This window comes from Hermetia illucens, chromosome 3 (genome assembly GCF_905115235.1).
Source record: "Hermetia illucens chromosome 3, iHerIll2.2.curated.20191125, whole genome shotgun sequence".
NCBI lineage: Eukaryota > Metazoa > Arthropoda > Insecta > Diptera > Stratiomyidae > Hermetia > Hermetia illucens.
Genome location: NC_051851.1, coordinates 152,583,773 through 152,727,951, shown reverse-complemented (window position 1 = coordinate 152,727,951; position 144,179 = coordinate 152,583,773). Strand labels below are relative to the sequence as shown.

The window sequence follows — 144,179 nt, the reverse complement described above, 5'->3', positions numbered from 1 at the left end:
ACTGGGTCGGGCTCTCGTAATGGACAGCACGGCGTCAAAACCGCTAGTCGTGGGGCGGTTCGACGCCTAGGCGCCACGACGACCAGGAGCACAGCTCCGCCTGCTGCAGCTGTTTCGCCACAATCTGTGGCAACCACTTGAGCAAGTTCGCGTAGGAAGCGGATGAAATAGAATGAAGAAATAAACCTCTTCATCATCCGCTCCTACTACGAAATAACGGCGGGGGCAGGTACAACATCTTACCGCCCCTTGTTGCACCAGAGATTCGTCGAGCGTTTCCCGCAATTCGCGCACGTGACTGTGCAGCGAGTCGCAGACCAGTACCGCTTTATTACTCGCAGCGACACAATCCCGGCCACCATCAGGGAGCGTGTTCGACTTGAAGTCATCGGGGAAACTGGTGACCGAGAGTCGATGGGGGCAGAGGCGGCGGCATCAACAACACCACGCCGCACTGCAGGCAACAGGTTCAGTACTCGCCGAAGCACTCTTCTCCACCGTCCAGCTGAGGTTTCCGCTGAGGTTCGGGACGAATTCCAAAGAGCGTGTATAGAATTCTCGGATATGGATCCTTTGCATAGACCAGGTATTCCCAGGCTCTATGCATCTCCAGCAACTCCGGGAATTCTATCTCAAATCAATGATGAGATTGCATCTCGACTGTGTGCTGATATGTCGCTGCTGCAACTACAATCACTTGTGTATTGTGGTGCAGTTGCGGCTATTAGATTGCACGGTCAGAAGATTCGCTTTCGCATTATTGGTTTGAGTGACAAAAGAGATCCACCATGGAAAATTCGTCTGGAACGTCGGCGGGACTCAGCATGCTCAGCATGCTGGACAGGTAACCCCCAAAGTCCACCCCAATACTCTTTCGCTTCCGTCACCGAGAACTGTATTGTCTGGGCGCTCTGTTGGGATTCGTTGAGAGATCTGAAATGTCCTGCAAGACATTGCTAGCCTGATTCAGATTAGCACTGGCAGTGCCAGCCGACGGGTGAGAAATAAAGTGCAGAGGGTTTACCGGAACTATGCCATCTCCTGTGAGACACCCGTTGTTGAAATTCTGGACACACTAAAACAGAAACTTTCTATCATATGCAGTCGGTTACGACGGTATGGCGAAAGTTATTCCAGACGTGTCCAGAATGCAACATACGCGAGGAACCAGCGGAGCTTTTTCAGATCTCTCAACGAATCCCAACAGAGCGCCCAGACAATACAGTTCTCGGTGACGGAAGCGAAAGAGTATTGGGGTGGACTTTGGGGGTTACCTGCCCAGCATGCTGAGTGGATCACCGCCGAAGGCACCCGCCATGCCAATACACCTGGCATGAATTTCGCGGATGTTACCGAAGAGGAAGTTCGACGAGCCATAGACATCTCGAAGAACTGGAGGGGCCCAGGTCTGGATCGGGTGCAGAATTTCTGGTATAAGAAATTTACCAGCGTACACAGTCGGTTGGCACGCAGTATAAATGAGGTCATGAGTCGGCCGGAGGAATTTCCACCTTTCCTCACTGCAGGGATTACCTACCTTATCCCTAAGAAGGACACGGTGCAGGACCCCGCAGACACAAGACCGATCACTTGCTTACCAACCCTCTACAAATTCATCACGTCCATTCAATCAATGCGCTCCTCGAGACCAACAACATTCTGTCCGAGGAGCAGAAGGGCTGCCGAGCTGGGTCAAGGGGTTGCAAAGAGCAACTCATTATCGACTCGGTAGTTGTAGGACAAGCCAGAGAAACCTCTTCAGTTGCTATATCGATTATGCCAAGGCTTTCGACAGCGTTCCGCATACCTGGCTAATCGATATCCTACATCTGTATCGCATTGATCCGAAACTAATAAAGTTTTTGGCGACAGTCATGGAAGGGTGGCATACCACCTCATCAGTCCGTACATCTGAGGGTGCTAATACCTCAGAGCCCATCCGTATACGGAGGGGTATCTTCCAGGGGGATTAATTGAGTCCCCTTTGGTTTTGTATGGTACTGAACCCCCTTTCATGGCTAATGATGAATGATGCTAGAGGGCATGGTTTTGCAATAAAGTATGGCCTACGTGCTAAGTGCGAACTGACACACTTGATGTACTTAGATGACATCAAGCTGTATGCTGGTACTGACGACCATCTTAGAAGTCTGTTGCAAATAATAGACATGTTCAGCCGTGATATTCGGATGGAGTTTGGATTAGACAAGTGTCGAATCCAAGCCATCCGCAAAGGTCATCACGAGCCACATGCCGGACATAGCATTGGTGACCTCCACATCGAAGCTATGACCGAGACAGACTTCTACAAGTACCTAGAAATTCTGCAAGGAACCCATGCTCGAGTTGGTGATCTGAAAGAAGCTCTGCTGTACGAATTCCTGCGACGTGTAAAGCTGGTGCTGAAATCGCATCTCTCGGGGAAGAATAAAATAAGCGCGTTGAATGTATTCGCCATCCCTTCACTGGCTTATGCATTCGGAATATTGCCGTGGACGAAGACCGATCTGGAAAACGTCCAGCGGCGGATACGGACAACTATGTCCAAATTCCGAATGCATCACCCAAAGTCTACCGTGGAGCGGATGAACCTGCCTCGTGACATCGGATGTAGAGGCGTGGTTGGCGTGGCGGCACAACATCATCGCCAAGTCGATTCGCTGCGCGCTTATTTTTACAGCAAAGAGCAGGCGAGTCCCTTGCATGCGGCTGTCTGTAAGGCAGACTGTGGACTGACTCCACTTAACTTGAAGGATCGAACCTTCAATCCTCTGAGTGGGGTGAAGTCGGACCAAGAGCGGATCGATGAATGAAAGTCGAAGGCAATGCACGGTAAACACGTGAATTGTCTTTGGCAGCCATTTGTCGATTTGCATCTGTCGAACAGATGGCTGTGTGCTGGGGAGCTCTTTGCTGAGACGGAGGGGTTTATGTGTGCCATTCAGGATGGCGTGGTCGCCACCCGAGCTTATAAAAAGCTCATCATGAAAGAACGGGTGGAGAACGACAAGTGCAGAATGTGTGGTTCGGCGTTAGAGACGTTGGACCATCTCATTTATGGCTGTACTGTTATGGCACCGGTGCAATACATCACCAGGCATAATGCTGTATGTAAGGCTATCCATCAAAACCTTGCATATAAGCATGGGCTGATCACGGGAACATGTCCGGTTTACCGATATGAGCCGCAAGCAGTACTTGATAGTTCTGCTTACAGCATGTATTGGGACCGGCAAGTTCTGACTGATCGCCATACCGCACACAATAAGCCTGACGTACTGTTAGTTGACAAGACGGGTCGCTCCGCGTATATTATTGATGTTACTATCCCCCATAATAGCAACATTGAACGGAAATACGTGGAGAAGAAGGTGAACTATGAACCATTGGCTCGGGAAATCAAAGAAATTTGGCGTCTCGAGCGGGTGGTTGTAGTTCCCATAATATTGTCAGCTACAGGTATTGTACCTAAATCCCTGACGGCTTCCCTTGATGTCCTGGGACTCTCGCACAGTCTGGTTCAAACCATGCAGAAGTACACCATTCTGCATACGTGCTCGATGTTGCGGGGAGTACTCGACGGATTCTCCCACTGACCTACCACCGGCCACCACCACCAGTGCCCCTTTTAGTTTTTAAGTAGGTAGGATCGTCCGAGCCTAAATGCTTGGCACTTAGTGCTAGTATTAGGTAAAATCCGGCAGCTGCCGAGATTGTGATAACTCGGAAATAATCGTTGGCGCAGCAATCCATATTGGATCAGGGCCTGGAAGTGTGTTAGAGCACTTCATTCAAGACCGTAACGGTACACTACAGAATATCCTGTAGGAGGCAATGGGGTCATCATTGGGCTCGACCGAGATTATTACATTGGTTTGACTCAGGTACTCATTCACAAATTGATAGACCAATAGCTTACTCCAAACTACAATTATATTTTATTACGTATATATATTTTTCGGGGTCAACTTACTTCAAATAGAAGACAATATCTAACCACTCATTCAGAGCTGAGTCGACTGGTATCCGACGGCAAATCACGATACAAATTCCACTGCCGCCAGGGGGAGATTTGAACCGTGACCCTCCGTACGATAACCTTGTGCTCTGCACTCAGCTATCCGAGCAGCCCTACTAAATACAACAAAAATACACTTCCACCGTGGTGGAATGAAGATCTCTCCAGCCTTAGCAAGCTGACCAGAGAAGTTTTCAACATCTGTTACAAGCATGAATATTGGCAGCCGTACAAGGACTGCCTGAAGAACTACAAGTCGGCCATCAAGACCGCCAAGAGGCGATCTTGGTTGGACTATTGCCAGAACATCGAAAGCGCCAGCGAATCCGCGAGGCTCAGTGAGATTCTGTCCAAGGAACATAAGAGTCCATTCTTTCTTAAAAAGTCGGAAGGCTCGAAATATTCTGTTGAAACTTTGGAACTGCTGGTTCAAACGCACTTTCCCGCCAGCGAGAAGGGTTTGCGGCCACCCCAGCCGTGTGAAACTATCAAATCGGTAATTGCCGATCGGCTAGGCTACAAACAACTTCTCCGCATATAGATTTCCAGGCTCAGATGGCATAATACCAATCATGCTACAAGAGCAGCAGGATGGGTTGTGCCGTGGCATGTTAAGATTTACCGGAGCTGTATCCCTTTAGGATACGTACCATAGTCCTGGAGACGCGCACGAGTGGTTTTCATACCGAAATCGGGCAGGCGAGCCCATGAATCCGCGAAAGACTTTCGACCAATCAGCCTGACTTCTTTCGTGCTGAAGACTCTAGAGCGTGTTCTAAGCATCCACTTAAGAGCGATTATGAAGAGAACGCCTTTCTCTAAGTCCCAGCATGCTTACCTCAAAGTCAAATCCACAGAAACCGCTCTCTGCGAGGTAGTTGGCATGGTTGAGCGGTCACTGTAGTACAAACAGTATACCCTAGCTGCCTTATTGGATATTGGATATTGTTAGTATCAACGCCATCAAGGAAGCCTTGACCTTGGATATAGATTGGATAATTCAATTACATTGTTAATATCAACGCCATCAAGGAAGCCTTGACCAGTATTGGAATTTTAGGAATATTGGACAGCAGCGGGGTGAAGGTAATAACGTATTATTTGTTCTTTCCTCCAATGTAAAGTATCTGATTGTAACCCTGGATTCAAAACTAAATTGGAGATTGAGCATAGAACTGAAGGTTAAGTAGTCCTATATAGCCTTCTATGCCTGCAAGAGAAACACTGCTAAGAAATCGGGTCTCCGCCGAGGATGTTTACCACCGTGGTGCGTCTAATCTTAATAAGATTCAAAGAACCGCGTGTGGTGGTGCTACTGGGGCTCTGCAATCTTGCCCGGCAAAGATTTCTACCTGCAGGGTGGGAGAGCTGCTTTCCTTCGTGAATACTACGTGCTGGCTCTGAAGATCCGAGCCGACTGACTCGGCCTCCCTGCTGTCATAACGGCAGTCACCGTCTTAGGAGTTTGTGGCATCAAAACGGCCCACCAAAGCGCTAATTGGACTCCTCGGAGCAGCCACTAATACCTACCTACCTCAAAATCGCTAGTCCTGAGCAGGTGGATTCGGACAAGAACCGAGTGAAAGTGCAATCGAATATCCTAGCTATAGCCAAAGAGGGAAGGCTTATCAGAAAAACTTTAACAGTAGTGAAGCGTATGCAGTCGACAACGTTCCTCTAGAAGAACGTCAACAAAAGTGAACGTGGATAGCAGCGGAAAGCAGAAACAGCCGCACTTCCCGCTCAGAATACAGAAAATGCCAAACAGATCACAGATAGCCTACTGCAAAGTGAACTGGGGAAAAAGCGAAAAGAGGAAGACACGTCTGATGGAGATTCTATACAAGTAATGTTTAGGGCCCAAAAATGGACAAAAGAAAAGAACACGCTACGTCGCCAGAGACCCGTCTGTCCAAAGACAAGGAGGCTACAATCCGAAAAGCATGAGGAAACAAAGAAGGACTGGACCTTTGGCTCTTGTCATTAAGCCGTCGGAAGGCAAGACACTTGCAGAAGTCTTCAGTGAAATCCGCTATAAATTGAAATCCGAAGGCAACGGAGCAGAATTGTCTTCCATACGGAAAACGAAAGGTAGCTGAGCCCGAAAACGATTAGCAAGAGTATGGTCTGCGACCTGGCCTTCAAATCTAAATTTCAACCCCTCTCGCTCCCATCTAGCAGCTCAGTTTCCAACGACACCATTGACCAAACAATTCGTCAATACACTGAAGCAATTCAACAAGTTTGCGTCATGGCTTCCATTGCCTCCTCCAAAAATAGAAAATCGGTTAGACTTGACAAAATCCCCCTCTATCATCCTAAATAAATACCCATCATGCCCTCGATGATCAAACACTGCCTAATTCTCAGTTTTGTTAACGGGCGAAAATTCCAAGTTCAAATTCAACAACACTTCTCTTCTCCCTACTCAAGTCGGGTTGGCATCCTGCATGGATCAGTTCTCTCCGCTACCATCTTTTCCCTGTTGACCGCTGACTTACGCAAACCAACCCCACACCCAAATCCAATCCGAAGCCTCTACTCCTGTACATCTCCACCAAAAACATCCCGGCCGGTGAAGTCCGCCTGAATTCCTATTTGAACGAGCTTTTCCGGTACTTAACCCGTTGGAAACTCTCCCTAAAACTCTCCAGAAATTCGAAATTATCGTATTCTGCGGTAACATAAGAAAATGAGGAGCGACATATCAACCTTATCCCTAAAAATTCACAACTCTCCAATCTCAACCGTATGGGGTGACTATGGATCCCCGCTTATCCAACGTGCCACATATCATGAGGGCACTAAACAGCGCAACCGGTGCCTTCAAACCCTTTACCTAATCCAGAAATACAACATACCAACAAAGTCAACCTGTTTTGCTACAAACAGTTTATCCGTCATTTTCTGGTCTGACAGCTCCCCTTCCCAAATCAAGCGACTCCGACTCGAAGAGCGCACAATCCTACGACACTGCTCCAATACCTTTTAAAACAAAGACCGCTCCAAATACATTTCCAACCACATCCTCGGCGACACCTGTCAAACGCCCCGCATAGACGCCATTCATTCCCTCAACTTCTTCCCTATGCAGATCAAGATCGTCGAAGAGAATCTTCTACGAATTCATCTGTTCCCTCAAATCCTTTTATCTCTCCATACCCGAAACCTCATTTTTGACCTCATATCCCCGCGGGGCCACCGTGAAGTATTTCTTCGCGAGGATGGCTCTGTTTCACTGGAGCATAACTAGGTGGCACGTCCGGTGCGCTTTCTTGGCTCGATCCAGGTCCTGTTGCTTTTCTTGTATCGCAGTTCGTGTTGCATTTATCGCGCTCCAATTTCCTTCTGATTTTAGCATCTCCCCCACAAAATGCGTTGAGCGCATCGTTTAACCTTCCTCTTTCATTTGTGAATCTGAACGTACCATGCTCCGGGTCCTTGGTTGCAGCGGCGCATTCGGGACAGTCTGTGGATGTAAGTACTTCCTGTCCCGTAAGAAACTACGTTAAGTGTAATTCAAACGGATTCACCTTTCTCCTCCAGTGAAGACGGTGCTCCTCATTCGGTAGAAAATTCAAGGGAATCATCCCCTCCATGACACACACCGGCTCACCAGATACCCTATATGCACTGCACATCGATTTGCCGGTATGCCGAACTTACCCTTCCCTGGTTCACTGAGTTATTCCGTGCGCATGCCCCGACAGGAGCCGCGTATAGCAGGATAGATTTCACTACCCCTGCGATAAGCAGCCGACGACTAGATTTTGGCCCTCCAATATTTTGCATTATCATTGCTAGAGATGAGCTAGCTTTTGCAGCCCCTTGAAGCTTAACTTCGCATCGATCGTTACCCGCAGGTATCTAATGATCGATTTTGGAACGACCTTATGATTACCAATACGGATTTTGACAGTATTACCTTTCCTGCGATTGGTAAGAAGGACCGCCTCCGTCTTATCTTCCGCCAGGTCCAGTTTCACCATTTGGAGCCGTGCTTTGATGACATGAATGGTTTCTCTTCCATTCAATTTCACGTCCTGGGGGGTGTTCGCAAGTACTACAACTCGATTATCCGAGCTAAGTAACCAGGGACACCCAGTTTAGCCAGGGTGCCCTTAATCTAACCCCAGTTGGCTAAGTTAAAGGCATTCCTGACATCCAGCGCCACCGCCGTGCAGCACTTACCGGTGGCTAATGCCTCCCGAGCTAGCTCGACTACCGTGGACCATGCTCTTTCTCCAATATCTTCCCCTTAATGTTTAAAAGACAAATAGGGCGATATGAAGACTGTACGCCAGGGAGTTTTGAGGGCTTCAGTAGCAGAACCAACCTCTACCTTTTCTACCGAGCGGGAAACACTTCTTCCGCCATGCACGATTCAAATACTTATGAACCATGCGGACTTGATTTTAGCAGCCAACTTCGAGGCTTTGTTCGGAATCCCGTCCAATTCCAGAGCCTTATTCTCTCCAATCCGTTCACAAATCCCTTGTAGTTGAGGTCTACTTTCCTCCGGTTGGGGGAAAAGGATTCCGATTATTTTGAACGAGAGTCGCGGGCAAGTCACTTGTGGTGATTTTTGTCCACGAACCTTGTTCATTACAACCTTGTGCGCAGCGCCCCACGGGTTCTCATTTACCTCAAGGCACAACTGCTTGTAGTCGCCTGTAGCGTGTAGCCTTCTTAAGGCTACTTCCAAGATTGCGGTAGTTTTTCTCCGACTGCCGATGTTCTCGCTTCCCTCTAGTCCTTTTGAAAAGCCCCTTCGCTCGCGGACAAGATGCTCTCAACAGCGCGATTCCTTGGTTCCACGAGTAGTTTGGTTTCCTACTATGGTGGAACGCCCGTCCCGTCATTCTAAAGTCGCATGCCCCAGTTACCCGCTGTCAGTTTTTCCAGCGCCGTTCCCTCGGGGTCAAAACCTTATGCCGCCAGGAACGTTTCTTCCACGAAAGCTCCAGTGGACCACACAGCAATGCTGGTTTTCCGCTTCTGTTGCTTACTCAACGGTCGCCTCCCCCGTTCCTCATGTCGAGAAAGGTAGCCTGGTGGTCACTCACCTGGCAGACCATCCCTCCCACCAACGAGGTACTGGGCTACGTCAGATTGACGATCGAGCTTAGCTCTTTGCCTCGGAAGGTGGGCACAAATTCAGCATTGGCTACAACGATGTCCAGCTCTGCGAAGGTTTCAAGCAGGATCTGGCCCCTGGTGGGGCTTCTCCCCCGACTTTCCTAGTCTAAGACCCCGCGTTGAAATCGCCGGCAATGATTTTGAGACTGTGGTCTCTTGCATCTTGCGCAAATGTTGCACTAGGAGGAGTATGACAGTTGTAGATATGGACGCCGTTGACTTTTGCCCTTACAAAACCGATTCCTGAGGATGCCATCGTTTCTTGAATGGCTTGCCCACCGCATGCCCATATCCCCGCGTTTCCCGATGAGTCTTTCACCCATATAGCATTACCGTAATTTCATATATTCATATATGGTTTATATATTACCACCACATCTATATTCGGCTCTCGAATGGTTGGCGACAGCAAATCTTGAACTGCCTCGCAGTGGTGGGGGTTAATTTGTATCAATCTCATTTAGCCTTACGATTCAGCTCCCTCCTGTATGCTAGGCACCTGTCACCACCTATAACGTGCCAGTCGTCCACTCCTTTTTCCTTTTGCACAACATGCATCGTGGATCCCCAGTGCAGTCTTTGATAAGATGTCCCTCATCTCCACACTTCCTGCACCTTCTCGACTTACCGTGCTCACTAGTACATGCTGCTGCAAAGTAACCGAAATCGAGGCAACATCTCTTGAGAGATAATTGCTACATAAGTCGGCACAATACCAAGCCTATTTTTATCTTGCCCACGGTAATCAGTTTAATCCCTGATTCAACCGGCAAGCTAATGATAGCGGCCTGTGTACCTATATACGCCTACTACATTCTCTTTGTCAAATTGTTCCCTTAGTGCAACACAGATATCCGCACGTTATGTGACCTCGTCTAGGTCTTTACACTCAATTACTATTTGTTGCTTTCTAGCTTCTACTTCAGCATGCTTACCTAGTACCTCCTCCGCGGTGTTCTCGCTGGATTTTTCTAGTTCCAGCATCAGATCTGCCTTCTGACTAAGCCTAATACGACTCACGATACCCAGGTCTGTTAATTCCCCATCGGCTTTGACTTGACGAAGGATATCGACGTAAGACATATCTTCTTTCTTGGAAATAATGGTTGTTTCCGGACGAATTTTCTTGTTTTCCTTCTGCCACTTTTTGCCGCCCACCTTTGTCCATTGTTCGGGTTTACGAGCTGTAGACTCTTCCTCTTTTGTCAAAGTTGGGGCCGTAGTCGAAGAACTACCCGGAAATTTCGCAGGCGCAGCATTCTTCATCGAAGAGGCCTTTTCTTCTCGGCCGCTTGCTGGCCACCAAGGGGTTCACTCATTCGATTCCTACTCCATATGCTCGCCTCCTCACCTACCTTATGTTCACCTGCGTCTCCCGTCTGATTTTTCCACATGACGCTTAGGCGGTTTTGTCCTCCACCGCCCTAATATAGGACAATTTAATGCCACGTATCAGAGCCCTAGTATTTTAGTAGATTTTCCGCCTCTCCTTCATGAACTCACGGAGTTCATTTATGCGTTCCCCCAGTGAAACAAACGCTATTGTTGTTTACTGCCTTCTACGCTCGTCTCATGCAGCATCCGTCATTAAGTCAATTCGGCGACCATCCAAGTTCCTTTCCGAGTCTCGCGATGAATCTCGACTACCCAGGGGCGGTTACTCATGGAGAAACACCGTGAGAAGCATCGCCGTCTTTACGGTGCATTTCTGAATCTGGAGAAAGCATTCGACTGTGTGCCACACGAACTCATCTGGTATGCTTTACGACAATACTTAGTGCAAGAAGAACTCGTGGACTGGGTTCAATTGCTCTACCACGATTCGGAAAATAAAGCTCGCAGTGTGGCAAGTCTATCAAAACAGCTTCGTATCGCTGTTGGTATTCATCAACGAAGCCTCACCACTCCTCTATGGTTCTGAGTGTTCGTCGACTATAAAAGACAATGAACGGCGTCTTGTGGTAACGGAGACGAAAATGTTGAGTTGGACTAGTGACATGACAAGTTCTTATCACATGCGAAATGAGGATATCCGCGATCGATATGGAGTTGCACCGATCGCGGAAAAACTGCGAGAGAGGCGTCTTCGATGGTATGGTCACGTAATTCGTGCTAACGAGAATTCACTTGCCAAGATTGGTCTGAACATCGAGGTCGACGGTAAACGACTAAAAGGTATGCCGAAACAACGGTGGTTTGATACGCTAGATGGGGATTTAAATGCCTCGAGATTGCAACCAGATCAGGTATTTGATAGGGCCAAATGACGAAACCGATCACGACGAGTCGACCCCGCTTGTGAAAGGGACAAATGCTGAAGAAAAAGAAGTGGAGACCTTCTAAGTTTCGAGCATTTGGGAAAACGATCCGATGTAGATTTCATTTCACTACCACTAAGATCCCTTGTAGCATTTGTTACCAGAGTAGTCAAGTTTCCCACGACTGAGGAAATGCAATCATTGGTTATCGGCGGCCGGGAACGCGCTTGCTCATTCCCAAAAACCGCCGGTACTGGATTTCCGAAGCCCTGCACCGTAAAAAACCTACCTTTCTCGTCCTGCATATTTGGTTTTATTTCTGGGTGCCTTTCCCATAGCCAATTTTTATCCACGGGTGGGCGTTTGCTTCGCACCTGACCGGACTGCTCATAAGCATGCCGATGCACATACATCTCCTGATGCGTGCATGAGCAGGCCCACAATGCATCTACGGAGCTTTCCCTTATTCACACGTAGGGACGCGCCTGATGGGAGATTTGGCAACTCCACACATTCGACCCGACGGTAGAGTAGTTTTTGAAACCCACCCATCCCTAGTGCTAATCCTAGCTTCCTTCTCCCAAACCTCTACTGCAGACGCCCAATCCCAACCTTAGATTAAGTTAAACTGTTAAGGTTGTTCATAAGTTAGTTTAATTTAGCTTCATTAGGGAATAACTCTTTCACAGAAATGTTGCTTTTCGCAGGCCATTTATTATTGGGAAGAATCTTCTCTCCAGAATAGATTAACCGGCTTGCAGTTTATATTCACCCATAATCTACCAAATCTGAATGAAATTTAAGCGCTACTAAATACTAATTACGATGGCAGTCAGCTTACTAATATATGCATATAATTGCAAGATGCCCATCTGAGGTTGACCAACATTCAAAAATTCGAAAATTTTCCCGAGAATGCTTCTGATATATATTTTCCATAAGAAAATTTTCAAAATCTTTCTTTGGTTCTTGTAGAGGCGCGCAATGGATCTAACCATTTCACTTACATTTCACGCAATACTGTTCATTTAAATGAGCAGGTTTCGTTGTCTCCCTCAAGTAGCTCACGTAACTTGAACATGAAACTCACTACTTACAACAATTTTTCCATGAACTTTGCAATATCGGAATCTTTCACCCGGAAAAATTCCTTTCTTTTCTTAGTTTCTTCTTTCAATGATTCCGCAATTGATTGGAATTTATTGTTTAAAGTGTAGATAACATGGAAGAAACTGGAATCTGATTTCATCATACATTCTCCAATACACTCCATGAACCACACTTTGTAGTATGTTTGCATACCCACCTTTCACTCTCCCATGTCATGAAGGGCCCTAATTGAGGGTTAATTGCATTTCAAATGCAACCCGCCGTATGTAAATGCGTGAAATTTTCAGCTTAATTACCTAGAGTGGGTTTAAATCATCGATTTCAAAGTGTAAACTTGTTTGCGAATTAGGTTCAAAAATGACTAAGTGAATAGAGACATATAAAAGGTCAAGTACTTTATCACAACCGCATTCAGATTCCACCTTTCAACCAATCAAAATGAAAGTTTTGGTAGGTTTGCGAATATTTTCAGCCTGAATTCTTGTTATTATATTCTAATTGATTGTTATCTTCTCTCCTATAGCTCCTAACGCTCACCTGTTGCGCCCTCTCGCAGGCTACTGTTTTCAGATGGCTGGGCTCCAATAATGCAGAAGAGAATGCCACTGAGGAACCAACTCCATCCGAGATATTACCAGCTGCACCAGTACCGCCGCTTCCTCTTTATTTTGAAGTCCCAGATTTCGCTCGACAATTCTTCGATATTTATTATTTGAATTCACCGGAAGTTAGCGCTGGTGCCTCACCATTGAGCTTTTTGAATGCTGTGGAACCTCGTCGACCACTTATTCAGACACCTTTTGTTATACGACCAGCAGTCAGCCAAACGGGTGGACAAGTAAATCCAATTATCGCACCACAATACATGGTTCCAGTTGTCCTCCAGAATACTCCCCAAGGATTTCCTCAGCCTGTAAATGGTGGACTTCGTATTGAACAGGTCAATCAGGTTCCGATCCCTAGTAGGAGTCCTTTCAACCCAAGCACCCAGAGACCTATTGTGGACAATCTTGCAATTTCAAATCCAGGATCATTTAATTCACAACATCTTAATGTTCACAATTTCGAGCAAGTCAATGAAGTTCGGCCTCCTATAGCGGTCACATCCAGACCCTTCGAATTCCCCACCAACCAGCAACTTCCGTACACTGGTGGAGCGGTATTCGACAGATCTGAGTACGAACAATCAGCCCCACTGCCGCTGTTCAATGGAAACGACGCATCATTGGTGGAAAGTTCGCAAGGTTACAGCTCTCTCGAAGGAACAAACGAAGCCCTGCAAGGTGATCAGAGTAATCGAGTGATTCAGCACTCCTACACTCAGGGTGACGGCACACGCGTTTCCGAGAAGACCAACGTGGTCACCAATGAAGATGGCACGGAATTAGTTAAATCTGGAGAGTACGAGTACATCGCGCAGAACGGAACAATCGTAACCGTCAAATGGATTGCTGATAACAACGGATTCAGAATTGTATCTTAAACGCATCCGATATCTTCTTCCTAAATTTAATAAATTATTTATTTTTCTCTCATTTAAAATGATATTTTTCCGTAATTGGACTTTCAGAGTTAGATCAACCTGAAGCTGATTGTATCCCATTTTCCGAGGAGATGAAAACTTGCGATTGACTCATTCAAATTTTCCATTCATTGTAGTCTCCAGTTTCCAGCAAACACAAGTGTAGTTCAGTGAACTGTGACTGTTTGATTCCGAGTCCTTCGCTAGCTCTGACGCATTTGCATAAAACTCTCCTACTTGAATTAATTTCAGGAATAATAAACAGCTAAAGATACTCTTGAATGGTAGTCGTGAGGTAGGAAGTCATTTGAATGAATTTACTCCGTGTTCAGTGATAGGTCGCAACAATACAATCTAAATGGAACAATTATTTCAGTGAAGCTGAGTGTAAAAGGTTCTCCGGAATGGTGGAAAGTTATGAATTGGATATTTCTTACTTTCCTGCTGAAAAGTGTATGTAGATCTCTGTCAAACAATATTGGAAATTTTGTCCATAACTCAACTTGGAAAACACCATCGTTAAGTTTTCAAGCTCCACTGAAATTCCTGACATATATACAATGAGTACAATTGGCAACGTATTGTACCTAAAATGTTAGATGCCTAATTTCTAGAAGAAACCAAGTTTCAAGGTTATTAACAAATTATCTAACTCATCAGGCAATTTTCAAAAATAGATACAAAAAGGTATCCTTATGTAAACTTTGCCTTAGCGATTATTCCATGTGAAGATAGCTAGAAGTTGAATTGAGTTATCAATTGAGTACTATTTTTAAGACCCATTCACAAGGTAGTCAAAGGGTAGTATAGGCCCCAGGGCGAAACGTGGATTGGTACCTACGATGGAGCATAAAACCTGGGAAATGCCTGCTGAACCAACACCAACAGCTCTACTACCAAAACCTATCTCCACCTCCACGTGGTGACCGCTGAGAGCTCTTTCGTAACGAAAAGCTGCAGACGGAGAAGGATGAAGCCGAGTCTTCCGCGCCTAAAAACGGGACAAATTGTACCAACTGGTCCTTCAAGTTGGGGGTTGGGTAGGGCTGACAACCTTACACGGAAAACAGATGTTACGGAGCCACGAAAGGAGCCTCGGAGAGGACGGACTTTAAAACGACGGACCCGGCAACGATAACGGATCAACGATTTGCGCATTTTCTCATGGAACGTGCGCTCCGTGTACAGAGATGAAGCTGATGAGCAGCTAACCGCTGATATAACAGCGTTACAAGAGATGCGATGCACAGGGACCGATTTCCTGGAGAAGAGCTACACCATATATTATAGCGGCCATCCAGTAAACCATGTGCTCGGAGTAGGTTTCTTAGTCAGCCAAAAAATGAAACCTGCTGTTATCGGCTTTGAAAACATAAGCGAACGGCTATGCACTCTGCGCTTGCGAGGCAAGTTTAGAAATATAAGCCTCATAAACGTTCACGCCCCTACAGAGAAGACTGCAGAGTCGGAGAAGAATACCTTCTACTAGGCAGTAGAACGAACCCTCGAAGCCGGTCCCAGATATGATATCAAAATCATACTTGGGGATTTTAACAGCCAAGTAGAGAAGGAGCCCGTATTCAGGCAATACGTCGGCTCCCATAGGTTTCACGAAAATACAAATGATAACGGACTGGGGATTATTCAATTAGCAGGGTCACACGAAATGGTTGTTGGAAGTACCTGGTTTGTGCGGAAAGCGGTCCATAAACATATGTGGGCCTCTCCAGACGGGACCACTTTCAACCAAATTGACCACGTGTTGATCGAACGCCGCCACCTCTCAGCCTTGGTGATGTCAGAACATATAGGGGGGGGGGGGCGGACTCGGATCACTATCTCGTTGGCATGGTGCTCCGAGCTCGAATAACAATACCATCTAGGATCCCCTCTGACAATCAGGTGAGAGTGAACACTGAAGCCATCCACAGCACAACCTTCCGCAACACCTATAAGAGGGAAATGGATGCCGCAATTAACCGCAGTTAACAGAGGACCTGGAGATGAAGCATCAACAAATGATCTTCACAATCACCTGAAGAACGTTATCATGGATACGGCCACAAACATACTCGGCCCCAGCCGCAAAAGGAGTCGGAGCGGCTGGTTTGACGATGAATGTAAGCTAGCAACGGAACGAAAGAATGCCGTATACCGAGTAATGTTGCATTCTCAAAGAACGCGGGCACGCGCAGAGACTTATCACGAACTCCGTCGAGCGGAGAAGCGACTTCACAGACGGAAAAAGGAAGCCTGGGAGAACCAACAAGTCTGTGAACTCGAAAAGTACAGGGAGCAGCCGCAACAAGCGCGCAAGTTTTACCAACAAGTCAGCAGGATGAAGCCTTATACACCTCGATGCTCATCCTGCCCAGACAAAGAGGGAAATCTGATTTCCGACAGAATGGGCATATTAGGGAACAGAACATCGGCGAGTTGGAGGTCCCGCCAACTGAAGACGACGGACAAATACTGCTACCACCAAGTTTAGGAGAAACAGTCCGTGCAATTCTTCGGCTAAAAAATCATAAGTCGCCAGGAGCCGATGGAATTACAGCCGAATTGGTTAAATATGGAGGCGACCAGTTACACCAAGTGGTTCATCAACTTGTGCTCAAGGTATGGGACAGCGAATCAATGCCTGACAATTGTCAACGAGGCATTATTTGTCTCATACATAAAAAGGGAGATATCACACAGTATAGCAATTATAGAGGTATCACGTTGCTGAGTACCATCTATAAGATATTCTCCGCTATCTTGCTAGGCCAGATAGCCCCATACGCCCAGAACATCATTGGCCCATACCAAAGAGGCTTCACTCCAGCCAAATCAACAACAGATCAGATTTTCTCCGTGCGGCAAGCGATGGAAAAACTGTTGGAATATGGACAACAGTTGCACCATCTGTTCATCGACTTTAAAACCGCCTATGATAGCATAGCCAGGGTAAAACTGTACACGGCCATGAGAGAATTCGGTATCCCGACGAAATTAATAAGACTGACTAGGCTGACCCTGGCCAATGTGCGAGGCCAGATAAAAGCAGTAGGATCACTCTCAAGACCATTCGACATCAACAACGGTCTACGACAAGGTGATGCCCTATCATGCATCCTCTTTAACCTGGCCCTCGATAAAGTGATCCGTGATGCTGAGGTAAATGCGAGGGCTACGATCCTCTTTAAGTCCACCCAACTACTGGCCTATGCTGACGATATCGACATCATGGGAAGAACCACCCGAGACCTACAAACTGGCTTCATCCAGATCGAGCATGCGGCGCGAGATCTTGGGCTACACATCAATGAAGGCAAAACAAAATATATGGTGGCAACGTCAGCACCGAAGACGAATCAACCAACAACATCAAACACGAAGAAGAATAAGGATAGCAGAATACAACTTTGAGACCGTTGACAATTTCTCCTATCTATGATTGAAAATCACAACCGATAACAGCTACGATGATGAAATCCGCGCACAGTTGTTGTCAGCCAACAGAGCCTATTTCAGCTTACAAAAACTGTTCCGCTCGAAACGTCTCACCACAGGGTCAAAGCTCTTACTGTACAAGACTATGATCTTGCCAATCCTCATGTATTCCTCGGAAACTTGGGTCCTTAGCAAGAAAAATTGGGAACTCTTGGCCGCGTTCGAGAGAAGAATCCTCCGAAGAATTTTTAGCCCCCTACATGAGTATGGACGATTCCGTAGCCTACACAATGACGAAATCTATGAGCGATTCCATGACCGTCCGGTTGTGGATAAAATCTGGCTCAACAGGTTACGGTGGGCGGGTCACTTAATCCGTATGGATGAGGGTGATCCCACCCGGAAAGTCTATAAGGGCAATATCTATGGTAGAAAAAGGAGACGAGGCAAACGAGAAGACGCCTGACAGCTTTTAGGGATATCGAATTGGTGAACCTTGGCGCAAAACCGGGATGTCTGGAGTTCCTTTTTAAGGCAGGCCTAGACCGGATACCGGTTGTTGCGCCGTTGATGATGATGATTATGATGATTCACAAGGAAGATTAGTTTCTTTACATCGGGATTAATCTGGATATCGTACTTGCCTCAGTACCACCTTCGTGATCAAAGATTGGCATTAATCAAACGTGCATGCGCAAGTTCAAATTTAAAAAAGATATAAAACACAATTGGAAAAATGAGTTGCTTGAAATATCATTAAAATATCTGGAGTTCTATCTAATCTCGAGTAACTCAATTCATTTTACAATTTAGATGGAAAAAATAAAAGTTTTCTAGTCGTCCCCATCAAAATACTAACCATACAAACAACGCTTAACTTAGATTATGAGAAACACACCGGGTTTTTTCAGTCACGCTATGAACTCTGTTAATTGCCATTTCTGCAGTAATTGTTGTTGTTGTAACTGATACAAAGAACGCCCGGAGAGATTAATATTAATCGCGCTAATTGTACTGAATACTGTAGAAATAGATGTATAGTTTGACAATCACAGATGTGATGGTATTCCAAGAGACCCGGTCATTTTCTCTCCATTACCTCAGATGTGGACGGAAGGATGTAACAAAGGGTTTGGATAAAACAGTAGGTATCATAATAAAAAACGTATATATTTAAAGAAATGCTTTTGTACCAAACAAAACTAAGCCGAACAGTTAAGGACATATAGCCCGACGGATTTGAAGAACGCTGGAAAGGAGCGGTGGCATCGCAAACTAGGGAAGAGAGGAAAGTTTGCTATGTTACTATAGATTCACGAGGAACAAGACTGGAGGAGCCTAGATTTATGGTGTATAAGCAACCGGTGATCCTGTTTCGCACCACTTATCCTTATTTAACATTATATAACCACGCGTTAAGCAAAGCATAAAACAGTCTTTTGCAGCCCATCTTATTTGTCCATGCATAAAAACATAAATTCATCATCATCATCAACGGCGCAATAACCGGTATCCGGTCTAGGCCTGCCTTAATAAGGAACTCCAGACATCCCGGTTTTGCGTCGAGGTCCACCAATTCAATATCCCGAAAAGCTGTCTGGCGTCCTGACCTACACCATCGCTCCAACTCAGGCAGGGTCTACCTCGTCTTCTTTTTCTACCATAGATATTACCCTTATAGACTTTCCAGGTTGAATCATCCTCATCCATACGGATTAAGTGACCAGCCCACCATAACCTATTCAGAGGATTCTTCTCTCGAGCGTGGCCAAGAGTTCGCAATTTTTCTTGTTAAGAACCCAAGTCTCCGAGGAATGCATGAGTCTTGTACAGTAAGAGCTTTGACTCTATGTTGAGACGTTTCAAGCGGAACAATTTTTGTAGTTGAAATAGGCTCTGTTGGCTGACAACAACCGTGCGCGGATTTTATCATCGTCGATATCGTTAGCATAAGCCAGTAGTTGGGTGAGCTTAAATTAGACCGTACCCCTTGCATTTACCACATCATCATGGATCACTTTCTCCAGGGCCAGGTTAAAGAGGACGCATAATAGGACATCCCTTTGTCGAATTCCGTTGTTGATGTCGAATGGTCTTGAGAGCGATCCAGCTGCTTTTATCTGGTCTCGCACATTGGTCAGGGTTAGCCTAGTCAGTCTTACCAATTTCATCGGGATACCGAATTCTCTCATGGCCGTGTACAGTTTTACCCTGACTATGCTATCACACGCGGTTTTAAAGTCAATGAAAAGACGGTGAAACTGATGTCCATATTCCAACAGTATTCTCATCGCTTGCTGCAGAGAGAAAATCTGATCTGTTACTTGATTGAAGCCTTTTTGGTATGGGCCAATGATGTTCCGGGCGTATGGAGCTACCCGGCCAAACAAGAAAGCGAAGAATATCTTATAGATGGTACTCAGCAACGTGATGCCTCTATAATTGCTACACTGCGTGATATTTCCCTTTTTATGTATGAGACAGATAATGCCTGGCTACCAGTCGTCAGGCATTGATTCGCTGTCCCACACCTTGAGCACAAGCTGATGAACCACTTAGTGTAATTGGTCGGTTGTAATTCCATCAGCTCCTGGCGACTTATGATTTTTAAACCGATGAATTGCACGTACTGTTTTTTCGGTACTTGGTGGTAGCAGTATTTGTCCGTCGTCTTCAGTTGGTAGGAGCTCCAACTCGCCGATATTCTGGTTGTTCAGTAGTTCATCAAAGTACCTAACCCATGGCTCCAATATGCCCATTCTCCCATTCATTCAGATTTCCCTCTTTGTCTCGAAAGGATAAGCATCGAGGTGTGTAAGGCTTCATCCTGCCGATTTGATAGTAAAGCTTGCGCGTCTGGTGCGGTTGCTCCCTGCATTTTTCGTGTTCACAGACCTCTTGGTTCTCCCAGGCTTCTTTTTTCCTTCTGTGAAGTCGCTTCTCCACTTGACGGAGTTCGTGATAAGTCTCTACGCGTGCCCGCCTCCTTTGAGAATGCAACGTTACTCGGTATGCAGCATTCTTCCATTCCGTTGCTAACTTACATTCATCGTCAAACCAGCTGGTCCGACTATTTTTGCGGCTGGGGCCAAGTATGTTTGTGGCCGTATTTATGATAACGTTTTCAGGTGATTGTGAAAATCATTTGTTGATGCTTCATCTCCAGGATCGCTGTTGACTGCGGTTATTGCGGTATCCAATTCTCTCTTATAGGTGTTGCGGAGGGCTGTGCTGTGAATGACTTTAGTGTTAACTCTCATCTGATTGTCAGAGGGTATTTTGGATGATGTTGTTATTCGAGCTTGAAGCACCATGCCAACGAGATAGTGATCCGAGTCTATATTGGCCCCCCTATATGTTCTGACAGGTTGAGAGGTGGCGGCGGTCGATCAACACGTTGTTAATTTAGTTGAAAGTAGTCCCATCTGAAGAGGCCCACGTATGTTTGTAGACCGCTTTCCGTGCAAACCAGGTACTTTCAACAACCATTTCGTGTGACTCTGCTAATTGAATAATCCCCAGTCCGTTATCATTTGTATTTTGATGTAAGGTGTAGAAGTGAACGCATCACTTGAATACGGGCTCCGTGTCTACTTGGCTGTTAAAATCCCCAAGTATGATTTTGATATCATATCTGGGACAGGCTTCAAAGGTTCGTTCTAATGACTAATTTAACTTTCTTTACAGTTAATTCCTATGAGAATTATTAAGCCAAACATTGTGAACATGAATCATTTTAATAGAATTTCTTTAAGTGAACTTTGATCATTTGCATGCGCGTAATATTTAGACTTTTGTATTTTAAGTTTAATATTTTGTGTCACCGGCAGGATTCGCAGCATTCATGAGTTAGGGGCAGAAAAGAAACACATTTCGCAAGGAAGTGTTCCACGCAGTTCACGACTTGGCGCATCCCGGCATCAGGACAACAAACCGGTTAGTCACCGGAAAATACTTCTGGCCCTCCATGAACAAGGATATCAATTCCTGGGCCAGAGAGTGCATCGCATGCCAAAAGTGTAAAGTCTCCAGGCATGTAAGGAAAGAAGTGGGCTCATTCCCCCGCACTACCAAGCGTTTCCACACGATACACCTCGACATAGTAGGGCCTTTGCGAGACTCGCACGGTTATAGGTATTGTCTCACAATCATCGACAGGTTTACGCGGTGGCCTGAGGCAATACCTCTGAAAGATATTACGGCGCAATCATGTGCTGAAGCCCTCTATCGAGAGTGGATACCTCGCTTTGGCGTCCCTGCAGTGGTCATCACTGACCAGGGAATGCAATTTGAGTCCACCCTTTTCTCCGAGTTAGGCAAACTCCTTGGTTTTAAACGCCAGCGGACTACTGCATACCACCCGCAGTCCAATGGGATGCTAGAACGTTGGCACCGGACGCTGAAAGCCGCCATTATGGCACGTGACGATCCGTCCTGGTCCCAAGTCTTGCCTCTCGTCCTACTCGGCCTGCGTACAACCCGACGAGAGGAATTTGCTGCCAGCCCCGCAGAGCTGGTATACGGGGAGAACCCAAGACTCCCAAGCGATCCGGTCTTCGACAAGAGATCGGGTCTCACGGAGTCGGGGTTGGTGCGTCTGCTGAGGGACAATCTCCGACGCATCAAAGCGCCACCACCCACTCGACACTCGTCCATACCTGCTTGTTCGCCCAAGAAACTGGACACATGCACGCACGTGCTGATCAGGACGGATGCCGTCCGGAAGCCGCTGCAGCCTCCATATGAGGGCCCGTACCGCGTTCTCGAGCGGGGAGAACATTTCTTCCAGCTCGAGATCGGTGGACGCAGGAAGGCGGTCTCTCTGTCCAGGCTGAAACCCGTGTCCGCCCCGAAGCAGCGTCGTGTCAGTTTTGTGGATTGACGGCGAACGAAGTTCCGGGATCAGTCGCCGAAACCCCTAGGTTTCATCTGGGGGCGGAGTGATGTGGCGCGGCAGGATTCGCAGCATTCGAAATTTATTTCGAATGTTGCGAATGCGAACAAATAGATGGCGCGGATCTATCCACTTTGCAGAGCTCGCCACGGGAGTGGAGGACCGGCGAGAAAAGTGTGCCATGAGTTAGGGGCAGAAAAGAAACACATGAAGCGAGACTCTCTTCTACCTCTAACGAGCATACGGTGACACAAAATATTAAAGTTAAAATACAAAAGTCTAAATATTACGCGCATGCAAATGATCAAAGTTCACTTAAAGAAATTCTATTAAAATGATTCATGTTCACAATGTTTGGCTTAATAATTCTCATAGGAATTAACTGTAAAGAAAGTTAAATTGGTGACCCCGACGTGATCTGAACACGCAACCTTCTGATCTCGTTAGAGGTAGAAGAGAGTCTCGCTTCATGTGTTTCTTTTCTGCCCCTAACTCATGGCACACTTTTCTCGCCGGTCCTCCACTCCCGTGGCGAGCTCTGCAAAGTGGATAGATCCGCGCCATCTATTCGTTCGCATTCGCAACATTCGAAATAAATTGCTGCGAATCCTGCCGCGCCACAACTCGTAGAAGATATCTTTCTCCGACTCTGCAGTCTCCTCGGTAGGGGCGTGAACGTTTATGAGGTTTATATTTCGAAATTTGCCTCGCAAGCACAGAGTGCATAGCCGTTCACTTATGTTTTCAAAGCCCATAACAGCAGATTTCATTTGTTGGCTGACTAAGAAACCAACTCCGAGCTCATGGTTTACTGGATGGCCGCTATAATATATGGTGTAGTGACTTTTCTCCAGGAAATCGGTCCCTGCCCAACGCATGTCCTGTAACGCTGTTACATCAGCCCTATATTGGAACAGGGTATCGGCTAGCTGCTCAGCAGCATTCGGTCTGTACACGGAGCGCACGTTCCATGAGAAAATGCGCAAATCGTTACTCCTTGGACATTGCCGGGTTCGTCGTTGTTATATCCGTCTAGTCCGAGGCTCCTGTTGTGGCTTCGTAATAGATTGTTTTCTGTGTAGGGTCGTCAGCCCTACCCAACCCCCAACCCGGAGTGCTAGTTGGTACATTTTGTCCCGTTTTTAGGCGCGGGAGACTCACCTTCATCTTTCTCCGTCTGCAGCTTTTCGTTAAGAAAGAGCTCCCAGCGGTCACCACGTCGAGGTGGAGATAGAGTTTGGTAGTAGAGCTTTTGGTGTTGGTTCAGCAGGCGTTTTATGCTCCATCGTGGGTACCAATCCACGTTTCGCCATCCTGAACGAAATTCTTATACAAACTCTAAGTTATGCTCTGCGAAATTTTTCTATAAACTCGAATTCCAGATGCCACTGAATGACATATGTGATGGTCATCTTTCTTGAAGTCATGATGGAGGACCCTCATGGGTCGTCAGCGTTGTTTAACGGGGATGCGGGGAGGGACGCCCCCAAGGTGTCCGAGTAAGCAGTTCAGACCCGCTAGCTGGCTGTATACCTGCGCCCTAGGTAGTAACTTTGAGAACGTCTCGCGGTGAAGAGCGACACAACTGAGAGTCCCTAGAGCCATCGACAGCTCTCTGTCGGGGTCGATGGGGTGATATCAGCCTAGCTCTGCCAAGGTGGTAGTTGTGACGTGTATAAGGAGCCAACCGTTGCCCAGAGTGAGCGCTGATTCGTCCGTGAGTTGCGGAATCGCCTAGGCGTAGGTCAGGCCTCAGGGAACTGGGGCAAGGGCTATTTTTCCGGAAGATACATTCGTTCCTGACTTTTGTGGCACAAACCCAAAGCAAGTAATAGAAAAGACGAGGAAACGAAGAATGACTAGACCGTCATTTGTGTCTTCAGTGAAATCCGCTACAGGATAAAACCCGAAGACAACGGAGCAGAAGTGTCTTCCATACGGAAAGCAAAGGGTGGCGGAGTGCTCGTCGAACCAGGCCCGAAGGCGACTAGCAAGAGTACGTTATGCGCAGCGGCCAAGGGGTTACTTGAGCAGAAGGCTCTCATTTACAGCCTAGAGCCTATGCGCTCTCTAGAAAACCGAGATCTTGACTGCCTCACAAGAAATAGTTGAAGCAGAGGAGGCCATAAAAGTGTCCAAAGGTAACCAATGCCCGGATAGGTATCACCTCTGGAAATGCTTCAAGCCAAAACTCGTTGTAGTGTAAGTCCCCCAAGAAATAAGCTCCTTAGCAGCGAGAAAAACAAAATTGGATGAATAGTATGCAGGGTACGAATACGGATAATGCCCATATAGTACTGCAGATATCTGGACTATAGACACCGCTCATTATTACGGAAAGAGTCGAGGATGCCGTCTTTTCACAATGAGAGAGCTCGAAAAAGCGGTTCTCACCACGAAAAACAAAAAGACGCCAAGTCCTGATGGTGGCGGAAGTTTAAAAATTGGTGTTCCGCCAACGGGCAGACTTGCTGCTCAGAGCGTTCAACGCTTGCTCGAAGGAAGACATTTTTCCTTGTCGCTGGAAGGTAGCGAGACTCACGTAAGGAAAAGGAGACCCGGAGCTGTTGTCTGCATACCGACCGCTATGTATGCTTGACACGGCAGGGAAAGTGAGCCGAGGCACACAGCTGCCGATTTACCGGATAGTGCTCCTCATAACGCTTGATGTCAGAACTGTCTTCAATTCATAAGATGGACCGATATGCTAGGCACATATGTGCCAAACTATCTCTTGTGGATATTGAGGGATTATCTGTAAGACCGCTCCTTGCTCTATGAGATGCTAGAGGGCCAGAGAAGGATGGAGATAATGCTGGGAGTAGCACAGGGATCCATCCTAAGGCCGAACCCCTGGAACCCTGCCCTTGGCAAGGAGGTGCATCGTAAGCGCCTTGCTCAAGTGCAGAGTCGGGGAGCTTTGCGCAGCTTCAAGTACTCAGGCCTTTGTGAAGCCCATTGTACTATCCCCGGAGATTGCCTATTCAACGACCACTTGCTTACGGCGTTCACAGGCTTTCGCTAATCTGAGGACATTTTCCAGAGATAAAGAATGCGCTGACTCTTCAGTGAAAAAACCCTTACCAAGAAATCTTGGACTTAAGCCTGAAGGGTTCGGGCAGCTGCATACGAAATTCAGTGCCGTCCCTTCATCTTGCTCACAGTAGTTCCATATAGCCAAGACCACTATTCTAATTTTTTCCATATGGTAGTTTATGGAGCCGTGTCCCGTTAAAACCTCTCCTAGGGTTTTCTTGTCCCACTTCGTAAGGGTCAACAGAAATTCCGTTCTATCCGCACCGGGTTGCTTCACAAAGGTTTTTACTTACCGGCAGAAGTTCAAATTTCTGCATTCGGCTGCAAGAATCCTTGCAATTTGCCTCTTCACCCCCATTCAGATTTCGTTTGCAGATGGACGCAAAACCGTCCGCCTTTCCATGCGCGATTAGTATTAAGGCTAAATGTATCGTTAACTGCTTTCTCTCTCAACTCCAAAATGAATGGGCTGATTAGTGTAGCTTCGAGTGCCGCGGTCGGTGTATTACTCATTGCTCCATTAAGACTTAGGCAACCGAGTCTCTGAATCTGCGTCAGAAGCTTCCTGCATTATCAAAGTTTTGCGTCGGCCATCAGACGATGCATGCATACATCAAAATTGGTATAATTATGGATGTATACATCCAATGAAACCATTTTTGTGAAAGTCCCCAGGTCTTACCAGTCATAGTCCTGCAGCACCAGAGCAATCTGATGGATTTGCGATATTGTTTCTGGATATGGTGCTTCCACGATAACTAAATGTACTCCTGAATATTTGACTGTTTGCGATTTCCGCTCCTGCTAAGGTGGGTAGCGTGTAGCTGCCCCACCTACCGTTCCTAGTGAACATAATTAGTCCAGTCTTCCCGACGTCCACCGTGATTCCATTACGGAGGCACCAAATATGGATTGCATGCAGTCTTGAATTCAAGTGCTCACATACCGCATCCGCAAACTCGCAAATAATTATTATGACTAGATCGTCCGCAAATGCTTGCAAGAAGACCTTTGTGTCCTCCTGGAGCAATAGCAAGGTATCCATAACCAGGAGCCATAACAGAAGAGAGAGAAACCCTCCCTGTGGGCAACTCTAAGAATAGGAATAATGCCGTCAAAAACCACCGACTAGTATCTATGAAACGAGTTAAATGCTCATTTTAAGTTTAAGTGATACTACTTTGCATGCCAGAGTCTAATCTTTCGGTTGAGGGCTGTATGCACCTTTTGGCCCTAAGATGAGATTTTGGATGCTATCGGGGAGGTGCAGCTCAAGCAAATGGTTTGCCATTTCATCATCGTTTTCTGTGTACCTCCCGCTCTAAAAAGGTACATAACCCTACTGGCTACGTTTTTTGACAAGGATCCGCTTCAACTTTGAGGTAGCCTCGAGAGAGTTGGCCTCCCTGCAAAAGCGTCTCAATTATGATCGTTTAGCCAACCTTATGGTTTTTATTCCTCTTTGTACCGATTCGAGCCAGCGGCTGAATCAGATTTTAGAACTCGGTTGAAGAGCACCCTTGTTTTTCTCCTTCAGTTCGTCAGATCCCAATTCTATTTTAACTTTATTATTAATTTCTTTGCAAACCACACTTTTAGGTACACCGGAACATAGACTGGGTTTTTACAATCAATACTCGATAGATTTAACCATTAGACTTTATTAAATAATTTGTGTGACTGTGACTGTTTGCTCGTTAGAGGCAGAAGAGACTCTCGCTTCATGTGTTTCTCTTCTGCCCCTAACTCATGGCACACTTTTCTCGCCGGTCCTCCACTCCCGTGGCGAGCTCCGCAAAGTGGATAGATCCGCGCCATCTATTCGTTCGCATTCGCAACATTCGAAATAAATTTCGAATGCCGCGAATCCTGCCGCGCCACATCACTCCGCCCCCAGATGAAACCTAGGGGTTTCGGCGACTGATCCCGGAACTTCGTTCGCCGTCAATCCACAAAACGGACACGACGCTGCTTCGGGGCGGACACGGGTTTCAGCCTGGACAGAGAGACCGCCTTCCTGTGTCCACCGATCTCGAGCTGGAAGAAATGTTCTCCCCGCTCGAGAACGCGGTACGGGCCCTCATATGGAGGCTGCAGCGTCTTCCGGACGGCATCCGTCCTGATCAGCACGTGCGTGCATGTGTCCAGTTCCTTGGGCGAACAAGCAGGTATGGACGAGTGTCGAGTGGGTGGTGGCGCTTTGATGTGTCGGAGATTGTCCCTCAGTAGACGCACCAACCCCGACTCTGTGAGACCCGATCTCTTGTCGAAGACCGGATCGCTTGGGAGTCTTGGGTTCTCCCCGTATACCAGCTCTGCGGGGCTGGCAGCAAATTCCTCTCATCGGGTTGTACGTAGGCCGAGTAGGACGAGAGGCAAGACTTGGGACCAAGACGGATCGTCACGTGCCATAATGGCGGCTTTCAGCGTCCGGTGCCAACGTTCTAGCATTCCATTGGATTGCGGGTGGTATGCAGTAGTCCGCTGGCGTTTAAAACCAAGGAGTTTGCTTAACTCGGAGAAAAGAGTGGACTCAAATTGCATTCCCTGGTCAGTGATGACCACTGCAGGGACGCCAAAGCGTGGTAACCACTCTCGACAGAGGGCTTCGGCACATGATTGCGCCGTAATGTCTTTCAGAGGTATTGCCTCAGGCCACCGCGTAAACCTGTCGATGATTGTGAGACAATACCTATAACCGTGCGAGTCTCGCAAAGGCCCTACTATGTCGAGGTGTATCGTGTGGAAACGCTTGGTAGTGCGGGGGAATGAGCCCACTTCTTTCCTTACATGCCTGGAGACTTTACACTTTTGGCATGCGATGCACTCTTTGGCCCAGGAATTGATATCCTTGTTCATGGAGGGCCAGAAGTATTTTCCGGTGACTAACCGGTTTGTTGTCCTGATGCCGGGATGCGCCAAGTCGTGAACTGCGTGGAACACTTCCTTGCGAACTGTGGCCGGAATGTATGGCCGAGGTCCCTTTTCCGAGTCTTCGCAGCAGAGAGAGAGGTTTGAGCCGAAGATGGGCAACTCCCGAAATTTGTATTTGGGGTTGGATTTGAGGCTCTGAAATGCTGCGTCATCCTCCTGCGCCTTGGCAATAACCGAGATATCGAGTGAGGCGGGGATGTTAACCTTCATCTGTCCCTCGTATCAATTTGATACGAATCGCTACTTTCACGTTCTGTATTTTGTAGTAATATTAATATTTTGACCTGCTTTTTTGGCCCAAGGAATATTTTTATGAAATTCATTAGATAATATATTTCCTTCTTTTCTATTTTTCACCCAATTGGCACAATAAAAAAAGTCACGTAAAAGCTCCTCGCGTATCAAATTGATACTACGTAATGTTATGTGTTCGGAACAGAGGTACAGTACCGACATTTGCTTTCTTGTAGCTATCAAACGAACACAGTTCTGTCTGCTTGCCAAGCGTATTTTGTGTTCACTTTCGCGTTTTATTGTCGAAATGTCGAATTTATTTGATTTCGATCCTCGTGAAGACGACGAGGAAGAAAATGATTTTGATCCATTTGAAACTAGTAGTGACGACGAAGAATATTTACCAGAACCGGGTGAAAATGATGAAAGTAGTGAATACGAGTCAGACGACGATGTTGTAGATAATGAACCACAGCAACATGAAACTACTTGTTCTGAACCGAAGGAGTTTGTGTTATCGAAAGATGGAAAATATTGTTATTATTTCGAGCCGCCGCCACAATTGCCGAATAGATCTAATGCTTCATTTGCTCTACATGAAACACCTGGTAAATTTTTCTTCATATTCTACTTCTTCTTGTTATGCTTGTGATATTTGCTTGAACAGGTCGAATTTTGTTTGCGTCGTCACGATGTACTGATATTTTGTCGCCTTTTCTATTATTCATGGAACCAATCGAAAAGACAATAGTTGAAATGACAAATTTATATGGATCTCGAAAATACAAGGAACTTTGGTTACCAGTTGATATTGCTTCTTTGCGCGCCTATTATGGTTTGCTAATATTAGCTGGCGTGTACAGATCGCATGGGTAATGTATAAATGAATTGTGGGATGACCAAACAGGACCACCAATCTTCCGCGCCACAATGACTTTGAAAAAATTCAAACTAATAAATGAATGCATTCGTTTCGATGACAAGGAACAGAGAAAGGGAATTCGAACAAGAGATAAATTGGCACCAATACGAAACGTTTACGACAAATGGGTGAATCGATTGAAAATGTTACACTGTTTTGAAATGTAACATGAAATGTTTGATTGAAATGTTACACTGTTGGGAAAAACGTTACAGTAGATGAACAACTTGTACCATTTCACGGTTGCTGCCCATTTACACAATATATATCATCAAAACCGCATAAATACGGTATCAAAATATGGTGTTTGTGCGATGCAAGTACATATTATGCTTGGAATCTTGAAGTATATACGGGTCGCGATCAAAATTGTAAAGCAGAAGTAAATCAAGGCCAAGAGAACTGAGTTGTAACATCACAACAGATAATTTTTTTACTTCACGGCAGTTGGCCCTAGAATTGAAAAAGAAACAAAACAAGTTGATTGGAACGATCAGAAAAAATCGAAAAGAAATTCCACCATTGCTGCTGCAAATGAAAAACAAACCAGTATATCATTCCGAATTTGTGTTCGATCATGATTTGCGCAGCACAATGGTCTCTTACGTACCAAAAAAGAATCGTTTTGTCACTCTATTTAGTACACTTCATGACCAGAAAAGTGTGGCTAACGACGAACAAAAAAAGCCGGAAATTATTCGATTCTATAATGCGACGAAAGGTGGTGTTGATTCTCTAGATAAACTCGTAGGCACTTATCGCTGCAAACGCAAGGTGAATCGTTGGCCATTAGCCCTTTTCTGTAACATCCTTGATACTTCAGCATACAACAGTTTCGTAATATTTATTCATCTCAACGCAGATTGGAAATATGAGAAAAAAAAGTATCGCCGTCGCTTGTACTCAGTGGGGCTCGGAAAGCAATTAGCTACACCATATATTGCGAACAGAAAAACTCGTCCTCGAACACCAAATGCAAATGCTGTTATAGATGAAATTCAGAATATTTCATCAACATCATCATCACCAACGACATCAGCGTCAGCAGCGCCAACATCAACGACAAACGCATCGCGAAAATCGAATTTACCAAATTCTCAAAAACTCACGCATGCTCCGTCAGCAGGAAAACGAAGTCGTTGTGCACATTGCGAATATAAAAACAACAAAAATTTATACAGCAATCGCTGTGATAAGTGTATAACTTATGTTTGCAATGCACATCATTTCAAACTATGCACAAACTGCATTGATAAACTATAATTTAATTCATTTTTTCATTTTTTACATTTCGGGATTGAAATTTTTTTGCGAAAATCAACTTTTTTTTTAATAAATACTTATGAACTGAATTCAATTTTTTTTAAATAAAATATTTTCGAAATATTTTATTATTTATTTTATTTTTCCAAATAAAAATAAATAAAAATGCATGAAACACGTCTACTTTCTATGGGGTATCAATTTGATACGCGAGGAACTTTAATGTGTGGGAAAATGAGGGACGGATGAAGGTTAACCTCGGAGACACGAGACAAAGCGTCAGCAACTATGTTGTCCTTGCCGGACACGTGCTGGATGTCTGACGTAAACTGGCTTATAAAGCTCAGATGACGAAGCTGACGAGGGGACGCTTTATCGGGCTTCTGTTTCAAAGCATACGTGAGAGGCTTATGGTCCGTGAACACTGTGAATGACCTGCCTTCTAGGGAGAAACGGAAGTATTTGATGCTCAAATACACGGCGAGCAGTTCGCGATCGTAGGTACTGTAGTTCAGTTGAGCGGAATTCAAATGCTTCGAGAAGAAGCTCAACGGCTGCCAAACTTGATCCACCTTTTGGTGAAGGGCAGCACCTACTGCGATGTCAGAGGCATCAACAAAAACGGCTAGGGGTGCATCTTGCAGAGGGAATGCCAAGAGTGTAGCGTCGGCCAATTGTTGACGGGATTTGTCAAACGCGCAGATAGCCTCTTCAGACCACACGATCTCTCGTGTGCCCTTAGTTTTGGGGCCAGACAAGTACGCGTTCAAAATGGACTGGTGATGGGCGGCCTTGGGAAACGACGGTAGAAGTTCAGCATGCCCAAGAACCTCCTCAACTCCCTCACTGTCTTTGGACGCGGGAAGCTTGTTATCGCTTGCACCTTGTCTGGGTCGGGCTGTATTCCTTCAGGGGAAATGAAATGGCCGAGGAATCTCACTTGTTTTTGGAGAAATTTGCATTTCTCAACGTTTAGGACTAAACCGGCCTCAAGAAGACGTTGAAAAGTGCACTCGAGATGGGCTAAGTGCTCAGACTCAGTGGAAGAAACGACCAAAACATCATCCAAATATACGAAACTGAACTCGAGGTTTCGCAGGACTGAGTGAATGAACCTTTGAAAGGTTTGCGCCGCATTGCATAATCCGAAAGTCATCCGGGTGAACTCGAAGAGTCCAAAAGGTGTGCATATTGCCGTCTTTGGAATGTCTTCAGGAGCCACTGGGATTTGGTGATAAGCCTTGGTTAAGTCCAAGGTCGAAAAGATGCGGCAATTCGCGAGGTGATGCGCAAAGTCGTGGATGAGTGGATTTGGATATCGGTCAGGAACAGTCTGTGCATTTAGCCTTCTGTAATCCCCACATGGGCGCCATTCGCCGTTTGGCTTAGGGACCATATGCAGTGGGGAAGACCAACAGCTGTTTGAGGGCCTGCAGATACCCTGTTGAACGAGTTGTTCAAACTCTTTCCGTGCAATAGCCAGTTTCTGGGATGGTAGAGGACGCACCTTCGAGAAGATCGGGGAACCAGTAGTGATAATGTGGTGCTGCACATTGTGCTTCACTGGTTTGGAAAGACTACACTTGGTAGTAATCTGGCTGAACTTTTGGAGAAGTGCCCGAACACGAGAGTCGGTAATGTCTTCTAAAAGAACGGAAAGATTATTGCCTGGGTGAGATACCATTTGTCCCGACGAATTAAGGTTGGTCGTGGAATCTATAAGAGACTTGTTTTGCAAGTCCACCAGCAATCCATAGTGACACAGGAAGTCTGCGCCTAGTATGGGGAAGCTGACATCCGCCAGGATGAAACGCCACGAAAACGTCCTACGCAAGCCAAGACTCACGTCCACTTGCCTATACCCGTACGTGTTTATGCGGGAGGAATTTGCTGCCGCAAGTTTGAGCGGTTGTGGGAAAAGTTGATGTTGCCGAGGTACGGGAAGAACCGAAACCTCCGCACCAGTATCGATGAGGTAGCCGCACCTGCTGAGGGGGTCGAAAATAGTTAGGCGACGTGGCGCTGCGTTCTGGGTGGCCGTCGCCAAGACCCCCCGCGGACCTAGTTTTTTGCGGTAGGAGCGAATCTACACGGTAGCGTACATCCTGTCGCTTTATCCCCGAATCTGCGGTGGTACCAGCAAATCCCTCGGTCCGCGGACTGTCCTGACGACCTGCTACCTGATCGCAGACCGCGAGCGTGCTCGCGATCTGGCGCCCGAACGCTGAGCGTCCAACGTCGCCCGCATCTCGGCCACACTGGCTGTTAAAGCGGCTATCTCGCGCCTCAAGTCACCCACCTCATCCGACGGTGGTTGAACGGCCGCCAAGGTTGGGCGTACGTACACCTCCTGCACCTGGTCGGCCGTCGCTGCCAGTTCCTCCAAGGAACCGAAGACACAAGCGAGGATCGCCTGGGTGCCCTCCGGGAGCCGTCGCAGCCAGAGCGACTTGATCAGGTCATCGCCAATCTTCCTCCCACCCAATTGCCTCATTTCGCGAAGCAATTGGCTGGGAGTTCGATCACCCAACGTTAAACCCGCCAGCAAGTGGTCTAATTTTGCCGACTCGCTTGCCGACAGGCGCCTGATCAACTTGCTCTTGAGCTGTGTGTACGATGCCGACTTCACTACATCGGACAACAGAAGAATAGACTCCTCGTCCAGGCCGACCACCGCGTAGTTGAAGCGGGTCGCGTCCGGAAGCCGCTGCAGCCTCCATATGAGGGCTCGTACCGCGTTCTCGAGCGGGGAGAACATTTCTTCCAGCTCGAGATCGGTGGACATAGGAAGGTGGTCTCTCTGTCCAGGCTGAAACCCGTGTCCGCCCCGAAGCAGCGTCGTGTCCGTTTTGTGGATTGACGGCGAACGAAGTTCCGGGATCAGTCGCCGAAACCCCTAGGTTTCATCTGGGGGCGGAGTGATGTGGCGCGGCAGGATTCGCAGCATTCGAAATTTATTCTGTCTGAGGGACAATCTCCGACGCATCAAAGCGCCACCACCCACTCGACACTCGTCCATACCTGCTTGTTCGCCCAAGGAACTGGACACATGCACGCACGTACATAAATTTCGAATGCTGCGAATCCTGCCGCGCCACACTATCATGGTGTTTTACCTTTCTTTGACATCTTGAGTAGACAGCTCTCTTCACTCACGCTAGTTGCAATCATCTGGGTTGTTTTCTCAATGCCAGCAGTAAATTTGATGTTTCTCCAGCGACCGTAACTCGGGCGCCCAGTTCTGTCTTTTACGTCGCTCAATCGGTATTACGTGAAAGTGGATCAATACCCATTACGAAATCAATACGCCTGTGATCGAGCGTGATATCTTTGGAAACTCTCCTTTCTCCGAGGTCGCAATGTCAGGGGATGCCACCGTGATGTCAATGGCTCCTTGGAAAAACTGAACTCATTACCCAAACTGAGGATCTGCAACTCGGTTCCTACCAGATACTCCAGAAGTTTTGATCCTCCCACGTTGATGTTGTAACTTCCCCAGTATATATGGTGGTACATATATTTGGTGTATTGGTTAGGTCTGGTGAATGTTCCACTGGGAACTTCGTCTGCGACATAGTTGAAATAGGTAGAATATCATAGAATCTCCTAATCTCCCTGTTGACTTTTCATGGTCAGTTTGATCGTTGTGGTGTTGTCATCACACAGGTCGTTAACCAAGGTAACGAGAAAGTCTTTTGAAACTACAATGCAGGGGCGGGGTTTATCACATCCATTGGCATACAACAAGCCGGCATGTCGGAAGTTTTAGCCCGATTCAGATAATGATACGATGGGTTACACTTCACCTTCGATGGTTTTAGGTGCCGGAACTTACAATGTGACGGTAGAGCTAGCAACCCATTTGTTCCCGAGCAAAGAGTTGGGATCATTAGAAGACCGCTGCCGCTTTGGTTTCCCCTTAACCGCAGATGCCTTAGACAGAGATGCTGACTCTTCAAAAGTGACTCAACCCGGGGTTTATTTCTTCCTTGTAGGTGGTTTTCTCACAGTCAGCTTGCTCGGAAGCGGTTTGCCCGAAGGCATTGTTTTGTCCGAAGCGGGTTGTTTGTTGCCCGAAGACAGATGCTTACTCGTAAGCAAGACCTTAGCATTCTTGAGCCTCAACAGGTGGTGCCGACTGGAGCTCAGGGTCCGAAGTGTTGACAGAAGAGAACTGTTTCGGCTCGTCCGTTAAGGATTGAGTCCCAACTGGATTGATTCCCATTTAAATAAGGGGTGAATCTGAGTGTAGACTCAGGCCAAACCCTGTGATCATTCAGTCATCGGCACGTTAGTCACACCTTGACTTGGCGTTTTGATTACCGCTTAGCACTAACATCACTAACTATTGTACTACTATTACCATTTAGAGCGTAAAACCTTGCAAAGGCGTAAGCTACAATACATACAGACTATGATTCTGAGAAGTTTAGAGCAAATCCTACTAGATTCAACATAATTCGTATATATTATCTCGCACTGAATCGCACTAAAACGATTTGAGCAAAGGAAAAATATGCTAACTTTTTGGAGCACAACTACTAAGATTATCTTTTCTTTGCCCCAAAAAGCATCTAAGGAGATTAAGATTCTATGGAAGCATACGAATCAGCAGTATCCTCTGATCAAAATTATAATAAATGAAGGTCCTAATTGAGGATGGAAAACTTTCTTAAGACTTCCACAAATATCAAGTCAAATTATAGCCTCCTTACAACATTTAAATTCCACGGTCATTTTCGATAAGATTAACCTTCACAAAGACATTCCTTTCCGCTTCTACGATTCCCAAGAACTATGCAAAGAAAGGTTGACCAATGCATTCTTGGAATTTCTCTCATCATTAAGAAGTGTCATAAGAAGTCACCAGAATGGAATGTTCTTAATCCTTTCTTATAAGATTAAGACTCAAGACAGGCATTCTCGTGGTTGACATCTCACTTATCCGTTTAGCAAGCAATTATTTGCTACGTGGATTTCCACTATAAAACCGGATAGACCTACCTGAGATAATTCATTAGCGACAGTGATACCGTGCTTCGTGCAGAAACGGTGGATCTGAAATAGGTAGATATTCGCAGTCGCGGCTAAATTATTCATAATAGGTAGTCCGATTGGCCCTTCAAAATATCTTTGGAGGGAACAATTAGGCTTCTTGCAGTTTTTATTTAAGTATCTTTTTCAAACGCGCCCCTTAGTATCTTTTTCATGCAGATTTGAAAGTGGAATGTTAGTTGCTGAGTTCTTTAGGAGATAGTAATATGTATTTACCACAAGTGGATGGAAATGCTACTGCAATTCTGCAGCCTTTACCATTGCATCAATTAGATAGGTACGTACTGAGATGGTTTTAAGATATCTAAAATTTCATTTCTCCTTTTTCAAGTTAGTAATAAGTAGAAAAATATTTCAAGGACAGTGTAATTGGTTGGATAATATTTCATTTCCTTACAGCGAATCACTTAAAGTACTAGGATGGAATCTACCGTCAGAGCACTTGCACTTGGTACACCCCCACTGGAGAGGGTATCCTGCTCCGCCATTCTTTTATCACTTGCTGCTGGTGCTGATATATTTCGCACTCATGGTTACTTCAGCATTTGGAAATGGAATTGTTATTTATATTTTCACAACGTAAGTTAAAAACCTTTTAACGACTAGGACTAGTAGTTTTAAAGCCCTTGGTACCTATGTTCTTGGCTTATAGCACCGATCGCAAATTAACAAAAAATCGTGGCCTTCCTGTTGCTTTTTCAAGAAAATGGTGCCCATCCTTTACCCAAAAATCTCAAGGCTTTAGACTCTCTACCCTCCCCTTGACTGACGAATGGCTGGTATGGAAGTTAGGCACTTAACCAGAACTGTGAACAAAGGAACACTGCAGGTTACCGGCATCTCTCCGGTCTGTGGTATATTAAGGTGGTGGCATATGCCGACGACTGGTGATGTTGGTGTCAAGGATATTTTCTTCCGAGTGCAATCATGGAAGGAACGCCGAGAAAGATGTTTTTGTGGGTTGCAATATGCGGACTCGGCAAATACAGACAAGAAGGCCTGAATTCTACCTCCTGTGGCTGAATGAACAAATATTGGTCCTCCCGCCAATGTAAAGTATCTAGATTTGATCCTGGATTAAGGATCAAGAAGGCCTGTTTGGAACTTTCTTAAAGAAATGGGGCCACACCACCTACCTTACCACAGCAGGCAGTTCTTTTGGATACCTTACCACAGCAGTCATGGTCTTAAGAGTTTGTGCCAATAAACGGCGCACCATACCGCTAGTGGAGCTCTTCGGAGCGGCCCATGATACTTACCTACCTAGCTAAAGCTCCTAACCATTGGGGGATATATTCTTGAACAGCCTGCCGTAATTCACGCATCATTTTCTAAGCCGGAAATCACCTGCACGGAGAAGAACCAAAAACTGAGATCATTTCCCTAAGCAACCCACAAAAGGTCGGGTGTAATGTGGGCATCATTCAGGTGGAAGTTCCGCTGTATTGCTTCTCTAATCTAAAGCACTTGGTGGCCAATTACGATCAAGCTATATGAGCTTGATCGTCTTCTGTGTGAAGTACGTCAACATGCCCTCTGGGTTATTTCTCCACTAAATCAACTGGAACCTTTGATCGGATTCATCGACTATAATTTGGGGTGGGTATATTCCAGGTTGTGTTCCAGGCAAAAAATTGGGTATAGCCCGTGTTATTGGAGTTCTCTAGCCTCTACCGAAAAACGTTTTTACAATGAACCAGCCTGTGTCATCCCTTCTGTGAGTTTGGCTGAACTCGCGTTCATTCCTTTGGGTAACACCGTTGGCTTCAATTGCAGCCTTTAGTCCGGAGAAGGTTAAATTGTAATGAAGTGGTTTCTCTCAATTTTACTTGACCCACGACAAAAATGGAATAGTAGATTTCGACGCTGACCAATATCTCGACTTCGCTAAGTAAATGGAATTTTACGCCGGAAAATTCTTTGTTGAAATGTCGATATACCGACTGACAACTACGGTCGACAGAAAGACAGTTCCGCAGCGGAAAGGGCTAATGTTTTTTGAAAGTCCCATATTCGCCATATCATAGGCAATTTATGTATAATTTCAATTTTCAAATAATATTGAAACTGTTGTTAGGCGGGAACTCCTGGCAACTATACATCGGAGAAGCAAAAACCATGGAGATTGGGGTTTCTCTGTAATTTTTTTGTAATGTGGGCGGCCCTTAGCTTGATACTGAAAACTATCGAAAGCTATCGAAATCTTAGGTCGAAAAAATTGAAGGACGTATCCATCGTTTGTGGTCCTCTGGGGTCTGCCACCAGTGAGATTTGAACCGTGACCTTCCGTACGATAGCCTTGTGCTCTAACCACTCAGCTATCCCGACACGTTGTAAGCTTCCTAAAAAGCACGTGGACGAGGTTTTGTTGCCCTTTTCTCATCAAGATGCCAGGTGACCTTCCAACCTGTTGCGTAGTTCCCGCCAATGAAATGAAGTGTCGAAGGAGGCGTCCTTCTTGCTCGATCGCACTGGTTTTCAAATACCGCAACTTGTGGCAGTCAGCAATAGTTTGTTTGTGAACTAGCTCGATGAATAGCTTACAGAATCGGCACTACTTCGAACTTAGGAAATTCTACCCATGGTAATTTGACTACCGAGTTTACCTCATTTTTCTCATCCATTATGGTGTTGCCGTTTGTTGGCTGTGTGACAAAAATATTCCTCAGCTGTTCCGTCAAAATTATGATGTCCGTCAAAGTTATGACTCGTGGGTTTGATCAACTAACGAAATAATTATCGGCACCATACGCACTGAATGCATCTAAGTCTTTTGCTGCCAACCAGATACTGTCATCTAATTCCTCCGTTTAGGCCGAACACCGAATGCCTTGATTATGTGCTTCATATGTCTCCGACAAAGAACCCTTGTTTCCAGGAGTCCTTTCAACGCCCTGTTACGTGACTCGTTGGATACAGCCAAATTAGTCCATACTCTGAAGGGCTGATTTGCCAGTGGGTTGCGCTGTGATATGTTGGTATTTGAGGACTGTAGAGTATCAATATGGGCATGCAACTCGAGGATTTCTAACCCAAGGCTTGATTAAAGATTTTGAGAAGATCCCACCAGATATTTGACAATTAGCTGTGACGCGATGATGTGGCCGCCAACACGAATACTAATAGGATTCCTTTTGCAACGGTTGGTAATCAAGATTGCCATTTGTTGCGCTAGTTCAAGTAAACCATCTCCGAGCGACGCTTTCTTAGTGCCGATGGTTTCATTAGCGTACACTTCAAGATCTTCAAGTTGTTACGCCACGGCAAATACGGCTAGATCATCCTCTGGCACAGGAAGGGCAAGGGCCCGATTGTACACCACGTTCTACAGGAGAGGACCCAATACTGATCTCTGCGGAACTCCTGTTGTGACGGTGTACCCCTCATCCGTATATCCCTCATCCATATCGTACTAAGGTATCTTTTCCGAGAGTAACTTTAAAGGAGCTTATAAAATAACCCTAGTTGTCTGGTTTCAGCCAATGAGCTATTTGCTCACTTACAGTTGGCTGAATTGAACGAATTTTTGACGTGTAATGTTACCGCATAGCATTCATAAGAGGTAGTAAAAATAGCTCCACCGCGCGGAGAAAACTCCTTTTACCATATATGTTTCAAATATGCTGGTAAACCAGTCGGGTCCGATCCTAATCTAAGGGATCTATTTTGAACAGCATCTAAACTCGGAACTTTATTACCACCGATTCGACCCGGAAATCTCCACAAGTTCCCCCTCAATTACCACTGGTATGCTTAAGATGTCCAATGTTTGTATATATTTCTTGAGCTCCGCTCTATCGAGATGAAGATGCGGATAGGTTGGTTGTGGTGTTCTCGATTTCATCTTCCTCATAAGAACCCTGTACGGTGTTTCCCAAAGGTTTTGATCTGCATCCACACAAAGTTCCTTACTGTTGCGTACGGCTTGCTTAACCCTAACTCGATGGTTCGCGAATACTTGCCGTTTCTCACCTAAGTGTGGTCATCTCCTACATCGTTAGCCAATTTTTCTTGCTCGAAAACCTGCAACCAGCAACTCAGTCTTCGCTAATAGCTTCACCGATATCGGCGAGGATTCACCACCTCATTATGTGTCTCATATTTTGTGGTACTTTTTCTGAAGCTGCACCATCGGGATTGTGGGCACCCAATCGTATCTTTATAAATGCATCCCTTCAAACATTTTCACGGATCAACCCTAATTTCCAACTATGCGAGAACGCGCATCGCATATGACCCATTTTCGATCTGGAGGAAAATTGCCTAGTGGTCGTTATGAGTATAATGCTCATTAATAAACCAAATTACCCTCCTTGCCAATCTCACATATTTCAAATCGACTGTTGAGTCCAAGCCTGTCTTGTGAACAACGGCAACAATTGACCCACCCTATTTTTACTTTACTAGCCGCCAGCAGTTTGAACGCTGCTTCAGCCGGTATGCTGATAGTTGCCATTTGCGTGCCTCCATATACCTCCTTGAGTCCTCTGATTGGAAACTCTGGCAAACTGCGGGTTCAAACTGTTTTCCTGTTGGATATCCTCCTTCGTCGTGACTTTTGGTCTTTTGGCATTTTGGTCTTCTTTTTTTGCCCGTACCTGTGCCGATTCGCTTAACGATTTCCCCACCTTGCCGAGGAAATTTTCAGCCGTCTTGCCGGAGACTTCTTCCTCTCCAGCATCGAATCTGCTTTTCGGGAACGTGTTGTTCGCCATTCGCTTTCTCCAAGGTCCATCAGTTACGAGTCGGATATGACCTGCCTGAAAGCATAGGCACAAGCCATGTGATCTTTTTAGATATAATGGTCAATTCGGGCCGTAATACCCTTTAATTCCTTGGTTCTCTTTTGGAGCTTTACTTCCTTTGAGTTTATTGAACCTTATCGCTGCTCCCACAATTCTTTTGTTTGTCTTTCCCTTTTCTGGTGAGAGGCCTTTTACACTAGCTCTAGCGACATCTTTCAACCGAATGCTGTCACCACACAGTAAGCTGACATATGTCCAATCCGTTAGGCATATTTCTGCGCCCTTACAACAGGTGTAGGACGAACTCCTTTGAAACGCCTCTTTCTTTTGACTACTTGTAACATTAGATCCTACGCTGGCCAAGTAATCCAACACCAAAGCACTGCTGCTGGTATATGTATGGACGGCCAGAAATGTTTGCTAGCAACTAGCCTACTCGTTGTCCGAAGGCCGGGGTGCGCAATATCGTACACTGACGAAATACTTCCATACCGAAAGTGGCCGGAATAGATAGCCTACCTCCCTTTTCGGAGATCTCGCATGAGATGGAAGAACTCCTTGAAATAATATTTGCGTCATCCTTCCAAGCCACTGTGGTTCCCGAAAAATCAAATGGGGATGGGATGTTGATCTCGGACGTCCAGGAGAAAGCGTCAGTTACCAGGTTGTCTTCACCGGAAACATGTTGAATGTCCGCTCTGAACTGGCTTAAGAAGCCTAAGTGATGAAGTTGGCCTAAGATCCCTGAACAGTATGAAACGCCTGGCTTCAAGGTCAAGGTGGTGGTCTCGAAAGCCTGGTCGGCTTCTGAAAATCACACAATCTCCTACGATTCCTTCCAGACAGCAAAGCGTTAGGGAAGGACTGGTGGGGACGGAATTAGGCAGGAAACGACGGTACTCTTTCAGAGGTCGTTTATCATCTTAGGTCGTGATCGTGGCTCTTTGTCTGCAACTCTGGGTATAATGCCAAATGCAAGTAGAAGAATCAGGTTTCCAAGTTTCGTAGTACAGAGTGTATGAATCTCTGCAAAATATGCACCATATTACGCAGACCAAACGTAGTCCGTGTGAACTCTTTGCTATCTTTGGAATATCTTCGGGAGCTACAGGAATTTGGTCGTATACCTTGGCATTATCCAAAGTTCACGACTGTTTGCTAAGTAATACCCAAAGTCCAGGGCGAGAGGAATAGAGAAACGGTCCGGAATCGTCTGAGCATTCATTCGTGTGTGATCCCCACCAGGTCACTAGTTGCTTTTAAGCGTAAGGGCCAAATGAATCGGAGATGACCAACAGCTGTTAGAAAGTCTACATAGGCCTAGCTTAAGTAGTTGTTCAAATTCTTTCCGTGCAACAGCGGTCTTCTGGGATGGGAAGAGACGCACCTTCGAGAAGGAGATTGTTGCTGTCAATTTTAGCTGCTATGGAAATAATTTGTTGGGTCTAGTGGCGGAGAGGACCGAGACCACCGCGCCTGTGTCCACTAGAAGATTACCCCTACAAAGGGGATCGTACACTACTCTACACTTCTGGTAAATATCACCGCGGCTCCGAGCGAACTTAGGTTTTTGTTGTTTTACGGTAAACGTCCAAGGGATAGTAGATTTAATGGCAATGTCTGCAAGTATAGCATGGTGCCCCCCACGCCCAAGTTCGATACCAACCGCGGCGCGTGGCTACCCGAACGCCCATTTTGTAAGGAGGATGTTAAATGTATTCTAATCCGTCTCGAACGTATAGCATTCACGGCCGCTGTCAGCGTAAAAATAGCCATTTGTCTCCACAATTCCGCTCTATGGAATGCCTATGAACCTCTTGTATTTCATCGGCCGTCATGACCAATACCTTCAGGGGTCTATAGAATATAGACGACGATCGCAATGGACTCCTCAACCAGGCCTACGAGCGCGTAACTATATGTGGTTGCGTCCATAGCCATGCCTGCCAACGCGAACTGAGCCTCTGCTCCGACGAACGAAACCTCCGAATTCCGTCGCTGGAACGATGACATTCTTACTGACACGGCAATTATGAATGCAGAACGTCCCGCGGTATCCTTCCTTTCTTGAGACATGTCTTCATAACAACAATAACCAATAACGAACTTGAATCAAGCCCTGTGGCGAAACAAAACCACCAATAAGGTTTAATCGCGCGAAGACGAAACTCCTTCGAGTAACTTTGCTTAAAATTTATAAGCCAGTAGCTGTTCTTTGAATATCTCGGCTTTCTTTCTTGGCAATGGGCTTCTGGTCTTGAATCTTCTTTAGATGATAGAACTCACGCCCCAATTAATCGAGCTAAGATATAATGTACTGGAGAATGCGGACAACGCTTGGAATAATAACGTACTCGATGCCATTCATTTTCCGATTGGTAGTTTTGATGACTTCATCAAGGGTCACGAATGAAATTTCTTGCGAGACCAATTCAACGAGCACTTTTATAACACTGTGATGATTTTTTTTAATTTGGGCCACTGCTGACTACCACTGCCGCTCTATGAGCGATAACACGACCGTCTGGTCGTGGATAAAATTCGGCTCAACAGGTTGCGATCTGCGGATCATTTAATCCGTATGGATGAGGATGATCCCACCCGGAAAGTCTATAAGGGCAATATCTATGGCAGAACAAGAAGACGCGGCAGACCCTGTCTGAGATGGAGCAATGGCGTAAGTCAGGACACCGAACGGCTTTTAGGAATATCGAATTGGTGGACTTCGCCGCAAAATCGAGATGTCTGGAGTTTCTTATTAAGCCGGGCCAAGACCGGATATCGGTTGTTGCGCCGTTGATGATGATAATGATGGTAGAATCCGCGAAAATTTAGCCACTTATCACTAGTCCAATTTCCTATCTTTCAATCAAAAGCAAACTTTTGTACCTTCCACTAAAAATTCGGCCCCACAATTTTTCTCTCTGCATACCGTCATGTACAAATTGAAAAGTTTGGTGCAAGTTTTACTCCAATTAATAAATTCACCCCCTATCGACATTTTATTTTTATTAAGGAACAGTAACAAATCTAACTTCCCTTTTCCATTATTTCCAGGTCTAAATCCCTACGGACACCTTCAAACGTACTCATAGTAAATTTAGCAATTTTCGACTTTATCATGATGTTAGAGATGCCAATGTTCCTGGCGAATTCATGTTTTGAGAGGATCGTGGGCTTCGAACTTGGATGCAACATATACGCTGCGCTGGGAAGTGTCTCAGGAATTGGTGCAGCAATTACCAATGCTATGATTGCCTACGATAGATACAAGTAAGATATTTGTATCTAAACCAATAGCCCTTATTAATGAAATCGATTGGGTATTAGGGCCATCTCTAGTCCACTCGACGGTCGCCTGAACTTCGTCCAAGCCGGTCTTTTGGTATGGGTGACATGGTTATGGACTATGCCTTTTACTATTTTCCCATTTGCAAATATTTGGGGAAGGTATGTGCCAGGTAAGCGGATTTTTCACATCTAAATAAACCGGATTTATTCGCTCCAATTCAAGTAAAGATAAAAGATTTGCGTGCTTTCTTTCATCTAGATGAATTCTAATTGATCAATGATTTCAATTGCCCGAAATTCAACCTCTTCCTGGGGAGAGAGCACACAGTTTCCCTTGATTATTATCCATTAAAAATTAACTAATTGCACTATCTAGTCGGTGGTAGATTCTAGCCACTCGTTGCAAAGCAACCCGCCCTCAATTTACGTACATAATTTATGGAGTCTAAGAATTTTTCCGTGATTTAAACTATTTTAACAACAAATTAAATAATTGCATCACCGCCGCGCAATGTTTATTGTGAAAAAGATAAATCGCGTGCAACAGACAAATAATTACAAACATGAAAGCGTTCATCAATCTCTAATTGCCTTGAACAGTTAATCGCAGCGAGAGTCTAAATAATAAAAATTAGAACAATTTCGCGGTTTTTCCAAATAATTTATTTGACTTTTTCAGATACATTTTCAATTTGAAATGGCTAATTAATGAAATGTACGCAAATCTTGGACCCTCGCGTGCTTTCGATAAAATCAATTTGTTTGAAAACTCTGGAAAATTCGCTTTTCAACGTTCTCCATTCCAATCTAATTTCAGAGGGTTTCCTAACGACCTGCTCGTTCGACTACCTAACCGATGACAATGACACACGTGGCTTCGTGGCTTGCATATTTGTGTGGGCCTACCTCCTCCCCATGATCCTGATTGCTTTCTTCTACGCGCGGCTTTTCAAGCATGTAAGTATCCACCCCCTTTAATTTTCTGTACATTCTCCTGCATTAAATGGCTTGAATTTAGGGTTGATTTCATGACCTCGGGAGCGTTGAGCAGAGACATTAATACACCAAGTGGTAACCTATTAATTAAGGCGGAGAAAGGGTGTCGAAATATCGCTGAATTATCTTCCGCATTTCTCGTCCTGGCTCAGTGCTTCCTAAAGATTCTGTGACTGGCGATACTTGTTCCCGGAAGATACGTTTAATTTAGGATGTATTCCCTAGAATTTATCATTTCAGCGCCACCAATCAAATACCAACCCCATTCAATGTGCCCAGGGACAATGGAGTTCTAGATGCAGGACGAATGTGTTAGTGTTTTCCAGGGAATATTTCAATTTTCAGTTGAAAACGTCTGAAAGGCTTTACAAATGTGTTGAAAGGCACACATATGAGTAATTTCCATGTCCTTAGGATCAAACCTTTGCATACAATTAACCTTCAAACTTTGGCGCCCAACGTGGGAGGATCAATTTGTTTCCGAATTCGGCATTATTAAATTCGTAGAAACGCTAAACTTTCCCTTTCTTTAAAGTGCCTGGAAGAGTTAATGACTCCGGAGGGGATAACCAATGCGAATATATAGGAATTTGTTAGTCACCAGGCAAAGGAGTAATTACAGAGATGAACGAGCTGCTGCTGGAGGAATTTAATTAATTCCATTATTTCCTGTGAGCATTCATCGATTTGTTTTCGGAAGCGTTTGTTAAAAGCTACAAGCAAGTTCCTTCCACACTTTGTGTGACTAATCCCGGAGGATTGTGTCTTACACGGTAACGCTACAATAGACTTCCCCGAACAACCCTTTGCTCCTACGAAGCTGATGTTTGGGATTAAAAATCTCAGTGGGTAATGGGAAATCCATGTTGACTGTCTTTCAATGGAAAGCAGATTGGGGAAGGAAGGGTGAGAAAGTCTTAAAGCTTTTGATAGGAGGCTAGAGGTGGAAATAGATCCCAATCGCGTAGCAAGTTGCCCACACTAAATTCGAATTGGACGAGTTTCTAGAAGGTGTAAAGGGAGAGGGGAGATTTATTATGGGACCGAACAACCGATATCAATGTTATCAGTGATGTTACGTGGGAAGATTTCAATCTTTGCGAAATACGTTACCATCGCCCGTGGGCATGAAAAACAAGGAGGCGGTCGACCAATCAGAACAGATTCGGAAACAACACGTGTGACATTTTTTGTAAAAGCTTTACTTATGTTTCAATTTCCAAATAATAACCAAAACGCAAAAAAAAACTTCAAAGTTTGCAACAACAAAATTTGTTTAAATCTCAGCAAACCGAGAAAACAAGAAGCTCTCCAAATGAACCTGTGAAGTACAGTCTGATAAGAGGGAGGGGGTGGGGGGCAGAGAGTAACAGTAAGAACAAAGAGAATTCAACAATGACTTATACTCCACAAAAGAGCAAACAGAAGACATACAAGAAGACATACAATAACACCTGCACCGAACACGAAAGACAAGGACCAAAACCGTAAAAACCATAAAATCATCGCCTAGACACCATACAAGAGTCTGATTTTATGGTTTCCACGGGAATCAGGACCTTTGCATTTCCGTACGTATTTTCACCAACGGGAGGAGAGAGGAGGAAGGGAACTGTTAGTTCAAGGAACCACCTGTAATCACCCCAACCCTCCCAGCTCATACCTTTGCGTTATACAGCAGGACAAACTGCGTTGAGCTCACCAGGAGACGTCGCCTGCTAGACGTCGGGCCCCCAATATGTGCCATTAGCCGACTTAGGGCCGAAACTCCGGTTGAAACCTTGTACGCTGCTACTTTCATTTGCTCAAACAAACTCATCTTTGAGTCAAGAATCAGTCCAAGGTACTTTACCATTGGTCTTGACTCGCCGATCGATATAGGACACAGGGTCGGGATTCTCTTTCTAGACAAGATGACTTCTTCAGCTTTTTCCTGCCCAAGGTTGAAACCATGAGCAGTCATCCATTCTCTTACCCTTCGAATCTATATGCTAAGTCTGCTTTGCACCTGTTCGAAAGTACGTCCAGAAACAATCGCCCTGACATCATCCGCAAAGCTAACCAAAGGCGACTATTCTGGCATGTCGAGTTTAAGTACACTATCATAGGAAGCGTTCCAGAGGTCCGACCATAGGACGGGTCCCTGCCCTACCACCCGCGTGACCTCCATCCTTCTCTGACATTTTAGCGTTTCATAGAGTAGGTAGCGGTACCTCAGATACTCCCTCAATATCGGTAAGAGATTCTTTAGTACATTGAAAGTATTGTCAAGTGTGCCTAGAATGTCTTTCCATTTTATAGAATTAAAGGCATTTCTGACGTCAACCGTTACGAGGAGCACCACCCGTGGAGTGGCATCCATGACTTGCATGACAGCATCGACTGTGGATCTGCCTACTCTAAAGCCGAATTGCCATGGGGATAAAACTCCAGCAGTATGTATCGTTTCAGCGAGTCTACTTTTTGTGAGCTATTCGACCACTTTTCCGACAGTGTCAAGCATACAAGAATACCGCGCCGTCGTCATCATCCCGTACGGAGCCAGGCCAGGGAATAGTGTCCGTGCAATGCAGTCCATCTGCTCGGCCTTAAGTAAACAGGTTTTCCGCAAAACTCGGATATTTCGGGTTACCAGTTTGTAACCGAATCCTCACGGGTCCTCATTCATCTCGTCAACCAGATCCTGCCAGCAGCGAGCTTTGGTCTTGTTTATTGCGCTGCGAAGTCCTTTTTTGGCTAATCTGTACTCTGTCATTATGATGCATGCCTGGTTTCAATTGTTCAGACGTTGTGTCAAGCGGCGGAGTTTGTGACACTCCTTTCGGGGCTCTCCCAGCATCAGCGACTTCGATGCGAAGTTTATGTCGGGAATACTTCCCTCGCAGCCTGGACGCCTAAACGTTAGAATGGATGCGGTGTTTCAAACTGGGATCCCTGTTCTCGCCGCTATTTCGAGAATTCTTTTCCGTCTGGAGTTTGGATGAGGCATGCCCCATTCAAGCGCCCTGGTGTTGAAGTCATTCCCGACCAGGATCGGCCCTTCTGTGATTAAGATAGCGTCCTCCAGAGCATCAAAATTGCGTTGACTTTTGTTTCTGAACACCACTTACCGCTTAATTGATGTGTTCATTAAAACTAGTCATTATGAGGCGTTTAGTCTGTCCTATGTATATCTTATTATAGTCCCTACACTTTGTTCGGTAGATCCCGCTTTTTTCCTCCGCTGCCAAATGATCCTTGACGCTTCCCAATAAATTCCGCAAGGTGGACGATCAACTCTAACCTACGACTTGCAGTTGAAACTTGTTTATCCAATTCCTGATGTTGTTAAAAAGGTAGGAATACGGGATACTTATCCGCCTCGTGGTTGCCTCCTTATGTTGCGAGAATAGTGTTGAATAGGTATACCCATTGTCTTGCTTGATTTTCCTTATGATCAGCTTCTCAATAGTCTGAGGATGATACCCATTCTTAATAGCGGTGTCAATAATATACTGTCGTTCATTATTGAAGACATATTTTCAAGTTCAGTCGGTGAATCATGCAATTATACGCTGCCATTTTTTTGGGAAAATGTATGGTGTGAAGTTTCTGCAACATTCTCGTCAGACGCACCACGGTCCCAGCATAGGACGCAACTCTCCTTTTCGTTGCAGGTGTTTACTGTATGGCCGCATTTGCGGGATGTTGTCCTTCTGTCAGGTCCGCGACAGGTTGCAGACGTATGACCATAATCCAAACGTCTATAACGTTTGGTTGGGGAGGCCTGGATTCGTATCCTGCACACTGCCCAACCAACTTTTCCCGCTGTTTAGAAGCTTCCTCGCGTATTGCTTCGCAAATTCCACCACAGGCCTCGGGAGTTCGCAGAGGTGAAACCAATCCGGACACTGGTTACTTCCGAGCATTCATTACATACATTAGATGACCTCTTTTAACCTTGTTCTTTTCTGTGAGGCAGTCAAGTCCGAAATTCAGAGAACACGTGGGTTCCAACACTTTTGTCTCCAAGAAGCCCCTTGACTGAACGCAACTTTATTTGTTGTCCTCGGGCCTAATTCTACTTAATCATGCTCCGTTTTGCGAATCGAAGACACTGCCGCTTCGATATCTTCGGGCTTGATCTTCTAAGGATTTCGCTGAGAGCTTCCACACTTCCTTAATAAACAGAACTGGCGGTCTAGTCCTCCTTCGTCTCCCCATCTTTTCTTTTAGTGCTCCACAATTCGTGTCCGCCTTAATTTCAAGCAGAGGGTTTCTGACAACGCGGCGTGTTGTTGCATCTTGTCCCTCATCATCTTCTTCTTTTGAACCCTGGCGAGTACCTAAGTGAAGTCTTCTTCAGATACCCCGTCCATTTTTCTTTTCCGTAGTTCGCTCTGCAACGGGATGTCTGCGATCCGTTTAGCGCTCGCGGTGTTCTCTTCGGGAGGCCCGGTTGTTTCTACTTTTCCCACATTTTCTGTTACTCTACATATCCGCCTGTAGTACGAAATTCTATCAGGAACTCGCTCCATCAGCCCGTTTTCACGTCTTTGCTGATCTTTTTATTGAGAAACGTCGTAGACCACATGCACTTCACAACTGCGGCGCATTTCTTGATAAGTATTTCCTCTTCAGCTTTTAACAGAGTAGTCGACACCGCTCCCACTCGGCTTATATTCGGAACCATTTGGTTAGTTATAGTGTGCCTCTTTGAGCAACAACAGCACTACGTAGTACTGTCTGGATTGCCGATTCCGTAGCAGGTGCTGTCTCGATGTCTCGTCGGGTATTTCAGCTCCACATCCTTCGCTGGATGCTGGACCGATCGATGCAGTTTCGTGCTGCGTACAAACGCAGCCAATTCATTCGCCATTCTCACCATCTCCGAATCCGTATTTTTTGTATTCGCCTTTTAAATTTTCACCAATGCATCGTGTGCAAGGGAGCGAGCTGCAACAGTCAGGACCGGGTACGCCCTCGGTGGCAGAGGCCCTACCCCGGTTTCCTGAGGTCGATACCGATTCAATGCACACTACCCAGCCAGGGTCCCAAAAGGCCTGGCTCTTGACACACGAAATAACTATAATCTTGTCAGAGCTAGGCTCACATCACCCCATCAACGTCGACAAGGGTTTTAGACGGCTCCGGAGGCTCCCAGTGTATCCCGAGGGGTATCGGTCATTAGCAGTTTGCTGCTCACTGAGAAACTTTCTCGAGGCCAGCTAGGGTATCAGAACAACTTACTCGAGCATCTCGTGGACGCCACTCTCCGCATCGTAAGCGACCCGTTAACGATCGTTGACGACCTCTGAAAGAGATTCCGCTCTTGACAGTCGCCAGCGGGACACAGTCTGCATACACCGAAGGACTACTAAGAGCAAAAACCGTCTGGCCAATCCGCCAGGCTACTCATTTCCTTCTATTTTCCTATGACCGGGAACCCTGAGGGGTAATCTTGAGCGTGCCGCCCAGATTGTTCAACACTTTTCTGCACTGCCTCACCAGCCTGGATGATGTCGTCGCTGAGTACAATGCTTTAATCGCTGCTTGGCTGTCGGTCAGAATGACTGTGCTACCCTTAAGGTTCGTATCATGTTCCAACCATCAACGGGTTTCCAGTATCGCCAGTGTTTCCGATTGAAATACAGTGGCGAAACCTGGGAGACAACGCAACTCGTATACACTATGTGTTTTCGAGATTACCCCCGAATCAGCTCCACAAACCATCTTTGATCTGTCAATGAAGACTACTGTGTCATAGCCTTGCAACGCGTCCGTGGTAAATGACCAGATTTCCCGAGGTACTTCGTTTAAGATGTTACGGTTGATAGCTCAAAGCTCCCCCCCCCCCTTTCTCGCACTATATTACCTGATCGAATATCAATGACCTTGTGCTTTGTTGTCACTTGGGTCGCCTGTGATACTGTTGCGGCTTGGATGTCCGGCTTTTGCTTAAGCTTTCTTACTTCTTCCTGCGACCTACTGTAAAGCACCCTGATAGCTCCCACCATGTTCTTAATGGCTTGGTGCACGTTGTGCTTGGTGAATTCGGACAGTTCAACCATTTTAGTCCCAAGCTGCATAAAAGGTAGTTCTTCTGGGTCAGGGCTCTGTTCTCGGTGAGTCTTGGCCCGATTATTCCTTTTACTGACTCCTTCACCTTTTTCAATTGCTGAGCTCCTATGAGCTTTCTCTTATGTCGGCTTTGGTATTGGAGGAGAGCATAAAATTGATGAGCTTCTCCTGAATGGATCTATTTGCTGTTGCTGGATCAAATTCGATGGGTGTCAAAATCACTTTTTTGACTAGGTATCTCCGTTTAGCCCATCATTCTTTGCCTTTGCAGTTGGTGTTCTTGGCAGAGTTGTGCTTCGTTTGAACACCTCCTTCTCCAAATCTAAAACACTTGTAGTATTAGATGCCACGCTGGCCAAGTTGTGCACCACCGAGGCACTGCGGTCGAGGGATATCGACGGCCGGGAGCCCGCTTGATCACTCTCAAAAGCCGCCGGTACTGGGTTTCCGAGCCCCTGCACCGTAACTTCTCCTTCTCAATTCGTCCATGTTGGTTTTATTTTCTAGGTGTCCTTCCCATAGCCATTTTGGTCCACGCACCAGAGATGAGCAAACACTAGCCCATGCACAATCAGAAAAGAAAAGTGCATGAACACATATTTACACATCAATAGGTATGCCCATATCTGCCACCTGGGGTCGCGCCTGATGGGAGATCAAGCAACTCCTTACAGGTCTGTCTATCTGTCTGTCTGTCTGGACACACCAGCGTGTGGGATTATTACCCACTAAAACCACCCCCGACTCCCACCCTGCCCCGCGGAACCACCATAAGGTATTACATCACGGGGCGGAGTCAGCTCACTCTAGCTTAGTCACCTTTCTTCTATGCGCGGCGCATGTGACCGCGCTTTTCTCCTGTCCTCTGCCTTTCGCAGTTTGATTTGGAAGCATCCATTCAAATCAAACTGGAGTTGACGGCATCCCAATTCTCTAGTTTTGCTATTTGCTATTTTTTGCATTTTCGCCACCAGATTTTCTGGTACCAGAGTCTCCTCTAGTATCCTCCTTTCTTCCACAAATCTCGGACCAGTGGAGGAATAAATGCTCTGGGTCCTCTGGAACTCCATCGCAATTTGGACAATCGGGTGAGGTCTCCAATTTAAACCTGTGCAGGTATTGGCAGTGAGAAACTGGGTGAGGTTATAATTAATCCCACCGTGTCATCTCTTCAACCACTCCTTGATGGCAGGAATGAGTCTGTGGGTCCACCAACCCTTTCCCGAGCGTTCCCACCGCTCTTTGCCATCTATTTCTAGATTTCTCTCTCTCAGCGTTCCTCGTCTGCGATAAGGGATTGCATTGTCTATATTCGCCATATCATCTGCCAAGATATCAATCGGCATCATTGCAGAGATGACGAATGCTGCCTCATCTGAGACAGTCCTGAAGGCGGAGCATACCCTCAGGACAGTGCTCCTGTAGATTGCACACAATTTGTAAGCGTTAGCTGACATCCATAACGCCTGCCTCCAAACTGTTGTCGCATAGGGCATGATTGAGGTCACCACCTTGGGTATAACCAACCTAGAGGCATGCCGTGGCCCGCCCACGTTCGGCATCAAACTCGCCAGGGCCATACTAGCAGGGGATGATTTATCGTAAACATGCTGTACGTGTTGCTTACAGCTGGGCTTCCTGTCTATCTTCACCCCCAAGTATTTGATGGTCGGCTTGGAAGTGATGATATGATTCCCGATTCTAATACAGGCGTAATTTCTCTTCCGGCGCTTAGTGACGAGGACCACTTCTGTTTTTTCCCTTTGCAAGTGTCAGACCAGAGCTCTCTAGCCAACAGCACTGATTGCCTCGCTTGAGAATAACTCAGCATCTTCGAGATGCTTTGCGAGAACAACTATCGCTTTGTCGTCAGCATAACCCACCACTGTGGCTTCCCTCGGAAGGGGAAGATTAAGTACATCGTTGTACATGATCTTCCTCAGTAGTGGGTCCAATACGGAGCCTTGCGGGACACCCACGGAAACAACGTACTCCTGGGGTCCGTCATCAGTGTCGTACTAAAGGCTTTCAGTCAAATAACTACCGTCGATAGCAGCAAGATAGGCGGGAATACCAACCTTCACCTTCTGTCCGTCTGCCTGTTTGCCAGTCTGTCTCTCCATCACACACACACCTTCCAACCCGATATCCTTTCTGTCACGATATACTCTTTAGGTCCTCATCCATCACTTACCAGAGAATCCTCTCTGAGACGTAATTTTCGACTAGAATCGTCAAATTTCCGGGAACACCTATTTCAGACAACATTTTTCTCGACTTTTTTTCAAGCGTGATTAATACATGAAATTTATATGTACTTCAGGTCTGTGCTCATGAAAAAATGTTGCGAGAACAAGCGAAAAAGATGAATGTCAAATCATTATCGGCCAACCAGGATCAAAATGCCACAAGCGTTGAAATCCGTATCGCCAAGGCAGCTTTCACTATATTTTTCCTATTCATTTGCGCCTGGACACCATATGCAATAGTCACGCTGTTGGGAGCCTTTGGAGATAAGAGACTTCTTACGCCGGCAGCAACAATGATCCCAGCGATTGCTTGTAAGATTGTTTCATGCATGGATCCTTGGGTATATGCTATCAGCCACCCTAGATATCGGTAAGTGCGTAAGATTTGAAAACCTCTTCAACTTAAATTTACATCTTCCCCCGATCTTTTTTTCAGGATGGAACTAGAAAAACGTCTCCCATGGATTGGCATCAGGGAAACATCCGTAAGTGATAACAAATCAGTTTGTACTGAGGGAGCGGAAACAAGCACCACAGCGTAATCAAATCAGCACGATTAGATGCAACTAGAAGAACACTTCGAATAAGGACTTCAAATAAGGACTTTACTTATCAAAGGCAACAAACGCTAAAGCTTTCAGGACTACGAATTTATGACTTAACGAAAATAGATCGCCAAAACGGATTTGGTAGATCTATGTAGGAATTTAGTGGAAAACATGTACAGATAGGCAACAATGAGCAATTTATAAAAATACAAAAAAAAATATGCGGAGTCAAACGAAAATTCGTTGGGAATTGACAATGCGCTTAAGTATTTCTTTGAGAAATAGACTAAAAGCTTTAATGCTAATGATCCGAAAAATAAATATATTATCGAAAAAATATTGTAGCTTTATCCTTGAATGTAAAAAAAAGATGTTGATTTAAAATCTTTGTATCTGAGCACTCCATCGAAAGCACTGCTTTGCTATCTCAATCTCGTCCTGAGAAAAGAAGCAAAGGCATAGATAACGAAGTATTAGAATCCGATACTATAACCTAAGTAACCAAAAGAAGCAGTGTTCTCACTCTGGTCCCGCGGTTCACTCCAGACCTATTAGTGGAGCCCACGACCTTCCTAACCTTTTCCAAGTAACACCCACACTTTGAAGTCACCAATTAAGCCATTGAGTCGCAAGTCAGTTCCTACTACGCCGAACACTTTGAACTTGGGAAGGTTTCAAGATGACAACAGCAGAAGGTACGGCGCAAGTAGGAGAAACCTTCTTCTGAATAAGGTCATGGACGTTGCTGCACAACCAAGTATAGTAATATCCAAAGAAGTGGGACGCAAGGAAGCAGAAATTTTGGGCGAAACCTAATAACCCCGGTGAAATCCACACTGGGCACAGCAGACCCTTCTTTACTACTGGCAACAAAATTCCAGGACCGTTCTTCTAGTGCAAGAGCCTTCATCATCCTCAACAGTACAACAGCCGGTATCCGGCCATGGCCTGCCTTAATAAGGAACTACAGACATCCCGGTTTTGCGCCGGCCACCAATTCGATTTCCCTAGAACCTGTCTGGCGTCCTGACCTACGCCACCATTCCATCTCAGGTAGGGTCTGCCTCGTCTTCTCTTTCTACCATAAATATTGCCCCATATGGATTAAGTGACCCGCCCACCGTAACATATTGAGCCAGATTTGATCCACAACTTAACGCTCATGGTATCGCTCAGAGATTTCGGCGTTATATAGGCTACGGAATCGTAGGGGGCCAAAAATTCTTCAGAGGATTCTTCTCTCGAACGTGGCCAAGAGTTCGCAATTTTTCTTGTTAAGAACCCAAGTCTCTGAGGAATACATAAGGACTGGCAAGATCATTGTCTTGTACAGTAAGAGCTTTGACCCTATGGTGAGACGTTTCGAGAGAAACAGTTTTTGAAAGATGGAATAGGCTCTGTTGGCTGACAACAACCGTGCGCGGATTTCATCATCATTCATCATAAGAGAAATTATCAACGGTCTCAAGGTTGTGGTCTCCTATTTTTATTCTTCCCGTTTGACCAGTGCGGTTTGATGGTTGGTTGGTTGGTTTTCGGTGCTGACGTTGCCACCATATATTTTCTCTTGCTTTCATTGATGTGCAGCCCAAGATCTCGCGCTGATTGCCGCCTGCTCGATCTAGATGAAGGCAGTTTGTACGTCTCGGGTGGTTCTTCCCATGATGTCGATATCGTCAGCATACGCCAGTAGTTGGGTGGACTTGAAGAGGATCGATACCTCTTGCATTTACCTCAGCATCACGGATACCTTTCTCCAGGGCCAGGTTAAAAAGGACGCATGATAGGGCATCCTCTTATCGTCGACCGTTGTTGATGTCGAATGGTCTTGAGAGTGATCCTGCTGCTTTTATCTGGCTTCGGACATTGGTCAGGGTCAGCCTAGTCACTCTTATCAATTTCGCGGGATATCGAATTCTCTCTTGGTCGCGTAAAGTTTTACCCTGGTCATGCTATCATAAGCAGCTTCAAAGTCAATGAAAAGATGATTAGATTGTTGCTGATTTGCCTGGAGTGAAGCCACTTTGGCATGGGTCAATGATGTTCTGGGCGCTTGGGGTCACCCGGCCTAGCAAGATACTGAATATTTTATGGACGGTACTCAGCAACATGATACTTCTGTCTCCCTTTTATGTATGAAACAGATAATGCCTCTTTGCCAGTTGTCAGGCATTGATTCGGTGTCCAACCCTCGAGCACAAGTTGATGAACCACTTGGCGTAATTGGTCGCCTCCATATTTAACCTGAAGACTTATAATTTTTAAGCCGATGAATTGTACGAATTGTATAAATTGTGATGGTGGCAGTATTTGTCCGTCGTCTTCAGTTGGCGAGACCTCCAACTCGCCGATGTTCTGGTTGTTCAGTAGTTCATCAAAGTACTCAACCCCGATGGGTTGGAGTGATCTCCAATATGTCCATTCTGTCGGAAATCAGATTTCTCTCTTTGTCTCGCCAGGATGAACATCGAGGTATGTAAGGCTTCATCCTGCTGACTGGTTGGTAAAACTTCCGCGCGTTGTGCGATTGCTCCGTGTACTTTTCAAGTTCATAGACCTGTTCATTCTCCCAGGCTTCCTTTTGCTGTCTGTGAAGTCGCTTCTCCGCTCGAGTTCGTTATAAGTCTCCGCGCGTGCAGCGGTATGCAGCATTCTTCCGTTCCGTTACTAGCTTACATTCATCGTCAAACCATCCGTTCCGACGCTTTTTGCGGCAGGGGCCAAGTATGTTTGTGGCCGTATTTATGATAACATTCTTCAGGTGATTGTGAAGATCATTTGTTAATGCCTCATCTCCAGGCTTTCTGTTAACTGCGGTTTTTGCGGCATCCATTTCCCTCTTATGCCTATAGGTGCTGCGGACGGCTGTGTTGTGGATGGCTTCAGTGCTAACTCTCACCTAATTGTCAGAGGGGATTCTGGGTGGTGTTGTTATTCGAGCTCGGAGCACCATTCCAACGAGATAGTTATCCGAGTCTATATTGGCCCCCCTATATATTGTGACATTCATCAAGCTGAGAGGTGGCGCGTTCGATCAACACGTGGTCAATTTGGTTGAAAGTGGCGGCAACTGCCTCGGATTCGGTTTAACAAAATCTGTGATATTAGATCAGTAAAAGGGGCTAGGAACTTCTTCGATGAGAGATCCTTAAAATTGTTAGAGGCAACCATGCTAAGGCAATTTTGTTCTCAGTACCTAGTGGCGGTACTCTTACAATGCCAGATTAATGGCAAGAGCAAAAGCGTCATAGATGCCTTTATGCACCTACATTTTTATTTTTATGTTCTCTCCAGACCCAAGAACTAAGAGATCAGGTAGTGTATGCAGAATCAAATGGTCTTGGATTCCTAATAAGTTGTGATACCAACGATCAACAAGTTTTTTGGGTTCCCACCGCTGCCACCTGCTCAACGGTATTTCTCACGTACCGATCAGAGTAAAAACCGGGCCCATCGTAGATGCACGTTATCATGTCGCTCCATATCCGCGAAATAGTTTGCAACACCAATCACCGCTATGTCATCGACGTAACCCACTATAGTGCCTCCGCTAACAACCTTGATATTGAGAACGCCATCATGCATAACGTTCCACAATAGCAGTGCCAGCACAGAGCTGTAGAACAATCGCGGAGAAAATGTATTTCTGGAGTCAACTGTTTCTGCCGTACCAGAGTTTTCTACCTGTGAATAACTATTGCCTAGTGCCAGTTACCGCCAAAAACCGCCTTATAAGGTTCCAATTGGTCGAGTTAAATTTTGCTCATCAAGGATATTCACAGCGCAATACCAGCTTGATCGTTAGTTTGGCATGCCGTCAAGACCCATTGCATTGTTGTCTCTCAGCCTACTACAAATCTCCAGTGTTTCTTTCATTATTACAGCCACGTCTAAAGGTTTCTGGAGACTGTTACCACTCGTATTCTCCTGAGAAAAGAAAAATTCGAACAACAGTCAGTTATTTGAAGCGATCCCACTTCCTTCGCTGTTTCTTCGAGCTTCTTTGTAGACCCGCTGCCTTACGTCTTGGTTAATCCTACCCTTTGCTCTCTAGGCTGCTTGTCAAGCTCGAAGACACATCGCCTGTTTCACCAGCAATTAGACCTACTGAGGAAAGTTTAATGGCTCTCTCCGAGGATACACCTGGTGTGGTATCCCGGTTCAACTAGAACTGTTCACCTCTCATTCTTGGACGAGTAGATCCAATGCACAGCACTGTGGGTGTGGAGTTCACTGACATTCTAGAACATATCACAAGCTAGTGAAAAACTAGTAAGGTCAAGTCCACCAACGAACTGGACCTTCCTTTTGGGTTAGTAGTTAGTAGTAATTAGCGAAAGTGATGTCTAACTGTGCGAAGGCCTCCAAGAGACAATGGCCAGCTGTATTCGTTATTAACCCCCCCAATTCTGTCACTCATGTATTGGAGTCACCAGCAACGACGGCACCGGAAAGAGAGCATCCTTTTGCGTCCAAACCTAATTTGCACAACATTTCCTCCAATTCAGTCAAGGCCTCCCTCTTCAGGGTCAGTTAGTCACACATTCACAAAATCCGCTCTCCAAAAAGTAATTAACACGGTTGAGAGGCCACTACTGTACCAGCAGTATACTCTAACTTCTTTCCTGAATATAGAGAGAGAGTTCAGCAACGTTAGTACCAACGCAATTAGGGACGCCTTGACCTCTATTGGATTGGAGGGGTACTTTATGCATTGGATAATATCCATGCTAACAACTAGGTTAATCCAGTCTTATCTGAAGACAAACACTTGACTAAAGCTGTCAACAGAAGCACGCCCCAGTTTGGAGCCACGTCTTCGGTGCTGTGCTTCATATTGATGGACAAAATTTAACACAGCGAGGTAAAGGCGGTGGCGTATGCCGACGAATTGATGATATTAGTGTCAGAAATGTTTCCCTCCATTATGAATGACATCGTAGAAGGAGCGTTGAGAAAGGTGTACATCCAACCAAAACGGAACTAATGCTATTCAGCACCAAGGCAAGGAATTCCACCTACTGCGGTTGAATGGAAAAAGATTGGTTCCTTCCTCCAGAGCTCAGATCATGCCGTAAGCGTAACATAGCCATTCTGATCGACAGCCAAGCTTCCATTAAGGCCTTAAGTGGTGACATCCTCCAAGCTGGTGGGGCAGCGAAGAAACGCGAAGAAATCCATACAACATTACGGCGATCTGCACATGGTACTGTCCGATAGGGGACCATGACACCCAACTCAGCATATCCTACAGTTTGCATTGCCTAAGCTGCCGAGAAGAAGGAGAAACCCTCAGTGACTGCGCAGTCAGGGCAGCATACGGACACTAGGGAAACCATTGTTGGAGGACCTCGAGGAAATCTGCTGGTGTGCTGGTGTAAGCGCTTCTATCCATTGTGAATGCTACTGGTTAGTTCTAAAAATCTGAGCTGACTGACCTCCGCTCCTCTTTCTCTTACCACAGCAGTCATGGCCTTAAGAGTTGGCGGCATCACAATGGCTTATCACAGCGCTGATTGGGCTCCTCGATGCGGCCACTGATAACCATTCTACCTACCTATTCATCCGTTAGCGTTTCTATTTCTCCGAGAGCAGGTCTTAAGCGGACCTTTAGTGATTGAAGTTGATTTACAGCAACTTAATTTTCCTATCGCAATTAACGTCATTTTGAACTCAGAACATTTACCGTTTCCGCCAATAGGCGCGCTTTCCTTGCCGTTCTTTTCATCGCATAGGGAAGCTTGTGACATTCTCGGATTATGTGACCCTTTTCCCCCATCGTCAGCATCAATCAACCGCACTCAGGCGCGCTCTCTTGACGTGGATGCCGGTTTCTGACAGACCTCTGACTGCAAGATTCCACCCCAAGTTAAGGAGCATCACAATTCTACAAAGCTAAGCACCAATGGAGACTTGATATAGTGGAGAAGGGTGCTTTCTACGAGCTATTACAGTTCAGGGGAGGCTTCCTGAAGGTGACATTGTGGTCGCGATGAGTGATCTGAATGTCAAAGTTGGCTTTCAACACACCTTGCTCAAACATATGATATAAAAGACGGTGGTGGAAGCTTCGTGGATTTCCGCAACTTCCACTGCCTCGTCAGTGGTGACACATTGTTCGAACACAGAACCTGTCATAAGGTCAGTTGGGTTTTAATTGGCCAATACCGTACGAACAATCAGATCGACCAATTTACAATCAGCAGTAAATTTATCAGCTATTTCTTAGATGTGCATAACTAAAGAGGCGCAGACATCAGCCTCGAAGGGGATTAAAATCGAATGGTCGCTTACGTTCGCTTGTGTGTTGCGTCCGCCACTTCTCTCAGGGCAGAGACGCCGAGATTCCTCAAGTGCAACATCGGCTGTTAGTATGGTCCAGCTGGGAGCCAGCAGAGACGCCTTTACACGGGCCAGAACCCTTCTGTGGAATTAGAAACGGTTTCATGGCTATGAATCTAAGAAATGAAGAGGAACGGTTCAAGGAACTATACTGGGCGGACCTACCAGGGATTGAGCAATCCAGGGTGCTTATTGGGGGATACGAACTCATGCGCACAAAGGATTGCTTGAACCTCACCAAAAAGAACCTCCGAATCATAGTAGGATTTTTCACTGGTCATTGTCGGCTGAACTATCACCTAGGGAAGCTAGGGATATCTGCCTGACACTGCCTGCAGGTTTTGTGAGGAGGAGGACGAAACCTCTATACACGTCCTGGGATAGTGTCCGGCACGTGTGCAAAGTAGGCCGAGGCATCTGGCAGAACACTTAATGCCAGATGCAAAGCTGAAAGATCTGGAAGTAGGGAACATACTAAAGTTCCTAACGGTTATAGGCCTGCTTGAGATACTTTGATCAATAGGTACACTATAACTTGTAAAAGGGGCACAATAGTTCTTCAAGGACGCGGTGCGACTTTCCCTTAACAGAGTAATAATAATGGTCCAGCTGCCGCGCGACGCGGTTAATCATACGGAGATATACTGAGTAGCCCGGTTGAGAATATCGACCAGCATGGGGCTGCCATCAAAAATGTTCTTTTCTCGGGTCCTATATAAGACGTCAGACACACGTCATAAGATCTAGCCGACCACAGAATCGTGGAAGCAAATCAATAAACGAAATTAGTTAAAGCCTATCGACCGCTGCGAGTGATAGTGGACGTGACGCGCTTGAACTCTAATACCGAGAAGTTCAGCGTGATCCTCCCCCCTGACAAAAGGGAATTGCTATTGCGCTAGTCAGAAAAGCGGAAGATGCCGCAGAACGCAATGATTTCGCAAATGTTTACCGCATCAGGGATGAGATTGCATGGGGTCACAAATTTTTCAATAGTCATGTGAAGGACGTTAATGATTGACTTCTCATACACAATGACGAGCAACGGAAGAGATGGAAAGAACATCTTACCACGGTTCTTAACGATATCACATCCGGTGAGGTTCCACCTCTTGTGGATAAAATGGCTAGTCACCGTAACTTGCGAATATGGACTGTTCCTCCAAGCCGAAGGGAAGTCATTTCGACCATCAGCGCGCTCAAAGGGTGTAAAGCATGTGCCTGATGACTCCACCACAGAGTTGTTTATCGCTGCGCCTACAATTGGTACAGACCTACTGTTTCCACTCGTGCTGAAATCTAAGAGCTTTCCCAGAGAGTAGAAAAAGGGGATGATCATTAAAATTCGGAACAAGGGCCCACCGTTTTAAGTATGGCAATTAGAGGGGTATAATAACTAAAATCCGGGAACGCATCAAAGAACATCTCAATTGATCGGCAAAGAAAAGGCTGGTTTTCGCTCCGGATCCTCCAGCATTCACCACATTAACACACTAGGGTTCATCTTGGAACAGTATGCGAAGTCTAGATATTCGCGTCACCTACTCTTCATCAATTTCAAGAAAGCTTCTGGTAGCGTAAACTGGGTGTGTATCTGAGGCGCCCTTCGCAAGATAGGTATTCCGGAGAAATGAACAGCTATTATCAGAGCAACATACGATGACACAAAATGTCATGTACTGCACCGAGGTCACATCCCAGAGGATTTTTGGATCCAAAGCGGAGTGTGCCAGAATTGTATCATGTCATCGACATCATTTCTTCTTGTTGTCGGTGGGGCTCTTCAAGCTGTCTTGTTCGGAGGACGTGAAAGAATTCAATGGACTATGGCATCTTTACTCAAACACCTCCGCTACGCAGATAACATCTGTTTGCACTCTCACTGGGTCATGGATCTTCTCCAAGTGGCTCTGGGTTTGGAAAGGGAGGTAAATAGAGTTGGACTGAAGATAAACACCAACAAAACCAAGGTTCTCAGTCTGACGGTTCATCGCATTCTCCCTATCTGCATTAATTTATATATCTAGGAAGCGTAGTGGACCTGGATGTTGCCTTATCAAAAATCTTGGAAAGCAGCTATCTGAACACTGAGATCAAGTTGAGACTGTTCCGTGCTAGTGTTCTTTCTCTGTTGCTATATGGGAGTAGCACATGGAAAGTGACCACCACTGTCATTCGAAGACTTTAAGCCTTCGTCAACACTTATGTGCTTCATATCATCGTAGTACACTGGACTGATACTATCGCAAACGAAGAATTTGGTTAACGCTGGCTTGGCACTCATACCCACTGTGATTGGAGGGCTGAAGTGGCAGTGAATAGGTCACACATCAAGGAGGGCCGACAATCGCTTTGCGGGCTATGCCATGCAGAGGAATCCGCCCTCCTAAGATGGCCGATGACTGACCCCGCATAGGAGGAATGCAGGGAGTTCAAGAAATTATGGAGGAGCTTAAGGACATTCCAGGTAACCGTGATCGATGGTGCGGAAGTGTGGTTGACGCAGTATACCGCGCCAAGGGCCAATTGGCAGACCTTATGCTAATATCATAAAAAAGTTATAGAGTTTAAAGTTGTTGTTGCAAACGAAATTCAACAATTTCAGCGCATTCTTTTGTTATATAAGGAGCCTTCCGTCCCCACGTACTCAAGGAGGGCGATCAGACCCGAGTCTGCAAGGAACTCATCTGAAGTGGCTCTGCCACGAAGCCTCACCGGAGGTTATCTGGTACCATGGGAACCGGGATGGCCCTCTGAGAGCATACGTTCCAGGAGAAATCCTGGAGGATGTGTTCTCGGTCCTGTTATTTGCGGTTGGCCCCCTAGTGGGAGTTTCATGGTGGTTGTGGTTATGCCTACATCGCGGGCAGAGCTCCTCGGAGTTCAAGCGTGAAGTTGCGCTGTACAACTCGGGTGCCGTACCCCTTAGTTGCGGCAGAGGTGTTAGATAGGCCTCGCATCCACTGGTATGAATGCTGAGCCTGCACTCAGTATAAACTAGGACCGCTGTGCTTGCATGGTGGGACTCTGATTGTAGTCCCAAAATCAATCCGTGTCCGAAGAGGATCGTGGGATTAAGCCTTCACGGCAGGTACTCACGTTAAAACCCCCAGCACTTTCGTTATATTATGAGCCATAGTGAAAATTGTACTAAACTGGAATTTCCAACGTGGGCTGCCCCATGTCAATCTGACATCCGATAGTAAAGTCACATTCTGCGTAAAAGTTCGAGAGTCCTTAATCTGCATGACCGCTAATCATGTGACTAAAAATTGACCTTTGGTCACGCAATATGGTAAAGTTGGCACACATATATCATGCGGAGCTGAGTATCCCATTTTCTGACAATCACTCAAAACGGATATTATCCCTTTCATATGGTTTCCACACGTCCAAGACAGATTTGAAACTACTTTGAAATCTCTGAATCCTATTCACGACTTACATCATTAACTACATCCATGTGAAGATTTATTCAATTGGATTAATTAAGGAAACTACTTAGCGGGGAGGAATAAACGAATCACAGATAAAAGCCACCCCACAAGCAGAATAATTTCCCCCAAAGGAAAACTACTTTGTGAGCATGCCAAGGTAAGCGGATTAAAGTTCCATGTGGTTTAGCTTACACGAATGAAAAAGTGTGAACTTGGTATTTCCTTCCCTTCCAATCAATCCCATCCCTATCCCTTTGCAATTTTCATTACACTTTCACTTTGCAGCTGTATCAACCAATGCAGGGAGGAAAACTGCCAATGACAAATGAAAACATGTGCCTGATTGGTCGCTAATTAAATGTCAATATAAATTAAGCCATGAGAGGAACCTAATTCATTCGCCAAGTGAAACTGGAAACAGAGTGTCACCGTCTTGAAAAACCTGGAGAGGTTTGTACGGGACATTGGTTGTTCCAGTTAGTTCAGTTCAATTAAAGAATTCTCGTAAATCATTTTGTGAAGTTTAAAAGTTCTGGAACTCAGTTAACGAACAAACGAAAAAGGACTTTCAGAAAAGTGAAATGATTATAGCCGAGAATCTTACCAGAAGTGTTGTGAGGCCATTGGCATTCACAGATTTGGAGCGGTGAGTAAAGTATGATGGGTCGGAATCGCTTATGTTAAGTCATCGTATTTTCCTGATGTGAATCATATGTGCATCGAGTCTGCAAGTTATCTTAATAATACTCTTGCCCCACATGCATTGATATCATCGAGATCTTTCAAGGATCCTCTCATTATATAAACGCTGCACGGTCCACATAACGCCTCCTAGGTGCCTCCTCCTAAATACCGTCCTCTACCGTAGACTCTTGAATTACTCGTCAGATTATTGTGGTCACGTATAATTCCAGGGTAAGGTACATGGTAATGTTCTTTGATCGAAGGAGCTAGCTTGCACTCTCCGAAATATTCATCACACCGTCCATGCTAGTTCTGATGTTTTCCTCTTTACAGACGCCAACTCATTCTCTGATGTACATTCACCGTTTCTTCTAGACTGGAGTCGAGTGTCAACTATGTGACACTTTTTAGACATGACTGCTTTTGTCTGTACGACTATCAACCAACTGGCAACCAAAGCCTCTCAATGCAGCAGATAGAGTATAGTCTAATTTACAGCAAAGGATCTTTTTTTTTTGTGCGTACACGGAGGTGACAAATCTTAGAAAGACACGCCCGCCGCAGCTCCGCCTCCCGAACGCCGGAACCACAGCGCGCGCTTGTGGGATTCACACCCACTAAAAACCACCCCCGGTCTCTCCAGCCCCAGCCCAGCGGGACCACCATTGAGGTATTACTTCGCGGGGTAGGTTTGCTCTTAGGCACTCATCGTTCTCCTATTTGCAGCTTTCCTCCTTCTTTGTTCCTTCAGCAACTCCTCCTGCATTTGGATGATTGCGGAGCCAACCGCAAGCCACTTCTCCTCGGACTCCAGCATCTCAGTAACCAAGCTCTCCGGGATCCCGCTTCTACCCAGCACCTGGTTTAAGCTCCTTCTCTCCATCGCAAATCGTGGGCAGTAACACACCACATGCTCTGGATCCTCCGGTATGCCATCGCATCTGGAACAGTTCGGAGAATCATCCAACCCAAAGCGGTGCAGATACTGCCTGTAGCAATCACCGTGTCCCATGAGGAACTGGGTAATGTGGTAGTTGGTCTCCCCATGTTCTCGCTTAAGCCACACCCTAATGTTGGGAATGAGCCTGAGCGTCCACCGACCTTGCGTAGACTCGTCCCATCTGCGTTGCCAGAGACCAAGCGACTCTGCCCCTCCATATGTCTTGCATTGTACAGGATACTCATTTCTTTGGCCAGAATGTCAACCGGGATCATGCCTGCCACCACCAATACTGCCTCATCTGATGTGGTTCTAAAAGCACTGCAAACCCTCAAAGCCATCCACCAGTAAACCGAGTTCACCTGCTTCCGTCTCTGAGAGTTTGCAAGCGCCTCTGCCCACACAGGTGACGAGTAGAGCAGGGTGGAGCGCACCACTCCGGGTAACACCAACCTCCGGCAATGTTTCGGTCAATGTGTCAATTATTACCCCCAGGTATTTGATAGCCGGCTTTGATACTATCGTATGTCCACCGACCTCCACTTTTACAGTGTTATTTTTCCTACGTTTCGTTATTAAGACCGCTTCCGTTTTCGCGTCCGCCAAGGTCAGTCCGGCCTTTTCTAGCCAGGACTTTACCGCTCTCACTGTTTCCGTTGCGTAAACCTCCACATCTTCTGGGTGTTTTGCTGCAACAACCGCAGCTAGGTCAACAGCAAAGCCGACAATCGTAATCCCCTCTGGTACGGGAAGAGCAAGCACCCCATTATACATGATATTTCACAACAGGGGACCACGTACCGATCCCTGTGGTACCCCGGCTGTGGCAATGTACTCTTTGAGGCCCTCATCCGTCCCGTACCAGAGAGTCCTCTCTGAGAGGTAGTTTTCCACCAAATTCGCTAAGTATGTCAGCCAACTGGAATGATTCTATTCCATGAATGCGTTTTTGACATCCAACGCCACCACGGCACAGCAGCCGCCAGAAATCAGTGCACCTTTTGCCAGGTTTACCACCATGCCAATTGCGTCCACCGTAGAGTGGGCGCGTCGGAAACCAAACTGGCGTTCCGACAAACCATTGCTGGCTTCGACGATGGGCAGGAGTCTGTTGTAGATGACTCTCTCCATCATCTTCCCCATTGTATCCAACAGGCAGATAGGACGATAAGACGCTGGGTTTCCAGGTGGCTTGCCAGGCTTCGGAAGCAGCACCAACTTTTACTTTTTCCACTGGGCAAGGAATATTCCATCTTTTAGGCACGCCTCGAAGGTGTTGGCGAAAAGTTCGGGCCTAGTCTTCATTGCCAGTTTCAAAGCTCGGTTGGGGATGCCATCCAAACCTGGGGCCTTGTTGTCACCGAACCTATCACATATTTCCCGCAGCTCCTCCACAGTTACAGGCGGTATTATGCCGTCATTTAGCTGGACAAAAATTTGCCTTCCCCTATTTTCGTGGTGAGGGAACAGAGTGGTAACAATCTGTTTCAGGAGGCGCGGACAGATCACCTGGGGTAATTTCCGCAGCCTTTTCATCACCACTCTGTAAGCCTCGCCCCAAGGGTTTATGTCGGCATGGTCGCACAGCAATTTGAAGCAGTTCTTTTTGCTCCTCCCAATGGCTTCCTTTAGGCGGCCACGCAATTGCTTGTGTGCCTCCTCTCGACAGTCGCCACCGGGTTTTCCCCTGAGCCTCTGACAAAGCCTCCTTGCCCGAAAACATGCGGCTCGCAGATTGCTATGCAGATTACCTGGTGGTCGCTGTGAGTATAGTCCTCATTGACATGCCAAGCGATTCTACTGGCTAAAGTGGCACTCACGTATGTCAGGTCCACTATAGACCCCAGGCCGCTTCCACGGAAAGTGTATGAAGACCCAACATTCGCCAGCACCACGTCCAACTCCGCGAATGCTTCGAGGAGAACACGTCCCCTGACATTAGTTATCCGGCTGCCCCATTCAAGAGCCCACGCATTGAAATCGCCTCCTATTATGATCGGCCAACGTCCTCTTGCATCCAAAGCAAGAGCGGCAAGCATCAGCTCATACTCGACGAGTGTAGTGCTGGGTGGAGCATAGCAGCTGTAGATGTGGATGCCCTTCACCTTCGCTCTGATGAAGCCCTCCTCCGGGTGCTCCATTATTTCCTGGAAGGCTTGTTCTCCACAAGTCCATAGCGCTGCTTGGCCCGTTTGGTCTTTGACCCAAACGCTACCATTTATATCAACCTCATCTACGATTTGTGCTAAGGGCTCTCCTGTCTTCCGGGCACCTGCTGCTGCCCGCAATGTGCCGATGATCCACACCCTCCTTTCCTTTGCACAGTAAGCAATTTGGGTCAGCTCCACAGTCCTTGCTGATATGGCCTTCCACTCTGCATCTCCTGTATTGCTTTGACCTGTCATTTGGGTTAGTGCATGTCTTCGCAATGTGACCAAAGCCAAGGCATCTAAAGCACCGTTTTAACACCACCTGTTCCCTAAGGCCACACATAACCCAGCCTTTTCTCACTCTCCCTGCTGCTAACAGTTTGAGTGCGTTCTCCACTGGTAGGCTGATGATAGCAGTTTGTGTTCCCCCATAGGCATTCCTTAGCGTTTTCACCACTGACTCTTGTAGTCCGGCAAGATCGAACTGTTTCTCCAACGCTTCGCGAACCTCTTCCTTCGTCGTGATATTATCTATATCTTTGCAGATTATAGTCATCTCGTGCCTGCTAGCCCTTATGTCGGCTTCCTGCCCTAAAGTCTTCCCGATTTGGCTTAAGAATTTGTCCGCGGTTACATCCTTGGATTTCTTAAGTTCCAACATAAGATCTCCTTTCTGGGACCGTCTAATGCGGCTGACGTTGTCTCCCAAACTGGTGAGTTCGGGGTCTGCCTTCACTTTCCTGAGAATGTCGCCCCGTTTGGAAATGAAAATCACCTCCGGTTTAATCTTCCTCCGTTAATTTCTTTTCCGCGGTTCTACCTTCCTCCAAGCTTCCGCATCTGCCTTTGAAGGTTCGATCCCTTTCCTCTGCCACTGCAATATTTTCACTGGCAGCTTCAGACGTACTTTTCATGAACTCCGCCTTTTTGAGAGTTGAGTCCTTTTTTCTTTTCGGGGTTTGCTGGCCTGTTGAGTCATTCAGCTTCTCGCGCAGCCTCTTCCCCGGTTTCTCCCCTTTTGTGTTTTGAACCGGAGTTGACTGGTTCACTTTTCCAATCGGCGACTTCCCTACCCGTTCATCCTGGGCCTTGCCGTACGTCAAACGGATGCCTCTTATCATGGCCCTTATATTTTGGTGAGTGTTCCTGCGCTCCTTTATAAACTCACACAGCTCCATGATCTTTTTACCGAGGGCAGTAAAGGCAGCTCCAGACTGATCATTGCCCAAAACATCGTTCGGGTGAATCGGCGTTAGTGATTCGTCCTCATCGAAGACTCCCGCTATACGCTTCCCACTGGGGGTAGCGATCGTGGGGGCTTGTGCCCGGGTGGAAAGGGATCTGCGAAAAATCGAGCTCCTTCTGAATGGGTCCATCACTGGAGCCAGTTCAAGTTCCTCCCGTACGCTTGTAACATTAGATGCCACAGTAGCCAAGGTTCCCACTACTGAGGCACTGTGGTCGTTGGATATCGACGGCCGGGAGCCCGCTTGCTCACTCCCAAAAACCGCCGGTACTGGGTTTCCGAAGCCCTGCACCGCAACTTCATTCTTCTTCTACTCCTCCATGTTTGGTTTTATTTCTGGGTATCCTTCCCATAGCCAATTTTTATCCACGGGTGGGCGTTTATTTCCCACCTACCCGGCCTGCGCATAAACATGCCCATACACGCACATCTCCTCTACTGTTTTGCGTCAAGTTCCCTTGGAACGTAGCCCACAATGCAATTGTGTGACCTATCCACAGCCATTCCCGCCTTTCGGTCATAGTGCGTACGAGTGCCAGGCCTGAGCGCCGACCAATCTGTTTGTTTGAGATTGTGTCAAGCTAGCGGACACCGATGATACCGCGCAGGCAAGTAATGACGAAAGCTTGGAGCTTTTTTCCATGTGCTACTCCCATATAGCAACACAGAGAAAAACAAAATTTGATCTTGGTGTTGTGATAACTGTATTCCAGATTTTAGACAGGGTAGCGAAGGCGAATCTAGTGTTGTTAATGCGTCGGGCAACATCCAGTTCGGTGCCAAGGTCTGCAGAAACCATGCTTCTTAGATATACAAATTGATAGACGCTGTCAATGCCCATAAATGCAGATAGGTAGACTTCGATAACTCGTCAGACTGAGAACCTTGGATTTATTGGTGGTTGTCTTCAATCCAACTCCACTTGCCCCTCTTTCAAAATCCAGAGCCATTTGGCTAAGGTCCATCAGCCAGTGAACGAACAAGCAGACGTCATCAGCGTCATCAGGTGTTTGAGGAAAATTGTCATTGTCCAGTGAATTCTTACCCGTCCTCCGGAAAAGGCATGAAGAACGTCACCGATAACAAGAAGAAATAACATCGGCGCACTACGTACTATTTTGCGCCATCATATGTCGCTCTGATAATAGTTACTGGTTCCTCAGGAAAGCCCCTCCTGCCTAGAGTACTCCAGATACACTCCCTGTTCATGCTAACATATTGAAAGCTTTCTCGAAATCGATGAAGAGCAAGTGAAGTGAATATCTAAATATCGTACATTTTTCCAAAATTATCCTCAGGATATTGGTAACCTGTTTCCCGTCGATCAGACTCTCGAAATGTTCCTTGATGCGTTCCAGAATTATTTTAGCTATTATCTTTACAACGGCAGGGAGCACGCAGAAACCTTCCAAACGCCACACTTAAAATGGGGGAAGGTCTCGGATTCCCAAGATTCCCGCATGACTGGATGCAGCGAATCCGCAGTAACTGCAGGTGCAGCAGTAAATAATTCTGCGGGTAGACCATCAAGCCTAGCGAAATGATTTGAAGGAGCAGTCCGTGATAGACATTTGATCCTGCAGAGAAGAAACCTCACCGGATGCGATACGATTATGAGTCATGGTGAAGTTATTCATCATCGTAGATTAGAAGTCAATCTTTGATGTCCTTCACAGGTCCATCGAAAGGTTTGCGACCACATGCAAGTTATTTCGCGATGCAGTATACGCTTGGAAAATGCAGCATTTTCCGCTTCCCTGACCAGCGCAATAGCCAATATCCAATATTTTGGTCGGTATCGGGGTACGAGCGCGTCACACTCGCCATCACTCGCAGCGATCTATAAAGCTTTCAACCCTATTCATCGATCCAATTGTATGATTCGGCAGTCACCGCACGTAACACCCGAGAAAAGGGCTTAAAGGATTACTGAGTATATCTATTGTCCCATCACCAAGATAGCCCTCCCACTGTTGATTGACAGCTGGATCATGCAAGCGATCCAAATTGAGCTTGGGGGTCGCAGCTCACAAGGAGAAGTGAAGGACGAAACATGCAAACGAACATAACCGACCATCAGATTGTAATCCCTTTCGAGGCCGATGTGAACGCTTCTCTTGTTATGCACATCCAGGAGACAAATCCTAAATCTATCGCTGATCGCAAAGTGGTCAACCTGATTGGTCGTACGGTGTCGGTCAGTCGAAACCCAACTCTATCTCGGTGCTCGACCAATGACGTAGACGTCTCACCATTAGCGTTACGGTCGCCAAGACCCTGCTTCTCCATCACATGTCCGATGAAGGTGTTGTCAGAGCCCACCTTAGTACGTTACTTTATACTCGATGAATTTCCCCCATGCTTCTCATCTCAGTTTTGTTACAACTAGCCTTTTTTGCTTTCAGGAATAGATTTCTTTATCATTGTAAACTGTATGTCGAAACTTCTCTTCATGTTCGGAATACTAATGATTTTTTAAGAGCCCTAGATCAAACTTGAAAGGGTCCAATTGCATAGTTCCACTTTTATCACTAGATGCTGCAGTGGACAGGTTGCTGTTTCGACAGCCTCTTCACTTAGGTACCAGCAAGTCTCGCTTGTCAGTAGTCTCCAATTTTCCGAAGTGAGAGTTCCTCTATCTTTGATCTTTGTAAAGATATGGGGTCTTCAGCCGGAGATGGTTCTCTGTATATAAGTGTACACAACCGTGGCTCATCCGTTCCGAACGTACGGTTCTATTGTGTGGTGTCAGGCGATGTCCAAAAAGTACAATAAAATCAAGCTTAATGGGATTCAAAAACGTTTGCAGGTGCTAGCGGCAAATGTCCTCAGTGTACTCCTACACTTCCTCTCCCTGGACCCCCACGTTAAATGCAGTGCTGTAAGACTACATGAGTCCGAATGTTGAGCAGCCAAGCCTTACGGTCATGGTAACATCCCAAATGAAGTGCTCCAGGAACTCCGGGCATTTCCAACGATGTGGACTTTCCACCACGGCAGAATGAAAGACCCCCAACGTATAGCAAGGTTATGAGACAGTATACTTCACCAACGGATCAAGGGTGGTCTGTGGGGTCAGTACGGAGGTTTTTTGGATATACACAGCCTAGCTGAGTCGTACAGTCTCGCTAGATTCGACAGTGTATTCTAAACGGAAGTACTGGCTATAATGGAAGCGTAACATAACCAACAATAGCCAAGCGGCCATTAGGACTTTGTACTCAATGGTGACATCATTCAGGCTGGTAGGGCAGTCAACCTCCTCTAGTTATTTGAAACAGTTAGTCGGTGTTTGTTTTTTCGCTAGTATTATCTCGTCGTGTAAGACTGATGAAGGTGACAAGTGGACAAAATAAATAACACAAGCAAAAAAGCAAAGACCGTCTAATTATTTCAAAAAGTTTAATCGCTAAAAACACCGAAAAATTACAATTAGATAAGCCTCCTCTGAATTCCGGGTCATAAGAACATAGAGGGGAATAAGCATGGTCACGGTTTGGCCAGGTGGAGTCCTGCTCTTTATAGTCCCTCGGGTGCACAGTCTGCGTCCCGCTGGTGACTATTGGAAACGGAATTTACTAGTACTACTTAATAGCCACTGACTTCAGTTGGCGACGGCTTAACACTTGCAACAAATCAAGGAGAGTTTGGCCCACCGCTAATAGATTCGATGACAAAAGTTGTTGGAGCGCACGGGTGCAAATGCGTACAAGATTACGCTTGCCATGCCGCCAGACACGGCATACGCATTCCAAGCAAGTTTAGTGGAAGAGCCGCAGCTCCAAGCACTCACACCTTTGTTAGGCTCATTGTACTACCCCTGGAAATTACCTATTTAACGGCCTCTCGCCTGCGGCGTTCGTAGATTTTCGCGAATCTGAGAACATTCTCCAGGCATGGAGTTAAGTCCTTGTCTGGACGACTCAATCCCACGGTCTTCTTAAGACACGGATTGATTTTGTGACTACAATTAGAGCCCCGCTGAGACAAGCAACAACGGTACCAGTCTATACCAAGTGCATGGCTAAGTATTCATACTGGTGGATGCAAGATCTACCTAAATCTCTACCGAACTAAGGAGTAGCCCGAAGGTTTCTTCTCGATTGAGCATAACCAACAACCCCCATGAAGCTCCCACTAGGGGATCAGCCCCAAATAACCGAGCTGTACTCACAAACAACGGAAGTTCCCCCAAAGGATGAGAGTCCAGGGGCTATCCCGGTTCCCATGGTACCAGTATACCCCTGGTGAGGTTTCGTTACCAATTTGCCACTTCAGATGAGTCCCCGTGCAGACTCGGGTCTGATCGCCCTAATTAGGCCTTTGGAACGCCTACTGCATCACGGCCGGCAAGCCAAAGTGAGTACAGCGTCTCCCGGTGCCACCAGTATGGAGGTTCTCCTCGGCCACTTGGTTTTGGTTTGGCCGACAGAGTTGCCGCCCCGTCTTCCTCACCGCCACCTCTAAGTTAAAGGAAACCTTACCAAGGTATCTTTGTGTGAGGTCTGAGGAGTCCGGCAGCTGCATACGAAGTGGTAGTTTAAGTACTTAAGTAAGGTCCTACTGGTATAGACTAGGTAAATTACCCTAGAGTGATTTCGAAATGTATTCACAAGAACAATGATTAAAAGGTATTGTTTTAAAATTTCCAGTGATAGCCTTAAAGCATTGGGATGGAATCTACCGCAAGAGGCTATGCATTTGGTACATCCGCACTGGAGAGGCTATCCAGCTCCACCATTCTACTCGCACTTACTCCTTGGATTAATATATTTCGCGTTAATGGTATCATCGACTATTGGGAATGGAATCGTATTGTGGATTTTTACAACGTGAGTAGTACCAAACAAACTAACCTTCCTCTTACATTTATTTAATTAATCCTTGCACTTCCAGTTCAAAATCCTTGAGAACACCATCAAATCTCTTTATAGTCAATTTGGCCATATTCGACTTGCTCATGATGCTGGAGATGCCTATGTTCCTGGCCAATTCGTCTGCTGGACGACTTCTTGGATATGACCTAGGATGCACAATATATGCAGCGCTAGGAAGCGTTTCAGGAATTGGGGCATCCATATCCAATGCTGTTATTGCATTTGACCGATATAAGTACTTCGAAAGATTAAATATTTTACGTGAACAAATTTAAGGCTCCTTGTAACTCAGGGTTATCTCAAATCCAATGGGAGGACGTCTCAATTTCGTACAGGCTAGCTTACTTGTTTTGATGACTTGGATTTGGACAATGCCGTTCACCATCTTTCCAATGTTGAAGATTTGGGGCAGGTATGTGCCAGGTAAGCCATTTCTCCTGAAAATTCTAGAAAATATCCCTTCGTTTAGCACCTGCACTGGCTTTAAACAAAACTATTTTCAGAGGGATACCTAACAACATGTTCATTTGATTATCTCAGCGATGACCACGATACTAAAGTGTTCGTGGGGATGATTTTCGTATGGGCCTACTTCATCCCGATGGTGCTTATCGTTTGCAATTATGCTCGACTTTTTAAACACGTAAGATTGGATTTCTCCCCCAAAGAAATGCACATAATCCAGAACAAATTTATTACGACAGATTCAAGCTCATGAAAGGATGCTCAGCGAACAAGCAAAGAAGATGAACGTGAAGTCCCTCCAAGTAAACGATACCAACTCCACGAGTGCCGAAATTCGGGTGGCGAAGGCAGCATTCACGATTTTCTTCCTGTTTGTATGCGCTTGGACACCTTACGCAGCTGTTACGATGACGGGAGCATATGGTGACAAGTAAGTGATGCAGATGCTCTTTAGCTCTTGATTGGATAAATCAAAGCTCATTTCACCATTTTTCAATATCTCTTTCCAGGAACCTATTAACACCCACCGCAACAATGATCCCGGCTCTTGCGTGTAAAATAGTCTCCTGTATCGATCCCTGGGTTTACGCAATCAGCCATCCGAAATATCGGATGGAATTGGAAAAACGCGTCCCATGGTTAGGCATTACAGAAAAATCTGTTTCCGGTACTGAATCCACTGGAGATACCCTTGAAATAAAGGGATAATCGAGCAAAAAGGACTTTACAAATTCTTATAAACTGGAAAGCCCTTTGTGCCCTCGATGATTGCATTTCTTTGACGTACGTAATTTAAAGTAAAATAAATGGATCTGGATCAATAAACAACTTTATTGTATCCTAGATTCAGAGACTAAGAATGATTGAAAGGAGCAAGCAAAAACAAAACATGATAATGAAAATAAAAAATTTCACGCATTCTCAAAGATGTTTCTGTTTCACCATACATTTATCTGCCAGGGAATCACCACATTAGTTGGGATCTAAACGGCAGTTAAGCTTTTAGCACTTCCTTGAAGGACTGAAACTTAAAAACGAATGGTGAACTAGGGGAGATTTCCAGTCCCCATCCTGCTACATTGACCACACCAACACCCTACGATTCATTTTGGAACAGCGCGCAGAGTTTAAATCTTCGCTGCACCTGCTCTTCATCGATTTCGAAAAAGCTTTCCGGAGAAATTAATAGTTGCTATCAGTGCAACATATGTTGACGCAAAACGTCACGTGCTGCACCAAGGTAAAATCTCAAAGGAATTTCAAGTTCAAAGCCGAGTTCCCCAGGGTTCCATCTTGTCACTGGTATTATTCTCCTTGTTATCGGTGACGTAATTCATGCTGCCTTGACCGGAGGACTTGGAGAGTCCAGTAGTGGACATTTTCCCTCAAACACCTCGACTACGCTGATGACATCTGTTTGCTCTCTCATCAGGTCATGGAGCTTGGCCAAGTGTGAAGTGTGAAGTTGGAAAGAGGGACAAGTACAGTTGGACTGAAGATAAACACCAACGCAGCCAAGGTTCCCAGTCTAAGAGATCATCGGACTCTCCCCCATCTGAATTAATGGGCAGAGCATCGGAGGCGTTGATCAATTTGTATATCTAGCAAGCGTGGTCTCTGCCGGTGGTGGCACCGAACTGGAAGTTGCCCAACGCATTAACAGCCTTAAATCCGCTTTCGCTGCCCTGTCTAAAATCTGGATAAACAGTTATCTCATCAGCAAACTGCTGATCAGATCAAGTTGAGACTATTCTGTGGTAGTGTTCTTTCTGTGTTGCTATATGGCAGTAGCATATGGAAAGTGAACTCCATTGTTACTTCAAGCTTTCGTCAATACTTGTCTGCGTCGTATCATCGGAGAATGCTGGCTTGACACTATCTCAAACGAAGAACGTAGCCGGCGTACAGGCTTGGCACTTATATGCACTGAGATCGGAGGACGGTACTGGTAGTGGATGGGTGACACACAATTGACGATAATTGCATTGCTGGCTACGATATGCAGTGCAATCCACTCTCCCAGGCCGACACCCCAAGGGCACTTAGCACAGAACAGTAGAGGTAGAGTGCGAGCGTCTCGGAAAGCTATGCAACGATTTTAATAAGGTTTTATTTTCAACGGAACCTTAATGGAAACGATGGATGGACTAAGGTCGTAAAAAAAAGAAGAACAAGAAACAAAAGGTGCGAATTCGCCTAGAAGCAAAGGGAATCTGTCATATAAAGGTCAATGCTGATACCGCCCTAAAATACCTAGCCGGAAATGTCAGCAACATGGGACTCTCAGGACGGTTTTCTCAATAAAGTTATAAACTTGGAGATAATGTCGCAGTACGTCCCTTAAAATTTGAGAACTGTATACAACGCAAGGACTTCAATAAAGTGACTTCCCGAAAAGAGATCTGCACTACCTTGAAACAACAATTCGAGTTGGAGGAATTCAGAGATCAATCCATTGTGGCGGTGTTCAAACGGCCACAATGCAACTACCAGTGAAAGCGGCTCAAAGTTGTTGACCGTGGGGAAAGTTGGGGGTTGTCTGTCGTCTAAAGGAACAGATTTCTCTAATGAGGTGCTTCAAATGCCTGTTATTTGGACACTTCGCGAAGGCATGCACTAGCGGCATCGATCGCTGTCAAAGGTGTAAGGAAGAAGGACATATTACGAAGGGCTGCAATAAGAACCCCAATTGCATTTAGTGCGAAGAAAAGTAGGGGCGGGATAAGCGGCATTTTGCCGGAAATGGTAAATGCCCGGAATTTAGCAAGGCGAAATGAAAAGATGAGATTAATATAAATAAACCTCAATCATTGCAGGATCGCACGTCGGTAGGACGACGATATGGTTATGCGGTCATCAAACCATACAATATACCATGGGTCAGGCGGTAAATGACTTTGTGTGAGCAAAAATAAGGGGTATATTCCTGCTGCTATGTCCCACTGAGCGTCACCCTGTCTGAATTTGAAAGCTTGTTAGGCGATCTTATTCACGACGCAAGATATCGGCAAAGGGGTCCGGTACAATTGTAGATTTGATTTTGGTCAGCCCTACGCTGGTACAAAATATCTCCAGGCAAGTTAGTGAGAACTTCAAGTACAGTGACTAACAGCAACACCTTTAAACTAGAGCGGCCCCACACGCCGGAAGGCAAAATTCAACAGAACGTCACGATGATCTGCAAAAGCAATCAATGAGCAAACATTCATGCAGGTGTGCTCAACTAGCCTAGCACGGGAGGTACCTCCACGGATGGAGCATCGCCAAAGTATGTGGCGCATCCTAGGGGATGCTCATTCCCCACTATAAGAACTGACCACACATTCGATCGACTTGCCTCCAAGTCAGGATTGAACAGGAACAAAAGGAGCCCGCAGTGAGCCTGAATGTTCTAAGGAGCTCGGTTCGCAGGCTTACATAGACCCGTGGGATAGCGCCTATAAAATCGAGGCTGGACAATTCAAAGGTCGTTCATCTCGCCAGATCACATGCCCTACCCTCTTTTTGAAAATCAACCAGAAGTTATTTCCCCAGCAAGAGGGGAGTACAAGCACCTTCCAGCGACGTCTGCATGTGACGCCGATTCGGGAAGTCACCAGAGAGGAGCTGCTAGAAATCTACAGCCCCTTGGGTCTGGACGGCATACCGAATAAAGCCCCCAAGCTTGCCGTGAAATGTAGACCAGATATGTTTGCGGAGTTGTGTGAAGAACGTAACATATCTGAGGGGATCTTTCCTGCATCAACGACAGAAGCTGGTATTGCTGTCTAAGGCTAGTAAACCTCCAGGTAAACAATCCTTCTATAGGAGGATCATATCAACAGTATGGATTCCGTAAAGGCAGATTCCATGCTTTGCTCGAAAATGCAATTCACGGAAGGAGTTGTACCAGCAAATATTGCGAAGTAGTGATCGTGGACGTGAGGCAGTCACTAGAGACGAGCTGCTTAAAATCTACGGTACCCTGAGTCTTGACGGCATACCGAATAAGGCCCCTAAGCTTGCCGTGAAATGTAGACCGAAAATGTTTATGGAGTTATTCAAAGCGTACATGTCCGAAGGGATCTTTCCTTCATCATGGAATCGGCAAAAGCTGGTACTATTGCCTAAGACTGGTAAACCTCCAGGTGAAACATCCTTCTACTGGCGAAGGTACTCTAGCCATTATGGGAAAAATGTTGGAGTGGAAAATTTACGATAGATTATTGCCGGTCGTCGAGAGCCGGCCTTTCAGATTGGCAGTACGGGTTCCGAAAAGCCAGATCAACCATGAATATTATCAAAATGGTTACTGACTTGTCTGTGAACCTCTGGACGTGGGCGAATACATTCAATTCGACCAACTGGAACTTTATAAGAAAGTCTCTGGAAACACGGGGGGCTCACAGGACTCCGTACTGAGCCCACTATCATAAAAAATCATGTAGAACGATCTACTTAATCTTCTAGTTCGGGAGAAGACATGGTGGTGGGTTACAACGACGATATAGCATTGGTTGGAGCCGCAAAGCGCCTCAAAGATGCTGAGTTATACTTATGTAAAGCAGCCAGTGCTGTTAAGAGTTAACTGGAGAATCTTAGTCTCACCGGTGCGTAGGAAAAACTGGAGTGGTTATCATCACCAAATGCCGTAGAAGAAATTATGTCCGTATTCAACTTGGGAATCATATCATCACTTCCAAGCCAGCTATTTAATATTTGGGAGTCCAGCATGTTTGCGATAAAGCATCCACCGCAAGTATGGTATGACCCTAGCAAAAATGATGCCAGACGTGGGAAGACCACGGTATACCTCTAGGTTGCTCATAGCCACGGTGGTAAGCTCGATCGTACTCTATGCGACCCCAGTTTGGGGGTCGTTGCAAGAGGAAGGAACACTCGGGAAAAGATCGATGGACACATAGGCTGATCCCTGTCATCAAGAAACGGTTGGAGAGATGGTACGGTGAGATCAATCATAATCTTACTCAGTTTCTCACACGGCTTAGAAAATATCGGCAGTACCTGTACAGGATTAAACTGCCCAAAAATGCCCAGCATAAGTATTCTTCCACTGTCCAAGATTCGTGAAAGAAAGGAGGAACCTACATAGGAGAGTTGCTAGTACCAGAAAATCTAGTACGAAGAACGCTAGAACACCAGGAGGACTGGGATGCGAACAAATCCGTGATCGGATCTATCCAGAGAAGGCCGGAGGGAACGAGAAAACCATTGTTATGAGCACCGCGAATACAAAAAGGATACCAAGTTTGAATGAGCTAACTCCGCCTCGTGATGTAATACGTTCTAGTGGCTCCACTGGACAGGGGCGGAGTCGGGGGTGGTTTTAGTGAATAAAAGTTCTACACACTAACGTATCCAGCCCAGTGTTCTTTGAAGATTGCTACCTCCTCAAAAAAAAAGGAAGGCCGCGCGATGATTAAGTAAGTAGAGCGTTAGCTTCGCGATTTCGTTACTACGCGCGCCATTAACTGGATGGTGGGATCAGCACTCTTTCATCCTAAAACGTAACGTATTTCTGGTTCGGTGGAGCGAATGACTTCTTGTAGGCACTTTGGTCGCACTCTGATCCCAGAACAGAGTATCTGAAGAGTTGCTTCTGCCCTGGACAAAACCGTCATCAAGTCGTCTTTATATTAGGTAGGTACTTACGAATAAGATTATTTCTCAAAGATAAGTAATACAATAAAACCTCATAACTCCATCTCCTTATTTCTCACAGTAACAAAACATCTTTATTGCATAATCATCAATACAATAGCCCTGCCTCGGATAAGAGTTTACCAATCGAATTGTCCCCGTCAAATTCATTTGTTCATTGAAAACCCGAACTGTTGCTTGGTATTCCGCAAATCCAGGTTTCGTCTGCAATCTGGTCGTGATATCCGCCAGGACATTCCAATCTGGTTCCCTCAGCACATTTGATTCCGAGGATCCAATGCTCGCCTCAAAGATCGAATTCAAATACAAAGACCGACATTGCGGATACGGATTCAACATCTTGTTAATATGATGAACAATAAACCGCGCCACCCTCTGCACTCTAGCGTCATTGGTTACTATCTTCCGTCTTTTGTAGCAAGTGCAGAAAATGCTTGCTATTCCAGCTTTCTCACAGTTCCTTGTATTCGGGATATTTAAGAATAAACTGATCCCACGCGGCAATGAATCTCCATCCAGGAATTCGCTGGACCTTCTTCGGATATTGTACGATGAAAGGGATTTCAGGTTTAACAAATCCACAAGGGTTGCGTGCAAATCAAAATGTGATGTGAGTTTCTTTGCGTTTTGTTTTAGATTGAACGCCGCTAGGGGGTAAGTTATGTTGAACCACTGAGGTAGAAGCACCAGCAGAAGTGGAAGGCGTTCCTCCATTATTCCTTGATAAGTCTTCTGGGAGCTAGCTTTCGAGCCACGATCGCTCATGAAGAACACGATCGTAGTGTTGAGCACACCGGTTCTATTCAAAAGCATAATCAGGTCCCGCATGTCCTCATCAATAAGGGCAGGCATACTGAGAAAATGATGGTTCACACTACTAAGCCAGAAGAAGGAGAAAAAATAATCCTTCAAGAAATTAGGGACTAATTTCTCCAGGTACTCCAACAGAATGTCTGACGGTCTATGGCTTCCCAAGCACATATTCATGCCCGCTTTTTTGTTGTGCACATTAGCTTTCTCCATTTCTAGCATTATTGGTCTGAGGTAATAATCCGTAGGCGTCGCATTGAATCCTTGTCGACCAGAATTGAACAAACCATGGCGAGCAATGTTTTCAGCGAACACAGTTTGGAATTTTCTATCCCGAAATCGTCTCCATATGAACGGACATCTATCATAAGTTGAGTTTATTCCATTGGGCAAACACGCCCCACTGAGTTCATTGGTATCCAAGCCTGTGAGTGCGGGAACCATATTGGCGTACGCATCCTCGCCTACTTTGTTATACCCCAGAAGTTCGATACCACCCAACTCGTCAAGCAGAGCCTTCGAGGTAAGCGGCATGTCGCGATGAAAGCTCAATCTTGATAGGGTGCTGAGTCCAATCACCAGCACAGAGACCCTACCTTCACTGAACGGGCTTCCTTCGGGGCTATATTTCACAGGAGCGAATAACTGAAAGTCCTTGTAAAAAATCTTATTTTCGGCAACCTTACACTCTACTCTAATGAATTCACTGTTAACTTGGGTTATGTTGCGCAACTCTATTGCGAAACTTCGGTCGGATATCCTGTTCGAGTTGTCGTCCCTTCTCTTTATTTCCGCGTAATCGCAGCTTACTTGGTCAACATCCGTTATATTGTAAAATTTAGATAAATCGTTAGTTCTAATGGTTGAAACTAGATTACTTCGATTCGAGATAAATAGTGGATTTTGGCATTCAATTCTTGGCATCGGGTGCAGTGAGTTCCTCACCGTGCTAGTATCTATGGCCCCGAATGTGGGCATTTTACAACCTAGAGTGTTGATAAAAAATGTTTCGCTAGTGTTGTTATTCCTTAGGACTACGTATTCATCTGAACTGGTTCTTTGTATCTGGAAAAATCGAGTTCCATATTTGTAGCCGATAAATGTGTAGACGAATAAGCAAGCGATCGAGAAGAAAAAAGTATATTTGATAACGTCGCGTTTCACGTTGCTACGACGCTTCACCATTGTTAACTAGTTTTCTGTCGAAGGAAACAAACACATGATTAGATACAAAATTCGTCCAGCATAACTGAAGCGAAGTCCTTACCTTTAATCATTGTCGAATCGCTGATCAACATTTATTTTAAGTGTCATCCACCTGAAAAAAAGATATCAACGTTTGGTTACTTTCAACAATAAAAATTTCAACAATAAAATTTATCAAGCGTCAGTCAATCTTGAAGGTCAAAAGGGCTCTAAATTCGATTCCAATTAGGTACCACAGCCTCCATCACGAATGGGAGACAACCTTCAGGTTTTTACCTATTAATTCATTGCCTCGGGGCGCACACGGGTTTCAGCCTGGACAGAGAGACCGCCTTTTTGCGTCCCTCGATCTCGAGCTGGAAGAAACGTTCTCCCCGCTCGAGAACGCGGTACGGGCCCTCATATGGAGGCTGCAGCGACTTCCGGACGGCATCCGTCCTGACCAAGACGTGCGTGCACGTGTCCAGTTCCTTGGGCGCACTGACAGGTGCAGACGAGTGTCGGGTGGGTGGTGTGGCTTTGATGCGTCGGAGATTGTCCCTCAGCAGACGCACTAACCCCGACTCTGTGAGACCCGATCTCTTGTCGAAGACCGGATCGCTTGGAAGTCTCGGATTCTCCCCGTCTACCAGCTCCGCGGGGCTGAAAGCAAATTCCTCGGCGGGTTGTACGTAGGCCGAGTAGGACGAGAGGCAAAACTTGAGTCCAGGACGGATCGTCGCGTGCCATAATGGCGGCTTTCAGCGTCCGATACCAACGTTCTAGCATCCCATTGGATTGCGGGTGGTATGCAGTAGTCCGCTGGCGTTTAAAACCCTAGGAGTTTGCCTAACTCCGAGAAAAGGGTGGACTGAAATTGCATTCCCTGGTCAGTGATGACCACTGCAGGGACGCCAAAGCGAGGTATCCACTCTCGACAAAGGGCTTCGGGACAGGATTGCGCCGTAATGTCTTTCAGAGGTATTGCCTCAGGCCACCGCGTAAACCTGTCGATGATTGTGAGACAATACTTGTAACCGTGCGAGTCTCGCAAAGGCCCTACTATGTCGAGGTGTATCGTGTGGAACCACCTTACATGCCTGAAGACTTTACACTTCTGGCATGCGATACACTCTCTGGCCCAGGAATTGACATCCTTGTTCATAGAGGGCCAGAAGTATTTGTCGGTGACTAGCCGATTTATTGTCCTGATGCCTGGATGCGCTAAGTCGTGAACCGCGTGGAACATTTCCTTGCGAAAGGTGGCCGGAATGTATGACCGAGGTCCCTTTTCCGAGTCTTCGCAGCAGAGAGAGAGGTTCGAGCCAAAAATGGGCAACTCCCGAAATTCGGATTTGGGGTTGGATTTGAGGCTCTGAAGTGCTGCGTCATCCTCCTGTGAGGCGGGGATGTTAACCTCAGAGACACGAGACTAAGCGTCAGCAACTATGTTGTCCTTACCGGACACGTGCTGGATGTCTGACGTAAACTGGCTTATAAAGCTCAGGTGTCGAAACTGACTAGGGGACGCTTTGTCGGGCTTTTGTTTCAAAGCATACGTGAAAGGTTTCTGGTCCGTGAACACTGTGAACGGCCTGCCTTCTAGGGAGAAACGGAAGTATTGGATGGACAGGTATGCGGCGAGCAGTTCGCGATCGTAGTTACTGTAATTCAGTTGAGCGGGGTTCAACTGCCTAGATAAGAAGCTCAACGGCTGCCAGACTTGATCCATCTTTTGGTGAAGAGCAGCACCTACTGCGATGTCAGAGGCATCAACAAAAACGGCTAGGGGTGCATCTTGCAAAGGAAATGCCAAGAGTGTAACGTCGGCCACTTGTTGACGCGATTTGTCAAACGTGCGGATAGCCTCTTCAGACCACACGATCTCTCGTGTGTCCTTAGCTTTGGGGCCAGACAAATACGCGTTCAAAGCGGACTTGTGTTGGGCGGCCTTGGGCACGAAACGACGGTAGAAGTTTAGCATGCCGAAGAACCTCCTCAACTCCTTCAATGTCTTCGGATGCGGGAAGCTTGTAATCTCTTGCACCTTGTCTGGGTCGGGCTGTATGGAGGAATCTCACTTGTTTTTGAAGGAACTTACATTTCTCAACGTTTAGGACTAAACCGGCCTCAAGGAGACGTTGAAAAATGCACTCGAGATGGGCTAAGTGCTCAGACTCAGTGGAAGGAGCGAACAAAACATCATCCAACTATACGAAACAGAAATCGAGGTTTCGCAGAACTGAGTGAATGAACCTTTGAAAGGTTTGCGCCGCATAGCACAATCCGAAAGTGAACTGGGTGAACTCGAAAGTCCAAAGGGTGTGCATATTGCCGTCTTTGGTATATCTTCTGGAGCTGCAGGGATTTGATGATAAGAATTGGCTAAGTCCAAGGTCGAAAAGATGCGACAATTCGCGAGGTGATGCCCAAAGTCGTGGATGAGTGGAATTGGATATCGGTCAGGAACAGTCTGTGCATTTAACCTTCTGTAATCCCCACAGGGGCGTCATTCGCTGTTTGGCTTAGGGACCATATGCAGTGGGGAAGACCAACAGTTGTTTGAGGGCCTGCAGATACCCTGTTGAACAAGTTGTTCAAATTCTTTCCGCGCAATAGCCAGTTTCTGGGGTGGAAGAGGACGCACCTTCGAGAAGATCAGGGAACCAGTAGTATTAATGGAGTGCTGCACATTGTACTTCACCGGTTTTGAGAGACTACACTCGGTAGTAATCTGGCTGAACTTTTGGAGAAGTGTACGAACACAAAAGTCGGTAATGTCTTCTAAAAGCACGGAAAGATTATTGTCTGGGTGAGATGCCATTTGGCCCGACGAATTAAGGTTGGTCGTGGGATCTATAAGAGACTTATTTTGAAAGTCCACCAGCAACCCATAGTGACACAAGAAGTGTGCGCCTAGTATGGGGATGAAACGCTACTGAAACGTCCTACGCAAGCCAAGACTCACGTCCACTTGCCTATACCCCTATGTGTTGATGCGGGAGGAATTTGCTGCCGCCAGTTTGAGCGGTTCTGGAAAAAGTCGATGGTGCCGAGGTAGGGGAAGAACCGAAACCTCCGCACCAGTATCCACGAGGTAGTTGCGCCTGCTGAGGGGGTCGAAAATAGTTAGGCGACGTGGCGTTGCGTTCTGGGTGGCCGTCGCCAGGACCCCCCGCGAACCCAGTTTTTTTGCGGTAGGCGCGAATTTACACGGGAGCGCAAATGCTTTGCTCCGTAGGCTGTCCTGACGACCTGCTACCCGAATGCCCTTTTCGAGTGGCAGACCGCGAGCGAGCTCACGATCTGGCGCCCGAACGCTGAGCGTCCAGCGACGCCCGCATTTCGGCCACACTGGCTGTTAAGGCGGCTATCTCGCGCCTCAAGTCGTCCACCTCGTCCAACGGCGGTTGAACGGCGCTATGGTCGGGCGTATGTGCACTTCATGCACCTTGCCGGCCGCAACTACCAGTTCCTCCAAGGAACCGGAGACGCAAGTGAGGACCGCCTGGGTGCCCTCCGGGAGCCGACGCAGTCAGAGTGACTTGATTAGGTCGTCACCGATCTTGCTCCCACCCAATTGGCTGGGAGTTCGATCTCCCAATGTTAAACCCGCCAGCAAGTGGTCTACTTTTGCCGACTCGCTTGCCGACAGGCGCCTGATCAACTCAGTCTTCAGCAGCGAGTACGATGCCCACTTCACCACGTCGGACACCAGAAGAATGGACTCCTCGTCCAGGCCGACCGCGTAATTGAAGCGGCTCGCGTCCGCTGTGATCCCGGACATCTGGAACTGTGCTTCCAAATGCACAAACCACAGTTCCGGGTTCCGCCGCCAAAACGGAGGAACGCGCACGACGAGGGCGGTCACTTGCGGGTCCAATGGACCTGCCGCGTCTTTGTTGTCGACCGACATTCTGAAAAAAAAACTACGAGTTTTTAACGAAGACGCGAAGGCAGGAACATTGTCGCAGTATCTTTTTAGCCGGAGTGGGGTGATCTATTCTGTTTTACGCGTCGCCTGTATGAGCGGAGGCGGTTGCAGCTTTCAGAGACGATAACAGGTGAACTTCGTTTAATGACTGGTCGGTAGATGCACAGGTTCATTCCCAATATTAGAGTATGACTTGACTGGAAACACGAGGAAACCCGCTACCATGTTACCCAGTTCCTCACGGAGCACGATAGGCACTACAGGCAGTATCTGCATCGCTTCACGCTGGATGATTCACTAAATTGTCCTGAAAGTGGCGATGTACGAGAGGATCCAGAGCTATGGTGTTTCATTGGCTAAGCTTCCCGAAAAAAACTCAAAGAATAGGAAGTGCCTAAAGGGAAACTCACCCGGCGAAGTAATACCTAATTGACAGTACCGCGGGACTAGGGAGTAGTTTTAAATGGGTGCGAATCCTACGTTCGCCCGCTTTAGCTCAGAAACACGAACGTCCTATCTTTTTAAGGTATATAGATTCAATTCTGTTGCAGTACTCTTGGTACCTGATAATGAAATGAAAACCAAAAGGATATGCAGAAACACTGCGGGCATTCTGCCTAGCCTTAACTGACTGGCTAACTTATTAGTTGATGAGCTGAATTTTTCCCCAACTGCATATCCTTTCACACTTTACAACTTTCCTAGATGTCCTGAAACTCTCTAGTCTGAAAGAGCCGTTCAATATCTCTGGAGAGTCTTGACCGATATTCTTATGAACCATCATTATAAGTCGCTTTCCCAGAAAGGATATAAAAAGTTAAATATCTCAGCAATAAAACCGAAAACATCAGAAACACTCGTTACACATGCTAAGATACAAGATACGAACACACAAAAAACACATAACTTTTTATGCGCGTTCGAGATTAATCCCATGGGGGAGTAACCTTTTACCTAATTACCCACACCTCATCCTTCCACAGAGAAAGGTTAAGCGTCAATTTAAATAATTATTAACAACCTCAAAGCACTTTTCCGAAGAGGGTACTAAATTTCACACCAAAATACGGAGGATTTTTTTTGCACTATATTGAGAGGGTGGACAATTTTTGAGTAAGAACTGAAAATAACTACTGAGCTCGTAACAGTTACATAAAATACAGATCCTGATTTGACCTGTTTGCAGACACCTCCTTAGTTTTATCGAAAATATTTAAATGGACCATAAACAACAAGCACCATTACCTCCCCTCACTTTCACCAAATGTTATCTCCTCGCCACTCTACTCGAACTTAGACAAATCTTCGTCCTGAACGCTGACCCAATGAGGCTGATATCCTTGTGTCTGCTCCCACATGACGTGCCACTGCAATATTACGAAAACAATGAACCAAGACCAATCCAATATGACTTTATTAAGTTTCACCAGCAAAACTCGGCTCCATTGCAACACAACTACATTCTGGTCCTAGTTCTAAGCGGTCACGTTAAAAATGTATGGGAAATCTACGAGGATGCTATTATCCCAGGACATTTATTCTGTTTTGACATGTTAAGGTCATGCGCACAATTTTCCGCAGTCCAAATATTTTCCGCTTTTCATCTGAGGAGCGGAAGCTGTGTGAGGATGCGAAGCTCCTGTAGCCAGGCTCCGATGGGATGATGATGTATGGCTGCTATGCAGATATTGATGTGGGGATCACGCGATAGATAGGATAGACTTGAGTGTTCCCAATGACTGAAGTGCTATGTGGAGCATGAGATTTTAATATAACACTTCCGGGATGCAATTAAGTTCTATATACAAAGGGTTGTACCTAGGGTGACTGTTGGAAAGCTCAACTTTTTACAAAGTTGTGCACTAGGACAGTCGGAAGGGATGAACTCTTATAATGGCAAGTGGGACGATAGAGTCAAGTAATTGCCGATAATGTAATAGTCTCAGGTTGATGCAGTTATTTCTCGGAAGAGATGAAGAGTATGTCCCAGTTTTGAGGAGGCCTATGCACCCGGAAATTATGAGACGTTTGTACTGCAAAGCATAACGTGGTTTGGAGTGATTTCAGCTATAATATTCGACTATAATCTGAAGGGGAAAGCTTCGTTTCTTTTGCAATCTACTGTCGTATATCATCAAAGCGTCCACTTGTTTTAAACAGTTCAAGGATTCCAGGGTTATATAGAATAGTCGCAATTTAGACAAAAAAGGGTAACGGACTTCGAAGAGCATGAAAGCCTATTAGAAGCGACCTTTGAACTCAACTTTGAACGCAAATATCTCAGCATGTCAGTGGTCAAAGGGTAGTAAAGGTCCCAGGGCGAAACGTGGATTGGTACACACGATGGAGCATAAAACCTGGGAAATGCCTGCTGAACCAACACCAACAGCTCTACTACCAAACCCTATCTCCACCTCCACGTGGTGGCCGCTGAGAGCTCTTTCTTAACGAAAAGCTGCAGACGGAGAAGGATGAAGGCGAGTCTCCCGCGCCTAAAAACGGGACAAATTGTACCAACTGGTCCTCCAGGTTGGAGGGTTGGGAAGGGTTGACAACCCTACATGGAAAACAACTTGTTACGAAGCCACAACAGGAGCCTTGGACGGATTTTAAAACGACGGACCCGGCAACGACAACGGAATAACGATTTGCGCATTTTCTCATGGAACGTGCGCTCCCTGTACAGAGATGAAGCTGATGAGCAGCTAGCCGATACCCTGTCCCAATATAGGACTGATATAACAGCGTTACAAGAGATACGATGGACAGGGACCGGTTTCCTGGAGAAGAGCCACTACATCATATATTATAGTGGTCATCCAGTAAACCATGTGCTCGGAGTAGGTTTCTTAGTCAGCCAAAAAATCAAACCTGCTGTTATCGGCTTTGAAAACATAAGCGAACGGCTATGCACTCTGCGCTTGCGAGGCAAGTTTAGAAATATAAGCCTCATAAACGTTCACGCCCCTACAGAGGAGACTGCAGAGTCGGAGAAGGATACTTTCTACGAGGCAGTAGAACGAACCCTCGAAGCCTGTCCCAGATATGATATTAAAATCATACTTGGGGATTTTAACACCCAAGTGGGGAAGGATCCCGTATTCAGCCGATACGTTGGCTCCCATAGCTTACACGAAAAAACAAATGATAACGGACTGCGGACTATTCAATTAGCAGGGTCACACGAAATGGTTGTTGGAAGTACCTGATTTGCGCGGAAAGCGGTCCACATACATACGTGGACCTCTCCAGACGCGACCACTTTCAACCAAATCGACCACGTGTTGATTGATCGCCGCCACCTCTCAGCCTTGATGAATGTCAGAACATATAGGGGGGCCAATATAGACTCGGATCACTATCCCCTCTGACAATCAGGTGAGAGTGAACACTGAAGCCATTCACAACACAACCCTCCGCGACACCTATAAGAGGGAAATGGATGCCGCAATAACCGCAGTCAACAGAAGACCTGGAGATGAAGCATCAACAAATGATCTTCACAATCACCTGAAGAACGTTATCATGGATACGGCCACAAACATACTTGGCCCCAGCCGCAAAAGAAGTCGGAACGGCTGGTTTGACGATGAATGTACCGAGTAATGTTGCATTCTCAAAAAACGTGGGCACGCGCAGAGACTTATCACGAACTCCGTCGAGCGGAGAAGCGACTTCACAGACGGAAAAAGGAAGCCTGGGAGAACCAACAAGTCTGTGAACTAGAAAAGTACAGGGAGCAACCGCACCAGGCACGCAAGTTTTACCAACAAGTCAGCAGGATGAAGCCTTATAAACCTCGATGCTCATCCTGCCGAGACAAAGAGGGAAATCTGATTTCCGACAGCATGGGCAGATTAGAGCGATGGGTTGAGTACTTTGATGAGCTACTGAACAACCAGAACCTCGGCGAGTTGGAGGTCCCGCCAACTGGAGACGACGGACAAATACTGCCACCACCAAATTTAAGAGAAACAGTCCGTGCAATTCATTGGCTAAAAAATCATAAGTCGCCAGGAGCTGATAGAATTACAGCCGAATTGGTTAAATATTGAGGCGACCAGTTACACCAAGTGGTTCATCAACTTGTGCTCAAGGTATGGGACAGCGAATCAATGCCTGACGATTGGCAACGAGGCATTATCTGTCTCATACATAAAAAGAGAGATATCACACAGTACAGCAATTATAGAGATATCACGTTGGTGAGTACCATCTATAAGATATTCTCCACTATCTTGCTAGGCCGGATAGCCCCATACGCCCAGAACATCATTGGCCCATACCAAAGAGGCTTCACTCCAGGCAAATCAGCAACAGATCAGATTTTCTCTCTGTGGCAAGCGATGGAAAAACTGTTGGAATATGGACAACCGTTGCACCATCTTTTCATCGACTTTAAAGCCGCCTATGATAGCATAGCCAGGGTAAAACTGTACACGGCCATGAGAGAATTCGGTATCCCGACGAAATTAATAAGACTGACTAGGCTGACCCTGACCAATGTGCGAGGCCAGATAAAAGTAGCAGGATCACTCTCAAAACCATTCGACATCAACAACGAGAAAGTGATCCGTGATGCTGAGGTAAATGCAAGAGGTACGATCCTCTTCAAGTCCACCCAACTACTGGCCTATGCTGACGGTATCGACATCATGGGAAGAACCACCCGAGACGTACAAACTGCCTTCATCCAGATCCAGCAGGCGGCAATAGGCCCGAGATCTTGGGCATCATTGAAGGCAAGACAAAATATATGATGGCAACGTCAGCACCGTCACAGTGTCCGAATAGCTCAGTGGTTAGAGCACTGGGTTGTAATACGGAAGGCCGCGGTTGAAACTTCGCTGGTGGCAGTGGGATTTGTATCGTGACTTGACGTCGGATACCAGTCGACTCAGCTGTGAATGAGTACCTGAATCAAATCAGGGTAATAATCCCGGGCGAGCGCAATGCTGACCACATTGCCTCCTACAGTGTACTGTAGTGTACCGTTACGGTCTTGAATGAAGTGCTCTAACACACTTCAAGGCCCTGATCCATTATGGATTGTTGCGCCAACGATTATTATTATTATTATTAACGTCAGCACCGAAGACGAATCAACCAACAACACCAAACCGCACTGGTCAAACACGAAGAAGAATAAGGATAGGAGAATACAATTTTGAGACCATTGACAATTTCTCCTATCTAGGGTCGAAAATCACAACCGATAACAACTACGATGATGAAATCCGCGCACGGTTGTTGTCAGCCAACAGAGCCTATTTCAGCTTACAAAGACTGTTCCGCTCGAAACGCCTCACCACAGGGTCAAAGCTCTCACTATACAAGACTATGATCTTGCCAGTCCTCATGTATTCCTCGGAAACTTGGGTTCTTAGCAAGAAAAATTGCGAACTCTTGGCCGCGTTCGAAAGAAGAATCTTCCGAAGAATTTTTGTTCCCCTACATGAGGATGGACGATTCCGTAGCCTACACAATGACGAAATCTATGAGCGATACCATGACCGTCCGGTTGTGGATAAAATCCACCTCAATAGGTTTCGTTGGGTGGGTCACTTAATCCGTATGGATGAGGATGATCCCACCCGAAAAGTCTATAGGGGCAATATCTATGGTAGAGAAAGAAGACGAGGCAGACCCTGCCTAAGATGGAGCGATGGCGTAGGTCAGGACGCCAGACAGCTTTTAGGGATATCGAATTGGTGGATCTCGGCGCAAAACCGGGATGTCTGGAGTTCGTTATTAAGGCGGGCCTAGACCGGATACCGGCTGTTGCGCCGTTGATGATGATGAAGATGAAACGAAAAGCTAAGCAATAGTCAAAATCACAAGCCAAAGTCTGATTTTCATGCCCAGGGCTGAATGGTCGCAGGGGTTAAGATTTGGTCACAAACATTGAACCCTGGGTACCAAACCGACCCTAATTTCAACTAGTCTTGTCTCAGTAAAAGGGACTCTACCAGAATCGACCTATTTCCTCCAAAAAAAAACAAAAACAAAATAATAACTCCGGAGTAGTCGGTACCAAGCCCGGTTGTGAAAGAAGGAGGGATGGATAGTTTCAGGTTGAATGACTGTAGACCACCGCAGTGCCTAAGGGAATAAGTGAGGAAAGTACAAGAACTTTGTAGCCTTGCAGATTACTCACTGAAGGCGCTGTTTATCACCACAACTGGCATTTAGGTATCAAATGCAAATCCATTAAATGCGGAGAAGGAAAGTTTTGAGGTGTGGTACGCATAACCGGCAGGAGTCATCTGACTTGGTTGCTAGGTCGGGCTCATGTAATGGACAGCATGGCGTCCAAACTGCTAACTTGCAGTTCGAGGTGGTTCGAGGTCTAGGCACCACGATCGCCAGGAGCATGGTTTCAACACAATGTGTCCCGATTACCTCAGCAGGTTGGCGTAGGCAACCAACGAAATCGACTGAAGATATAAACCTTTTTATTGTCTGCTCCTATTAGAAGGCAGGTACTGCTCCTTGTTGCATTAAAGATTCGTCGAACCGTTTCCTGCAATACATGTACGTAACTGTGCAGCGTAGACCAGCACCACTTTATTACTCGCAGCGAAACAATCCCCACCATTATCACGGAACGTGTTCGACTGGAGGTCATCGTGGGAACTATTGGCCATAAATCTATGGAGGCAGAAGCGGCGGCATTAACAACATCACGCCGCCTTGCGGACAATACTTTCAGTACTTGCCGAAGCATTCTTCTTCGCCGTCCCTTTGCGTATACCATATATTCCCAGGCTCTTTGCATCTCCTACAACTCCAAAAATTCTACCTGAAATCAATGGTAAGATTGCATCGCGACTATGTTCGGATATGTCGCTCCTGCAATTACAGTCACTCAACGAGTTCTAACAGAGCGAAAAGGCCGTACCATTTTCAGTAACTAAAGTAAAAGAATATTGGGGTTGAACTTGAGAATTATCCGGTCAGCAGACAACCGCCATGCTATTATGACTGGCTTGAATTTTGCGAAAGTTGCCGAAGAGGAGGTATAACGAATTATAAATAGCTTGAAGAATTGAAGGGCCCTGATCTAGATCTAGATGAAGGGCCCCAACTAGGTCATTAGTCGCTTTAAGGAATTTCCACTTTTCCTGACTGTGGGGATTTCCTACCTTATCCCTGAAAAGGACGTTGTGTAGAACCTCGCAGACACCAGACCAATTACTTGCTTCCCAACCATCTATAAATTCGTAACACCCATTATTATTGGAAGGGTCAAGATCAATTACATTCTGTCCGAGGAAAAAATGGGCTGCCGAGTCGGATCAAAGGGTTGTAAAGAGCAACTCATTATCGACTCGGGAATTTTAGGACAGGCAACTAGAGGTCAAAGAAATCTCTTTAGCTTCTATATCGATTACGCCTAGGCCTTTGAGAGCGTCCCGCCTACCTGGCTAATCGATGTCCTACATTTGTATCTTCTTTTTTTTCAGCTCGTTATGATCAGGGGATTTATTTTTATCAGATACCTGATCTGGATCGTATCGAGCCACCGTTGTTTCGGCCAGCATTTTGGTTGCTTACCATCGACTGGTAAACAACTGATGTTCAGACCAATCTTAGCGAGTGAATCCTCGTTAGCTCTAATTACGTGACCACACCATCGAAGACGGCTCTCTCGAAATTTTTCTGCGATCGGTACCACCCCATATCGATCGCGGATATCCTCATTTCCGAGCAGTCCATCAGGCAATTACAAAGTTTGGAAAGGATAAAGATATCAAAGAAGATACGGCGTTGTTAAAGGGAAGGGAAATCGAGGGTGCGGAGCCGTGGCAGATAGTCCCCGGGGAAGGTTCTTTGTGAAAAAGAGGGTCCGGCGTAAGTGGGACCAGACTACACAGCAATATTTAAGCATGTTTCTGACAAGGGAGTTGAAAAGTGTTAAAGTGGGAACTGCGTTTCAATTATTTATGGAAGATTACACCCAGGTTTTGAAAGGAGGTCAGTAGTGAAAGGGGTTGTTTGTCAAAAGAGTAGGGAAAGGATATAAGTGAAATTTTGTGGTGTTTCTAGCGATTGTCGATATCGGTCTTTGCAAACTTAATAAATATCACTAGGGAATAGAAAAGAGCAAATCTTAATTATTTTAAAGGGTGTTGGGAAGGGTTTAAATGAACAGCACATCCAGTTACATTTGCTGACGTACAGTGTCAGCCTGTTAACTGACCACCTACAGACCAAAGTATCAAGGTTGGACTTCCAGAGAGCACAGTACAGCGAAGACGAAACTTAGGTAAATAATTTAAGGTTGTCAGCGTACAGCAAACACGGACAAGTTAAGATGGAGGGGAGGTCATTGATGAAAAACAGGAATAGTAGGAGGCCAAGTATGGAACCTTGAGGAACACCAGTGGAGGAAGAAAAGGAAGGGGATGAGTATCTATGAAAAGAAACTCTGGAGGAATGTCATGGTAGGTAGGAGGAAAGTGAGGAGATGTTTGAAGGGGGAGTGGATACAGTTTGGAGAGGAGAACATTGTAGTTAACGGTATCAAAGGTGAAATCAGTATAAATAGCATGTACCTCCTGTCGGGAATTAAGGCATTTAGCATCAATGTAGGTCAAGACCAAAAGGTTTGAAGCAGTACATCGGTATTTCATGAAACTATGCTGTTCTTTCACAATGAAGTAACCGAAATGCATGGTCAGTCAGTCGTAGGCGTATCTCTCGAGTATTTTAGAACAAAGCGAAAGAAGAGAGATGGGACGGTAGTTCACAGCTAGTGAATGATCGCCGCTCTTGAGGATAGGGATGATAAGGGCCTCTTCCAAAAGATGAGGAAAGTACCATTCTTCTAAACTTTTGTTGAAGATAATACACAAAGGGAGGTAAATGTGTTATTTACAATTAACAAGGAAACATTTGGGAAGCCTATCGGGATCAGGTCCGACATTGGTGTCGGGATTACCAAAAAGGAGCTCTACTAAAGAAGGCAAGAGGAGAGGAATTGCGAGAGATTCGGAACAGTCTGGATCAAGAAGACGCATAGAGGATACAATGGTTAAGGGAAGAGAAGAAAGAACAAAGAAGGTCGCATGATTGTTGTGGGGAGTTGGAAGTGAAATCAACAAAGTGGATGGAAGAAGCGAAACAATGGGCTGGGGTTTGCCCGGCACTGAACCCCCTTTAATAACTACTGAATGATATGAGATGAGATGACACACTTGATGTACTTAGATGACATCAAGTTGAATGTTGGTACTGATGACCACCGTAGAAGTCTGTTGTAAATAATAGACATGTTTAGACGTAATGTTCGAATGGAATTTGAATAGGACAGATGTCGAATCCAAGCCATCCGCAAAGGTCATCACAAGCCGCATACCGGACATGTCGTTGGTGACCTCCACATATAAGTTATAACGGAAATAAACTTCTGCAAGTGCCTAGGAAGAGAACCCATGATCGAGTTGGTGATCTGAGGGATGCTCTACTTTCCGAACTCCTGCAACATGTGAAGCTAGTGCTGAAATCGCATCTCCCGGGAAAAAATAAAAACGATAACAAATTTCTCTGCCACATTTGAACTGCGACATTCCGCCACGACAGCCCAGCACTCTAATCACTTGAGCCATCTGAACACAAATTCTGAATGCATTACCCAATTCTTCCATGAAGCGGACGAATCTGCCTCGTGACATCGAAGAAACAGGATTCCCTTGCATGCGGATGTTTGTCAGGCAGACTGTAGGCTAACTCCACTCAACTTGAAGGAGGAGGATCTTTCAATCCTCTGAGTGAGGTGAAGTCGGACTAAGAGCGGATCGATGAATGCAAGTCGAAGGCAATGCACGGTGAATACATGAATTGTCTTTGGCAGACAATTGTCGAACAGATGGCTGTGTGCCGGGGAGCTCTTTGCTGAAACGGAGGGATTTATGTGTGCCATTCAGGACGGCGTGGTCGCCATTCAAGCATATAAAAAACTCATTGTGAAAGAACGGGTTGATAACAAGCATTATATTGTATGCAAGGTGGTCCATCAAAACCTTCCAGGCTGATCACCGGAACATGTCCGGTTACCGATATAAGTTCTGCTTAAAGTATGCATTGGGATTAGCAAGTTCTAACTGATCGCACAACAAGCCTGACGTGCTGTTAGTTGACAAGACGGGTCGCTCCGCGTATATTATTGATGTTGCTGTCCCCCATAATAGCAATATTGAGCTGAAATACGTGTAGAAGAAGGTGAACTATGAGTAATTGGCCCGGGAAATCAAAGAAATTTGACGTCTCGAGCAGGTCGTTGTAGTTCCCATAATACTGTCAGCTACAGGTATTGTACCTAAATCGCTCACGATTTCCCTTGATGTCCTGGGACTCTCACGTAGTCTGGTCCAAACCATGCAGAAATACTCCATTTTGCATGTTGCAGGGAGTTCTCGACCAATTCTCCCTCTAACCTATCACCGCCAACACCACCAACGACCCTCTATCTCTTAAGTAAGTAAGATCGTCCGAGCCTAATTTCTTGGCACTTGGTGCTAGTATTAGGTAAAATCCGGCATCTGCTGAGATTCTGACCAGAAAATAAAAATAAAAACGCCGCAAAAGACTACACATAGTAGTTTTCTCCGTCCTTTCCAACTCTTCTTCCTCCTGGAAGTCGTTTGACCCCCCCCCCCCCTCTTTGTTGGTTGTGTCGCTTCGTCATTAAATGTGCACAGCGAAAACCGAGGCAGGGCTCTCATCAACTACAGTAGGAGTACGAATGCCAGTTTTTTAGAGAAGGAGCCCGACAACATAGTTCCGCCACCTCGAGGTATAGTTTGTTTTAACCAGCGTGACAATGGATACCACGCGATACAACCACGCACTAGACGGGATGAGAAGACAATTCAATTTGTCTCCGAAGTGCTCGAGAACTGCTCCTATATTCAACGCCTTTCTGTCAGTAAAACAGCTAAACTAAATCACTTACTTACAAAGCTAACACTAGGTGTGTCAAGTCCACTGCTGCGCGGGACAAAGCAGTTAGGTCGTGACAAAGTGGGCACCGAGCTGCTATAGTCTTTGTAGCAGCAGAGATTTCCGGAGTGCATACAGTCATCTTGACCTGTGCGGATTCGTGGTCTCTGAACATATTGGGCCCGATTACCGATAAAATTCATGAGGCCCACATGCGATCCATAGTTGTCGCGCAGCACATTAAACCAGGTAGCCCAGCTGCAACAGATAGTTGCAGCGAGAACAGCCACCGTTTTTAAATTGACGAAGTTAGTCAGTGCTGTGCATTCGTAGGACCGTCTAGACTCGCGTCCCGAAAAGGGTGGTCGGGTATTAGGTCGTAGGGACCCCCGACAGTTGTCTGAGCGTTCTGGTACCACAGAACGTTTGCGGAAAAGATCATGAAAAATACCGTTTTCGACAAGAAACTAGACTTGTTATACAAAATGCAGCATAATTTCGCCTGACAATTTACGGCCCCTTGAGCCGTAGTCACTACCTTGTTGGTACAGGTGCTGAAATTTCACTTCTTCCCACATCCCACATTCACAGATTAACACCTCAAACCTTGCAAGCAAATTCCTCGTCGATCGACGGCACTATGGATTGCTACTTGATCTGTACAACAAAACACTCTTTTACTCCACAATCTCCCTTTGATCATCAGTGAAGCCCATGGTGTTTTACGTAGGCACCTGTCGTGAGACTTAATCCTACGGCCCTCTTAAGACACGGATTGATTTTGTGACCACAATCAGAGCCCCGCTGAGACAAGCAACAACGGTACCAGTCTATACCAAGTGCATGGCTTAGCATTCATACTGGTGGATGCAAGAATTACCTAAATCTCTACCGAACTATGGAGTACGGCACCCATGTTGATACGCAACACCACGTCGAGGCCCGAAGGTCTCTTCTCGCTTGAGCATAACCACAACCACCATGAAACTCCCACTAGGGGGGCCAACCGCAAATAACCGAGCTGTCCTCACATACAACAGGAGTTCACCCGAAGTATGTGAGTCCAGGGGCTTTCCCTGTTCCCATGGTACCAGTATACCTCTGGTAAGGTTTCGTGACCAATTTGCCACTTCAGATGAGTCCCCATGCAGACTGGGGTCTGATCGCCCTGATTAGGCCTTTGGAGCATTCGCCTACTGAATCACGGCCGGCAAACCAAAGTGATTACAGCGTCTCCCGGTGCCACCACTATGGAGATTCTCCTCGGCCACTTGGTTTTGATTTGGCCGATAGGGTTGCCGCCACATCTTCCTCGCCGCCACCTCTGAGCACCCCTTTGATCATCAGGAAAAATCCCAATCTGCCCGCCCAGCACTCTTTCCATCGATTTTGCATTTCCTCAAAAATATCGCAACCTCACTATCTCTGTAGGCCAGTTAAGCACGATGTTCAATACATCAACGTTACTGACTCCCTTTTCCTAAAGTATGTCCATTGCTCCGTTCTTTTCTAAAGTACGTTCATTACCACCACAGGAACTGGCAGTTGTGCAGACAGAGTTTAAAGAACTTCTTGAGTAGGGTATTTGCAGACCTTCAGACAGCTGTTGGTCTTCGCCACAACAGTTGATTTCAAAACCCTATGGCGAATAGAGACCTTGTGACGATTAGAGACCTCTAGACGCCCAGACGACTCTAGACCGATACCCTAATCCACTCATCTACGACACTTGGGACTCTATCGCAAACTGACGGTATTTTCTCGACCTTAAACTTAGTCGACGCATATAATCAGATTCCTGATATTCCAATATGCACATCTTCCGTACTCTTGGTGTTCACTACGACAACTTTTGGACTGTGCAATGCGGGGCACCCTCCGCTTTGAAATCTCCAATTTTGTTTCGTTTATTTGGATGATGTTCCGGTCGCGTTTTCTTCTAAGTCCTAGCATTTCGACCACCTCGAGTGCATTTTTCAGCGTTTTTTGTCAAGGCCGGTCTAGTATTCGACTTCAACTATGAGAAATGTACATCCCTACAATCGCAGTTGAGATTTCTCGGCTACCTGATAACCCCGAAGGTATCCAACGGGATCCATTTAAAGCGCGTGTGATTACCAGCTCTCACTTCCAGTTCTCCGTCAGTTCAGAATCTGAAAAGGTTCTTGGGCATGTTAAATTTCTACCGTCGTTTCTTGCCCAACCTCACTCAACATCAATCAATTCTTAACGTTTAGTGTCTGGGTCGAGACCAAAGACTGCTGCCTGATTGCATGGTCTCTAGAGACAGGCGTTCAAGACCATGGAAAAATTGGCTGGTGGAAACTAGACTTTTGGCATTCCCTGAGCAAGACGCACCCCTACCAGTATTTGTCGTCGTATGCTTCAGACATTGCTGCCCTTTACCAAAAAGTGAACCAAATTTGAAAGCCATTGAGCTTATTTTCCAAGTAATTGCCACGTGAGTCATTAGTCGCGTACCTTCCGGTGTTCCCTTGAAGGTAGGCCGTTCACAGTGTTCATGGGCTATAGTATAAACCGCTCACTTTTGCCTTGAACCAGAAGCGCGACAAAGCGTCTCTCACCACCGTCGTCAACTGAGCTTTATCAGCCAGTACACTTTGAATGTCCGAAGTGTACTGAGTGTTAAATTGTCTAGAAAGGATAATGTAGTTATGGACGCTTTGTCCCGTGGTGTAGAGGTCAATATCCCAGCCACCGTCAATTTTCCAGCAATCGCGGAGGGCAAGAAAGATGACGTAGTTCTTCAGAACCTCAGGACCAACTTCAAATACACATTGAGGAAGTTTCCTATCCTCAGCTCAACATCTAGTACATACTCTCGCAGTATACCAAACAAGGGACCAAGACCATATATTTCGTATTTCACGCCGTTCATGATCTGGTGCACCCAAGCATCTGGACAATGAATCGGTTAGTCATCGTAAAATATTTCTGGCTGTCCATGAACAAAGACATTAATTCTTGGGCCAGACAGAGCATCGCATCGCAGAAGTGCAAAACTATGAAACAAATAAAGAGACAGGCGTGTTCTCAATCCAAAGCGAGGCTTGCAAGTATTGCCTCACAGTCAGCGATAGGTTTACGCAGTGGCCTCAAAGACATTTCTGCAGAAACTTGTGCTGAAGTCGAGCTTCAACACCCCCGGATTGTTACGCCCGCTCAAGGACGCAGTGCGGAAGCTGCCATTACACGGTAATCACGGTAGGGAACTCGACTATTCCACACACATGTGCTTATTGGGACGGATGACTTCTGGAGACCACTGCAGCCACCTTACGTAGGCCCCTATGAGGCCCTCGAGCGAGCCCCACCACGCTAAAAAGGTACTCTCTGGTTCGGGTAAAGCCATTCTCCTCGGAAGCAGCCAGAAAAAAGGGCGCACCGCTTTTTTTACTTGCGGCAGCCGAACTAAGAGAGCCATGCATCTTGATCCTCGTTAAAACCCCTTTGGTTGGGGAAGAAAATTAGTCATGCTTACATCTACTGGGCCTGCTTAAACCGACCAGGTCCAATCTGAATGGATCTCTAAATTATCGTTCAAGTCAGACGAACTAAAATCCTGAAAACGAGAGATGCCCGTAAGTCCCACGAAATGGATCTTCTCTAAAAACCAAACCTCGAAGTTCATCCTTTTGAAACACCCTTCCTCGTGTTATAATGGACTCCTCTCCCCTTACGGCACTGAAAAATTTCGGATATCAATCGCGCATGGGAGAGCTTCAAACGATTCTCCGCAAAAAAATATAAAAGATGGGAGAATAAAACAGACTCAGATTTTATTAGAAAGAATAATCTATGATATATTAACGTTATATAAGTATTACAATATTACAGAACTTTGGGGACCATTCCTGTTATAGCCATCATAGCCATTTTAACGCCGGTGGACAAAGTACTTTTCGGATAGTTCGCCAGGAAGTTCTGACAATTTTTGTACAGTTCCCTCAGCACCCTAGGCGCATGCTCCTTCGTTATCGGATCGTTGTGCGTCAAATTACAAATTGCGTCAGATAAATACCTGCAAAGAGCAAAAACATATTCTTAAGTTCCGTTTAAAGAAAGCGCACGACCATCCCTTACTGTTGTTTGATGGCGGTGTGATTATCCATATCAGCCGAGATTTGTTGAATTAACGACAGCAGGACCGTCTGTTCCAGGACGCAGGGATGAAACACGGCCTTGTGGTCAGCCTTCTCCAGGGTATACTCGACAAGCGTCAAATCATTCGCGATGAGCGCCTGATGGAACGCTTTATTGATCTGTCCTTGGAACAGCAGAAATTTGATTTGATCCTGCACGTCGTACATGGATGGGGCGGGTGTGTGGGCTTGCGATCGGACTGCTGAGAGGACTGAATCTTCCAGTGAGGCAGCTTGCGTTTCGAAGTTTTTACGGACCTGAATGGAATGTTTTAAGTGGGGCTAGCTTCAGTGTTTCATCAAAGGCTCTACTTTACCTCTTTTTGAATTATGTCTGTCACAACTCTGACAATATTCGATTCTAACGACTTCAACTCCTTCTTTATTTCGATGCAGTTGTTGTTCCCGTTCGCTCGTTGCTCCACGAGAACGGTGTCCAAATATTTGTGGAAATTCTCAATTTTTCCCCACATATCGTCGAATTTTGCTTTCATGGGCTGAATTTGACAGAGGTAACTATCAAATTGCTCCATAACTGCAATAGCGACTTAGAAATTAATCCCAAATTTACAGAAATCAAAATTCCGAACTTACCTTCTTTTATTCCTAACGAAAACGTCTCATGCAACTGTTTAAACATTTCGCGGGAGGACTTTTCATAGGCAGGAATTAATGTGTTCGACATGGAGTGGACGTAGGCGTTTTGGAGACCATTTTGGACTCCCGCCACCACCGAATTGCCGAAAGCGTCGATTATATTCTACAAAATGAAAGGAAATGCAAACCGGGGTCCCTTTTCACAAAGACTTTACGAGGGCATACCTTACTTCTACATACTTGGGCTATGTTCTCTTTGAGAATTTTATCTGTTGTTGTGAGTTTTTGTGAAATCTCATTCTGAAAGTGTTGCTCGATTACATCCAATTTCGCCATTATCACTGACGTTATTTGTTTCTGCACTTCTGAGGTCAGCATGTTGGATTGCTTCTCCGGGAATTGGTTGAATAAAAATTGGTTCAGGAGGTGCATGACGCTTTCTTTTAGTTCGCGATTTTGGGCGTTTCTGAAAAGGAAATTTTAGTTGTCGTCTCCACTGAACACTGCTGAATAGGAGATACCTAGTCGATATCAGGCTTTCCCATCGTTGTTTATGTTCCTTCTCGAGGCGGCCGAAGCAATCCTCCACCAGTTTAGACGTCTTAAACTCTGCATTGTACTGTGTCCGTTTGACGTTGTCCATTAATTCAGCATTTTGTTTTTTCACCTGCGCTAGCTCGGCTTTGAGCTCGGATATATGCAGCGACTGATTTTGCATTTGATCTACAAACTTTACTGTTAACAAGGCTTTGCCTCTGTCTGGAAGACTTACTTATTAGCCGGTCCAATTTCGAGTTGACATCCTTCAACTCAGACGAGTCGGAGAGATCCGCTTTTGATTGGTTCGACTGAACTGCATGCTTTATTGGAATGTTCGGCAGGTTGGAAAATTCGGACCATTCTTTATGATTTCCTGCGGATTTAGCAGCTGAAAAGTGATATTCCAGTATTTATTAGAAACCAAAAATTAAAAGGTGCGAAGAAGGGTTATAATATTGCGAAAACTATCCTATGGAAAATATAGACCACTTGCGGTTTCGTCGAGTGCAGAGGTAACTCATCAGACGCGTAACCGAAATGGTTATCCTATGGAATATGCTGATTATGCTGACATAATACTTATTGTTTAAAGACTGTTTCAACTAGGTGTGTGGTGAGAAGCGTAGCATATTCTACTCATTATCATCAACGGCGAAACTACCGGTATTTGATCTAGCCCTGCCTTAATAAGGAACTTCAGACATCCCGATTTTGCGCCGAGGTCCACCAATTCGATATCCCTAAAAGCTGTCTGCTGTCCTGACCTACGTCATCACTCCATCTCAGGCAGGGTCTGCCTCGTCTTCTTTTTCTACCATAGATATTGCCCTTATAGACTTTCCGGGCTGGATATCCTCATCCATACGGATTAAGTGGCCCGCCCACCGTAGGCTATTGAGCCAGATTTTATCCACAACTAGACGGTCATGGTATCGTTCATAGAGTTCGTTGTTATGTAGGCGACGGAATCGCCCATCTTCACGTAGGGGGCCGAAAATTCTTCGGAGGATTCTTCTCCCGAACGCGGTCAAGAATTCGCAATATTTCTTGCTAAAAACCCAAGTCTCCGAGGTATACCTGAGGACTAGCAAGATCATTGTCTTGTACAGGAAGAGCTTTAACCCTATGGTGAGCTGTTTCGAGCGGAACAGTTTTTGTAAGCTGAAATAGTCTCTGTTGGTTGCCAACAATCGTGGGCTTATTTCATCGGCGTAGCTGTTATCAGCTGTGATTTTCGACCCTAGAAATTATCAACGGTCTCAAAGTTATAGTTGTATAGTCTCCTATCTTTATTCTTCCCGTTTCACCAGTGCAGTTTGATGTTGTTAGTTGGTTGGTTTTCGGTGCTGATGTTGCCACCATATACCAAGCCATGCCCAAGATCTCGCGTTGATTGCCGTCTGCTCGATCTGGATGAAAGCAGTTTGTACGTCTCGGGTCGTTCTTCCCATGATGTCGATATCGTCAGCATAGGCCAGTAGTTGAGTGGACTTAAAGAGGATCACACCTCTTGCATTTACCTTAGCATCACGGATCACTTTCTCTAGGACCACGTTAAAGAGGACGAATGATAGGGCATCCCCTTGTCGTAGACCGTTGTTCATGTCGAATGGTCTTGAGAGTGATCCTGCTGCTTTTATCTGGCCTCGCACATTGGTCAGGGTCAGCCTAGTCAGTCTTATCAATTTCGTCGGGATACCGAGTTCTCTCATGGCCGTGTAGAGATTTACCCTGGCTATGCTGTCATAGGCGACTTTAAAGTCGAAGAAAAGATGGTCCAACTGATGTCCATATTCCAATAGTTTTTCCATCGCTTGGCGCAGAGAGAAGAAAGGCACAGGTATGCACAAAAGTACATAAGGGAGATGAGAGGTGGAAGGAGTTGATAAGGAGTAGTGGAGGACGGGAAACATTTAAACAGTAAACAAACAGTAAAGGGGAAGGCTGCAGCAAAGATATTTTGCGGAAAAATGCTTAGGAAAGCAAGGACAAAATGGGACCTGCACAGAAGGAAGACATCACAGTAATCAAAACATTTCCGCTCGTATCGCTACCTAAAACCGTGCGGTCTTTGTCACAGCGAAAGGTAAAGTACCCTTCGAAGAGCGCCGAATTCAAAACGGCGTAAAGGTCGTGCGAAGGAAGCTTCACACACGAAAATGCGAGCGAAATGAGCAAGTTTTACTTTTCTTAAAGTCGAGACTGTCGTCTGAAAATGTAGAATAAGCGAACCTATACAAAAAGTTGCTTTGGCGGTGAAGCGACTTACGGTAACGGTCCGGTGGAGTATATAGAAGAAAAGCTCGAAACAATGGCGGATGTAACTTTCGTTATTGCAGTAGTTATTGTCGATGGGACGATGGAGATGAAACGCCTTGGAGACTTTCACTAGGACGCAGATAGGAAAAGAAGCGAAGCCGCCTCAAGGGCTAAGGAAACAACACTGTCGCCTAATAAAGCAGTCGAGAGGAATTTCGCGGCGGCAGACCATATCAACTGGTGCCAAGTACTCGATTTAGGCGATGAAAAACGAGTTGGCAAGGGAATCATCTGAAGCCAAGTGATCCCTAACCTTCATGAAGGATCCGCCTTCGGGCTAGTTATATCCGGTTGGCCCCCTTGTGGAAATTTCATGGTGGTTTTGGTTACGCCCATATCGCGACCAGAGTTCCTGATAGACTCAATGCGTAAAGTTGCGTTTTACAACTCGAGAACGATTCCTGTTCCTTTACCAATAGCTCAGCAGGGGCAAGATGGGGTCAGCGTGTGCAGCCGTAATACCACCACTCCTGGAACCTTTGGATCAACTTTTTGGTCTGATAAGACACATGAAAAGAATGTCAGCGCCAAAAGGAAGGAACAATGTGCTCTATCAGACAAGCGTTGAATGCGCTGAGCAGTGGACCTCACCGATGTTGGAGCACCAGCCCTTTTGTTTTTCATAGAGAGGACTGCCTCTTCCAACTGTTTTATAGAGAAAAGTGGCAGTCTTGGGCGCTCTCCATTCACCTCGCCTACCAGGTCCTGTCAGCTTTGCTCCTGTTTATTTCGCTATGGAATTTCCTGTTGGATAATCTGTACTGTGTCATTGTGATAAATGATTCCTTCCTTCCTTCCACGTAGCTACTCTCCCGTTGTTCCCCTTTGCGATGTTCCACGTTCAGAGAGAACGCCGGGCTGGGGCACACCAAGAGGTTGTATCAACCACTCTGAAGGCGATTTTTGATGGCCGGTTGCTGAGAAGTCTACCGAAACTCGTCACCCATCCACCAGCGATTCAGACACAGAGGTTACATCGGGAATGCTTCTCTCGCAGCATGGACGGAGTGGATCCGTTATTTAAAACATCTGCGGCAGGGTGAGGCATGCCCGTTTCAAGTGCCTTTGAATTGAAATCACCCTCCAGGAGGTTCCACCCTCCGTGCTCCTCCAGATCATCAATCCTGTGTCGAAAGTCCTGTATCGTCTCATTCGGTGTTAGATAGACACTGAAAAACGTTACACTTAAACACCCAATCCAGACAAAGCCGTACCCTCGGTCTTAGATAAGAATCTTAAAGTAGGTCCCATCCCGAACCCAGATGGCAGCCGTACTTGGTATATGGGGGGCTACGAAGGTGGGTCCTTTTTTCGGTACTGTTCACTGATGAGCGCTAGATCAGCTTTGATCTCCACAGCGAACTGCGCTACCAACTCGTGAACGATTGCACTCCGGTGCACATTGATCTGGAGGATGCGGATCATGTTAATCGACCCTAGGTCTTTCTAGTTCTGCTCTGAAGATTGGAAATCGCTCCAAGTCCCCAGTGTGTGCAACGCTCTTCTCAGAAGCACCACTACGCATAGAATGCAACTCCTCTTCGTTGCAGGAATTCGCTTTATGATCTACCTGGCCGCATATGTGGCATGTTTCCCTTCTGTCAGGCCTCCGGCGGGTTGCAAACGTGTGGCCATAATCTAAACATTTTGTAACATTTGGTTGGGGCGGTCCGGATTCGTATCTTACATATTACCCAACCAATTCTGATGTTCTCGCTGTTAAGAAATTTCCTCGGATATTGCTAATCAACTTCCACCACAGTGATTTTTTGACTTCGGTAGTTCGCAGAGGGGGTACCAATCCGGCCATTGGTTACCTCCAGGCATTCGCGCTTGATGACCTCTTCCACTTCGTTTTTTTCTATGAGTCAGTCAAATTCTCGGACGTTCAGAGAGCACGTGAGTTCTAGTCTAGAAATGAAAGCTTTCTCTCTGAGTAGCCCCTTGACGGTTTTGCAGAATATACCTTTATCTGCTGTCCTCGCGCCTAATTCGACTGGGTCTCCACCACCCATTGTTTTCCGAATGGAAGACACTTTCACTCCACTATCTTCAGAATTGATCTTATAACAGATTTCAGTGAGGTCTCCCGCAAAATTCTTGTCTTCCATCGGCTTAATAAACAGAGCTGGTGGTCTACTCTTCCTTCAACTCCCACCTTTTCTTCTGGTGTGTCACTCTTCGTGTCCGCCTTAATTTTAGGCAGCTATTTTTCTGACAACGCGGTTTGTTGTTGCCTCTTGTCCCTCTCCGCTCCTTTTAAGCCTTGAATAGTACCTGAATGTCTCCTTTAGATGTCTCTTCCAAGTTCGTTCTGCAAGGGGCTATCTGGGAGCCGTTTGGCGCTTGTGGTGTTCTCAGCCGGGGACGCCATTGCTTCTGTTTTTTACGCATCTTCTGTTATTCTCCAGGGGGCATTGTAGTACGAAATTTGATCTAGGAGCGCCATCAGCCCATTTTCATGCCTCTCAAGTCTTTCCTCTTCGACTTTCGCAAGAATAGTGACTGTGCTCCTATTCGGAAAAGATGTCATGGTCCGTTGGAAAACTCACTGATAACAAGAACGAATAATGCCTATGTAACCCCGGCATGTCGTGCTAATAATAGCTATTAATCTCTACAGAATGCCCTTCCTGCACAGGGCATTATAGATACAGCTTTTGTTGAATCGGTCCGAAAGATAGTTTTCCTAGTTCAGAATGGCAGTCAGAACACGAAAGTAGAACATGTTGAGTTAGGGAGGTCGAGACTACCACTCCTACAAGTAGATGGAAACGCAATACGCAGGCGAACGCAAGCAACTACAAGGTTAGATAATTAAGTAATGAGACTGATTTTATTGCCGCGCTTGTGGTACGCCTGCAACTTTCAAATTCCCTTCCCCTTCCCCGGCATCATTCCCCTCTACCAATGATATATTCACCATCGCTCCAGCTTGTTTAGTTCGCTGTGTCGTGTTGATGGTGCTCGTCACGAAAATGGAAGTCGCGATAAAATTTTCCGCCAGATTGGGCGAAACAGCTTTGGAAACGTACGATAAAATTGTAAAAGTGCATGGTGATAGTGCTCTTAGTCGTGCCCATGTGTTTCGATGGCATAACGAGTTTAAGAAGGGGCGTGAAAGCGTGGAAGACGAGGCGCCAAGTGGGAGACTAGTCGAGATGTGGATTGACGAGAATGCGCGCCCTTATATGTGAAGATCGGCGATTAGCAGTTCGAATGTTGGCCTCGGAACTGGGTATGAACCCTGAAACAGTCAGACAAATTTTAACAGGCGATTTCGGGATGAAAAAGTTTTGCGCGAACATGGTTCCAAAGAACCTTTCTGAGGAGCAAAAGCAGCATCGGATGACCGTCGCAGAAGACTATTTGGAACAAGTGGAAAACGATCCCACGTTGCTTAATCGAGTTATTACAGGCGATGAGAGCCGGTTTTCCCAATACGACCCAGAAACCAAATAACAATGCTCAAGAGTTGTTTCTGTGCGCCCCCGCCCGAAAAGAAGCTCGCTTAAGCAAATCGAACGTGAAAACGATGATTATTACCTTTTTTGATAGCCGTGGAATTGTCCACAAAGAATTTGTTCCACCAGGGCAAACCGTAAATCAAGTCTACTATCGCCAAGTACTCGAAACATTGCGAGAACGAGTCAACAGGATGCGCCCAGACATTACTCATAACTGGATCCTTCACCACGATAACGCGACGTGCCACACCGCCCTCAGCGCGTCCCAATGTTTACCCTCTAGAGGGATCGTCGTGTTGCAACAGCCGCCTTATTCGCCCGATGACTTTTTTTGTTCCGTAGAACAAAATCGGTGGTCAAAGGAACCCATTTTGAGTCAATTACGGCCATCCAAGCGGCCGTGACGAGGGTACTCGCGGACATCCGAGTCGAAGCGTTCCAAAAATGTTACGAAGAGTAGAAAACGCACTGGAATCGCTGTATACCTGCCCAAGGAAACTACTTTGAAGGGGATGGCAGAATTGTAGAATAATTTTTGAATATACGGTTTTTATGGAATCAGTTTCATTACTTAATTGTCTAACCTCGTGTAAGGGGATCATCTCGCTCGAAGCCGATGTCAGCAACCCTTTTGTTACACCCCCCTTATCGCACATGTTGTAAATCTACTGCTCATCACGATCTAGGTGTATGCGAGCGATCAGTTGAAACCAAACTACTTTCATGGTAGGCTCTTCACTTCAACAGTGTGTCGTCAGTTTGGAGCCGGTGCAAGGCCTTTCACCTTTGTCATAACGGTCCCTAAAACCATGATGAGCCTCTTTCTGCTGTTCATCAAAGTTCCTGTTGATGCGCGGGACTTTACAAGTGAAAAGTTCCTCATTCTGAGCCGGACTCTCGCAGTTAATATTATGTTTGACATCAATACCCAGGACAGCCGATGCTGTTCGCATTAATCCGACATCGTTTTCGTACCTACCTTTGGTAGGATTGCAAGGAAGGATTAGCACAGGATTACATTTTTCAGGATCAAACAAAACCTGTTTACGACAGCAAAAAATGGCAGGAAAAAAATCGGTCCACCTTCGAGGAATTGTGGCGCCTAATAAGCCTAATAAGATTCGTTAGTTATTGGTAGAGTTCTCCTTTGCAGAAAGAACCTGGCGAAAAGTGACGGAAACAGAAGGTAGGAATTAACGACCCGGCTGTTTTCATCCCACTTTCATTGGAAGAACTACGGAAGCCTTTGTAAATAGACAAAACTTCTCCGTTTAAACTACGATATTCGCTCCTACTCATCCCATTCAAACGGCTAATTATTTAATAAGAGCCACAAGTGCTATTTTACCCGGAAAACAGGAATTTTTCCTTTATCCAGCAACCAAACTGAAACTAAAATTTTAATGGTCTTCTTACCATTCTTCTCAAATTTTCGCTCCCCGAATGCAGAACCATTTTCGACGTCCGTTCGTTGCACATTATCGTTTGTTGTTGATTTCTCCGAGTAAAATGATTTGTTCTGTTGTGGTATCATGTAATCATTTATCGACAATATTTGCTGCACCTCCCGACTCGGACTTGACCCACCACTTGGTAGCCGATCACAAACGTGTTGACCCGAGTTATCGTTACTATCTGAAATTCAAATCGAGGAGAAATTGGGAGTTATCGCAAAGGTTTTGAAGAGTGTTATGTTGTAGTCCAATTCACTGTATCAGGGTCAGAGGGAAATCCCTTGTCTACACTTATTACAAAAGCCAGAAATCCGAACGGGTTAAGCAATGGAAAGGATTTTTCTCGAGTTTTTTACCTAATTTGCACCAAACACAAATCCATCATTTGACTGATTTTGCTCCGAAAAACCTCACAAACTTTAAGCAAGAATAAAACAAATTTCACTTACCCGAAAATTCGTTTTGTGAATTGTTTGTTCGTTGATGCTTCTGCTGCTCGCGATCCTCAATAACTTTATTATTTACTAAATTCAATATATTCATGTTCTCAATCGATTTCTGATTAGCATTCGATGAATTTGTCACACTCGCCAGCATCAGAATTGTAGACATTACCTCAGAACTGACTGCTTCTGTCTGTTTTGTTTCTGAACAAACAAACATTGGATTATCTCTACATAAATTGGCAGAACGCTATAGCAACTCCTTACCACTACTCATTGTGTTGAATGAATCCGGGGTCATCAAGTTCACCGGATGCGAACTCTTCTGCGGCACCGTCAAAGGGGGCTTGGGCGACTTGGAAGCTTTGATGTATGACTTCGCTGAGAAAGACTCAAATTCAGTTTTCTCCAGGGTTTTCTCCGGAGCAATTGGTTCCTCGGGATTCCACTGACCCGACGAATCAAGCAACACATCGACATAATTCCCGCCGCTCGAAAGACTGCTCCCTACTTCAGCTGTTTCAGAAACAGTTGGCTGATAGATTATATGACAATCTTGAACACTTTTCGGTTGAACAACAAACATATGAACCACGACACAATACGTTGCGTTTTCTTCATCGTAATCGTCTAGATCTTCAGCTAGCAGACTTTCAGTCTCTTGGCATTTGTATTTTCTTACACTAGCGTCAACAATAGAGAAACTTAACATAGGCGAGGATAGGGGGAATTCTGAGATTGACTTCATGAAAACGCTGACTTTTTTGTTTGCGTCGTCCCTGTTGACAATTTCTGTTGGAGATTTGCCGTTTGCGTTTTTCTCAAAGTCGTCTTCGTCCGTTTTTTCTGTACTGATTACATCATTGATCAATTGGATGACGTATGCAACGCTGGTTTCAACACTGGATACAATTAAATAGGAAGCAGTGCGATCGATGTCAGCAATAAATGATAGGTTGTCCGTCTCATTGGAGCGGAGGGATAGAATTTGTAGACAATCCCATGTGCCGCAATCCCATATTTTGAATTCAGTGTTACGATTAGCTCCGGTTAAGGCGTATTTCCAATAAGCGCTGTGGACCAAAAAATGGGAATTGGTATAATTCTTCCTAAAATTAATAGGAGCTAATGATAGCAAATAAAAAGAAGGATTTGGTATGGGAATTCTTCCACGAAAATTGGATAGGTGGACTTTTTCCGGGGTTATTCGCGATACCATGGACGACGATAGAAGGGGAAGTCCTGACGCCTGGCGCATCATCGGAGAACAGGTTGTTGCCCATCCAGCCAGGAGCCGTCAAGGACAATGCATTGGATTTCTAGAGCAAGGCGGTGCACGGATTAACTGTTTCTAGTCTGGAGGTAGCGGGTATAAGCCTCAGTACGCTCGCCCCGAAACCTTGAGAGGTCTCAGGGAACGAGAACGTACTGATGATGATGATGAGAATTCCACTTGGCAGAAGCTAACAAAGAGAAAATCCATATAAGTGATAAGGCCTTATGAACTGGTATCAAAGGCCCTCAATATTCTAAATAAGATTGTGAAAAATGAGGAAGCCAGTACTATTGGTGATCGCGACAAGAACGACCACGCTAAATACCGATTATTAATGGATATAATAACACTTAAAAAACTAGCAAAAGGTGAAACCTACTGCTTTGACTAACTGATTTCACGCTGGCGAGAATGAAAGCAACAGGAATAGTTTGGAAGGTCTCAGACTACTACGGTTGGTGGAGGATGCGCTGCGAAGTTTTTCAGCGATGTGGCCAAGAGTCATTTAGAGGTGATATCGTCAGGTAGCAATTTCGGTAACAGCGAACTGGCGCCGAAGGTCTGGGTTAGAATTAAAATCAAGCTGCCGGCGTAGGATCTCTGGGCATTTCGTGGAGGTCAAGGAGAGGCATGGGGGATATATTCCGACCGAATCACATCTTAACATGCGAAGTTCTCTAAACTGTAGTGTACCGTTACGGTTTTGAACGAAGTGCTCTAATACACTTCAAAGCCCTCATCCAATTCAATTGTTGCGGTAACGATTATTATTTCCGAGTTATCACAATCTCGGCAGATACCGGATTTTACCTAATACTAGCATGCCAAGCATTTAAACTCGGACGATCTTACCTACTTAAAAACTAAAGGGGCGCTGGTGGTAGGTCAATGGGAGAATCCGTAAAGTACTCCCCGCAACATTGAGCACGTATGCAGAATGATGTACTTCTGCATGGTTTAAACCAGACCAGTTCCAGAACATCAAGGGAAGCCGTGAGGGATTTAGGTACAATACCTGTAGCTGACAATATTATGGGAACTACAACCACCCGCTCGACACGCCAAATTTGCTGCAATTTCGAATGTTGATAACCCTGCTGCGCCACAGGCAAAGGCCTACTTCGTCACGGAGAACACCTGTGGTAGCATTCGTCAGTCGAATGAACATCATTCGAAACAAATTTCGAATGCTGCTAACTCTGCTGCGCCGCACTACCTTCATTAATGTGCAGCCCGAGATCTCGCGCCACCTGTTCGACCTGGATGAAGGTAGACTATACATCTTGGGTTGTTCTTCCCATGATGTCAATATCGTCAGCGTAGGCGTAGTTGGATATACTTGAATAGGATTGTGCTTCTGGCATTGACATTTGCATCGCGAATCATTTTCTGCAAGGTCAGGTTAACGAGGACGCATAACGCGTCCCCTTCTCTTAATCCGTTGTTGATGTTGAATGGTCTCGACAGTGATCGTGCTGATTTTATCTGGTCTCGTACGTTGCTGCACTGCGTGATATCGCCCTATTTATGTGTGGGACAGATAATGCCTCTGTACCAGTCATCAGGCATTGATTCGCTGTCCCACATCTTGAGCATCAGTTGATGAACCGCTTGGTGTAATTGGTCGCTCCATATTTAACCAATTCAGCTGTAATTCCAACGCCTTCTGGCGACTTGATGAATTGCACGAACTGTTTCCTCGACGCTTCGTGGTGGCAGTATTTTTCCGTAGGCTTCAATGAGCGGGACCTCCAACTCGCCAATGTTCTGGTTGTTCAGTAGTTCATCAAAGTACTCAACCCATCGCTCCAATATGCTCATTCTTTCATAAATCAGGCTTCCCTCTTCGCTTCAGTAGGATGAGCATCGAGGTGTATAAGGCTTCATCCTGCTGACTTGTTGGTAAAGTTTCCGCGCTTGCTCCTCCACTCGACGCAGTTCATGATAGGCTGCGTGCCCGCCTTCTTTCAGAGTGCAGCATTGGCCGGTATGCAGCATTCTTCCCTTCCGTTGCTAGCTTACATTCATCGTCGAATCAGAAATTCCGACATTCTTTTGCAGCTGGGGCCAAGGATATTTTTGGCCATATCAATGATAACGCTCTTCAGGTGATTGTGAAGATCATTTGTTGATACTTCATCTCCAGGACATCTGCTAGCTGCGGTAATTGTGGCATCCACTTGCCCCTTATATGTGTTATGGAGAGCTGTGTTGTGAATGACTTCAGTATTCCAACGCATCTCTTGCAATGCTGTTACATCAGCCTCATATTGGGACAGGGTATCTGCTAGCTACTGAGCAGCATTCGGTCTCTACGGGGAGCACACGTTCCATGAGAAAATGCGCAAATTGTTTTTCCGGTGTCATTGCTGGGTTCACCGTAGTAAAATCCATCCTGTCTGTATGTCGGTTTTCCTTGTAGGTTTGTCAGCTCTACCCAACCCTAAATCTGGAGGACCAATTGGCACAATTTGTCCCGTTTTTAGGCGCAGGAGACTCGCCCTCATCTTTCTCTGTCTGCAGTTTTTCATTAAGAAAGAACTCATAGCGATCACCACGTGGAGGTGGAGATAGGGTTTTGTAGTAGGGCTGTTGGTGCTGGTTCAACAGAGTTTTCACAGATTTTACGCTCCATCGTGGGTACCAATCTACGTTTCGCCCTGGGACTTATCCTCCCCTTTGAATTCTTAATAGATTTTAATGGGGCTCATTCTGCAGTTGGGATAGATCCCAGGTTGAGAAAAAGTTGCTCGTTGTTAGACGAGGAGCTCAGAGTTGTCTCCTGCGTTTCTCGCAGAATTCACATCATTGTTTCCTGGTAAGAATTTAGACAACCTGGCCGCGGGGCATACATCCCATGAACCGATTCTGCAAGGACCCAACATCCACGAAGTTGTTTTTAGAAGAAATAGACTTTGCTCATGGATTCATTACACAGAACACACGTCTGAGCTAGCCGATTTCCGGTTCAGACGAAGTACTCGTTTCTAAGGTTACCATTTCGCAGGAACAAAATTCGAGCAGAATTTGAGGAACTTTCGGGACCTGCCGAACAATCAAGAAGATGATACTATATTAATTTGGAGGAAAAGCGGTGGCAGAGAAAAACTGTGTTTACGCGGATGAATTCATATCAAAATATCAGGACGTAATTCGTGGCACCTAAAGAAGATTCCTCGAGAACTCCAAAAGGATACAAGCGGGGGGAACATACTTTAATGACTAAAGTTATTGATGAGTTCAATGCCATGAACTCAACTCCTAATGAAAGTAGCCTGAATCATAAGATCACTACTATATTGCTCAGTTGAATTCCCCTGAAACCCGAGAATCAAATCAAGTTACGGATTCTGTGGAGAAGCGAAGCGACTGTGGGAATGCCAGAACGGAGTATTATCTTAAAACGGTCACTTATGGAATGGACTGTGCATCCTGGCAGGGGATAGGAACACTTCACCAAGTAGCCAAGAATAACGACTTCGATGAGGAGAGATGATTCGCGATATTGATCGAGGACTTTAGAGTCTGTAAAAACTATGATTCGGAAGGTTGTAACGTCATTGGAGAAAATAAAGCTTTCCCTAACTAAATGGACCTTCGCCTGCAGAGAAGTATTGGAGAGTATAGATAAATCACAACCTGTTGGCACCTATGTAGATCTGCAGAAGGACGAGAATAGCCTAAAAATTGCAGGGTTGCATTTCAATTATCCAGTTGTCATGGAGCTGCGAATAGATATTCAGAAGTTCTTCTTCTTTTTCTTCAGCCTTTGTTCCATTCCCAAGCGGGGTCGGTTCATAGTGATCGGTTTCGCCATTTGGCTCTATCAAATGCCTGATCTGGATGCAATCTCGAGGCTTTTAAATCCCCATTCAGTTGTATCAAGGCACCGTTGTTACGGCATGCCATTTTGTCGTTTACCATCGACTTCGGTGTTCAGACCAATCTTAGCAAGTGAATTCTCATTAGCACGAATTGCATGACCATACCATTGAAGACGCCTCTCTCGCAATTTTTCCACGATCGATGCAACCCCATACTGACCGCGGATATCCTCATTTCGGATGTGATCAAACCGTGTCACGCCACTCGTCCAACGCAACAGCTTCGTCTCCATTACCGCAAGACGCCGTTCATTGTCTTTTATAGTCGCCCAACACTCAGAAAAGCGGAAGAAAGGGAAGCTGGAGATGTGAACGTAATACCAGTATGGTGGAACGGATCTGACCTGAAAAGACTCCCAGTCGACTACAATGGAAGGTACTAAAAAGCAAAGGGAATGAAAACATGGGCCCTGTTGAAACACCAAGTGTGGATATTGCCACACGCGGCCAATCGGGCGCAAAGAGACGGAACATTCGACGGAAGGTGATGACAGCCTGGTAACGCCGGTGAGACCCAGTAGACTCGACGCAACAGACTCATCAGTTAGTAGCGGTTTTCACATTAGGCTTTACTTATGTCTACAAACATAAAGGTAAGTTAAATTAATCCGAAATCTCTTTCTATCCACTAGGGGCAAAGTTAGCAAAGTTGCAGGACTGCACTTATATACTTCTAGCATAAGAGCTAGGAGTTCGTTTTAACAAAATCTATGATATTGGATCAGTAAAGGAGGCTCGGTTCTCCGATGAGAGATCTTTGAGACTGAGAAACAACCAACCATGTTACGGTAATGTTACAATACCATGTTAATGACAAGAAGAGATACTTCATAATTGCATCTACTTACTTACCCTATGATTGTTTGTGTTCCGTCGACACGAGAACTAAAAATTCAATCCAAATATATACTTCTGACAGCAGTAATCAAGCTAAAAATGGACGCTCAATCCCAGTCTGTTGCTTGGTGGACTAAGAAAGAAAAAGTAATTATATGACTATGGACCTTGGCCAGAACTTGTGGTTGATCGCATAGAAAAGGCGGCCTGATCTGATTATGATTCAACTTAAGGTCGCACGATTCGGCAAGTCCTCACACGACCTCCTCACGTTGGCCGCTGGAAACTGTCTTCGGACGGGATAAAAGTATGTAGGCCCGGGCTGGGAGTACGCACAGCCAACGGAAGAAGATCTGTTTGTCTGATGGCCATGTGCTAGAAGCAAGTAAATATAGCAGAGGAATGAGCCGAAGCAACAACCCGAGGGCCGTCCTCCCTGCACTAGAGGTGCTTACAGAACCGCAAGCCACTGTAGAACAGTGTACGCAGAGGGCTGCATGGCCAAGGGGGAGCTTGGTCTTTAGTCTGCGAACACTAAATTCTTTGGGCACCAGTTGCTAATAAGACTCTAACCCTGGTGGTCGGCTAGCCAAGGTAAACATTCTTCCGGAACTATTCGTGGGATCAAGACATTTCTTCAAAAAAAAGATGGTGACGCCAGGCGCATCGTTGGAGGACAAACTGCTGGCGTCCAATCAGGAAACAGTAGCCGTCGGAGGCAGTACAGTCGATGCCAGCCGTAGTAACCCTGTAAGGAAACCAACAGAAGGGACTTTCCAGACCGAGGCGGCAGACGGACTATTGGTTTGCACCTTGGAATCCACTGCTGTCGAGCTGGGTGTAGCTAGTACCAGCCATGGTACTCCTCACCCGAAACCGTCCACGTCGGATGCCCTCTCAAAAGCAAGGGTTGACAAGAATGCCGGTCACCGGAAATCGACTAAGAAGCGGAGGTTCAGTACCAAAAAGCCATACATATTCTGAGCAAGATTGCTAACAATAAGGAGGCCTGTACTGTCGACGAGCAGGATGAAAAGGACCTCGTTGAATACTAAACGATTGTAGAAGAATATGACGAGGTCAAACAGAAACACAACCGGAGCAGAGTGTGTAAAGGCTCGGACGCTTAAAAACCTCTGCACCGCCAAAGGTAAACATACGGGATTCATCTTCTGCTTCGATTCCTCTCAGGTGATCCGTGAGTTCCACGTTATAGCATACGAGGACCAGGCACTTTCTCGGTTCGTGCATTGGTAAGATCAACGACGCTTGGAAGGGCGTAAAGCTCAAAGTCATCCTCCACTACGAGATCCCTAGGAGACGGGTGGCTCGTATCTGATTCCCGAACATTCGCATGGATAAGCTCGCCCAATCCCTGCACCTTCAAAACCCCAGGATTCACATGAACGATTGGGTAGTTATCAAGGAGTAACCCCAGACGAAAAGCAAACCTTTTCTGCTCCGTATAAACGAAAAGTGCCTGAGTCACTGGAAAAGGGAGACTACAAAAAACAATTCGGAATCAAAACGATAAGGTTAAAATGTTCCGCTACAGTCAACCTGCCAAGGAGCTATTAGAAGAGATGAGGATCGACGAGCCGACGAGGACTGACGAGCCCTCTTCGTATGCAGATCATGCTGAGGGTAGAGCAGATAAAGCTACAGCACCGCCTCGGCCAACAAGCTTGCCTTTCTCCTAGAGACAAACACCGGGCCCCTATGTAGATCTGCAGAAGGCCAGGAATAACCAACATTTTGTAAGGTTGCGTTTCAATCAGCGCAAGAACTGCTTCGAATACAGCATAAAGGCGGCTAATTGCACAACAATCATCAAGCAAAAGGGCTAAGTATCACAACATCCCTGTATGATGGCATTAGATATTCAGAAGTTGTGTTCACGCTCCTCCAAGCGGACAATTGTTATATCTATCTACCATCGTCCACTCTATCGCCCAAAATGGTTCAAAGTGCTGGCCAACTACTCAAGGCAATGAACGTCGCCTCGCTGAAGTTACGAGAAGGTCGTATTCGAAGATTTTTAAGATATTTTCTTGCTCTAAGCTTACTCCTTACAAAGATAAACTAAATCAAATACGACTCTAATGTTAAAAACGTTTGTAAGTCAACTCTGGATGGTTATAATTGTTCGATTCTTTGCATTTACTCACTCTGCCGATGTTTTTGTTAAATTGTCCAAGAAGAAAAAGGACGAGATGGGCTTCCCATTGTGAGGATTCCATTGATGCAAACACCTCGGCTCTTTCTCGTGGAAGTAGACCTTGAAAAGGGAAAGGAATAGCGTGAGCCCAATAGGATTGAGGAACTGTTTGCAGTAACTTACCTGATAAAAACGAATGTAGCCATCGTCACTTCCGACACTCAACGTTGTCCCATCTGGAGACAAGGCCACCCACGTTACAATGATCGCATTGTCCATCAGTTTCAAAGCTCCTTCGGTGATGCTACTGGCGCTGTGTCTTCCATTCTAGCAGAAGATTTGACGTGAATATTTCTGAGCGAGATAACGGTCCAACTTACCCCATAACTACTCAATACTGTGTTGATATTAAAGCAGTGGCAACAGTTGCCGCGCGACCAAACCAGCAGCTGGCTAGCGTCGTCGTCAGTGTCGCTGGCTTCATCTGGAACGTACGGACACCACGAGACCTTGTCATACTTCGGGATATAGTTCAGGAGCGGATCCTCAATCTCCAACAGCAAATTACAAACTAAATTGTCAGGCAAAACGTCGACTTTGTAAATGTGCAGCATGCTCGCCTCGGCGCATGCCAGAATGCGCTGCTTTTCGTTGTGCGCGAACTGAATATCGTACACTTCCCCAGTCATTCCTTTGATGAGCGCTCGCTTCTCGCCGCTTATGACCCGAACCATTCCTTCGCCACCAGACATTTTATTATTTACTGAAATGCGTTAAGGCCAGTTGTAATCGCCCGCCCAAATGCTGGTTGGCAGCAAGTAGGGGCTACTCACCTTTTATCACGTACGCCACACACTTGCCGTCCAAGTGGACAGCGATCAGGTGCCCCGGGTAGTTCTTCACTTCCCATTTGTAGTCGACTATGTTCTTCAGCTTCACCTTCGAGCTGCCGTGGTCGCTGCGACTCTTGGTCCCGTAAACTACTATGTCGGATTCAGTGATCTCGTAGCACTGGTTGTCCTCGTCGCCGAAGAATTTTCTGTGGGAGAGCGGTCGGGGGTGGTTAGTGAAATGCTTTGGGGTTGGGGGGGGAAGTTCAAGGAACATTTTGCGAATTTCGTTTTGGGGAACCTTTAGGATGAAGTTGCAAACCAAAGAGGAATGACCTAAGCTTTATGCTGGCTGATTAGACTTGGGTCGGCCAGCTCCGCTGGAAAGGAAGGCCCCTCAGAAGTCTCTTATGGGGTCAAATTTAGGTAGCAAATATTAAAAGCTCTAAAATTGCTCGGCATAAAGGATCTTCCGCCCACTCCCCAGCGTCGTCTAATGTTAATTCTCAGGAGTGGAACTTCCACTCCTCAAAATGATCTCATTAGAACCAGATTTCCAAGGCGAGTGATGACGTCTGTTGTTGGTATCTGGAGCCTTTCTAGGTTAGCATCGAGGGCGGCAACTGCCGGGCATTAACGCTCGGACCGTGTTTGGTACCGTTCCTACCAATCGCTGCATCCTTGGCTACAAATCAAGTAATTCCTCGCTCAAAAACCAGCTGTCAAACCACTTGCGGGGCCATTCTTCCCCGCTCCGGCACCGACCTCACCAGAACCAAGATTCAGTTGTTTGGCCCACCAAGCGAGTCTGGGATCCCTGCTCACTCGCAACTTCCCCGGAAATACAATTTATACGCTGCCCTGCCTCGGCAGAGCACCTGAACACTTACATAGCTTGGGACGGTCGCGTGTCCTTACTCAGCGAAGAACTCATCGTGGCTGGCTGTTCCGTTGCGGGCTCGGTCTGCGTGGGGCTCCTGCTCCTGCGGTATCTGTGCAATATGTCGTTGAAGAGGTGGAATGCCGAGATAAACACAATAAGCATTACCCAACCGGCATCAAATATCGGAAGAGATCAGTACACTTGGAACCACTGTCAAACCGCAATCGCACTCGAGCGAAACTCTGTGTATATTTACTTGGACAGGGAAAGCCCGAATGCAAGAGGGCACGATTGATGATTTGACATTTGAATGTCGTGGGCAAGAAGAAGATGGTTGCGGAGGCACGTGCAAGAGGAAGTGAGATGCGCAAAGTGTCAAAGCGGTTGAATTTCGAAAATGGCTACCTAGCACTGCTAACTTCGAAACTGGGAGGGAAAATTTGAAAGACGGTTTTCTGAGATAAATGAAACAAAATTATTAATTATTGTTTGCTTTAATGTTTAAACTGTTTGTGACGGAGAGAGCATTTCCAATTGTAAACGTTTTGTAAAAAATCTGTTGGGCAACATAAAGTATAGCTTTGCAAGTTGAAGTCAAGAAAGTCAAGGAGAAAAATTGATAAGGAATTTTTAAAGTATTAATTTATATTAGAAAAAATACAAGAAACTTTCTGTCATATGCAGTCGGTTATGACGGTACCACGAAAGTCATTCCAGACGTGTCCAGAATGCAACATACGCGAGGAACCAGCGGAGCTTTTTCAGATCTCTCAACGAATCCCAACAGAGCGTCCAAACAGTACAGTTTTCGGTGACGGAAGCGAAAGAGTATTGGGGTGGACTTTGGGGGTTACCCGCCCAGCATGCTGAGTGGATCATCGCCAAAGGCACCCGCCATGGCAATACGCCAAGCATAAATTTTGCGGATGTTACCGGTGAGGAAGTACGACGAGCTATAAACAGCTCGAAGAACTGGAGGGGCCCAGGTCTGGATTGGGTGCAGAATTTCAGTTATAAGAAATTCACCAGCGTACACAGTATAAATGAGGTCATGAGTCGTCCGGAGGAGTTTCCACCCTTCCCCACTGCGGGGATTACCTACCTCATCCCTAAGAAGGACACGGTGCAGGGCCCCGCAGAGACAAGACCGATTACTTGCTTACCAACCCTTTACAAATTCACCACGTCCATTATTAGTGGAAGGATCAATGCACACCTCGAGACCAACAACATTCTGTCCGAGGAGCAAACGGGCTGCCGAGTTGGATCAAAGGGTTGCAAAGAGCAACTCATTATCGACTCGGTAGCTGTAGGACAAGCAACCAGAGGCCAAAGAAACCTCTTTAGTTGCTATATCGATTATGCCACGACTTTCGATAACGTTCCGCATACCTGGCTAATCGATGCCCTACATTTGTATTGCTTTGATCCGAAACTAATAAAGTTTTTGGGGACAGTCATGGAAGGGTGGCATACCACTTTATCAGTGCGTACATCTGAGGGTGCTAATACCTCAGAGCCCATCTGTATAGGGAGGGGCATCTTCCAGGGGGATTTGTTCCCCCTTTCCCCCTTTCATGGCTACTGAATGCAGCTAGCGGGTATGGTTTTGCAATAAAGTATGGCTTACGTGCTAAGTGCGAACTGGCACACTTGATGTACTTACATGTACTAACGACCATCTTAGAAGTCTTTTGCGAATAATAGACATGTTTAGCCGTTATATTCAGATGTACTTTGGATTAGACAAGTGTCGAATCCAAGCCATCCACAAAGGTCATCACGAGCCGTATGCCGGACATGGCATTGGTGACCTCCACATCGAAGCTATGACCCAGACAGATTTCTACAAGTACCTAGGAATTCTGCAAGGAACCCATGCTCGAGTTGGTGATCTGAAGGATTTTCTGCTGTCCGAATTCTTGCGACGTGTAAAGCTGGTGCTGGAATCGCATCTCTCGGGGAAGAATAAAATAAGCGCGTTGAATGAATTCGCTATCCCTTCACTGGCTTATGCATTCGGAATATTGCCGTGGACGAAGACCGACCTGGAAAACGTCCAGCGACGGATACGGACGACTATGTCCAAATTACGAATGCATCACCCAAAGTCTGCCGTGGAGCGGATGAACCCGCCTCGTGACATCGGAGGTACGGGCGTGGTTAACGTTGGTGCACAACATCATCGTCAAGTCGACTCACTGCGCCCTTATTTTTACAGCAAAGAACAGGCGAGTCCCTTGCATGCGGCTGTCTGTAAGGCAGACTGTGGGCTGACTCCCCCTAACTCGAAGGATCGATCTTTCAATCCTCTGAATGGTTTCACCATATCTTCATAACCAACTGTATACGATAGAAACTTCCTGCTTTAGTGTGTCCAGAATTTCAGCTACAGGCGTCTCATTGGACATAGTTTCGGTAAAGCCTCTGCACCTTATTCTTCATCCGTCTGCTGCCATCGCCTGTGTTGATTTAAGTCAGTCTAACAATATCGTGCAGTAATGAGTCCCACCGAAGTTCTAGATGAGAATTCACCGGGGCGGGTAAGAAGAGTGCTTCGGCGTGTACTAAAACTGTCGCCTGCAGTGCGGCGTGGTGTTGTTGATGCAACCGTCTCCGCTTCCATTGATTTTTGATCACCAGTCTCTGCGATGAACGCAAGCCGAACACGCTCGCTGATGACGGCAGGGATTGTGTCACTACGAGTAATAAAAGGGTATGCTTTGCGACCCGCTGCACAGACACGTGGGCGTTTTACGGAAAGCGCTTGACGAATCTCTGGTCCAACAAACCGCAGTAAGGTGTTGCATCTGCCCTTGACGTTATTTCCTAGTAGAAGCGGATGATAAAGAGGTTCACTTCGACGGTCGACTGCATTGACTGCCTATGCGAATCTGCTGAAGTGGTCGCCACATATTATATCGAAACAGCTGCAACTGGTGGAACCATGCTCCTGGTTATTGTGGGGCCTAGACCACGAACCGCCCCACGATTAGCGATTTTGATGCTGTGCTGTACATTATGGGAGCCCGACCCAGTCACCAAATCAGGCGACTCCCACTATTTATCCCTAGAGGACATCAAATCACCTGCGAGAGGCGCTACGGTGACGTACAGTCATTCAGACTGAAGCTATTTATCCTTCCTTCTTGCACAACCGGGGTTGGGACCGGCTACTGTGGGGTTATTATTCTTTTTTTGTTTTATTTAAGGTTTTTAACTCTTAATCAAAGTCTTAATAGCACTAATTGCTTCACATGACTACATGTTAGCATCTTCAAGCTGCTTTGCGACCACAACCAATGGATGACGTCCACATAACTTACCATTGCGGCTTTCTATGGAACCAGAAGGTTAAGTACATTATGGCATATGATGTTTCACAGTAGTGGGTTCAGTACCGAGTCTTAAGGGAGACCTTCGGGGACAATGTATTCCTTCCGCCGGAATTACCGCCACATTCAGAGAACTCTGAGAGGTATCAGTGCCCCTCTTTTGTAATGGAAAATAACCTTTGATTTTCAACAAGAAGTTAGAGCACCATTTTTTAGCGATTATTGACCTCTGAATCGTCCCATTAGAATTATATATGTGCTCCCAAACGGTTACATTATGTTCTTTTCTCTGCTTCTTCAGTCGAGAGCTCACACATCAAAATGATCATCAATTACTTTTGGACTTCGTCCCCATGCGTCTTGAATAAGGTTGCCTAACATGTCTTCAAACTCAAACAATATGGGTGCGGCATAGCGGCTGTACACTTGCAAGTCACTTTTTTGGTTAACACTAAAGCACTGGCTGGATGACTGTATAGTAGTAGACTGTAGCTTATCAACCGCAAACCCATATCGCTGCCTGACCAGTTGCTACCGTGACGGTTTCTGTATGGTTCACTTACGATGGCAACCTCCATCTCAGATTCGTGAGTGGGATCTTCCAGAGTATCAAGCTTGCGTCGAAAGTTCGGCATCGCCTTATCGGTGTTAGATAGACGCTGGAAAACGTTATCCCTAAAGACAAAGCCATTCCCTCAGCCTTTGGCAACAATCCTACGGTCGGTGCCTTCCAGAACCCAGATGGCAGCAATACCTGATAAGTGAAGATGCCATGAAACTAGGTCCTTGTTCTGGTGTCATTCACTGAAGATCATTAGATCAGCTTTACTTACTCACGAGCGGTTGTATTCCGGTGCATGTTGCGTTGTAGGATGATCACGTTGACCGCGTCCTAACTTTTTCCAAGTCTATTCTGAGGACTAGACATCACACCGAGTCCGCAGTATTTGCAACACTCTCGCCAGACGTGTATCCATAATCTAAACATCTGTTACCATTAGTCTGGGCTGTCCGAATTCGTATCCTATAAACTGCCAAAAAAATCCTGATTCTCCCGCTGTTAAGAAGATTGCTAGGCAATTTCCACTACAGCGAGAATTCGCAGAGGCAGTACCAATTTGGGCAATGGTTTCCTGTCGACATTTACGCTTGATAACCTCTTCTACTTTCATTCTTTTCTTCGTAACATTTAGAATTTCCGGAGAGCATCTGGGTTCTAGGTTAGGCCCCTTTGACCGCTTCACGCAGCATACCTTTGTTTGTTGTCTTCAGACCTAATTCAACGAGGAGTCTGTCACCTTCCATGTTTCGTATGGCAGACATTTCTGATTCACTGTCTTCGGTCTTGATATTGTAGTGGAACTAGCTGAGGACTTCTGCAAAGGACTTGTTTGTCGTGGGTTTAATAAGCAGAGCTGGCGGTGTAGACATGTTCCACTTTTTCTCTTGATACTCCACCATTTGTTTTTGCCTTGTCTTCCTTCGCCTTGGAGACTACCGTCTTCCTCTTTTCGCTATTTTTCTCACTTCGCTCTGCAACTGTTTGGCATTTAAGGTTCTCTCAGCAGGAAGTGCGATTGCTTCTACTTTGCGCATATCTTCTGATGCTCTCCACGTTCGCCTGTAGTTCTTTTAGCACGTTTTTCATGCCTTCTATATTGTTAAGATTTCAATACACTCCGCACAGAATCTGCAGGCAGTGCCCGCCCCTCCCCCTTGCTTTCCCAGGTGATAGTTTTGTTTGGCGGTGATCAGTGAGTATTCCCACTATAATCCGGAGGTTCTTCTTGGTGAGGTTTTAATAGTCCTGTGTGCGCTTGGATTCGTGTCGGATTCGTCATGGAATGCTCGATTCCTGGTAAGCTCACCCAGTACAATTCCCTCAGTCGTTACTCTTCATGTTTTAATATTATAGCGAGCAGCCTGTTTGCGACTCCACAGAAAGGTTCTACACCGAACCCAGAGTATTCATACCTTATTGTGCAAGCCAAACATATTCAGTCTCTTAAGGTGTTCCCACACCAGTTTAGCACATTCGAATCGTGCATGGCGGAAGGAGTGTTTCCCGCCCAGTGGAAGAGGCAGAAGCTGGTCTTGCTACCGAAGTCAGAGCGGCAATATGGGTTTCGGCGAGCCCGTTCTACGTTCGATGCAGTAGCAAAGGTCGTGGAATTGGCTCGAAAGGCAATGGCCATGGGCAAATGCTGTGCTCTGGTGACGCTGGACGTCAAAAGTGCTTTTAACTCAGCCAACTGGGGCTGGATTAAGGGCGCTTTGGCCAAACTGGGTGTTCCTAGCTACTTGGCTCGGCTCATCGAGAGTTACTTTTCGGGCAGACTTCTCTGGTACGAGACGGACGATGGGCCGAAGGAGTACATTGTGACAGTAGGTGTGCCTCAAGGTTCTGTATTGGGACCGCTGCTGTGGAACATAATGTACGACGGAGTGCTTGGCCTTCGCGTGCCGGAGGAGACAACGCTGATTGGTTTTGCGGACGACTTGGCGGTAGTTGCAATTGCAAAGCATCCCGAGGACGTGGAGCTTTATGCAAATGAAGCCATTCATACCATCAAGTCATGGTTACGAATGGTCAAGCTGGACCTGGCGGACGAAAAGACGGAGGCGGTCCTCATTACCAACCGTAGGAAGAACAACATGGTTACCATCCAGGTTGGTAATCGTGAGGTCGTCTCAAAATCGGTTGTCAAATACCTGGGGGTGATGATCGATGCCAAGCTGAGTTTCAAGGGACACTTGGATTATGCGCGAGAGAAGGCAGCAAATGCCAGCTCATCCCTTACAAGGATGATGCCTAACGTGGGAGGGCCGAAGTATAGTCGCAGGCTACTCATCGCGGGAGTGGTGAGGTCGATCCTGCTATACGCGGCCCCTGTCTGGTCGGGAGCGTTGAACCACACTGTCAACCGGAGGAAGATGTGTAAGGCATACCGGCCAATTGCGCTAAGGGTGTGTAGCGCATCTAGGACGGTGTCGACGGAAGCAGTGTGTGTTATCGCAGGAATGCTCCCTATAGATCTTCTAGCGAGCGAGGCACACTGGCTCTACGAAAAATGGAAGGCAAATCCAGCCGAGGTGAATGCGGATTTCCGAAAAGCCATCAGGAGAGAGTTGTGTGGCAAGTGGCAACAACGATGGGATAACTCCGGCAAGGGCAGGTGGACCCATACATTGATCCCGTGTATCGAGAATTGGGTCAACCGAAAGCACGGAGAATTGAATTACCACCTGACACAGTTCCTTACGGGACACGGTAGCTATAGGAAGTACTTGCATCGCTTCGAGTTGGACGAGTCTCCCAACTGTCCTGAATGCGGTGCTACACTCGAGGACCCGGAGCACGTTATGTTCCATTGTCCCAGATTTCTGCAGCAGAAAAGGAGGTTGAACAGCATCTTAGGGGCGGATATCGAGCCCTCCAACATGGTGGAAGAGATGTTGAAGTCGGAGGAAAACTGGATGGCGGTAAATTAGGCAGTAGCCGTGGTGCAGACAAAACTCCTGGAGTTGGATCGAGCTCGGAAGACGGCGCGATGGAGACGTGACATGGACGAGCTGGTATAGCGAACCAGAGCCTCCCCCGCGAAGTAATACTTCACGGTGGTCCCGCGGGGAGCGGCGGAAGAGTGGGGTGGTTTTAGTGGGTGTGAATCCCACATACTGCTGCAACCTGGCGCAGCAGCGTCTTTCTAAGATTTCCACCTCTATCCATAAAAAAAAAACACCAGTTTAGAGTTCACCTGGTTGGACCTAAGGGCGTTTGGCTGTCGGTCAGAAGCAATGTTCTGCCTCCTATTGTTCCTTTGGAGGTTGAAGATAGCATATTTGTCTTCCGGTGTCTCGCCGGGTATTTCAGCCTTTGCTGTGTTTTTCGCTCAGCTTATCCCAAAAACACGGACGGAACAGCACCCAACTGCACATACATGCCAACTACCATAGGTATCGCAGTTCATTTACATATTTCCGTACGGTGGTGCTATTTCGCGAGTCTAATTCGTAATCTATCACCTCTTTAAAATTCACTTCTGTGTCGAACGGACCGGTCAATACCCTCTGAATGCCTTCGCAAAGTATTCACATCTGAGCAGGACTGTAGAGAGAAAATCAGGGCTTTAGGTCAATAGGAATTCTCTTCTATTATTCGAATATCGATCTATTTTTTTTAAAAGCCCCACTCCTGGCCCCCGAGAAAACTCCGGGCATATGGGTCGGCCTGTAATCGATCACCAGCTACTCATCAACTGGATGCGGACTCAGGACTCCCTGCATCCACAAAAAAAATTTACTTTGACCTAACTTAGGTCTTTACATAAGACGGATTTCACTTCAATAAAATTCGCGTTCATGTCCTGTTTGCGATTATATATAAATGGAGCGATTACCAACTGTCGCCACTTTCGCAATCTCTCGGCATCCATGATATCCGTCATATCGTATCCTTCTGAGCGACACAACTGAGGGCAATACCAGGCACCTGTTCTCGGTTCGATGCTCGGTCAAACAAAAATGGAGACGTTCTCCACCATTTCCTCACCAACTCTCATCTCAATATCAACCTATCTTATTTCAGCCCGGCCTTTCCCACCGTTCATAAAGGATATTACCATTCCTACCTTGACCACTTCCTAATTAGTAGCAATCTTATCCTCGAACCCAATCCCAATACTTACCCCTTCCTAGAAACAGTCCCCGGTATCAGAGACCACGATACCGTGGTTTTAGATATCATATTTCCTCGACAGAGATATCCGGCCCTCTCTAACGGGGAGTAGCTTCCAGAAAGTGAACTGGAAGCACATCAACCTCAAATCCAAACTTGAATCACTCCTCCTCCCTTCCAGTGAAACAGTTTTCAAAGATACCATAGATTGGACATTGGATTGAAGTAATTCAGCAAGTATATGACGAGCTGATACCATCTCCTTCCCTTAACTACCGTAACCTAATTTCTCTCTCTCTGATATCATTGAGGATATCATATACATGGGCATATTGGAGCGATTGGAGCGATGGGTTGAGTACTTCCATGAGCTACTGAACAACCAGAACATCGGCGAGTTGGAGGCCGTGCCAACTGAAGACGACGGACAAATACTGTCACCACCAAGTTTAGGAGAAACAGTCCGCCCAATTCATCGGCTAAAAAATCATCAGTCGCCAGGAGCCGATGGAATTACAGCCGAATTGGTTAAATATGGAAGTGACCAGTTACACCAAGTGGTTCATCAACTTGTGCTCAAGATATGGGACAGCGAATCAATGCTTGACCACTGACAAAGAGGCATTATCTCTCTCATACATAAAAAGGAAGATATCACACACTGCGGCAATTATAGAGGTATCACGTTGCTGAGTACCATTTATAAGATATTTTCCGCTATCTTTGCAAGCCGGATAGCCCCATACGCGCAGAACATCATCGGCCCATACCAAAGAGGCTTCACTCCAGGCAAATCAGCAGCAGATCGGATTTTCTCTCTGCGGCAAGTGATGGAAAAACTGTTGCAATATGGACACCAATTGCACCATTTATTCATCGACTTTAAAGCCGTCTATGATAGCATAGCCAGGGTAAAACTGTATACGGTCATGAGAGAATTCGGTATCCCGACGAAACTATTATAATAAGACTGACTAGGCTGACCCTGACCAATGTGCGAGGCCAGATAAAAGCAGCAGGATCACTCTCAAGACTATTCGACATCAACAACGGTCTACGACAAGAGGATGCCCTATCATGCGTCCTCTTTAACCTGGCCCTCGAGAAAGTGATCTGTGATGCTGATGTAAATGCAAGAGGTACGACCCTCTTTAAGTCCACTCAAATACTGGCCTATGCTGACGATATCGACATCATGGGAAGGAGCACCGGAGACGTACAAACTGCCTTCATCCAGATCGCGCAGGCGGCACGAGATTTCGGGCTGCACATCAATGAAGGCAAGACAAAATATATCGTGGCAACGTCAGCACCGAAAACCAATCGACCAACAACATCAAACCGCACTGGTCAAACGGGAAGAATAAGGATAGGAGAATACAACTTTGAGACCGTTGACAATTTCTCCTATCTAGGATCGAAAATCACAACCGATAACAGCTACAATGATGAAATCCGCGCACGGTTGTTGTCAGCCAATAGAACCTATTTCAGCTTACAAAAGCTGTTCCGCTCGAAACGTCTCTAGGTCTCTAGGTCTTACTGTACAAGACAATGATCTTGCCAGTCCTCATGTATTCCTCAGAAACTTCTTAGCAAGAAAAATTGCGAACTCTTGGCCGCATTCAAGAGAAGAATCCTCCGAAGAATTTTTGGCCCCCTACATGAGGATGGACGATTTCGTAGCCTACGTAACGACGAAATCTATGAGCGATACCATAACCGTCCGGTTGTGTATAAAATCCGGTTCAATAGGTTACGGTGGGCGGGTCACTTAATCCGTATGGATGAGAATTTTTCCACCCGGAAAGTCTATAAGGGCAATATCTATGGTAGAAAAAGAAGACGAGGCAGACCCTGCCTAAGATGGAGCGAAGGCGTAGGCCAGGACGCCAGACAGCTTTTAGGCATATCGGGTGGGCCTATACCGGATATAGGTTGTTGCGCCGTTGATGATGATGATGATTTCATATACAAACTTACCCTAAGGCGAAGTCTATTTAGAAATGGATACTCTCTGTAATCCTCTCATCTCCGTGATGAAATCCATTCCCTAGACAGGTCAATCCGCGATAAAATCATAACTCTTTAACACTTTCAACTCCACAAACGCCTCTTCAAATTAGAACTGAATCCTGAAATCTTCAGAGAACTCAGGAGAACTTGCCTTCGTCTAGGGAAATCGAACCAACAAACCATTATCCTTCCGCAAAATATTTCCACTCCCCGAAAATCCTACCAAATCACTTCCTTCGAGCGCATCACTGCACCCTACACATTCGTGATCAATGTTTCGAAAGTGTTGTGAGCGAATCCATAGACCAACTCCAATCTTTACCAACTTTTTACCACCCTAAACCTAGCTAAAACCTGCTTTTCCCAACCTCTTATCCACCTCGATGGGGATGATGATGTTCTTCCCAGCCACTTTGTTAGCCCAAGTACAGTGGAGGGTGTGATTGCACCCTCCACAAACAAAAAATCAGTGGGTCTTGACAAAATTCCTTTCATAGTTTTAAAAAAATGTGGGCCCAACATTTTCATCACACTTTCCTCAATCATCAACCACTGCCTCTCCAATGCCCACTTCCCCACCGATTGGAAGAGTGCAATTTCCATCCGCACCTCTATAAGCTAATTCTTAGCTTTCTAGTCGGGCGGAAATCCATAGTCAATATCTAAAAGCATCTTTCCTCGTTAGTCCAGGTGCAGTCCTCTCCGCGACCCTTTTTTCCCTGTTCACTGCTGACATTCCCAAACCAACTCCAGTTCCGTTCTTGACTATTGCGGCCGCTCCCTTGCACACGATGCACTGGTACCTTTTTCATGGAGAATATTCAGAAAATTATAAAAAAAAACGACGAAACAACAGACACCGCAGCGATCAGTGAAAGAGGCAACGAGGGCTGATATATCCGATGAGACACCGGAGCGCCCAAATAAAGAGGAAGCCTCATCAAGTGGCGCGACTGACCGTGCGGAGATGGCAACTCCATTACCTTGCAGTGCCCCTGTTTTGGAAGTAAGCTCAGTGAGAAACGCTAGTCCTGCGCAGATGGATTTGGACACAAATCGTGTGGAAGTGCATTCGACCGTCCTCGCTAGAGCCGAAGAGGAAAGGCTTATCAGAAAGGGCGCAGCAGTGGTGAAATGTATGCGGTCGGCAACGTTATTTCAGAGGACCGTCAGCAAAGGCGTCAAAAACGGGCTGATGGAACTGGAGGAACTACTCGACCGCATTTCCTTTTATAGACGAACGTGGAGAGCAGCGGAAGACGATTGTAGAGCAGAAACAGTCGCACTCCCCGCTGAGAATGCTGCTTGCGTCAAACGGACCGCAGATAGCCCTGTGCAAAGTGAACTGGGGAAAAAGCGGAAAGAGGACGACGTGCCTGAAGGAGACTTTATCGAAGTAGTCTCCAAGGCCCAAAAAAAAGAAGGCGAAAAAGGATAAAAAGGAACAACGGAGTCCACCGCCAGAGACACGTCTGTCCAAAAACAAGGATGCTGCCAACCCAAAGCCAGTAGCGGAAAAAACGAGGAAACGAAGAAGGACTAGACCGTCGGCTCTGCTCATTAAGCCGACGGAAGGCAAGACATTTGCGGAAGTCCTTAGTGAAATCCGCTACAGGATGAAACCCGAGGAGAACGGAGCAGAGGTGTCTTCATACGGAAAACGAGGAGTGGTGGAGTTCTCGTCGAACTGGGCCCAAAGACGACCAACAAGAGCACATTCTGCGAAGCGGTCAAGGGGCTATTGGGGGAGAAGGCTCTTGTTTCCAGCCTAGAACCCATGTGCTCTCTAGAAATATGGGATCTTGACTGCCTCACAGAAAAGGCCGAAGTAGAGGAGGCGCTAAAGCGTGAATGTCCAGAGGTGACCAATGCCCGGGTAGATATTACCTCTGTAAATGCTCGAGGCCAAAAGCTCGCCGTGGTGGAAGTCCCCGAGCAATATGCGAGGAAACTCCTTAACAGCGGGAGAATCAAAATCGGATGAGTAGTATGCAGGGTACGAATGCGGATAGTCCCCACCAAGTGCTACAGGTGTCTGGACTATGGACACACGTCAGCAGCTTGCAAGGGTCCGGACAGGAGGACAGCATGCCGGAGATGCGGCCAAGCGGGTCATCAAGCGAAGACTTGCAAGGAAAGCGAGAGTTGTGTTCTTTGCAGGGATCGTGGCGCGTCTGGCGAAAGCGTCGCACACACTGCGGGCTCGGGACGGTGTCCGATCTTCAGGGCGAAATTGGAGAGGGCTAGGGTGCGAACGCCATGATCCACATTTTGCAAATTAACATGCACCGGAGTGCAACCGCTCACCAGTTGCTAGCACAGTTCACTGCGGAAGTAAATGCTGATCTAGTGCTGATTAGCGAGCAATACCGAAACAAGGACCCGTCCTCATGGTATCTCGACTTATCGGACACCGCTGCCATCTGGGTTCGGGACGACATTCGACTTCGTGTTCTTGCCGAAGGCCGGGGGGACGAATTTGTCTGGATCCGGTGTTTAGGGATAACGTTTTTTAGCGTTTACCTGACGCCGAATGAGTCGATTCCGGACTTTCAGCGCCGGCTTGATGCTCTGGAGGACGCCGTTTCGAGCACGGAGGGACGAATCCTGGTTGGCGGTGATTTTAATGCCAGGGCTCTTGAATGGGGTATACCTCAATCAGACTCCAGAGGGAAACGGATTCTGGAAATGGCGGCGAGAACCGGGCTCGTAATTTTAAACACCGGATCCACGCCAACGTTTCGGCGCCCAGGTTGTGAAGGAAGCATTCCTGACATCACTTTTGCGTCTTAATCTCTGGCATCATCGGTGGACGGGTGGCGAGTCCTAGAAGACTTATCGGCAAGTGATCATCAGTACATTGCGTTCGAAGTGTTTGACGCTACTTACCGGCGAGCGCCAACACGACGTTCCCCCTGCGTGTGGAATGTCGCGAGGGTGAACATCGGAAGGTTCATCGAAGCTCTTGGAGCAGGTAGGGCCGCACTGGGGGGCACTTCGGGGAGTGGTGGTGTCGCAGCTGACACCGTCATAAATTCAGTGATGAATCTGATAACGACGGCGTGTGAGGCTTCCATGCCCCGGAGAGGCCCCAGGCGCGACAAGCCTTCTATGTACTGGTGAACGGCGGAAATTGCCGACCTACGGAAGGAGTGTCATAGGCTCCGCCGTTTGGCACAACGTTTGTACGCCAACGAGGAGGCATGTGCCATAAAGGCACAATATAGATCAGCAAAAAGGAGACTCCGCAGCGCTATAAGTAAAAGCAAAGCTCCCGGCTGGCAAAATCTTGTTAATGAGGTGAATGATGACCCGTGGGGACTTGGTTATAAGCTTGTCATTCGGAAAATCGGGGCTCTGCGGAAGCCCTGCCTATTGAGCACCGACTAGATGGACCGCATTGTGCAAGCATTGTTCTCCAGATACCCTGTACGGGTTGATGTAAATAGCGCGGAAAGCGTCGTGGATTGCCCCCTTTTCACAATGGGAGAACTGGAAGAAGCGGTTCTCACTATGAAAAACAGGAAGGCGCCAGGTCCTGATGGCATCCCGGTGGAAGTTTACAAACTGGTGTTCCGCCAACGGCCAGAATTGCTGCTCGAAGCGTTCAACGCGTGCTTGAAGGAGGACATTTTTCCTTGTCGCTGGAAAGTGGCCAGACTCGCGTTGATCAGTAAGGGTAAAGGAGACCCGGAGCTCCCGTCTGCATACCGACCGCTGTGTCTGCTTGACACGGCCGGAAAAGTGCTCGAGAAGCTGCCGGGGGCTTATCCGCAAGGCAGTTCGGGTTTAGAACAGGGAAATCTACAGTGGATGCTGTTATAGAGGTCGTAGATGCGTTTAGTCGAGCCGGGGCACATGGATAGTGCTCCTCATAACGCTTGATGTCAGAAATGCCTTCAATTCCGTAAGATGGACAGATATGCTAGGCACACTAGAGAACTCCTTTCACGTGCCAAGCTATCTCTTGCGGATATTGAGGGATTATCTGAAAGACCGCTCCCTGTTCTATGAGACGCTAGAGGGCCAGAGAAGGATGGAAATCACGTCGGGAGTAGCGCAGTGATCCATCCTAGGGCCGGACCTCTGGGACGCTTCCTAGGATAGTCTGCTGAGACTCGATATGCCTGAAGAGTCGCGCCTGGTCGGTTATGCAGACGACGTTGCGGCACTTGTTGCCGGACGCACTGTTGAACAGGCGCAAAACAGACTTGGCATATTTATGCGACGGGTAAGCGGATGGATGACTGCTCACGGTTTCAACCTTGCGCTGGAAAAAACCGAAGTAGTCATCCTGACCAGAAGGAGAATCCAGACCTTGCATCCCATATCGATCGGCGAGTTGACTATAGAGTCAAAACCAGCGATTAAATACCTTGGTTTAATGCTCGACTCGAAGATGAGCTTCTTGGAGCAAATCAAAGCAGCCGCGGACAGGGCTGCAGCAGGAGTCGCGGCCTTGAGTCGGCTAATGGCGAATGTCGGCGGCCCTATATCAACTAGGAGACGTCTCCTCATGGGAGCAACGCAGTCCGTCCTTCTCTATGGTGCGGAGGTATGGGCTGATGCCCTTGACAAGGAGGTGCATCGTAAACGCCTCGTTCAAGTGCAGAGGCGGGGAGCTTTGCGAGTGGCGTCTGCTTATCGCACCGTCTCCGAACCGGCTGTGATGGTGATTGCGGGAGTGATCCCCGTTGCCCTCCTTGCCAAGAACCGCAAAGCTATCTATCGCCGTAAGGGCGAAAACTTAAGAGAAGTGGTTGCCCGTGAAGAACGTCAACGCACCCTTAACGAGTGGCAACTTTCTTGGCAAAATGAGCCAAGGGGCAAGTGGACTGCGCGGCTCATCGACAAATTAGACCCATGGTTGAACAGAAAGCACGGTGAGATTGATTACTTCCTTACAGTCTTACTTGCACACGGTTGGGAAGGCGCGATCTCCTGATTGTGTGTTCTGCAATAGAGTGGCGGATGACGCTGAACACACCTTTTTCTCTTGCGAGAGGTGGGACGGCCTCCGCCAGCAGCTTTATGCAGACACAGGGGAGCTCTCCCGACAACATTGTCAGAGAGATGCTGAAGAGCGCTGGCAGCCCTGACTTGAAGGCTCCCAAAGCCGGGAGAGCGGGAGGGCTAGCCCGAAGCAATGTGTCAAACGGTTCCAGGCTAGTTCTCTGATGACAGGGAGGTGTTTAGTTGGTAGTCCGCCATCGTGCTGTTGCGGGAGTCCAACACTCTGTGCGTAAACGCATTCACCTACCCTACTCCCAACAAAAAAAAAAACAACTCCAGATTCGAATCCTTCAATACGCGGATGTTGTTTTTGAAAATGTTGTTTTTTGAAAATGTTGTTTTTTGTCGCCACTTTCGGTCACGCTGCTCCCAGGTGAGACAGCGTCTGATGAGTTGCCCCTGGCCTGGACGAAAACGTCAGTGAACTTTTTTTGCTACCAAAGCCTTCCATTTTTCTTTTTGAGAGATGAGCCGAAGTCTAATTTTTTGGCATTTATTAGAAAAAATTCAGCATCAGCTAAGATTGTGGCACCTCCCAGAAAATACTGGCATTATAACAGTAATGGACATTATTTTATTACAAAAGAATTTGTTGTGTAAGTAAAGTTACTAAATATCTGCATGAAGGTGTCCATTATATCACCTGGTATTGGAACTTGAATACACGCTTTACATTGTTCCCATTGACGTAATTGCCGGCCTTGAAAGTGAACCAGAACGTTCCAAACATAGTAGCTGCGGATATTGACAAAAATATTATTCATGAAGACACTTTAAAAATGTCCTTTGAGGACTTACATTCGACCGTTCTGGATTGCAAGATGACCCCACAATATTGATCTGCGACGATTCCAGTTTCTGTGATCCTTGAATATGGGACCATTACATAATCACTTGAGTAACCCGGGGTAGCCTCGTACAAGTCGTAGCAATTTCCGTTGGTTTGGTCGGCAGCGTTGTATTCCAGGGAGAAGTCCATTGCATACAACCTAGGGGAGGGAAATAAGGATTTGGGTGTATACGACAGTCCTGCAATGATGTATTGTTACTTAATACCTAAGCCTTGAAGATGAGACTGGTCTCCTGAAGCACACGGTGTATTGCATGCTGCCAGGATATGGTCCTCGTGCATTATTCCAGTTGAAGGATTCGACGAAACCTACGGTGTCGATATAATATTGGTCACAGCCGCTTGGTGCTATTATGTCTGTATCGAAAATGATGGTTTTCATAAGTTTGCTCTCCGGCTGGATGGGCTTCACAGGTGCCAGTTTGTCCGTTGGTTGATAAATTTTGGTCTTATAACCAATTGGACACTCCACTTGGGTGACCTTGATTTGGTAAGTACCACCATTGGGATTTGTGACTATTGTGACCCGATTGTTTGAGTTGGATCCAAAGAAGTCCACATACACTGAGGATGAAACCGGGAGAGTTGCTTGTTTTCAGAGATCGTGAAAAAGGAAACTTGAGTACTCACAATGCTGGTTTGAATTCACACCACAAATTTTATGTCTCCCAATCTGAATGTATCCATTTCTGCAAGTTGGGCTGTCTATGAGATTTGGTGAAGTCGGTTGGGCCAAGACGGTAGCAAACTCAACTCTCAACTGGCAAACGTAAATACTGTACGGAGCAATACTGTAGGTGCACGACTGGTAGACACTTGCTGGTTGCACAAGGTTTAGCCATTTGTACTTCGAGGTACTCTGGCAGCCAACATTCACTGCGAAATAATGAAATAATGACGCAATTGGATTGAAGTATCAGACTTAGGATGGGAGAACAAGACAAGTTACCAGGAATAGTGGCCTGAACGAAACTTCCAACGAAACAAAGTAGCGCAAACACTACCAAAAGATTCTTAGCCATTATTCAGTTTGTATTTCCCGAAAGGTGAAATTTACCTTACTAACCTGATTTTATGGTCGCCCAAAGCTTTTATAACATTGGGTGTTCTTCCATTGGGCCGAGCATTTTGATAACGACGGTCACTTTCATGTTATCTGGAATCTAAACTACAGGCCACTAAAATTGAAAACAAACACACCCGTATTGGTAATACACCTGAAATAGCCAGGTACTTTTATGATTTTATTATTCTGATTAATAAAAAGTTTATAGCATTGGCAAATAATGTTTTGGGTAATACCAATTCATTGGGCAGTAGTTGGAAGTGGCCTCTAATATGCAAGTTGGGAACCTTTAGGGGTTGCACGTGAATTGCAATATTTTAAGACACATGACTTTCCCATGAAGACTTATCTATGGTGGCACGTGTAGAAGTGGTGGTTGTTGAGGGGGTCGAGGTCGAACGACCGCGTCTACCAATTTTGTAAATCGAGGAGTATGTAATTTGCGTTGCCCATTGAGTTCACCCAGACATTTCAGAGTTTTTCAGGGTGTCGTTCAATTTCGATCCTGCCTTTGAGTATGCGCACAGCCTGCCCATGGGAGCTTTCGAATCTTAACATCGACGTCGGCTTTTCATCATCATCAACGGCGCACCAACCGATATCCGGTCTATGCCTGCCTTAATAAGGAACTTCAGACATCCCGGTTTTACGCCGAGGACCACTAATTCCATATCCCTAAAAGCTGTCTGGCGTCCTGACCTACGCCATCGCTTCATCTTAGGCAGGGTCTGCCTCGTCTTCTTTTACCTACCCTACCTTACCATAGATATTGCCCTTATAGACTTTCTGGGTGGGATCATCCTCATCCATACGGATTAAGTGACCCGCCCACCGTAACCTATTGAGTCGGATTTTATCCACAACCGGACGGTCATGGTATCGCTCATAGATTTCGTCATTGTGTAGGCTACGGAATCGTCCATCCTCATGTAGGGGGCCAAAAATTCTTCGGATGATCCTTCTGTCCAACGCGGCCAAGAATTCGCAATTTTTCTTGCTAAGAACCCAAGTCTCCGAGGAATACATGAGGATTGGCACGACCATTGTCTTGTACAGTAAGAACTTTGACCCTATGGTGAGACGTTTCGAGCGGAACAGTCTTTGTAAGCTGAAATAGGCTATGTTGGCTGACAACAACCGTCGGCTTTTGGTTCGTCATATAATCGGTACAATCCATTGCTGTATCTCATTTGCCATCCATTCTTATTGGCCCTAAAATTTTCCTGCGAACTCGACATTCGAAAGGCTGGTTCATCGTCCACGACTTGCTACCGTAAGACAGGACCGAATGAGGTATAATGTTTTGTTGACAAGTGTGATCCGTCTGTTGATTTCGTTTGTTCCATTCTTCCTCTTTGTGGGAGTTGTGTCTAAGGATACAAAACTCCCATTTTGACTGATTCGCGCCTTTTTTCAGGCTTGTATTATAACTTTGGTTTTCTATACACTTCTGTTTCAGCCAGCATCTTACGCTAATTCGTCAAGCTTCACTAGGACTTCATTCGAACTCTTCTTCGTCTAGGCCCTGATATTTATAGCATCCGCATAGATTACTATTTGGGATGATTCGTATTGTACTCACTGCGTTTTAGAAGACCTATCGTGTACCTTTACTGGGTATAGATACTTATTAACTATCGCACGTCGTTTAAGCCTATAACGGACAGGAACTTCCCTATCTACATTAAGTATTTTCAAAAGTGCCGGACATTGTCCCAGAACATGTAAGGAGGTTTCGCCCCAGTAGACAGTGTACATTGATATCCCTACCTTCCTCAAGTGACGAAGAAAAAACCTTGATTGACGATTTCGTCCAGGGCAGAGGCAACTCATCAGACGCTGCCTCACCTCTCCCCTGGGAGCAGCGTGACCGAAAGTGGCGGCAGGTGGTAATCGCTCCATTTATATTGAAGTAGAGTAAGTTGCTGTCCATGTGGTCCAGTCCGTCATTGAGTGGATGAAGGCTTAGAACTCCAAGTATCCTCAACGAAAAAAAATTCCCCAGGTGATAATTTAGTCTGACCAATGGGTATTCCTACTATGACCAGAAGATTTCATAGAAAGGCTCTGGTCCATGCAACGGCGTCCCTTTTCTTTCCTCGCCAGTTCATACGCTGCCTCATTCCCTTGTAACTCATTCTGGCCTGTAATCCAAAGTATTCAGATCTTATTGAGCCAGCAGAGCATTCGTTAAGGTATTCCATGACCGCCCGGTCAGTGTGTCTGGTAGGTACTGGTTTGAGCTGTAGCACCCTGCCAAGTTCTCCCAGTTTGCGATGTTGCTTCAACGTGTTTCAAACTTCTTATCGAAGCGAAACCTTGTTGTCATGTTATTTCTTGGCATCAGTAATTCGGGATTCCGCCTTATAAAATATGAACCTTCCTCGGATTTAAGCAGCTCCCCGCCCCGCTGATACTCCCGGACATTTTGAAGATCACCTGCCTGCATCTGCACGTGAAGATGGAGAAAAATCAATCTCAGAAACATCTCTGAGAATGCCGGTAGGCATGTCTTTCTCTTTGAATTTGGGAAATTCCTTAGCTGTTGTGCTGAGTTCAATTCTGTCTGCCCTGTTCACCGCCCGATAGGTAGTCATTGGCTTTACTAGTGCAGTATATATCCAGTGCAGCATTTTCGGGGTGCTTTCTCATTTTTTCCTCGCTGCAGACCTGTAAGTCATCAGATCCATTGTCTTTTAGAGTAGCTTTTGGTGTAGTGTGTATACCAACAATTTGACCTCTGTTACACATTTCGCTTCCATGCCATGTAATTTAATGGCTCTCAGGTGAGCAAGCTTGTGCTTCCAAAAGGACAATTCTATATTGTTCTTGGCCGGACTGATGCGCAGCCCCACCTTCCTGCGCCAGGCACTAGTGGCCCCTAGTCCAGTTGGGATTCTGTTATGTAGGGTACGATATACTACACAATAGCGGTGATATTATAGTTACCTGCCCTGTGGACAACCTAGAGTAGTGTCCGTGACAATGGAGTTTGTACCTGTCGGGATTTCTATTTGTCTACTTTCTATCGTCCTGCCCTTCCAGAAGGACAGGGTGTTTCCTACTCCCTTGCAGATCAGGGCATATTAGGTGTACATTTGTCTGCGATGTATTGCCGAAGGTTCCTTCGATATCAAAAAACCTACAACATTCGATATCAAAACGAAATATCTTTGGTTTGTAAGGTATCCCGTAGAGCATCCGTCAGCTTGCTCTGAGAGATTTAAGGTGAAAAGGATCCTTCTCAGTCATTTTCGGAATGAAGACAACCGCTTCCATCCCCTTGTTTGCTGCTCCTTATCACCTATGGGAGAGATCATAAGATTATTTCTAAATTTCTCTGGGATAGTGTTGCAAAAATGCCATCTACTTCGGATGATTTTAGTGGACTAGCCAGTGTAAGACCTATTGGAAAGCACATGCCGCAGAAGTAAGCTTCTTACTCCATCCTTACCGCATCTGAATGACGTTGAGGTCTCCATTGATTCGCTGCTCCACACCAGTGAATACTTGCACCGGAAACACTTCTGGGAGCATGGTCAGTCAAATGTTTTTCGCCACATTAGAGTAGTTAACAACGGGGCTCATGGTTTCTACCTTTACCCCTGATCTATCTGTGATTTCCCTCCTCTTGGATTCAGGTTTGAGTTGCTTGGGAACATTATTATAGGAGCTCCGCCTTGTATTGCCCCTCGTAGCATGGTAAGGTCAAGCTAACTCGTTGAGGCGACTAGGTATCAGTAAGGCTCCGTTCGAATACAGCTGGTTACTCCCGACTGTAAATAATTTAATGGGTACGATTCGCTGGATTGAGAAACGCGAACGAATGATTAATAACATAACCCAGAATTATTGGGGCCAGCCCATGTTTTAATCCAGAGGCGCTACTTAACTATTTTGTTAACTGCTTCCCCACAACTTCAAGTTCAGCTGATGTTCTGTAGAGTATCGAGCAATCGATACTGTCGTACGTCTACTTGAAGCCAACTGAAATCTTATGAGCACACACTACTTCAGTATCTGTTTAACTGGACTTCTGAAAGGCAATGGCCTTCGAGATGAAAGGTCCCAAGACAAACCCATGAAAGTCCTGGGGGTTTAACGTGAGTACCTACCATGAAGGCATAATCCCACGGTCCTCTTCGGACACGGATTGATTTTGGGACCACAATCAGAGCCCCGCCATGCAAGCACAGCGGTCCTGGTTTATACTGAGTGCAGGCTCAGCATTCATACCAGTGGATGCGAGGCCTATTTAACACCTCTGCCACAACTAAGGAGTACGGCACCCGAGTTGTACAGCGCAACTCCACGCTCGAGCTCCAAGGAGCTCTGCCCGCGATGTAGGCATAACCACAACCACCATGAAACTCCCACTAGGGGGCCAACCGCAAATAACCGGGCCGAGAGCGCATCCTCCAGGAATTTTCCTGGAGCATATGCTCTCAGAGGGCCATCCCGGTTCCCATGGTATCAGATAACCTCCGGTGAGGCTTCGTGGCAGAGCCACTTCAGATGAGCCCCTGACAGACTCGAGTCTGATCGCCCTCCTCGAGTACGTGGGGAAAACAAACCCATGGAAGAACAATCTCTCTATGGAACGAAAGAATGGGAAACTTTATTCTATGAATGTACTTCAGCTTCTTCCAGGTCTTTCCGAGAAGCCAACACTTCTCTGTTGTTCATGAGTCTTTAGGGCGACCTACGCGTCAGCCACTTTGGGATAGTGGACACTGTCATATCTGCCTTCTAATTAGCATAGCTACCGGAACCTGGTCTGCACGCTGATGTAGTTCAATGTTCGAAGTTTTCTCGGACCATAGTACACCGATGGCATGTCGGAGACAGGCGAAGGTTTGGACTCTGTGATGTAGCGGTTACTTTTCAAGTGCTGCTCCCATGTAGCAGCGTTGAGAAAATAGATTAACAATAATCTCAAGTTGACGTTGGTGGTGAGATTGTTGCATCTCCAGAGTTTAGATAAAACAGCGAAACAGATCTAGCGCTGTTAATGCGTCGCGTGACATTAAAGTCGACGCCACTGTCGTGAGAAGCAACGCTACCAAGTTAGATTAATTGGTCTAAGCCCTCAATGTTCTCTATGTTACTGCAGATAGGAAGAGTGCGGTCATCAGTCAGGCTGAGAACCTTTTTTAATTTTTTATTAAAATCAGTTTACTGTCTGTCTGTCTATCTGTCTGTCTGTCCGTCACACGCATTTTTCTCGGAGACGGTTGTAGTGATTGACACCAAATTTGGTAGAAAGGTGGGAACTGTGGACGCTCACGCATGAAACTGATCATTTCTTTAATGAACCCATTCTCAGAAACTACTCAACCGAAAAATCTGAAAAAAATCAGGGGGCTGCCACTATATGGTGCCTAGGCTCCGAAATACCCTCCATACCGATACCTTTTCAAATAAAGTTAATAATAGTGCATTACTATAATTTTTAGTAGTTCACCCTAGAATCACGAAATTGTAGCATGACCCTGCCAAATTTGGTGAAAATTGCACCATTACTAACAAAGTTATACTAGGTCAAAGCTGTCGCTTCTTTGCAAATTCAAGACTATGAATGTCAATATCACTTGAAAATGAATATTTTCACATAATATATGCATATATTACGTGCTGGAACAAATGCACACTCAAATCTCTTTATAAGAGAAATACACAAAACCTTTTATACCTGAAGCGTCTAGCTTCCGGTTTCCCGACTTGTTTGGTATTTATATTCAGTGAAAGAAGCAGCTCTGCAGTTAGTTGGCAGCTCTGCAGAATAGTTGACACTCGGTCTCAGCAACTTCAATAAGAACCTTCAGTTACTAACACTCGTCGATATGCTTCCAATTCGAGTAAGCGCTCTTTCGGGATGTGGGTAACAGCTTGACTTACGCGGGAGGAAGGCGCACTTTCGATAGTGGCCCAGTTTTCATTAATATTCTTCAGCGAGTTGTTTATGATGTTTTCCTTTGGGGTCCGAGGCTCCACATCGCTGCGAGAAGATCAGGCTGCAATACGCAAGTGAAGTTAAGCGATCATCAAGTGCACTGACAGTGCCTCTCTTCTTTCGCACATTTAGTAAGATGTATGTTTCCGGTCAGTGTGCCGCTTATGATGAGACGGTAGAAGCTATAGAAAGCTTTAACCTATAGAAGAACCGCAATCTCTGCCATTGCCGTTGGGGCTCTCAAGACCAAACGTCCTCATCACTTGTCTGAGCAAAGGGTTTTCAGAGCTAACCTTGGTATTCAGATCTTCTATTACGATCATTGTGTCACTTTTAGGAAGTCCTTTTTAAGATGCTTATAAGAGGCTTTCTTCCCCCTATATCAGAAGTCTTCGTTGATACGTAACAGCGCCATGTGGACACGTTCCTTATTTTGGACCGGAATCTCACAATTACTAGTTTGGACATGAGGACCCACCTGGCAGCTTATTTCTAGCGGGCTTGCTAGAGTACAATAGCAATGTGCCGCAAAAGGAACAGAAGAAATTGCCAGATTTCCAACAGTTTCTGTGGCTTAATTCTAGAACATTCAGCTTGTATCGCTGACATTGACACTGAAGTTGAACCATGCAAGCGTTCTGGGGAACCTTGTCGAGAAGTCTTTGCATATTCAAAAATTCAATCAAATGCCATTGACAAAAACAAAAAATTGTATTCGAAAGATCAGTTTAAATCAGAGGTCGTTTTCGAAGCCGACAGAATTTTGAAAGTTGAAGGTTGCTCGCCCATATATCTCTGCTCCTTTTAGTCGCCTTTTACGACAAGCAGGGAATACTTTGAGTGGACTCTGTTTGGACGTGTTGTCCCATCTCGTAAGGATCACCTTTTCTGGTTATTTTTGTGGTCAGGGGATCAAATCGATGAGAATACCATACTGCAAGTGAATTCTATCAGCCCGCTATCATTCTCGTTAATTATACGGCGTGACTATGGCACCAGGGTTCCACAGTGGATCAGCGATTTTCGGATCTTTGTGCTGAAGTTGGCAGTATTATTTTAATTCGGGGGACACGAATCAAATACTAACTCAATGTAACCGTCTGTAACTGAGTGTCTTTGTTTTCCGTTGGAGGGTACACCTTTATTAGCTAAACGTTGAGAAATTTCATTTTCACTTTAAGGCCACCAATTCTTGCATAGATTAGTTTGAAGTCTGTGATATTGGGGACGAAATTCTTGTGGACGACGAAATCTATACTGATTTGATACTCTAAGAGCGCCAGTTCTGAAGAGGAAACGTACGTCCCTGGTTCCAGACTGGTAGCCCTTTTTCCGTTGTCAGTAATAACTACTGACTTTCCTATGCGATCCGAGGTTCTGCTTCGAGTTCCAAGACAGTATTACACAGTGAACCAATAGTCAACGTGTTGCACAGCCTCCAACCTGGAGGACCAATAGGCTCATCCCTACATACGGGACAGAGAACTCAGAGTTTATCCTCTAAAACAGTAGATGTTTGCATTATCTAAGGATTACCAGTGTGAAGGTGAAAATGGGGTTTGTTAGTAGAGTTGTAGGTGTTAAATCAGCGTGCATCATGCAGCTACATACTTGTTGAGGATTGCAGTGATGAGACACCTTGAGAGGCCCTTGAGACACATCAAGCCCTATTGCCATTCCATTAACAGCTTAATGTGAATTCTGCGACATCCAAACATGTTTAAAAACGAGAGATCTACTAGGTTTTCTCAATAAAGTTCTAGCCCCGGTATGGATTTCGGCACCATCATGTTCATCTGAAGGGCGAGACCATAAAATTCGTGGAACCGGTTGGGATAATTTGAATTTCGGCTGTGAAGCAAACATTTTCGTCGTTTTTGTAGTTCCTTAATGAATAGGAGATTGAGATCCCATAAGGGTTTAGTATATAACGTTGCCTTGCCTCTTAGGGTAGCACCCAAGTTGAGAGCTTGCCAAATAAATAGTCAAAATAGTCTTGCATTTCACATGCAACTGCCGGTGATGGGCATATT

The 144,179-nt window shown here is 46.1% G+C and overlaps 5 protein-coding genes across 9 annotated transcripts; 2 read left to right on the top strand and 3 right to left on the bottom strand.

Annotated features, from left to right (window-relative positions):
* The first annotated feature begins 35,769 nt into the window (after window positions 1-35,769).
* LOC119651259 (opsin-3-like) lies at window positions 35,770-54,039 on the top strand. The gene is made up of 8 exons (XM_038054753.1): window positions 35,770-35,832; window positions 35,964-36,097; window positions 36,220-36,399; window positions 43,623-43,838; window positions 43,896-44,026; window positions 44,674-44,813; window positions 53,236-53,531; window positions 53,598-54,039. The coding sequence occupies exons 2-8, from the start codon at window positions 36,027-36,029 to the stop codon at window positions 53,701-53,703; spliced, it is 1,140 nt and encodes a 379-aa protein (XP_037910681.1). The 5' UTR covers window positions 35,770-35,832; window positions 35,964-36,026; the 3' UTR covers window positions 53,704-54,039.
* A 9,844-nt stretch (window positions 54,040-63,883) lies between these two features.
* On the top strand, window positions 63,884-74,770 carry LOC119652339 (opsin-3-like). Its single transcript, XM_038056355.1, has 7 exons — window positions 63,884-64,134; window positions 73,161-73,340; window positions 73,405-73,620; window positions 73,678-73,808; window positions 73,889-74,028; window positions 74,090-74,280; window positions 74,360-74,770. Exons 1-7 carry the CDS (start codon window positions 64,070-64,072, stop codon window positions 74,556-74,558), a joined length of 1,122 nt encoding a protein of 373 aa, XP_037912283.1. The 5' UTR covers window positions 63,884-64,069; the 3' UTR covers window positions 74,559-74,770.
* A 4,789-nt stretch (window positions 74,771-79,559) lies between these two features.
* LOC119652181 lies at window positions 79,560-87,111 on the bottom strand. The gene is made up of 4 exons (XM_038056125.1): window positions 86,868-87,111; window positions 86,686-86,807; window positions 81,589-81,639; window positions 79,560-81,520 (listed from the first exon to the last, which is right to left on the bottom strand). The coding sequence occupies exon 4, from the start codon at window positions 81,504-81,506 to the stop codon at window positions 79,560-79,562; it is 1,947 nt and encodes a 648-aa protein (XP_037912053.1). The 5' UTR covers window positions 81,507-81,520; window positions 81,589-81,639; window positions 86,686-86,807; window positions 86,868-87,111.
* Window positions 87,112-100,194: 13,083 nt separating this feature from the next.
* On the bottom strand, window positions 100,195-119,545 carry LOC119652224 (enhancer of mRNA-decapping protein 4 homolog). Of its 5 annotated transcripts, XM_038056176.1 has the most exons (16): window positions 119,401-119,545; window positions 119,243-119,344; window positions 118,356-118,561; window positions 117,903-118,285; window positions 117,706-117,849; window positions 117,533-117,642; window positions 109,635-110,440; window positions 109,374-109,571; window positions 108,887-109,105; window positions 101,917-102,072; window positions 101,666-101,867; window positions 101,370-101,610; window positions 101,142-101,307; window positions 100,865-101,082; window positions 100,489-100,805; window positions 100,195-100,426 (listed from the first exon to the last, which is right to left on the bottom strand). In XM_038056176.1, the coding sequence occupies exons 1-16, from the start codon at window positions 119,409-119,411 to the stop codon at window positions 100,237-100,239; spliced, it is 3,669 nt and encodes a 1,222-aa protein (XP_037912104.1). In that variant the 5' UTR covers window positions 119,412-119,545; the 3' UTR covers window positions 100,195-100,236. The 5 variants fall into 5 exon arrangements, with proteins under 5 accessions (XP_037912104.1, XP_037912100.1, XP_037912101.1 ...); XM_038056172.1 differs by having other exon boundaries at window positions 119,243-119,545; XM_038056173.1 differs by having other exon boundaries at window positions 101,385-101,610; window positions 119,243-119,545.
* A 15,283-nt stretch (window positions 119,546-134,828) lies between these two features.
* Window positions 134,829-136,188, bottom strand: LOC119651417. Its single transcript, XM_038055012.1, has 5 exons — window positions 136,077-136,188; window positions 135,758-136,003; window positions 135,334-135,691; window positions 135,076-135,266; window positions 134,829-135,012 (listed from the first exon to the last, which is right to left on the bottom strand). The coding sequence occupies exons 1-5, from the start codon at window positions 136,147-136,149 to the stop codon at window positions 134,912-134,914; spliced, it is 969 nt and encodes a 322-aa protein (XP_037910940.1). The 5' UTR covers window positions 136,150-136,188; the 3' UTR covers window positions 134,829-134,911.
* Window positions 136,189-144,179: the final 7,991 nt, after the last annotated feature.

Excerpts from the sequence above, each read along its gene's own strand:
- LOC119651259 (XM_038054753.1), top strand. The coding sequence starts at position 36,027 with ATGTATTTACCACAAGTGGATGGAAATGCTACTGCAATTCTGCAGCCT. Across the intron at positions 36,098-36,219 it reads CCATTGCATCAATTAGATAG|CGAATCACTTAAAGTACTAG; the intron begins GTACGTACTGAG and ends ATTTCCTTACAG. Across the intron at positions 36,400-43,622 it reads GTTATTTATATTTTCACAAC|GTCTAAATCCCTACGGACAC; the intron begins GTAAGTTAAAAA and ends CATTATTTCCAG.
- LOC119652339 (XM_038056355.1), top strand. The coding sequence starts at position 64,070 with ATGATTATAGCCGAGAATCTTACCAGAAGTGTTGTGAGGCCATTGGCA. Across the intron at positions 73,341-73,404 it reads GTATTGTGGATTTTTACAAC|TTCAAAATCCTTGAGAACAC; the intron begins GTGAGTAGTACC and ends TTGCACTTCCAG. Across the intron at positions 73,809-73,888 it reads TTGGGGCAGGTATGTGCCAG|AGGGATACCTAACAACATGT; the intron begins GTAAGCCATTTC and ends AACTATTTTCAG.
- LOC119652181 (XM_038056125.1), bottom strand. The coding sequence starts at position 81,506 with ATGGTGAAGCGTCGTAGCAACGTGAAACGCGACGTTATCAAATATACT.
- LOC119652224 (XM_038056172.1), bottom strand. The coding sequence starts at position 119,397 with ATGCTTATTGTGTTTATCTCGGCATTCCACCTCTTCAACGACATATTG. Across the intron at positions 102,073-108,886 it reads GCGAAAATTTGAGAAGAATG|CTGCTAAATCCGCAGGAAAT; the intron begins GTAAGAAGACCA and ends ATCACTTTTCAG. Across the intron at positions 101,611-101,665 it reads GAAAGCCTGATATCGACTAG|AAACGCCCAAAATCGCGAAC; the intron begins GTATCTCCTATT and ends TTTCCTTTTCAG.
- LOC119651417 (XM_038055012.1), bottom strand. The coding sequence starts at position 136,149 with ATGGCTAAGAATCTTTTGGTAGTGTTTGCGCTACTTTGTTTCGTTGGA. Across the intron at positions 136,004-136,076 it reads CGTTCAGGCCACTATTCCTG|TGAATGTTGGCTGCCAGAGT; the intron begins GTAACTTGTCTT and ends ATTATTTCGCAG. Across the intron at positions 135,692-135,757 it reads TGTGAATTCAAACCAGCATT|TGTATGTGGACTTCTTTGGA; the intron begins GTGAGTACTCAA and ends TTTCATCCTCAG.